The 144,179-nt window shown below is 42.5% G+C and overlaps 1 protein-coding gene, 1 long non-coding RNA gene and 1 pseudogene across 3 annotated transcripts in view; 2 read left to right on the top strand and 1 right to left on the bottom strand.

Annotated features, from left to right (window-relative positions):
- The first annotated feature begins 25,367 nt into the window (after positions 1-25,367).
- LOC307007574 (NACHT, LRR and PYD domains-containing protein 3-like) lies at positions 25,368-110,980 on the top strand. Its single transcript, XM_079629725.1, has 14 exons — positions 25,368-25,479; positions 44,994-45,127; positions 55,857-55,961; positions 56,260-56,344; positions 56,650-56,845; positions 56,940-58,770; positions 63,525-63,695; positions 74,408-74,581; positions 80,778-80,951; positions 84,723-84,896; positions 95,815-95,988; positions 100,912-101,085; positions 108,125-108,286; positions 109,081-110,980. The coding sequence occupies exons 2-14, from the start codon at positions 45,069-45,071 to the stop codon at positions 109,085-109,087; spliced, it is 3,486 nt and encodes a 1,161-aa protein (XP_079485851.1). The 5' UTR covers positions 25,368-25,479; positions 44,994-45,068; the 3' UTR covers positions 109,088-110,980.
- Positions 102,197-106,330, top strand: LOC307007583. Its single transcript, XR_013799642.1, has 3 exons — positions 102,197-102,340; positions 104,427-104,999; positions 105,556-106,330. It is a non-coding gene; the product is annotated as an uncharacterized lncRNA (long non-coding RNA).
- Positions 110,981-136,838: 25,858 nt separating the features above from the next.
- LOC307007581 (transmembrane O-methyltransferase homolog) overlaps positions 136,839-144,179 on the bottom strand; it is a 21,975-nt pseudogene continuing 14,634 nt past the window's right edge. The window contains exons 3-4 of the transcript XR_013800711.1: positions 143,929-144,125; positions 136,839-137,450 (exon numbers count right to left, since the gene is read on the bottom strand). The product of XR_013800711.1 is annotated as a transmembrane O-methyltransferase homolog (transcript). The remainder of the gene's footprint in view (positions 137,451-143,928; positions 144,126-144,179) is intronic.

Below are 144,179 nucleotides of genomic sequence, written 5' to 3'. Positions count from 1 at the left end.
ATGGATTCAAGCAATGCTACAGCCTGCTGATCCTGCTTTGACCGAGTCACCTCTCTTTCTGGTCGGTAAGGTACAGTGTCTACTTGCCAGAGCCTCTCAACATGCTTGTAAAGCTCATCCATTGATGGCGTAGATGAAGTATACAGGCACTGTGCAGGTTGGATAGGCCGCCCCATGAATGGGGTGGGGCCCTGAAGAGTCCATCCAAGCCTGGTGCGGACTGCGGCTGGACCACCTGGTGGACCAAGTCTTACTGGCTCGACAGGTGTTATCAGCTGAGGGTTATCTGAGCCTACAAGGAGTGTTGGCTGAGCATCTCTTAAGGCAGGTAGAGGAATGCCACTTAGGTATCTGTATTTTCTCTTCAGGCGATCAATAGGGTAAGTATGCTGTGCTAGGCTGAGGCGGCCAGCTGTGAAGGCCCCATTAATCTTATAGCTGGTGTGAGGGTTCGCCGCTGGTGAGACGCGGAAAGACACTGTGTGGGCATGGAGGATCTGGATGTCCTGCCGGACTGTACGCAAAGGAAGCGCTTCGGGATCGCCCTTTATGCCAAGGAACTTAGCTGCTGCTGGTAACAACATGGTCCTCTCTGACCCATCATCGAGGATCGCAAAGGTGTCAAGTGTCCGGTCCTCATAATGTACAAGCACAGGGACGACCTTCAACATGACTCGACTCCCGGCTCCAGGTCTGTCCAGGTAGAGTGAGTCAGCCGCAGAGCTAGTTAAGCAGCTCTCTTCCTTAGCAGCTACATCTTTATTGTCCCTCTCTGCCTTTGTGTTTATCTCACGAAGAGCCAGTAGGTGTTTTCCTTGACAGATGTTGCAAGGTTTCTTCAATGTGCACTGAGCGGCTTGATGAGTTCGTGGACAGCGCCAGCACCGCTTGTTAACCCGGATCCACTCTTTAAGCTGGTCTCTGGAGAGTTTGGTGACAGCACTGCACTGACTAAGATAATGTTCAGTACTCTCACAGTAGGCACAGTAGGCTTTACTCTTGGCTCCTCGGTTAATTGAACTCTCTTTATGGTACGAAGAAGCGGTCTCAGCCGACTCACCAGCTCCATGTAGAACGGTCACCGTCTGCCTACCAGGCCGACCATCAGTCTTCACGTTCTGCCTTTCCTTTATGCTGCGTCCGGTAGCCTGACTGTCGAAGCCCTGACACCATGATTCATAGCGGAGCCATTCTGACAAATCATGTAAAGTGTGGCCCCGAACTGCTTGAACTGATGTCGACGGAAATCCGCTCGCTGTTCCGGAGGGAGCTTACTCAGCAGACGAGTAACATGTGAGCCACAGTTGAGTTCGATTTCCCCTTCAGGACCCAGAGTCTGCAATAAACCCACTAAAGATTGTATCTGGAGAGAGAACTTCTGTAATGCCATAGTATCACCACGCCTTACCTCGGGGGTTTCTAGGACGCTTGCTATCTTCCTTAAGGCAAGTTGATGAGGCTGCCCGAATTTGTCATGGAGGGCTGACATAGTGTCACTATAAGGGGTTGGTGAGTTTAGATAAGCGTCAGCTATCAGCTTAGCTTCCTCCAGCTTTAAATGATCCACAAGTATTTGGTACTTGAAGAGTTCTGTAGCATTGGATGGGAGTAGGTTTTCTAAAGCTATGCGAAGCCGTGCAAACTCACTGGGATCCGGGTGAATGAACCTTGGGATTGTGGGTTGTGGCCCTCGGTACACTTGCTCATTCCCCGGCGGCTGCATAAACTGATTAGATGGCGGTATGCCATGTACCGCTCCAGTGACTGCTAAGGGATGGTAGGTCCGGGCAGGCGCTGATTTGATTACAGGTGCATGAGCTGGGGCATGGTGTGTGTGCAACTGAGAGGGTCGTTTAGAGTGGCATGGTGATATCCCTTTATCAGAAGCAGGAGCGGGATACTGAGTAGGCAGTGGAGGCTCACAAGGCATACATACTCTACCTTCAGGGGGAAAGTCGAGCTGGCTACCGTCTAGCCCTTGTTCCTTGACCCTGAGGGTGCGCACTCTTCCTGCAAGGTTCTCATCAGGTTCGGGCCAGGGTGGAGGATCAGGCCAGTCCTCACACTCCATTTCCTTTGAATGTGCTGCATCAGCGAAACTCCTTGCTGCCACAGCACCGGCCTGTGGAGATGCGAGGTTGCTGTAGTTCGAGGCAGGGCTATTAACTTGGACCAGGTTCGCCTTCAGCGAGCGGGCTACCTCCAGTAGCTCTTTCATCTCACGCCGTGCTTCATTGAGTTCCTTTATGCCAGTCTGGAAGGCCTGTTGTGTTTGGAGCAGCTTAATATTCTCCTCCCGAATAGCTCTAATTTCCTCAGAGAAACGAGAATCCAGATATGGGCTCTGATGGGATGAGGGTGTTCGTGCAGGCTGAATAAACCCATCCAAATCTCTCCTCTGACTGTGGTCTGGGGCTAACTGATAAATCTCAGGGTGAGCAGCATTCCCAGGGAAACCCTCAGAGTGAGGGTGGGCTGTCTGAAAAGGGGTCATCCGGTCTGGACCCTCCCGAGTGAGGAACACCCTCCTATCCAAGGCAGGGGGTGACAGATCCCATTGTAACTGGTCTCGTTGACTATATCCCATATAGTCCACTTCGAAGTTAGTAGTACCTCTGTTAAAGAGGTAATCTAGTAGGGCTAGTTCATTAAGGTTTTCAGCCAGTAAACAGGATGGTGTATCGGTCAGGACACAGGAATAAAGACGAGGAGATATAATTTCTTCTTCAGACTGTATTGGACTTCAGCAGTGCTCATCAGAACATTCCAATATTCAGTATTGTCTTTTAGTCTGATAATAAAACAAATAAATCACAATTAGTTACTGCCATTTTAACAGTTACAGTACTTAAAGTACGATCCAACGTAAATAATATATAAACACATAATACAAATCAGGATCATCAAACATAAATATCTCAATAAACAATCCTATACCCCATTAAACATAATCTACAATTAAATAAACGAGGATATTACTCATTAAAGAAATATAAGGAGCTTCATCTATCTCACTGACAAGTTTACATTAAACTTAAAGGGTAATTCAACAGAAGGATAGTTAAACAGGTTTCAGAAGGAGCAATAGCGACATACTGTGGCCAGACAAGGCTATTACTCAAACCGCGTCCACACATGGTCTCCTGAACACGATATTAACTTATTTTAGCTCAATGTTATAAACTTTACTACGTAACTTATACATCAAAAGACTCACACCAGTTAACCTATTATTTCCTACAGTATTTTTCAGCATAAACATCGCTCTATCACTATAAATCTCACTCGTCACACTGGCACATGGTAATGCATAGTAATTCTACAATAGAACACGAACACAGCAAAGTAACAGTCACTTACTTCCCGTCATTAACTCAACACATGAACATTGGAAGCTGGATTATCCAGAAGGGACAAAAGAAGCTGCACAACACAGGTATGTAGGCCCAATTATGCCGTTGAACTGGAACTCACTATATCTAAAACGCTAATCATACATTCCCTTTATTTCTCTTCCGTAACCACAGAATAAGAGTCTTAAAGCGGCAGGCTCCCAGAAATGTCAGAGCCTTTTATACACTATGGTTACCTATGATTACGCGCGTGAACTCGACAATCGACTACTTTGGACTTCGACCGAAAACAGGAAGTAAATACAGGTATGTGCGCTTGTTGAATTAACATCATTTTTATTCATATCTTTCACATCTACTGCAGTCAGATTCACTCGTGTTAACTCTAAAATAATCATCTAACATGGCTGGGCACTTGTAATCATACTTGCCAACCTTGAGACCTCAGAATTAGGGAGATATTCAGCGGGAGGGGGGTTGAGCAATGTTAGTTGTGGGGGGGGGGGGGGGGGGGGTAGGGGTTGAGCAATGTTAGTTGGGGGGGGGGAGCAATGTTAGTTGGGGGGGGGGGTGTAAGCAATGTTAATTGCTTACATTAACTAAATGAGCCTACAATAGCAGACATAAGCCCTTGAAATAAAAAAATGGCCATGTTTTATAAAAAGGTTGACAAAACTAAATAGAAACATAGAAATTATGTAAGATAACGTTAATTTAGTTGTAGATTACATTCTCATATCCATTTTTATTTTATTTTTCTAATGTCACAAGGAATAATCTGTTTTACTGCTTTGCACGATTCTTTTGTAGTGTGGTTTTGGTGTAGCCTAGCCTATTTGAGTTATTAATTTTGGGTTATTGTAGTTCAGTACCAATAATGGATGTATTTTTGAAACGTGGTATCAAATTTCCAAATGCTGTGTTGTTGGAGGGCATAACCGAACCAGAAAGTAATGAAGTTATTGAGTTTTTAAGCCAATATGGGTCAGTTAATAAGATTGAGGAAATCTCTGAGACCAAATCTGAGTATGATGGTGTGCTTGTGGTTGAATTTACTAGCGGGGCAGCTTTGGAAGCGCTGCGTCCCATTTTGCCGCACACATGGGTCTCGGCTAAAAAAAACCATACATGTTGTATTTCGAAGCTATCTTCTGTTTGTACAGATCACTTTGCTAGAGCTAAAACCATGTTATATTTGTCTGAATTGCAGAATTTAGCCAAATTGACTGGGGTGGATTACACAGAAGTGCTCAAAACAACGATGTCTCAGATTGGACTTTCGGTCTCCGAGCTCTGTCCTGTGCCTCATGTGGAAGATCTACCCGTCACGGAGTCACCCACGTTGCCAGAGCCATCAACTCAGTCCCCATCAGCCAATTCTGTCCCCCTCGTGGACACTGCTGCTCCTAGGCCCATCGCTGAGCCCCGCATTGATCCCTCTAATCCTATGCAGCCAGGGATGAGACATTCAACTTCCAGCATTGATGTCCATCCACCTGAGGTCCAGCGCTACGTAGTAGAGCACATTGTGAAGAATGGGGAGAGTGCAGCACATCACCAAAGAATCAGGGTTTTCTCTGGTCGGCTTCCCAGACCCACTAATGAAGCTGACTATGACACCTGGCGATCAGGAGTGGAATTGCTGTTGAAGGATCCATCTGTGTCTGATCTCCATCGCTCTAGGAGGATAGTGGAGAGCCTCCTTCCTCCAGCAGCAGACATGGTTAAGCAATTGAGTTCCAGCACGCTGCCTACAGTGTATCTAGACACGCTTGACTCTGCATATGCTACTGTTCAAGATGGGGATGAACTGTTTGCTAAATTCATGGACACATTTCAGGATACCGGTGAGAAACCATCTCCAACGGCTCCAGGTTGTCCTGAATTCCGCCATGAAGAGGGGAGGAGTCATAGGGTCTGAAATAAATCGACATTTGTTGAACCAGTTCTGTCGTGGATGGGCCTGGTGGGCCTGGTGGGCTCAAAATGTTCTGCAGTCGTCACGATTGCTGGGCAGAACTACCACTGCCTTTTGGATACAGGCTCGCAGGTCACTACGATTCCAGTTTCTTTTTACAACCAGAGTCTCAGCGATCACCCTGTGAAGCCACTTTACGACTTACTCCAGGTAGAGGGTGCCGCCGGTCAGTCAGTGCCATACTTGGGGTATGTAGAGGTGACCATAGGGTTTCACAAAGAGTTCGTAGGAGAAGAACTTGAGATACCGACTCTTGCTTTGGTTGTACCCGATGGTCATCCTGAGGGTTCTTCAATTGTGCTTATTGGCATGAATACTCTGGAGCCTTTATATGAGCGATACACCAGTAGTGACATCTCTAATTTTCAACCCACGGCCCAAGGCTACTGTGCAGTCCTAAAGCTCTTACAACTGAAGCATCAACAAAGCCAGCTGGGTCAAGCAGGATCCGTGAAGTTGTTGAGTCAGACATCAGTTCTGATTCCTTCTGGTCAGACCATTGTTCTAGAAGGCTCTGCCAGAATAGACAGTCCAACTACAGTTCAATGTGCTGTGATCGAACACCCGATGTCCCCTCTTCCTGGGGGGTTATGTGTCCAGAGTTGTGTTATCACACTTCCAACTCATGCTCCCTACAAGGTCCCTGTTCTCGTTATGAACGAGTCTGAACAAGATGTTCTCATTCCACCAATGACAGTAATTGCTGATATTGGTACATCACCTACTATCCTGGCCCAGCACACTGTAAACACTTCTTCCATCCAAGGAGGTTCCCGAAGAAGCACTTTGGAGGTAAACTTTGGAGAATCGCCTATTCCATCTGAATGGAAGGAGCGAGTAACATCCAAGCTCAACCAAATGCCTGAAGTGTTTTCTTACCACAACCTTGATTTCGGCTGTACGGACCAGGTAAAATATCAAGCTACATGATGAGACCTCTTTCAAGCTTCGAGCCAGGCCTATCCATCCCCGCGACATTGAAGCTGTACGAAGCCATTTGCGGGATCTTGAAGCGGACATCATCCGGGAGTCAGAGTCACCATTTGCCTCCCCAATTGTGGTGGTCCGGAAGCGGAATGGCGATGTTAGGTTGTGCATCGACTATCGTAAATTAAATTTACAAACGGTGAAAGATGCCTATGCCCTGCCAAACCTTGAAGAGTCGTTTTCAGCATTAACAGGCTCCAGATGGTTCACTGTTCTGGATCTAAAGTCTGGATATTATCAGATTCAAATGAGTGAAGCCGATAAGGCTAAAACCGCATTTGTCACACCGCTGGGTTTCTGGGAATGGAATCGGATGCCGCAAGGCGTTACGAATGCTCCAAGCACATTCCAGAGACTTATGGAGAAATGTATGGGGGATTTAAATCTTAAGGAAGCCCTTGTATTTCTAGACGACATCATTATCTTCTCTGACACTTTAGAGGAACATGAGAAGCGCTTACTCAGAGTACTTACTCGCCTGAAGGAATTCGGCTTGAAGCTGTCCCCTGAAAAATGCAAATTTTTCCAGTCCAGTGTACGTTATCTTGGACATATTGTGTCTGACAAGGGTGTTGAAACGGACCCTGAAAAAATATCAGCTCTCAAATCCTGGCCAGTCCCCCGAAATCTTAAAGAGCTACGGTCCTTCCTTGGGTTTGCAGGATACTATAGGAGGTTCATCAAAGATTTCGCCACCATAGTAAAACCTCTTAATGTCCTTACTAGAGGCTATGCACCCATTCGTCAGTCTATCAAAGATAAAAGTCCTGCTGGAAAGTTCCTGGATCCGAAGCAGTCTTTTGGGGAGAGATGGACGGTTGATTGTCAAGCTGCTTTTGACACAGTGATTTCTAAGCTAACATCTGCTCCTGTCCTTGGGTTCGCCAATCCAAAGTTACCCTACATCCTTCACACAGATGGGTAATCGCCTATGCCAGCCGAGGCCTGTCTCAGAGTGAGTCTCGATATCCAGCACACAAACTTGAATTTCTGGCCTTAAAATGGAGTGTCAGAGAGAAATTCCATGATTATCTTTATGGTGCTAACTTCACAGTTGTTACAGACAACAATCCTCTTACATACGTTTTGACCTCAGCAAAATTGGACGCCACAAGCCACCGGTGGCTAGCTGCGCTGTCAACGTATTCCTTTAAGATGCAGTACCGTGCTGGCAAACACAACTTTGATGCAGACGCTCTGTCCAGACGTTACCATGAAGTGCCAGATAAGGCTGCAAGCTGTGAAGAATGGGAAATTGTGAACGGACTAGCTGAGCAACTGTGTGACCCTGGTGAAGCTGCAGAAATCTCCCCTGACATTGTGGTTGCTATATGTCAGAGCAGTCTTGTTAGATCATGCTGTCCTGCTGAATACACTCGACTTGATGTGACATTAGTTGAGTCTCTTTCTGTCCATGCTAATATTATTCCTGACTGTTTTGCTGATGAAGAGTTACATGGCCTTCCTGTTATTTCTCCTCTGAATCACGCTGACTTGAAAGAAGAGCAGTGTGCCGACCCTGCAATTCGAGAGGTCATCTACCAGCTTGAGACGGGGGAGAAGGTCTTTCCCACTGTTAGAGGGGAACTTGCTGAGCTTCCATTGTTGTTACGGGAGTGGAATCGGTTAGAGCTGGAAGATGGAGTTTTATACAGGAGAAGACAGGACGAAGATAAAATTGTCCTTCAGCTTGTTCTGCCCCCAGTGTTGCATTCCATCGTGCTGAAGAGTCTCCATAATGATATGGGGCACATGGGCATAGAGCGAACTCTGGATTTGGTGCGGCAACGATTCTTCTGGCCAAAAATGGCAGCTAACGTTGAGAACTTTATCAAAACCTGTGGTCGGTGTATAAGACGTAAGACTCCTCCCGAAAAGGCAGCTCCATTAGTAAATATTCAAACCAGTCGTCCCTTGGAATTAGTATGTATGGATTTTCTAACGCTCGAGCCGGACAGCAGTAAAACCAAGAACATCTTAGTGCTTACTGATCATTTCACCAAATTTGCAGTCGCTATTCCAACTGCAAACCAGAAAGCTAAAACTGTGGCAAAGTGTCTGTGGAACGACGTCGTGGTTTGCTATGGCATTCCAGAACGCTTACACTCTGACCAAGGTCCAGACTTTGAGTCTAAACTGATTAAAGAGCTCTGTGATGTAGCCGGCATCAAGAAAACTCGTACCACCCCATACCATCCCAGGGGCAACCCTGTCGAGCGCTTTAACCGGACGCTGTTAAACATGCTGGGAACTCTTGAGAGCAAGCAAAAGGCTAAGTGGAGGGAGTATGTTAAACCTCTTGTCCATGCGTATAACTGTACGCGGAATGAGGTAACGGGGTTCACGCCTTATGAACTCCTGTTTGGACGATCACCACGGCTCCCGGTTGAATTAGCTTTTGGGTTGCCAGTCCGTGATTCTTCCTCTCCTTCGCACTCTCAGTATGTGAAGGACTTGAGATCACGTCTCGAGGAGAGCTATAAACTTACATGCCAGAACGCTCAGAAGTCAGCTAAAAGGAACAAAAGTCGGTTCGATCAATGTGTAAAGCCTGCAATCTTGGATATTGGGGACAGAGTCCTTGTTCGGAACATCAGAATCAGAGGAAAACACAAGCTAGCAGACAAGTGGGAACAAGAGGTGTATGTGGTTGTGTAACGTGCTGGGGATCTTCCAGTTTATATTGTGAAACCAGAGACTAGGGAGGGACCTAACCGCACGCTCCATCGTGATCTGCTCTTGCCCTGTGGCTTCCTACCGGCTTCTGCTACAGAGGATTTCCCAGAAGATCTTACTGTTCAAAAGCTCCATACTCGTAGCCAGAGTCGCAACCGCACTGACCAAGTTGAAATCTTTGAGGATGAGGATACAGAGGGTGCTGAGCTTACCACCCTTGGGAGTTTTCCTCAGTTCCCCGTGAAGTTCAGTGTGGAAAGTGTGAGTGGAGGTGAACATGACCTAACGATTGTATTGTAAATTGTAACCCACTTACCTGATGTTGAAGAGTCCTGGCCAATCATTGGTGAAGATCCGTTTATGTCTAGCGGCGAGGTAGAAACTTCTGTGGAAGAGCCTGGAAATCCTCTACTTGATCCAATAGATGAACATGTTATAAGAGAGATGGAGCTACCTGTGGGAAGAGAATCAGAAATTCCTTTGGAAGGGATAACTGTCAATGTGCCTGAAGTTGAAGTGCTTCTGGAGCCCGAGGCTGAAGCTCGTGAGCCGGTCCAATCTGAGTCATCTGTGGGTCCTGCTGTTCATAGTTCTGCTACTACCCCCAGTGATATAGTGGGATCTGGTGTAGTACCCAGACGTTCAGGTCGGCAGCGTCAACCCCTTCAACGACTTCAATATGCAGTATTGGGCAACCCGTTAATTTCAGTCGTTCAAACACTTTTTCATAGCTTGTCTGATGTTTATACAGAGGCCCTTAGTCACGCCACTGCAGCAGACTCTGTCCCTAAACTGTAATAGTTTGCTTCTGCAGTTTTATGCAACAGGGACGTGCATGATTTAAGGGGGTAGGGTGTAACCCAGATGGTTTTTGCCTTATTCTCCTTATTCGCGGCTCCCTCTTGCGTTCGCGTTGTCGCGAGACTTCGTGAAGTAGCGCGAGACTTGAGACGGAGTGTTGCGTCACTTCCTTTAAATACGGCCGCGCGCTGTTGTTTTGGTATGTGTGTGCGCGAGCTGGTGTGTTCAGAATCAGAATCAGAATCAGAATCAGAATGGGGGTTTATTCGCCATGAATGCTTGTACAGACAAGGAATTTACTTTGGCAGGAAGGTGCATACATATAACATACAACATATAAAATACAGAATATAAGAGCACAAAAAATACACATCAAATACCTTTTGAAGCAATGGTGCAAATATGCAAAAGTGCAAATATTGAGCTACGTTAATCATTTAGGTCAATGCAACTATGACAATATTTAAGAAGTGATTATAGTTTATAATCAGTGTAAAATATGGTAGTGTTAAAAGTTAATAGTATCAGTTTACGTCAGTGTCAATGGGAGCTCCAGGCCTTATTAAGGAGGCCAATAGCAGAAGGAAAAAAACTGTTCTTGTGGCGTGAGGTGATGGTCCTAACGGCCCGCAGCCTTCTGCCAGAGGGAAGTAGCTGGAACAAGGAGTAACCAGGGTGGGAGGGATCTGCCACAATCTTCTTCGCTCGCCCCAGAGCCCTTGAGGAGTACAGGTCATCAAGGGAAGGCAGTTGAGCTGCTGCAGATTGCCTCTACCTTTTGCAAATGACTGCTGTTGAGTGACTTAATGCTGTGGGAACTGGCCAGGTTCTGTGCATTGATGGCGAGCCACTAGGCCCAAACCTGATGCTTTGGAGTGCATGCATCTACCGGTGTGGTAGGAGGCGCTGCAGCTGCTAACTTTGCTACACCTGTGCACACACCCTCAGAGATATGTTCACACACCTTTGACACTACATACATCTACATATTGGTACTGATCTTATGAACTGTTCCATCGTGGACCCTTTGGACTCTGTCTGTCTCGAGGCTGTGTGTTGTGAACCGCGGCGGCTGCAAGCAACCTTTTATTGATTGAGTGAATTCTGAGATTGTTGTATGCTCATTAATAACTTTGAACTGAATACTTCATATGTGCACGTGTAAATATTGTAAATACTTGTTGTCCTATATGTAATACAATTCACAATTGCACCGCAGCCGTGACTCTTGTGTATCATTGAACTCTACCATTTCCTCCCTGAGCCAAACTAAGATCTTCTGATACTGGTCCACTATTTTATTTATTATTTCGGCACTTATATATGCTACATGAGACCCAAGAAATTGGACTTAAGGGTATTTCACGAGTTCACACTTACATATAATTTGAAGGGGTAAAGTTTAATGCGCATTTGGCGTGCTGTCCGGAGGGAGGGCTCCGAGCTCAGAGTTCGGCCCGAACCCAGAGTACTCCCCCCAAAGGCTAAAGAGCAGAGGACAGCCGCCAGACTAAAGACCCCCCAAATGAGTGCCGAGTTTGGCGGCCTGGATGCTTGACCGGGGAGGCTCGTAATGGTGGCTCACTGCCTGGACTGACGGCCCCTGTTGGTCTGCGAACAGGGAGCGGTTGTAGTTTTTACAATGAACGATCGGGAGAATTTGCGCTTTTCCGCTAAGCCCAAATGCTCGTTGGACAGAGAGAGGAAACAGAAAGGAGGAAAAATGAGTGCTTGTCCGGGAGATTTTCTCGCACTGCATCCGCTGTGAGACCAAATGCTCGCTGGAAAGAGAAAACGTAAGTTCTCTACCGGGAAAGTTCTCACTCCGTCCGCTGTGAGACCAATGCTCGGTGGACAGAAGGAGGAAACAGGAAAATTAGTGCTTGCCCAGGAGATTTTCTCACACTGCATCCGCTGAGACCAAATGCCTGCTGGATGAAAGAAAAAACGTAAGTGCTCTACCGGGAAAGTTCTCACTCCGTCCGCTGTGAGACCAATGCTCGCTGGACAGAAAGAGGAAACAGGAAAGAGGAGAAAAACAGGGGTTCCAGAGGAGATTTAGCCTAGGAACTTCCTCTCGGGGGAAGGAGCGCCGTACATCAATTTGAAATGAAAGAGGTGATTGAAAGAAGAGAAAAATCAGGAAAAGGCATGTTATAAGAAACATGGAATGTTTTAAAACATCTCCAAGCAGTCACGTAGGATTGGAGGGTCCTGGGAGAAACTGCTTGGAGGATAGTGTTGAGCGATGCATCAAGCAGGGGTTTTTATGGGAATATTAGATCTAAATAGCGAGGTACTGGAGTTGGGAATTGATCCGCCTCTGGAGCCAGCGTCCTGAATTTCTGAAACAGAAAACGAGACAGGGAGTCAGGGATTTGGTTTTCTGACCCAGGTATGTGTTTAGCAATTATGATGAATTGGTCGCAAGCTGAAATCCAGGTGAGACGCCTCAAGAGTGGCATCAGAGCAGGTGAATGGGAACGGCCTTTGTTAATGCAATGCACTGTTGCGTCGTTGTCGCAATGCACTAAAATGCTACTAGCGGCCCATTCTTTCCCCCACAGAAAAGCTGCTACTACGAGAGGGTAAAGCTCGAATAGAGCGGAGGATTGAGATATGTCCTGGAGCTGCGGTGGCCACGGAGCCGCGAACCAACGACCTTGAAAAAATCCCCCGAAACCGATAGAGGGGGCGGCGTCTGTGAACAGTTGGATATCGGTCGGGGACGAAACAAGGTTGTTATAGAAAAAGGATGGCCCGTTCCACTGGTTTAGAAATGTTAACCATAGCCTGAGTTCATCACGACATGCCTTGGGTTATGGAAATGAGGTCCTCTAGCGAGTGGACTGAGGACGCGAGTGAGAGGAGATGCGATATGAAGGGGCGGCCCTGCGGAATAATGCGCATTGCAAAGTTTAAATGTCCGAGCAGGGATAGGAGTTCGCCTTTTGAACAACTAGATTTGTCAAGGAGAGTAGAAGAGATGAGAATTATTCGATCAATTTTCTCTTTGGGCAGGGATGCTTGGAATTTGTCTGAATCCAAATTAATTCCTAGGAACTCAATGGATGTTGCAGGGGCCATGGTTTTTTCCTCTGCGATAGGAATTCCTAGCTCAGAGAAAACGTTTTTTGGACTGTGAGGATATGTGCGGCTGGGATGGCATTGGGAGACGAGATTATTAAAAAATCATCTAGCAGGTGAATGAGGTGGGGAATGGCGTAGTTGTTCGACAAAATCCAGCAGCTGGCTTCTGAAAGCATGTCAAATTTTAGGGCTGCTTTTGCATCCGAAGGTTAGACGCACTGCGAAATAGTATTTCCCGAGCCAGCAAACTCCGAATAGGTGCCATGAATCTGGATGGATAGGCATAACTTTGAAAGCAGATGTGATGTAAATTTTTGCAAGCCAAGCACTTCGACCCGCGATTTTGATCATTTCGATGGCCTGATCTATGTCGTGGTATTTAAGCGAAAATTCATCGAGAGGGATCAAGCTGTTTATGCTTGGGAACGGGAAATTGTGCGGGGCTGACAGGTCGATTATTAAGCGTTTTTTACCCGAGAATTTTCTTGTAGCCACTCCAATGGGGCTAATACGAAACAGATTAAATGGAGGATTGTCAAACAGGCCGATCATGAAGCCTGACTCAACTTCTTTTTTGATCAGTTTGTTTACAACTTCAGGTTCTAAGAGGGCGGATTAAAGGTTATTACATGTGATGTTTTGAGAGAGCGGGCATTCCAAGCCGGGTTTAAATCCGTTTTTTAGACCTGACAGCAGATAATGAGAGAATTCAGCGTCCGGGTGATGAGCTAGTTTGAATTGCATGCGTGAAATATTTACAGGAGTCGCCAAATAATTTTGGAATTTTTTATTCACAGATTTGGATAAAAGATTTGCATTTGGATAAAAGATTTGCACAGATTTGCATTGTATGTACAGAAACTGGACATACAATGTGGGCATGAGCGCCGCCACAGAAGCTACAAGTCAAGTCAAGTCAAGTCATCTTTATTTATATAGCGCTTTTTACAATACAGATTGTATCAAAGCAGCTTCACAGTGATAACATGAAAATAATACAAAAAATAATTTCATCATCGTCCACCTTTAAGGCAGATCTATAATATTGTTGAATATTAAATGTCCCCAACTAAGCAAGCCAGAAGGTAAGGCAACAGCGGCAAGGAACCAAAACTCCATCAGGTGACAGAATGGAGAAAAAAACCTTGGGAGAACCCAGGCTCAGTCGGGGGCCAGTTCTCCTCTGGCCAATGAGTGAACAGTGTATGAAGTTCAGAATGAATCAGAGTATTTGTCCAGTTCCGGTTGGTTGAAGTCGGAGTGGAGAGGAGGAGAGACTGGTTGACACTTCAGGTCAGCGGCGTCGTCGTCGTGTCCTGGCGCTGGTCCTTCATCAGATCTGGATACGGCCTGGTTCCGGTGGACAGCAGTAAACCTCGGGATAGACAGAGAGACTAATATTAGCGTAGACGCCATCCTTCTTATGATGTACCAAGTACATCAGGATTACGGGAAGTGTTCCCGGTCCCGGCTGTTCTAAACTATGCAGCCTAATTATAAGTCTATAATGTGTTATGTGTATGCTAGGCCGAAGAGATGTGTTTTTAGTCTAGATTTGAACTGACAGAGTGTGTCTGCTTCCCGGACAATGGTAGGAAGACTGTTCCAAAGTTTTGGTGCTAAGTAGGAAAAGGATCTACCGCCAGCAGTCGATTTTGATATTCTAGGTATTATTAACTGGCCGGAGTTTTGAGATCGCAGTAGACGTGAAGGACTATAATGCGTTAAGAGCTCGCTCAAGTACTGCGGAGCTAAACCATTTAGTGCTTTGTAAGTGATCAGCAATATTTTAAAATTTATACGATGTTTAATAGGCAGCCAATGCAGTGTTGAGAGAACAGGGCTAATATGGTCATACTTCCTGGTTCTAGTAAGAACTCGAGCTGCTGCGTTTTGAACTAGCTGTAGTTTGTTTATTAAGCGTGCAGGGCAACCACCCAGTAGAGCATTACAATAATCTAGCCTTGAGGTCATAAACGCATGAGCTAATTGTTCTGCATTATTCATTGAGAGCATATGACGTAATTTAGATATATTTTTAAGATGGAAGAAAGCGGTTTTACAGATACTAGACACATGACTTTCAAATGAAAGATTGGTATCAAAGAGCACACCCAGGTTCCTAACCGACGACGAAGACTTAACAGAGCAGCCATCAAGTGTTAGACAGTACTCTAGGTTATTACGTGTGGAAGTTTTTTGTCCAGTAATTAGAATCTCTGTTTTTTCTGAATTTAGTAGTAGGAAATTACTAGTCATCCAATTTTTTATATCAGCTATGCATTCCGTTAATTTTGTGAATTGGTAGGTTTCGTTAGGTTTTGAAGAAATATACAGCTGAGTATCGTCGGCATAACAGTGAAAGCTAATTCCATGTTTCCTAATAATATCTCCTAATGGTAGCATATACAGAGTGAACAGCAGCGGTCCTAGTACTGAGCCTTGTGGTACGCCATACTGAACTTGTGATTGATAAGACATCTCTTCATTTACTGCTACAAACTGATAACGGTCAGATAAGTATGATTTAAACCATGCTAGTGCAATTCCACTAATGCCAACATAATGTTCGAGTCTATTTAAAAGGATGTTGTGGTCAATGGTGTCAAATGCAGCACTAAGATCCAGTAATACTAATAGAGAGACACAACCACGATCGGATGATAAGAGCAAATCATTTGTGACTCTAACGAGAGCTGTCTCGGTACTATGGTACGGTCTAAATCCGGACTGAAAATCCTCGCAGATATCATTTCTTTCAAGAAAGGAACACAGTTGTGAGGATACTGCTTTTTCTAATATCTTTGACAGAAATGGCAGATTAGAGATCGGCCTGTAATTGACTAGTTTTGTAGGATCAAGTTGCTGTTTTTTAACAAGCGGTTTAATCATAGCTAGCTTAAAGGTTTTTGGTACAGGTCCAAAAACCTTTGAAACAGATACAGCTACAGATATGCATAAACCGGCAGCGCGCTCTGTGACATTTACCCGCGTTGAAATTATTACAGGGCTGTCTGCTTTCGTCGAAAGAGGTGTCCTGGATTGCGTTGGTGGTTGCTGCACGAGGCACGTAGCTAGTGGATTTAGCGGTGCTTGTTCCCGTGTAGGGAAGAGAGGAGGGGTTAACCTGCGGGCACGATGCAGTTGAGTGCCCCACTGACCTGCCAACTGCGCAATTTTTGCAACCTAAAAACACGCTGCTGTGGAGATCTGAGTCGAGTGCGCCCCAGTATGTGCACTGGTTCCACTGTGTGACTCGCACGGCGCTTTTAGCTGAAAAAAGTTTGTGGTACGTGTAGAAGTGCCCACCACCATAGGACAGCGCAAGCTCGGCTATGATTGCTTGGTAGTCGTTCAGTTCGCGCCGCCTGTGGGGGAAAGCTGAACAGATGATTTCGGTGAAACGGCAAAAAGCAATTGAAAATTCAGAAAATGAAAGAACACAATGAGTGAGTGTTTGAGTTTTTTAGGGTAACTGAGAAATCGCCACAATCTATTTGGCGGTCTAGTTCAGCTGCGGGGAGTAGAGAGAGAAGAGAGGAAAGGTCTACGTCTGCATCTGAGAGGATCTGAGCGCGGATATTTTGGGATACTGGTGGTGGTTCCGTGGCGACTGCGTTGGGCGGAACAGGCATCGGAGTTGCTGTGAAGAGAGAGTAAGGTGATTTAGTTTGTAAGAAAGAGCTGGGAAGGGTATAGTCAGGGGCTGTAAATGTCGGCGGCGGCCTCACGCTTGGATGACCCGCTGTGGTTTGAAAAGGAAAGTTAGTAGGATGATATGAAGGAAAGGAAGGATAATTGGATGGAGTGTGGTGGGCTTGAGCTGCAAGCGGAGGCGGACCCGCACTTGTTTGGGCTGCTGGAGCTGCAGGCCACTGGAAGTGGGCGGGTTGTAACCTGGTGGGTAAAACTGTTGACATGGTTGGGTCTGTGCTGCTAGCGGCGATAGCCTCGCGCTAGTGTCTGCTACGGGAGCTGGAGGCCACTGAAAAGGAAAAGGGTTATGAACAGCGGGATTATGAAACTGAGAGGCTGTGGGGAGGCCGCTGGCCCCGGCTGTATGTGGCGCTGCATCAGCAGAAACTGTGGTGGAGGGCTGGGCCTCATCGAGAGGTGCGTGTGGACCTGCCATGGCGGAATCTGGGGCGCGGCCCAGGCTCGCTGAAGGTCTGTTGCTGCGGCTCAATGGGCGAAGCGAAGCGAACCAGAACCTGTGCGGGAAAACGACGGTGTTGACCGGACAGGTGAATTTTGGGCCCTGCGGGCTTTGCTCTGCCTGTGGGTCTTGGGAGTTGACTGTAAGGAAACGTACAGATCATACAGCTCCGCTTTGTTCATCTTTCGCGAAGCCTGTATGTCTGAGTCGCCCAGCGCTTGCCTCAATCCAGCTACGGTCCATTTCCCGATAGGTGGGATCGTTGGGACGGCCGAGCGGTAGGAGGAGGCCGGGGAAGAAGATGGAAGTCTTGCCGGGGGCAGCGAAGATTGGCCTCTGCGTCTTGATGAGCGTGGGGCTGATCGGGCCGGTGTGCGGCCGCGTGAAGAAGCCTGGTGCTCAGGTGCGACGTCCGGCGTAGGAGGAATGGTCGTGGGACCGGCAGAATGCGAAGGTGCATCCCTGGCGATGTTTACCTCTTCATCGGATGAAGAGCTTAGTCGTTGAGACATGGTAGCGGAGCTGAGTTAACACGTAAGTTTACTAAGCTGCTGCAAAACTGTCAATGGAATGAGGTGAGACTGCTGAGTGTATATATACCTCTTACCATTGATTGCTGAGTGCTCTCTACTTGTGTTAATTATCTGAACGTGCTCCTCCAGAACCTTGTTAATAAAACATAATTTAATGATCAGCCGATTCCACATATGGGTGTTTTCAGGGCGAGTCTTTCAGGAGAAGGACGCACCATAAAAGCACTGTTTGTTCTAGTAGAGGAGGATAGGCAGCCGATTTTAGGTCTGAAAGCAAGTGAAGGACTTGGGCTTATAAAGAGAGTTCATGTCATTGATAGTACTCTAGTGACCACTAGAGGCGCAGCACATAGCAAACGAATGGATACAGGTGCAGATTCTACCACTGAGATAGTGAGGGAGTACAAGGATGTATTCCAGGGTATCGGTTGCCTACCTATTCAGTACAAAATACGTCTGAAAGAAAATGCATAACCAGTTATCCATGCAGCAAGAAAAGTGCCATTAGCCCTAAAAGAAAGACTGAGAAAAGAACTGAAATCCTTGATAGACAAAAAGGGATAGTGAGAAAAATTGAAGAACCTACAGACTGGGTGAATTCTCTCGTCGTTGTGGGAAAAACGAATGGTGATCTGAGACTTTGTATCGATCCAAGAGATCTGAATAAATGGATCAAAAGAGAGCACTATAGGTTGCCAACTAAATCAGACATCACAAGCGCAATGGCTGGAGCACAGCTCTTTTCCAAGCTTGATGCATCATCAGGGTTCTACCAAGTTAAATTGGATGAGGAAAGTGCAACATTGTGCACATTTAACACTCCCTTTGGTAGACATTGCTTCTTACGCATGCCTTTTGGAATTGCTTCAGCTCCAGAGGTTTTCCACAGGACTGTACAACAAATGTCCGATGGCATGGAAGGAGTGGGAGTTTTCCTGGATGATGTAGTCATATGGGGTGCTACAAGGGAAGAACATGATGAGCGACTGAGAAAAGTGATGACACGAGCAAGAAAAACAGGGATGAAACTGAACAAACAAAAGTGTCAGTTTGGGGTGAGAGACATTACTTATCTGGGAGACAGACTATCTGCTGCAGGGATACAGCCAGACCCTGAAAAGATAAGAGCAATAAAAGAAATGCCACAACCCAAAGAAAAGACTGAGCTGCAACGTGCATTAGGCTTAGTCAATTATGTGGGAAGATTTATTCCAAATCTGTCGGCTAACACAAAGGCATTACGCAGTTGGCTGGAAAGCGGAACGGAGTGGCGATGGGAGCATGAACATGTGACTGAATGGGACATGCTCAAGAACAGCCTAGTTAAAGAACCAGTGCTGAAATACTTTGATCCTGAGCTTCCAGTGAAAGTATCTACTGATGCTTCAAAGGATGGACTTGGAGCTGTTCTGCTTCAAAAGCATGACTTAGCATGGTTTCCAGTGGCATATGCATCACGAACGATGACAGAGGCGGAAAGAAACTATGCACAAATAGAGAAAGAGACATTAGGAGCAGTTTTCGGGTGTGAAAAGTTCCATGAATACATTTATGGAAGAGAAGTGGTATTGGAAACTGATCATAAACCACTGATTGCGATCTCAACGAAGGCACTAGGAGATGCTCCTTCTCGCATCCAACGGTTAATGCTCCGTCTCCAGAAATACAGTTTGAAGTTTGAGTTCACTCCAGGGAAGCACCTGGTAATGGCAGATGCACTCAGAAGAGCATCTTTGAGCCAAACAGGATCAAGTAATACGGAACATGATGTACAGGTTCATGTAGACTGCATACAAAAACACCTACCAGTATCTGAGGATAAATGGAGACAGCTTGCTGAAGCAACGGCAGACGACTGTGAGCTACAAGCTGTAATAGACAAAATCCACCTGCCAAGAGACCAGAGGTTGACAAATCCATACCAGAGCTTTAAAGACAAGCTGTCAGTTGTCCATGGTGTGCTCCTGAATTATGCCGCTCTCGCCAGCGGCGGTGTGAACGTACAGTTAGGCATTGAAAAATGCAAGAGACGTGCAAGAGCTTTGATGTATTGGCCACACATGAATAGGGACATTGAAGCACTGGTCCAGCGCTGCGAGACATGTCAGCGGCACAGGTACCAGCAACCTAAGGAACCCCTTATGGCTCACAGTAAACCAGAGGAACCATGGAGAAAGGTCGGTACAGACTTATTTCACCTAGCAGGGAGGGACTACCTTGTCATCATGGACTACAAGTCAAACTATCCAGAGCTGGCGATGCTGACTAATACAACAGCACAGCAGGTGATAAAACTCACTAAAACCATCTTCGCAAGACATGGAATTGCAGAGACTTATGGGTTTGAACATGTCACATCAAGTCCACTGTACCCGCAGTCAAACGGCTTGGCTGAAAAAGGAGTGCAGATTGTAAAGCGTCTGCTGAAGAAAGCTGCTGAGACTGGAGAGGATCCTTATTTAGCACTGCTAAACTACAGAGCATCCCCTCTTGAATGTGGACAGTCTCCAGGTGAAATTCTCATGAACAGGAAGCTGAGAACATGGCTACCATCAGCAGAACACCTGCTTCAAAAGAGACATGGAGATTATACAAAGATAAACAGCCAGAGCAGAGCCTATGACAGGAATGCTAAACCGTTATGTCCACTGGAACAAAAGGACACGGTACGTGTCAGATGTGATGGAAAATGGGGACCTGTAGCAAAAGTCATCAAAGAGACAACACCAAGATCCTACGAGGTACTTACTGAGTATGGTAACACACTGCGAAGAAATCGCTTTCACCTGCTGAAAGTGCCAAGCACCTGTATTGAAAGTACAGACATAGTTATCTCCGATGGACTAACTGAGCAAACACGAGTAGAGGAAAACTCACCTAGCTCTACAGCTATCACAGAAAACTCACCTTCCACTGAGATAGGTCTGGGAAGACCACGTCGCCATGCAATGAAACCTAAAAGACTGATAGAAGAGTGTTAAGTGTGGTTTGTTAAAATAAATAATAATAATTACTTAGTATTTACTGAGTATTTACTTAGCTATATGCAACCAAGTTTTGTGCAGCTAATGTTAGAAATACGCAGCAAGATTGTGTTGAACTTATTTTTTTATTTTATAGTAAGTGCTGTTAAGGTTGACAGACCTAGTTTAAGTTATTGTTAAAAAAAAAAGAAAAAAAGAAAAGAAAGATGTACTGACACTGACCGTTGTAACAGTTAACCAAAAGAGGGCGCCGTTTAGCGGTGTTGCTTTTGTTGCTTGTGAACGGAGGTTAAGCAATAAAACACTCATGAGAATGGAAGTCTGTGTGAGAGTCCAGTCAATACACATATTGTATCTTTAATGGGATCGCACTTACAACAACAACAACGAGCACACGCGGAAGCTCCACCCGGGTCTGAGCGCTCACGCTCCACGTCACAAACGTACTCGGTTACCTAACGTAACCTCGGTTCTCTTTAGAAGAGGGAACGAGTACTGCGTACTGAAAGTATGCACCGGGTAAAGTCTCTTTGCTCGAGATATTGAAGCCAAAAATGTATCCTTAAATTTGTATATATTGTCAACGCAGTGCAGCAGCAGTCAGACCTAGAGCGGGCTGTTTCGCGCGCTCATTGGCTGCCCCGCGGCAACTGCTGCAGCCTACCACTGAGCTCCTGGCGTGACGTCACGCCCATACGCGTCAAAGCCTGCCAAAGTGGGAGTGGCTTAGCGTATAAAAGGGAAGCTCGGGCTGCAAACACTTGGTTTTCATCGCTTGAAGCGAAATGAGCTTGTTGCGCGAAACGGCAGGGAACGCAGTACTCGTTCCCTCTTCTAGAGAGAACCGAGGTTACGTTAGGTAACCGAGTACGTTCTCTTACGAGAGGTTCTCTCGTACTGCATACTGAAAGTACGCACTGGTAACCCCTGGTCAACGCCGTGTGCGCTAAGCAGTCACTACATGAATCCCAGGGGGGAACGCCCCAGGGGACATGGATAAGTGAGAAACAGGCGGCCAACAGAGTGGGCTCGCACATGTACATAAGCACTTTATAAGGGGATACACATACAGAGCGGCACCGCTGGTCTTATATTGAACACATCTACCCTTGTAGCGCAGTTCACCAAGTCAGTCGTTAGGACTTTTTTAGACTGAAAGAAGTCTAGCCTGCAGGGCGGGGACTTCTAGGTTGTAAAACCTAACAAATGTAGACGGGGAGGCCCAGCCTGCCGCCGTACAGATGTCATGAATAGAAATCCCGCTGGACCAAGCCCACGACGAGGCCATACCTCTGGTGGAGTGAGCTCTAATGCCCAAAGGGCATTGCAGGTCTTTTGACGCGTAAGCCGCGGCAATAGCGTCCACTATCCATCTGGATAGGCTGTGTTTCGAGGCGGCGAGACCCTTGGTGCACCCACCAAACGAAACAAAAAGCTGAAGGCGGCGGAGCGCGTGACGTAAATTCTCAGCGCTCTGACAGGGCAAAGGAGGTTCGCGTCGACCTCGCTGCCTGATGCCGGCAAAGCTGAGAGTGAAATGATCTGTGCTCTGAACGGGGTGCCGATCGCTTTGGGGACATAGCCATGTCTCGGTTTAAGGACGACTTTAGAGTCATTAGGTCCAAACTTGAGGCACGCAGCGCTCACAGAGAGCGCGTGTAAGTCACCCACACGTTTAACTGATGCCAGAGCAATCAGAAACGCGGTTTTGAACGCGAGGTACTTTAGATCCACAGAGTGTAACGGTTCAAAGGGATGTGCTTTCAGGGCCTCTAAGACCAAGGAAAGATCCCAGATAGGAACCGAGGGGGGCTCCTCTGAGGAAGCGGATGATGAGCTCATTCCGTCCTATCGCCTCGCGTCGCCTCGGCGAACGCTGCGATGGCCGCGACATATACTTTGAGCGTGGAAGGGGACCTGCCCATGTCCAACAGCTCTTGAAGGAAGCAAAGCACCCACAAAACTCCGCACGTTTGTGGTTCCAGGCTTTTGCCTGTGCACCACTTGGTAAACACAGACCATTTAGACGCATAAAGCCGCCTGGTAGAGGGGGCTCTAGACTGCGTGATCGTGTTCACGACCCCTTCCGGCAAAGCAACGGGTACCCGTTGATTATCCATGCATGCAGAGACCATCGCTCTGGATGAGGATGCCAAATCGACCCGCCGGCTTGGGAAAGGAGATCTTTCCTCACCGGGATCGGCCATGGGGCTGAGTCTGACAGCCGCACCAACTCCGAGAACCACGTCTGATTCTCCCATCGGGGGGCTATGAGGAGCACCGAATTACGCATTTCCCTGATTCTCTTGATTACCTGTGGTAACATTGAGACCGGAGGGAACGCATATAACGGGCATCTGGGCCATGTCTGGGCCAGAACGTCCTCGTTCTTTGAAAAGAACCTTGGGCAATGGGCGTTGTCTGTTGACGCAAATAAGTCGACTTTCGCCTTGCCAAAGCGGTGCCACAATAACTGGACTGACTGAGGGTGCAAGGACCATTCCCCGGGGGGAATATTGTTCCTGGATAGTCTGTCCGGTCCGTCGTTCAGGCGTCCTGGCACATGCGCGGCTCTGAGCGAGCGCAAGTGGTGCTGAGCCCAGACGAGGAGGCATTCCTCGAGAGAGTCCTGGATCTGACACCGCCCTGGCGGTTCACGTATGATACCACAGACATGTTGTCCGTTCGAACCAGTACGTGGTGGCACCGCAGAAATGGGAGGAAGTGTTTCACAGTGTACTCGACCGCTATCATCTCCAGACAGTTTATATGGAGGAGCTTCTCCGTGTCTGACCAGAGGCCAAAGACCGGTCTGCCCTCGAATAAGGCGTCCGTCGAGATAACTTTTCAGTACGAGACAGTTCCCATCGTCACTCCCCACTGATACCAGTCGGTCACTAACCAGGGCTGCAGAGCTGAAACGCAGCTCTCAGTCACTCTGATTCGGAAACCGCCGGAAACCCAGGCTCGGTGATGTACACGAGCGTTGAGCCATTGTTGCAGAGGGCTCTTACGCAATAGACCTAGCCGGAGCACTGCTGCGGCTGAAGCCATAAAGCCCAGCATTCTCTGAAACGTTTTCAGGGGAAACACTCTGTCTTTTTGGAAAGACGCGGCCAGACGCTGAACACGGCGCGCGCTGTGTTGACAAGCGAGCCGTCATTGCCACCGAGTCGAACTCTATTCCCAGAAAGGAAGCTGACTGACGGGGCAGCAGTGAGCTCTTGGTCCAGTTGACCGTGAGACCAAGGCTTTCCAGATGACTGAGTAGCACAGTTCTTTGAGACACGAGTTCCGCCTCTGATTGTGCTAAAATCAGCCAGTCGTCCAGATAGTTCAGTATCCGCATCCCCTGAAGCTTATTCAACAGCTTCGGCGTTGAATAAGGCAAGTCGAGCCTGCAGGGTCGAAATTGCCATCTCATCGCATTCATCGCATTCGACACCCGTCGAAAGAGCGATGGCTGCGTGGTCCCGGCCCAGGCAGAGAAACGCCTCGCTCTTTTAGCACGTGAGTTGCGGCGGCGAGCTCACGGAGAGTTTAAGCTTAGAAAAGGATACTTTTGTCGCCGGATAGTGTAGCACAGGCACGGACGGCTGAAGGTGGCGAAGACGGCCGGCTTCCTCAGCCGCTGTCCTAAGCTGGCTGGTCGCTGGATTCGACGGCTTCTCTCAGAGGTCAGCGTAGCATAGAGCGTCGCTGAAGAGATGAAAATCAAGTGCTTGCAGCCCGAGCTTCCCTTTTATACGCTAAGCCACTCCCATTTTGGCGGGCTTTCATGCGTGAGGGCGCTTCTTGGGCGTGACGTCACGCCAGGAGCTCAGTGGTAGGCTGCAGCAGTTGCCGCGGGGCAGCCAATGAGCGCGCGAGACAGCCCGCTCTAGGTCTAACTGCTGCTGCATTGCATTGACAATATATACAAATTTAAGGATACATTTTTGGCTTCAATATCTCGAGCAAAGAGACTTTACCCGGTGCATACTTTCAGTACGCAGTACGAGAGAACCTCTCGTAAGAGAACCCTGTAACGAGTATCAGCATATTGCACTCTTTGTTTTATAGTATCCTACTAGTTGAAGTCATGTTACGTACACCTTGCAGAAAATGTTATGTTGCTTCTGCAGGGCAGTCCCCCCAAAAAATATTTAAATAAAATAATAATAACAATTTCCATCAATCACCCTGCTCAAAAGTTTACACCCCCGACTCTTCATGAATTGTGTCTCCTTGAGCATCAGTGAATGTTTGCAGCTTTTGATCATCCAGGTGAAAACACAGTAATTCGAATTGAGAATCAAGCACAACTAAACTGGATATTTTGTGTAAATTCAGTTATTATTATTTATTGTGGTCTAAAGGTAAACAAACATCATGTGACTACAACGTATAGGGCCTATATTTAAAGTTCCTCTTTAAAGTTTATTTTTCTTGCAAGACAAAGAAAGTATTTACATTTTAAAATCAAAGTGAATCATTCTGAATTTGGAAAAAAGCTTTTATTTGCCAGAAGCCTATGAATCATAAATCGAATTGAGTGTGACCACCCAACACTACAAAATAACTGTGCAACACTCCAGACTCTGTCCAGCTGGATGCGCTAATGCTCCAAAGCCGGTTTGCCAAACATCAGTAAACCATAAGAACAGCAACACAGGTGTAACCTTGTTTATAATATTTCAGAACGCTGCTAATTCGCTGTTAAACATTAAAAGTCTTTAGATGAAAAACAAAAAAGCAGATAATAACACAGAATCTCTACAGACTCTCTGGAATGATTTCCACTAAAGATTGAATCGTACCACGTGACACACATCAGTCATGCGGATCGCACAGGTGAGTGTTTACAGCGATCTCAAACTGAAAGTGTTTAAAGACTTCTGGATTCTGTTCTTGTAGGACAAGAGCGTCTGAACTACTGCAAGTAAGCTTTAATACTTACACTATTAATGTTATCTGGGGGAATATGAGCGGATTTCACATGAGTTAGTGTGATAATGAATATTTTAAGTTATAACATAAGATAACTTATACCTTTTGCAAAAGTAGAACAAACGACCAAAAAGAAGCCAGGAATTACTCAAACAAACCGTTTTATGGGCATTCATTTTGTAAAAATGAATAATGCTTTTTCTAAAAAGGCATTTATTCCAGTTTTAGGATGAGGTTTTGTGATAATGTGAATTGGAAAGTACCGGTATTGTGGTCCAGTGTTTCCCAACCCTGCTCCTGGAGGCACACCAACAGCACATTTAGGATGTTTCCCTTATCTGACCCATATATTTATTTCTGGTCTTGGAGTCTCTCGAGCTGAGCGGGTTGATTCAGTGATCAATTAGGAACAGTTCTGAAATGTGTAGTGTTGTTGTGTGGCAGGAGCAGGGCTGGGAAACTCTACTGTGGACAATCCAGTCTTTCCAGTTTAAGTGAGTGCTTGAATCAGGGCGAGTTTCAGGAGATGTTTGTTTCTGAAGGAGGAGCATACCATAGATGAAGAATAGGCTCGTTTGAGAGTGAAAAACCTGGATCAGACACAAGATCAAACTGGATTCACGAATGCGCTGTGTTGCTAATAAAGTGGATGTAATTTAAGTTTTGTTGCTTTTATATGAAAATAAATTTGATGAACAAGACGCCAAAAGTCGGCTACTTGTTATTTAATTCCATTCGAAAGGTGTTTTTGCTTCAATATGTTTTGCTTTAATACGGACATGTTTTCATATATTTTTTAGAAATATGAAATCACATAACCCATTATAGACATTGCACTGTCAGAGAGATCAGGAATAATCACACAACATCGGTGGCCGAGAGAGCTCAATGCGCTGCAACTGAAGAACACATGCAAATAGAAAAAAACACATGCAAATAGAAAAAAACACATGCAAATTAAGAAAACATCTTCATCAGTTTCACAACACACGTGTGCTCCAAATACTCACAACACAACCAAATACAGAAACGCGCTGCAAAAGTTCACAACACAACCAAATACAGAAACGCGCTGCAAATAGAACAGAACACAACGGAAATGTTTCCGGGGAACTCAATAAGTGACGGAATGATAACATTTATCAAATATTTAGACATTTTGCCTGAGCTGAGGCAAGTGGCTTTCGGTTCATTGTTGTGACGCGCAGTTCCCCGAGAAAGAGACAACGTTTTTAGTTGTAACACGAAAAGTTTTGACGTTAGCCTATTGTACATGAATAAAAGTTTACAGTTTTGAATTGTGTAGGCCTACTCTTATCTGTATGACCACAAAATGGTGGAGTATAGGCTATTAAGTTAAATAAAACAAAAATAAATTAAAAGGAAAGCGCCGCCGCGTCTGTCGAACACTAATTCAACATGCCAGAATAAAACTCGATTTTAGAACAATGCGTAGCGCCACTCGGCGTGGTGTGCCAAAACACTTAATTATAAACTTCAGTATTTCATTCAAAACAATCCCAAAACGCTTTGTGACATTTTGAAAAGCCGTGCATGCATTAAGGCCACAGGAACCAGGATCGAAACTGCAACGTGTTGCATGTTATTTCTCAATACAGGAGCAGAAGCGCTGGATCTTGTTAAAACATTTTTTTTTAAAAACTCTTTCTGGATAGGCTACCCCATATGGATATGGATATGGATACCCCATAAAAAAATTTTTTTCTGTTTTTAACAGATTACGATTTCTGTTTTTAACTCTTTAACTAATTCTGTTGTAGCCTAATAGGCATATAGGCTATTTTTTTTTCTTTTTCTAAAAGTTTGTTCTATTCTGTTTTGTTTGTTTATATATTTAAATATTTAATCAGTCTCATTCTTGTTGAAATAATGAAAACAGTTTTTTTTACAATAGATTGTGCTGTTTTTTTTCCTACAAACAGAGATAATAGTTCTCTGTTCGTTCAAATAATAGTCGATGTATGTATCGTTTGTTTAAAAAACATTAACCAAATTTTCTTTATTTATTTAATAATAAAATTAGCCTATTATATAACATGCAGTTTCAACTACACCAAATATTAGGTTGTTTTATTATTATACAGCAAATGTCAATAGCTCTTTTTTATTTTTCATGTTTGTTGTAGGCTTATTCGAAAATTACCATGTAGTATTTCTGTAATGCTGAAGCTGAGGCAGAGGGATCCATTTGCAAGACTTTATTAACACAAACAAGAGACACAGGCAGGCAGACATCAACAGATAGCAGCAGAAGTCTGAGGGACAAACCAATACTCAAAGTCGGATACAGGCAAGGATCAGGGCAGGCAGCAAAGGTTCACAGAGTCCAGGATACAGGCAAGGATCAAGGTTCAGAATAACGTGGAAAACAGGAGAGTATGCTTGGTAATGTCTGCTGAGCAAATCAAGACTTCGCACAGAACAACGGAAGACACAGTCAATATAAAGGGGGAGATAATGATGAACAGGTGATGGTGATAATGATGGAGGGAGTGCTGGGAAGTGTAGTTCTAATATTCAGGAGAGAGGGAGCGAATGAAACCAGAGGGTGGCGTAAGAGAGCGTTCTATGACAGAGCCCCCCCCCTGCGAGCGGCTCCGGAAGCGAGGGTCTGACCCGCGTCGGGGTCTACCACGGGGTCTTGGTGCAGGCCGGTCCGGATGATCACGGTGGAAAGTTGTGAGTAACGTAGGATCTAGAATATCTTGGGTTCTGACCCAAGAACGTTCCTCTGGACCGTATCCCTCCCAGTCAATGAGGTATTGTAATGACCCGCCGCGGCGTCTGGAGTCCAGAACCTCTCGCACCCGGTAAGCCTCTGCACCGCCGACTTCAATAGGAGGGGCCTGTATGGGAGCGATCTCCTCCTGGACCACCTCTCTCCTGGGAGCCGTAGCGGGTCTGAAAAGAGAGATATGAAAAGTGGGTGAGATGCGGTAATGAACAGGAAGATCCAAACGGAATGAGACGGGAGTAATCTGACGGAGGATCTTGAAGGGACCAATGAATCGAGGGGAAAGTTTTTTGCTGGGGAGCTTTAGACGGAGGTCTCTAGCTGAAAGCCACACCCATTGGCCGGGTCTATATTGGGGTCCGGCACGCCTTCTTTGATCTGCGTGCCGCTGGTAGTGACGAATGGCCCGTTGTAAGTGAACATGAGCTGAGTCCCATGTTGCCTCACTTTGCCGTAACCATGAATCCACAGTGGGGAGATTGGAAGGTTCTCCTGCCCAAGGGAACAGAGGAGGTTGAAATCCTAACACACATTGAAACGGGGTCAGACCCGTGGCCGGTTTTACCAAAGAATTCTGCGCATACTCCGCCCAGACCAAGAAGCGACTCCAGTCATGTTGATTCTGGTGACAATAGGTACGAAGAAAACGAAGGAGATCCTGATTGAGTCTCTCTACCTGCCCGTTGGACTGAGGATGGTAGCCAGAGGTGAGGCTCACATTAATGTGCAACTTAGAGCAAAGCTCCCTCCAGACTCGAGATGTAAACTGGGGACCGCGGTCCGAGACAATATCCTCAGGGAGTCCAAACAGGCGGAACACATGATTCAGAAGGGCTTCAGCAGTTTGTAGAGCAGTGGGCAGGCCAGCCAGTGGGATGAAACGGCATGATTTAGAAAACCGGTCTACTACAGAGAGTATGGTGGTGAAACCTTGAGAGAGTGGTAAATCAGTAACAAAGTCCACTGCCACATGTGACCAGGGTCGTTGAGGAACGGGTAGAGGTTGTAGGAGACCGGCTGGTTTCTGATGAGAGGACTTAACAGTGTTGCATGTGATACATTGGTGGATGAAAGTTATGATGTCAGATTGTAGAGATGGCCACCAGAATCTGTTGGAAACTAGCTGATGAGTCGCAGTGATTCCCGGATGTCCTGCGCTGGGGGTGCAGTGAACCCACTGAAGAACATGGTGACGGAGATCAGGAGGAACAAAGAGGCAGTCCGCGGGGCATTCAGGCGGAGCAGGATGTCCCTGTTGTGAAGCAGTGACTTCGGTGATTATATCCCACTGTACGGGTGCAACAATGAGCGAGGATGGTAGAATAGACTCTGGTCTGGAGAGTTCGTTAGGACTGTCGTACTGGCGAGACAAAGCATCTGCCTTCCCGTTCTTGGATCCTGGTCTGTAAGTGATCTTGAAGTTAAATCGGGAGAAGAACAGAGACCAACGGGCCTGACGGGCATTCAGACGCTTAGCAGAACGGATATACTCCAGGTTTTTATGATCGGTGAGTACAATGAAAGGTTGGCGCGCGCCCTCCAGCCAGTGTCTCCACTCCTCAAAAGCTGCCTTCATAGCCAGAAGCTCTCGATCACCCACATCATAATTTTGCTCAGCAGAATTGAGTTTGCGGGAGAAGAACGCACAAGGAAACATCTTGGCCGGACCTCCGTGACGTTGAGAGAGAATGGCACCAACTCCTGTGTTTGAAGCATCCACTTCAACGATGAAATCCCTCTCCGGATCAGGGTGATGCAGAATGGGCGCGGTGGTGAAACTCGCCTTAAGCCGCTCAAAGGCCGTTGTGCATTCAAGAGACCACCGGAATTGCTTTCCCCCCCCCTGGAGAAGGGATGTGAGAGGGACCACAATAGTACTGAAATTACGAATAAATCTACGATAGAAATTCGCAAATCCCAGAAAGCGCTGTAATTCCTTAATAGATGTGGGTTGGGGCCAGTTCACCACGGCTTGGACTTTGCTGTCATCCATGAAAACCCCATCTGCACTGATAATGTATCCCAGGAAAGCGATTCGGGTCTGGTGAAATTCGCACTTCTGAATTTTGGCATAGAGTTGGTTGTCAATTAAGCGCTGAAGGACGGCTCGAACATCCCTGATGTGTGCCTCGAGATTCTCAGAATAAATGAGGATATCATCAATATAGACTATAACTGTATGGTTCAGCATGTCTCGGAAGATCTCATTGACGAATGCCTGGAATACGGAGGGACTATTGGAAAGTCCGAACGACATAACCCGGTACTCATAGTGACCGGAAGTTGTGGAGAAAGCTGTCTTCCACTCGTCACCCTCACGAATACGAATGAGGTTGTACGCATTCCGTAAATCCAGCTTTGTGAAGTACCGGGCTGTGCGAAGCATCTCCAAGGCAGCGGGGACTAACGGCAGAGGATATCGATACTTGATAGTCACCTCATTGAGACCCCGGAAATCAATGCACGGCCGAAGCCCACCGTCCTTCTTCTTAACGAAAAAGAACCCCGCTGAAGCTGGTGAGGTGGAAGGAGTGATGAAACCCTTAGCGAGCTGTTCCTCGATGTACGTCTTCATTGCTTCGGTCTCCGGCTGAGATAAAGGATACACTCTCCCGCGCGTTGGAACAGCCCCAGGTAAGAATTCGATAGCACAGTCTCCTGCTCGATGTGGAGGTAAGTGAGAAGCTTCACTCTCGCTGAACGCCCGGGCTAAATCACGGTATACCTCAGGTAATTCTTGAAGATCCGATTCTCTCACAGATTCATGACTCGTTTCCGGACCCTGGACCGCAGACATGCAGTTCTCCCGACAGAAATGGGACCATTGAGAAATCCTCCTCTAAGACCAGGAAATGAGTGGATTGTGACGTTCCAGCCATGGAAATCCCAAAATTACCGGGTAATGAGGTGAGTTGATTGTGTATAGTTGTATTCTCTCTGTGTGCTGAGGTCCCACATTGAGAGTGAGGGGTTGCGTGATGTACTGCGCCTCTCCTGTCCCCAGAGGGCGCCCGTCCAGTGCAGTCATGGCAACTCGAGACTCACAAGGAACAAGAGGCAAAGAATGAGTTTGTGCAAACGTAAGATCCATTAAATTCCCCGCAGCACCGGAGTCAATTAAAGCCCTCGTCTCAACCGTCTCTCCATTCCAAATTAACGAAACTTTCAAGATAAGAGAATGAAATGAAGGAATTTTGGGACTCACCGCAGTAGATTCAGAGGATGCGGCCGTCGGAGGTGATCTCATGGGAGGTCTCACAGGACAAGCGGCTCTCAGATGACCAGGTTGAGCACAATACATGCATAAATTCAGACGTCTCCTCCTATCACGTTCGGCCATGGAGATGTGCGTGACACCGATCTGCATAGGTTCAGATTCAGGGATGACAGAGGGGAAACTGAATAGACCTGTTCTGTGCGATGGACGACGAGCCCGGATGAGATGATCTAAACGAATGGCGAGTTCCATGATCTGATTGAGACTTTTTCCATCATCACGGCATGCCAGCTCTCCTTGGAGATCCGAATTGAGTCCTTTACGATATAAGAGTGTAAGTGGTCCGTCACCCCAACCTGTTTGTGCAGCGAGCGTTCTGAAAGTGAGCGTGTAATCCGCCGCTGATGAGTTAGCCTGGCGTAATGACAGAAGCAGTTCCCCTGGGTCCTTTCCTCCCGCAGGATGTTCAAACACCTCTCTGAAATGAGTTTTAAACACCTCATAGGTGAGAGAGGAAAGCTGACCTCCAGTCCACATCGCTGTTGCCCATTCCAGCGCCCTTCCCGTCAGAAGCGAGCATACGAAAAAGATTCGGCTCTGGTCGGTATGGTGCTCTCGGGACTGACTGAAATAGATCTCACATTGCAATAAAAATCCTTTACAGGTGGCTGGTGATCCATCAAACTTCTCAGGTAATGACATTCTGGGATTACCGAAAGGGGGACTCCCGGCTGGCGGAGAAGGATCGGGTGCAGCGGGTGCCGGCTGCGGGGCTAATGCCTGCACAGACCTCACAAGCTCTTCGGTGAGTGAAGTTAGTTTAACCAGCTGTTGACGATGAGAGACCAGCTCAGAAGCTTGCGCTGAGACTTCATTGGCCAAGTGAAGAAAGTCTGCTGGATCTTGGGCAGGCGAAGTCTTCTGTAATGCTGAAGCTGAGGCAGAGGGATCCATTTGCAAGACTTTATTAACACAAACAAGAGACACAGGCAGGCAGACATCAACAGATAGCAGCAGAAGTCTGAGGGACAAACCAATACTCAAAGTCGGATACAGGCAAGGATCAGGGCAGGCAGCAAAGGTTCACAGAGTCCAGGATACAGGCAAGGATCAAGGTTCAGAATAACGTGGAAAACAGGAGAGTATGCTTGGTAATGTCTGCTGAGCAAATCAAGACTTCACACAGAACAACGGAAGACACAGTCAATATAAAGGGGGAGATAATGATGAACAGGTGATGGTGATAATGATGGAGGGAGTGCTGGGAAGTGTAGTTCTAATATTCAGGAGAGAGGGAGCGAATGAAACCAGAGGGTGGCGTAAGAGAGCGTTCTATGACAATTTCATCCTTACTGTTAATAGACATTAGCCCCACTCACGTTTCAACTGTTTTGCAAAATGTCTCTTTGCGCCACCTGGCGGTCATTTTGCGAATTACTTTGAAATGCGACTGTTTATTTTTGCCACGGCAATAGGCATTCTGGTTGACTACCTACTGTAAGTATCTCATCACTCCAGACAGGAAGGGGGCCAGAGCAAAAACTTAAAAATATATTGCACAAAACTGAAACATGAATTCAAAGTGTGTTTTAAGGTTTGGTTTTGTGCTTGTTTTTTTTTAATGCGTTTGTAAAAAAAAATATTCATGCTTATTATTTTTCTCCGTGACCGCAATACATTTGATGGGAAACTGATACCATACCACAGCCCTGATTACTTCATAAAGATAACATAGTTTCAGCATCGCACTGACTTTTGACTAAACTACAAATGTTTACTTTTTCATAGCAGTTTATAATGTTTTTAATAGTAGCCTATAGTTTTTGTGCAGTCGTCATTGAATGAAAGGCATTCTCTTCAGCTAAAGGCACAATATGTAAGATTTTTGGATTAAAATATCCAAAAACCGAACAGTGTTGTATATTTTGTTGATTACATTATCCCAATTGTTTCCAACCCAACAATGTTTAAATACAGAGAAGTCAGCTATTTTAACCTGTTAACCTTCACCAGAGCGAGGACGCTCTGAAGCGTTTTTTTTTTTTAAATAGTTCAAAGTTACTATCAGATTTAATGTTATTACCTTGACAAACTATACATCATTAAAAATATATAAGTCTCACGTTTCAGTATTTGACCACTATTGTATTCTGAGAAACTTATAGTGACAGTTATGTCTTAATTTGTGTCAGGATTTATGTAATGAAAAAATGAGTCGATACCTTTAATATGAATTATGAGCGTCAGCTGCTCCATTCAGAAAAAAACTCCGGTGCTGTTGTCTTGAGAACGCGTGACAAAACAACGTTCCTCAGGGCTTTTGGCTCAAAAATGTGCAGATTTGGAGAAATATTGATATATTATCATAGGTTTACATCATATTTCTATAGACAGGAATAATATTTATTGAATTTATATCCAAATGCGTCGATGTATACATAAAGAGCGCTGGATACTCTGATGTACTGTGTTTTCAATCCATACAGCAGGCTGAGGGCGCCAGAGATACACAGTATTTTCCGTGCACTGCACATGAAGAAGAACATAACATGACAATTCTGGACGCTACCACTAACATAAACAAAGCAGCTAACAGAGAGAGATCGCCATGTCTATGGCTGTAACATGCAGATAAAGATGTTTTGAAGACAATAAACATGATTGCAATGATATTTGATTTACCTGTGTTCTTCGAGCCATGTCAGGTATTTTTATAATAATAGATTATATGTATAATGTAATGCTAATCGGTATTTGATTTGATTTGATTTGATTTATTCAACAATAATCATAAACTTATACAATCATGCCAAAGGCAGTTCATATACATTTGAGTACAATTTGTTGAGGATAAAATACACAAAAAAGCCACAGGCTTATTTCCATTGTGGTCCTCTACATGCATAAAATGAAACGAACAGTTCAGTGGGAATAAAATCAAAACAAGCAACTCACACCTTACAAATTCTTATGGGATCCTAATTGGAAAGCCATTTTTTAACTTCTCTTCTAAAGGGCCATGCCTCTTGTAATTGTTTTAAATGATCTGGCAATTCATTCCAAGCAACTGCACTTGAGTACAAAAACGAATTCTTCCCAACTACACTTTTAAACCGGTACAAATATATATTATTTATCCTTGCCCTTGTAGAAATACAATGAACATCTCTCACAAAAACATAGTAGTCATACAAGTATTTAGGGACAGTTCTCTGAATAATTTTGAACACCATCATAATTTTAATAAACATTACTCTTTTATCCACTTTTAAAATACCCAATTCCCTGAAATGGTTATTATTAAGTTGCATACGAGGATGCAACCCCAGAACGATTCTGCACAACCTGTTCTGAGCCGTCTGTAATTTATTTTTAACATGTTTTTTAGAGCCACTATACCAAAAAGTTACTGCATAGTCGAAATGAGGTTGCACTAATGCACCAGCTAACATTGTCATTGTTTGTTTATCTAAATAAGCAGCCTGTCTTGCTAAAAATTTTATTCGATTATTTATTTTCGATAAAGCTACAGCTGCCATGCTATCTCCAGTCATTTTGTTATCAAGAATACATCCTAAAAATTTCACTTCTTGTTTAAAAGTAAAATATTCATCTCCCACCCTTATTTCTGAATTGGGACATTTCTTCAATTTAGCAGCAGAACCGAATAAAATAACCTCGGTTTTCTCTAAGTGCAAAAATAGCTTATTTTGAAAACACCACTTAGACACTTCTACAATTTCTCTTCTTAACTTGTTTTCTATTGTTTCTTTATTTTCATCAGTAACTATTATTATGGCATCATCCGCATATAATGATAAGTGGCTAGAACAGGCCATCTTTAAGTCATTTATATAAATTAAAAAAAGTAAGGGCCCTAATACACTACCTTGTGGTACTCCACAAGAGATCGGCAAAGAGTCTGAGCACACTCCATTTATATCGACCAATTGACACCTATTCGTAAGATAGGATTTGATCCACTTACATGAATTAGAGTCAAAACCCATAGCATTTAATTTTAGCAACAGAATACTATGGTCAACTGTGTCGAAAGCTTTTCGTAAATCGAGCAGTACCATCCCACTTAATTTACCTTTGTCTATTCCTTTCTTAATATAATCCGTCAAATAAAGAATAGTTGTCTCTGTGGAATGCAACCTTCTAAAACCAGACTGAAATTCATATAAAATATTTAAATTGGAAAAATATTCTTCAATTTGGTCAAATAATATTTTTTCAAAAATTTTAGATAACGAAGACAGGATTGACACAGGCCTGTAATTATTACACTCTAGCCTACTCCCTTTTTTAAAAAGAGGAAATATTTTAGCTTGTTTAAATTCAGCCGGTACCTTATTCTGGCAGATAGAGAGATTTAAAATGTGAGTAACCATAGGAGTTATAAAATTAGCAGCGTCTTTAATAAACTTAGCCGGAATATTATCCAACCCTGTGGCTTTATTGCACTTCAATTCACTTAGTTTCTTATAAACTGTCGTCTCTTTTACTTTATTAAATGAAAAACCTCCTAAGGCAACACCACAATTATTATAATATTCTTTAACCAAATTATCATCATATAAATCTGATTGTGCTGGAAGCTCTTTTCCTAAATTTTCTCCCACCGTCGTAAAAAACTCATTTAAACAATTAGCTACCTTTTTCTGATCTGTCATCAATTGTCCATTAATTTTGAGACTGATTTTTGAATCTTTATTTTTAACCTTTTGCCGATAGCCTAAACCACTCAAGATTCGCCATAGTTTTTTAGAGTCTTGTTTAGCTTCACTGATTTCATTCGTCAAAAACATTTTTTTGGCCTCTTTAATCTTGCATCTTATCTCATTTCTTTTACGTTTAAATTTGTTATAATTGTCATTATTTCCAACTTTTTTGAATAATTTAAAGCTATTATTGCGTTCCTTGATATCTTTTAAAATACTATCTGTCATCCAGGGTTCTGTTCTTTGTTTAATTCTTATTTCTTTGCAAGGTGCAACTTTATTCAGAACTTGCCCAAATCTCTTTTTAAACCTGTCCCAAACTATATCCACATCATCAAACTGCATCACTTCTTTCCAATTAGCCTTGCTAAGTTCTTCAACTAAAATTTGTGGACTGTATCTTTTAAGCGATCTAATTTTTAAAGTATTATGATGACTTATAGCCTCTCTCTTTAATTTCCTAAATACATATACCATATTATGATCACTTAAACCAAGCTCCAAAACACCACTTTTATATATCCTAGAAATGTCTGAAACCAATATAACATCAATAATTGTACTGCTTTTCGAAGTAATTCTGGTTGGGTCACTGATAATTTGTTTCAATGCATATGATTTACAAAATGAACTGAACTGCTTAAACACTGATGAATCTTTCTTCAACATATCTGTATTTAAATCGCCCAAAATAAGCAATTCTTGACCTAAAACATAATTAGACATATTTAAAACCTCATCCAGACTCTCATAAAAATCACTTTGATCCGGAGGGCGATAACAAACACCAACCAAAATCGGTTTACTCTTTGGCAACAAAACTTCAAGCCAAATCGCCTCCACTGTAGGGTTTATAAAATCTCTTCTCTCATTACACACCAAATCTGACCTAATATATGCACACACACCACCTCCTTTCCGATTTCGATCTCTTCTGAACAAACAATAATTGTCAATTTGAATCTCTGCATCCAATATTGAATCATCAAGCCATGTTTCGCTGCAACTGAACAACGCCACTTTAGACTCTTGACATAAATAACGTAGTTCACTTATCTTTGGAAGAAGACTTCTAACGTTGAGGTGAGTCATATGCAAACCTTTCATTGATCTAAAAGTTCTATAATCACTTATCATGGACGTCGTCGCATCCTTGAGTAGCGTTTCTTCCTCATCCTTCACAGTAGATTTAGTCAATTGGCTCCTCTGATTCGTTCCTTCTTTCTCCGTGATCGAAAAAATCTCAGACACACCATAGTCCGTTTGATACACATCTCGTGTTTCTTGACAAGGATGCAAATCACTCCACTGATCCGCCATCAGGTTCCATGCAGACACAACTTCCGAACGCCGACATTGCTCCATAGCCGTGTTCCGACGATTCTCCGCGACAAACATCGCATTAACTCCTTAGTGTATAGACTTTACAATAGTGCAGAATAATATCAAATCATATATTTTCTGTCTGATTTTCTTTTCTGAAGCCAAATAAGCTCATAGAAGATTATTTAAAACACTCGACTTGCACTATAAAGTAAGTTTGGAGCTCAAACAGGGTTTTAATCTCATAAATTGTCGTGTATTGATGGTGTGCTAAGCTAACATGCTAGCTAGCTCTCTAGTTGCACCTGCCATCTAGCTGTTATTTTTTATGATTTTTTTTCTAAATCGGAATGCTTACTGAAATATTTCTTTATTTAAGAAAGGCATTTGATACAGTTTCAAATGTGAAGTGAAGATTATGAAAGAAATTAGGGGGTGAAACACCGTGATTAGCCAGTCGTTAGCGATTATAATGGAGACAAAGGAAAAGAATATTTATGGCCATAAGCCGGCTGGAAAGGTGTAAATGTGTGCAGGAGAGAGTGACACTGAATGGGGCTCGTTTGCACCACAAAACAATAGAGACAATAGACTGAATAGATGCTAATAGATGACAATAAACACAAGTTTGCATTTTAGAGTCAATTCAAAATAAAGTCATTTGAGATGATCTTGAAAAACATTTAACAAAATACAGAGTTTTAGACTTATCACCTTCAAATTTTAAATATAACATGGTCAGACATGTGTCTTTAGCTGGAGTGCATTTCTAGAGTGCTGACGGGCCAACTTCAATTTAATTTTCATGAAGATGTTTCATAAAAATAAATTTCTAATAACTTACACAACTTTGAAGCTATTCATAATTTTTTTTTCATTATGACAATAATTCATTCTACATTTCCAATAAAGTGCCAGGTGTCAGCTTTCAAATGAGACCATACTTGAGCTTTTAGGACAAAGGGTCAATTAATTGAATCTTTTTTAGGTTGGGTATGCTATTTCTGGGGATTTTTCAAAAGTGGCGCTGAAGGCTAACAGGTTAACCAGTGCAGTCGTCTGTCAATGACATGGATACCTTTATTAGCAGAAAACGAATCATTGTTATATATTACATATTATGTCATATTATAACATAACGCCCCTAGTTTGGGAGCGTTATGATTAACAGGAAGTCACTCAGGGCAGACTAGATGAGCGATTCCCCCACAAGCCTCCGTTTCTTCCGGAACTTCACGCAGAAGTAGAGAAATCATGGAAGAAACCATATTCAGCCTGTCTATATCCCGTTCAACATTCAAATTTCGCGAATGAAGTGGTCGCCGAGTTATTCCGCACCACCGGGCTATCAAACAAACAGCCGCTGCTGTTGGCCGTTCAATAGCAGCGATGGTGCTTACGGAGAGGCATCTGTGGTTGAACCTGTCTGACATCAGGGAGAAAGAGAAAAACCTTCTCCTTGACGCTCCTGTCTTGCTCCAGAACTTTTCGGCACATCGGTTGAGACAGTGGTTGCGAAGTTTAGAGAAGCAAGGGTTCAACTAGCGGCTTTCAGAAAATATTTTATTGAAATTTTCCTGAAAAAGGGTTAATACAAAGGTTATTGAGTTAAATAATTTAATATAATTTAACTTTGTTTCCCATTTATCTGAAAATAAGAAGCAGGGTTGCTTAAAAGGTGTGTTGATATGCAATGAATAAACAGTGTGATACTTAATGAGACCTGCAGAGGGGGCTAGCGGGTAAAAAAGGACTGTTAGATACGGTGGTAGAAGAACGGGGTTCTTGATGTGATGATTTTGGTTCGGACATTAAAGTTTGAGCACAAGCTCAGTGAGTACTAAAAATAAGTCTCATTCTTCTGACACAAACAACACATGGTACCAGGAGTAAACCGATTTGTCAAGCTTCAGTTTAACTCGTAAAATGGATGTTTTGAAACCACCGGAGGGACTGAAACTGGTGGGTAATGTGGACAGCAATTGGCGGTCTTTTAAGCAACAATTTCAGTTGTATATGGCTGCCATAGGACTGGACAATAAACCTGACGCCAGGAAGATTGCTTTGCTACTAACAGTAGCGGGTCACCAAGCCATTGAAGTATTCAATACATTTGAGTTTGGCGAAGATGAAGACAAAGAAAAGTACGACACCATACTGGAAAAATTCAGTGCATACTGCTCTCCACAAAAGAACATCGTGTATGAAAGGTATGTGTTCCGGTCTCGGATGCAACTGCACGACGAAACTTTGGATTGCTTTGTGACTGATTTGAAGCTTAAAGCGCAGTCATGTGATTTTGGAGATCTGAAAGATTCTATGATCCGCGATCAGATAGTGTACGGAATCCAAGATAAAAGGATAAGGGAGAGGCTTTTAAGGGATGCTAAACTGACTCTGGAAGAAGCAGAGAGACTGTGTCATGCAAGTGAATTAGCCCAACAGCATGCAAAGACGTTTAATGAAGTGAATGTCACAACAGTACATGACAGTGCCTATGTGTCTGTAGTCAAAAATAAGACAAGAAAGTTTACACCACAAAAGAAAAACAGAGAAGATTCAGCAGCATATTCCTGCAAACGTTGTGGTAGCAGACATGAGCCCCGGCAGTGCCCTGCCTATGGTAAAAGATGCTCAAAATGCAATGGAAAAAATCACTTTGCAAGACAGTGCTTATCAAAGGACAAGCCCAAGTCTGTGAGGCTAGTTGAAGATACTGACTTAAGTGAGACTTTCTTTGTTGGCATGGTGTCATGTGATAATGCAAATAGTGAAAAAAAAAATGAAAATGCTAAACAGTTAGAAAATGAAGATACTTGGATTGCTTCATTGCCAATTAATGGGGCTTTAGTAGCACTAAGGATTGATACAGGCGCACAAGCAAACTTGATCAGCATGACAGAAATTAAAGCCATGAAAGAAAAACCTAAAATAACCAAGAAACCAGTGCAACTGAAAGATTACAACGGAAAAGACATAGAAAGCAAAGGCCAGTGCAGACTAAAAGTAAAAGTGAAGGATAAAATCCACAATGTACTGTTCTTTGTCGTACCTGAGGGCAGAGAGTCACTGATCGGTGGTGTTTCTTCAAAGAAGTTGAATCTGGTAAGAAGAGTATACCACATCAACTGCTCAGAGGCAGTAAATGCTCACACAGGAACAGTTGAGTCCATTGTGCATCGTTACTCTGACGTTTTTAAAGGACTAGGATGCCTTCCATGCACATACAAAATCAAACTCAAAGAGGATGCAACTCCAGTGATCCATGCTTCAAGGCGAGTTCCAGCTCCACTTCGGGAGCGCCTTAAAAAGGAACTGGAAAGGATGTGTCAGTTAAAAGTCATCACGAAAGTGGAAGAACCGACTGAGTGGGTAAACTCAATGGTATGTGTTGACAAAAAGAATGCAAGAAAAGAACTGAGAATATGCATGGATCCAGGAGACTTAAATCAAAACATAAAACGTGAGCACTACCAAATACCAAAAAGGGAGGAAATCACAAGTGAGATGGCAGGAGCTAAGTATTTCTCCAAGCTAGATGCAGCACAGGGTTTCTGGCAAATCAAGCTGGACGAAGAGAGCTCAAGATTCTGCACATTTAATACACCTTTTGGGAGGTACAGATTCCTGAGAATGCCGTTTGGCATTATCTCGGCCTCTGAAATATATCATAGAGCAATGGACAACATGCTTGAGGGTCTAGAAGGGGTTCGTTGCTATGTAGATGATGTGGTGATCTGGGGGTCTACGCTATGTGAGCACAATTAAAGACTGACAAAAGTGCTCCAAAGGGTGCGTGAGAATGGACTAAAGTTAAACCGTGCTAAATGCCAATTTGGGGTGCAAGAAATAACGTTTCTTGGAGACAAACTGTCTTCTAGAGGGATAGAGCCAGATGAAAATAAAATAAAAGCCATTTTGGGCATGCCGCGACCCACAGACAAAAAAGGGGTGCTCAGAATAATGGGGATGATCAATTTTATTGGAAAATTCATTCCCAGTCTATCTGTGAAAACATCAGCACTGAGAGAACTTCTCCATGACTCCAATGAGTTCAAGTGGACATCGAGAAATGAGAGAGAATGGAATGCTCTAAAGATAGCACTGACAAATGCACCCGTGCTGGCGTATTACGATCCCAACAAGAGACAGAAGATTTCAACTGATGCGTCGAAGGACGGACTGGGAGCTGTCTTGTTGCAGGCAGAAGGAGATAGTTGGAAGCCAGTTGCTTACGCTTCTAGATCCATGACGAAGACTGAAACAAGATACGCTCAAATTGAGAAAGAATGTCTTGGACTAGCTTATGGATTACAGATCTTTCATTGCTATGTCTATGGGCTTCCTACTTTCACAGTTGAGACAGATCATCGCCCCCTTGTGGCAATCATAAAAAAGAATCTCAATGAGATGTCACCGAGGATTCAGCGGCTCATCATGAAACTACAACGATATGATTTTGAGCTTGTTTACACACCAGGCAAGCACTTAGTGCTGGCAGATGCGCTGTCACGAGCGCCAGAATTGAGTACTGCTGCTTGCTCCACTGAAAATGACATTGAAAATCATGTCAACATGATCGTTGAGTCTCTACCTGTATCTCACAATAAAGCAAAAGAGATTAGTGACGAAACAATCAAAGACAAAGAGCTACATACAGTGATGGAAAACATTCACAGTGGCTGGCCCAAGGGGTCCTGTCCGAAGTACTATCATATAAGATCAGAGCTAAGTGTGGCAAATGGACTGTTATTGAGAGACTGTAGAATTGTCATTCCACACAGCCTGAGGCCAGAGATACTTCGTAGGCTACACGAGGGGCATCTTGGCATTGAGAAATGTAAAAGGAGAGCCAGGAACGCCGTGTATTGGCCGGGGATCAACAAAGAAATTGAGAACATGATAGGAAAATGCGAAACCTGTAACAAGTACCAGAGCAAACAGACAAGGGAGCCTATGATGGTTCAAGATCTCCCCACTGCTCCTTGGGAGAAAGTTGGAACAGATTTGTTTCACTGTAATGGTAAGGACTATCTGCTAGTGATAGACTACTATTCAAATTTTCCTGAAATTGCTCTGCTCACTAGTGCAACATCCAACAGTGTCATTACTCATGTCAAGTCCATATTTGCCCGGCATGGGATACCAGAGACTGTAGTGAGTGACAATGGTCCTTGTTATAACAGCAAGGAATGGCAACAGTTTGCAAGGCAATATGGATTTCACCATGTCACTTCAAGTCCACATCATGCACAAGCAAATGGCAAAGCTGAAAAGGGTGTGCATATCATCAAACAGCTACTCAAAAAAGCCACAGACAGCAAGTCGGATCCTTATTTAGCTTTACTAAGCTACAGAACGGCCCCGCTTGAATGTGGTTTATCCCCAGCAGAACTGTTGATGAATCGCAGGTTGCGCACAACCCTACCTGCCTATAAAGACATCAAGGAGAAGGCTGAGATACAGACAAAATTTGAGAATACAAAATGGAAACAAAAACAGCGTTATGACAAATCAACCAAAACACTCAGACCACTTGCCAAAGATGATGTAGTGCGTATTCAAGACCAGGATGCATGGAGTCGAAAAGCTACTGTTCTCCAGGAGGTCGGACCGAGATCCTATGAAGTAAGGACTGAGGAGGGTCACGTGCTCAGAAGGAACCGTCGTAACCTTCTCAGAACCAAAGAGACTTTCAGAGAAACAGAAGATAAAGATGATAGTGCTTTCGTGTCACATGCAGAGTCAGTGCCAGAGCTGAAATCAGATGGATGTGTGCATGTGGACACAAGTGATGGTCACACAGAGTCACCTGTCTTAAGGAGATCTGAGCGTCAAGTCAGAAGACCAGTCAGACTCGATCTGTTAATAAATACTGGACATGTGATGTTTTCATCTTGTTTTTGTTTTTTATATATAAGTTATAGTTATATATATATATATAAGAGAAAATGTGAATCTTGTACAATTCAGGTGTTATTTACATATGTTAAGGTATGTTTTTTGTTCTAAGTTTCAAAGAAAGGGGGATGTGTTGATATGCAATGAATAAACAGTGTGATACTTAATGAGACCTGCAGAGGGGGCTAGCGGGTAAAAAAGGACTGTTAGATACGGTGGTAGAAGAACGGGGTTCTTGATGTGATGATTTTGGTTCGGACATTAAAGTTTGAGCACAAGCTCAGTGAGTACTAAAAATAAGTCTCATTCTTCTGACACAAACAACACAAAAGGTAGATCGCTATAAACCAAGCCAAGCTAACGAATTAATGCAGCTAAATTGAGTAAACCAGGATTACTTAACTACTTAACTACAGAAATATCACCCTGTAGCCCAAGACTGGTCCCCCACTGAAGCTAAGCAGGGCTGAGCCTGGACAGTACCTGGATGGGAGACTCCTGGGAAAACCATGTTGGTGCTGGAAGAGGTATTAGTGAGGCCAGCAGGGGGCGCTCACCCGGTGGTCTGTGTGCTTTGTCAAGAGCTTTGACAATTCGAACATTATGTATATGACAGTCCTTTGTATGGCAAAGAAGTCAGGATCATACATATAGGCCTGTATACCCATACACACGTGTATACATTTTAGACATGGTGCTCCTAAATTTTTTAAGTTTGGATCACCAGTGCTACCAATTATTTTGTGTAAATTCAGTTATTATTTTGTCTTGTGGTCTATATATAAATATCTATTATGTGAAACTGCTTACAGCAGTACTAAATAAAAACTAAATGCATTTGTTATAATCCCTCTATTTTAAATCAACATTTTGAAGATTCTGCAAGACTTAAACTGTATACATTTAAAAATCCTTTCAAATTACTTTTGGTGCAATAAACAATTCTAAGTGGTTTCTTTGTCTTGCAAGAGACATTATGTAATCCTAGACCCGGACCTGTTGTGAATGTCCCTTTTTAATGTGTCAAATCTTGTTGTATTTTGGTTTGTGTCAAAGAAAAATGCTACAAAAATGAGGTTTGACTGAATATAATATTTGGCTTGACTCCGCATATTGAGTACATCACATTTACTGAAAGAACATTACCTGAATTTTTCCACTGAACAAATAATGTTTTACCTACTTGATATTTGCTGCTCCTCAATACAGAAATGTGGACATGTACATTATTTTTATATTTTTTACATGTCCACCACAACAAAACATAAACATCCTCATATTTTAACCATACTTATGAACTACAGTTTGTGATCTAGTGTTGAAAATTGTATCTCATATCCACTCTGGCTGTTTCTCACTAAAATCAAAGAATTATTGAATGACAGTTTATGGTCACTTTGTAGACATGAATAAAATCATATTAATATTTGTAGCATTTTTTTAATAATTTTTTATTGTTCATTAGCTTAACATTCATTATTAGTTCATTATTAGTATCATACATTATTAGTATCTATTTTCATCATCATGTATCCCTCTGAACTATCATGATATTAATCTCCGTGCCTCATTGTCATGTCCAGGTCATGCTGAACATCTGATCGTCTTCACCAGCACAAAGACACTAGTGCTGAGCTGTCTCCAGTGTATCTGCAGTGATGTCAGAGGAGCGAGGACAGGACTCTCTCTCTAAGATGAGTCTCTCAGAGAAACAGAGGTAAGACTGCGACTGTTTCCACACAATCATTCACACTACTGGAGTTTCAGGTTTGTCCTGTAGAGAGCAAAGTCTGATCAACAAGGAGTGTTTGCTCTCACCATTGCCCTGTGTCAAATGCTGTGCTAAACAATTTAGGATTTCCTATAAATGTTTTTAGATCGTGTTAAAATGGCTTTAAACTGGTTTACTATTCAGTTTACATTAACATTTAGCACAGTAAAATATGTTTAATATACCATATATGTAAAGTCCTCTACAAACCATGATTAAAATGTATTTCATTACTGTTTAAAGGTGCACATTTAGTGGATTGTAAATGTAAATCATCTGGAAACTTTAATTAGAACAAGTCAAATTTACATGTCAAACCGGGCTTTATAGACAATGTCACATTTAATGTAATTTATGTAATAAAGGGAACCTTATTGTTATCGATTAGTTATACACAGATTCAGACGTCTGGCGAGTTCAGTGTTGGAAAGATCAGTTTTAACCATTCATTAAAATAAATCGGTTCAAGGAGTCATTAGTTCGCGAATTGGACATATGTCATTATCGGACGTGTACGCGTTGTGTGATTATCCCAGCAATTAGTAGGCCTACATCCCACAAGTTTTGTGTCAACACAGAAAACATTTCATCACTGGGTAGGTTTATTCATTTATTTAAAGTGTGGTTTATGTCCGCTGAATGTGCGAATTATTTTGATTAATATGTGCGAGGGAGAGAGAAGACAGCACTTAGATTTTGGAGACGGTGAAGCCTTGTTTATACTTTCTCCTGGCTCTGAAGAGAAATGCGACCGGGGCTCGATCTCTCTCTGCCTGCTCGCTCTCTGTTAAACATGCGCCCTGTCACAAACGCAGCAGTTCATCTACATTACTCACCGAGCAAATAAGACTTTGGAGCAGGAGCATCGATAAGAGGAATCGTGGTAACACTTTACAATACGGGTGCACTAATATGCATTAATTCATGCTTAACGAATGCACAGATAATCATGTGTTAATGTATTACTCATGAAGAACTAAACCATTAGTTAATGATTACTGCATCAGCAACTAATAAAGGTTCTAAAGGATTAATATATTAAGTAATATATGAATTGTTATTAATTAAATGTGTCATAATGTATTAATTCCTTAATAGATATATAGAGTCTTTATTGTCCCATAGGGATAATTTCTAGCGATGCACCGAAATGAAAATTCTGGGCCGAAACCGATACCGAAAATTTAGGATGCACTTGGCCGAAAACCGAAACCGATACCGAAAATTTAGGATGCACTTGGCCGAAAACCGAAACTGAAGCCGAAAATGGCTTCTTTTAAAAACGTCTCAGGTTACAACTGTAACCTATGTTCCCTGAGAACAGGGAACGAGACAATACGTCATCGACGCTTTGGGGAACGCCTCAGGCGTGACAGATGTCTGAAATCACAATCAAATCACGGCAATCACAGAGAGACGTATTGTCTCGTTCCCTGTTCTCAGGGAACATAGGTTACAGTTGTAACCTGAGACGTTCCCTTTCGAAGGGAACTCGACAATACGTCATCGACGCTTTGGGGAACGAAATACCCACTCCGCCATGCTGAGGGGAGTGCATGCCAGGAGGCAGTGACAACTGTCAGAACCAGCAAATTAAAATGAAATGCAAGAACCACTCACCCTCAGGTCACACTGGGATGTCAGTGACAGCATTCCCTACGGTCATAGCCCAAGCTATAAGCCTAACAGGAGGAACTCCAAAATATGTTAATCCGAAGGCCTACCTGGGCCTGCTCAAAGGCCTAGGACCACAACTTCAAATTAGAAGGGGTCCCTTCTAGGGAATGTGGCTAGGGAACCCGAGGGAACCCCAGCCAGTCACTATTCGGGGGAATATACCACCCGAAATGCCACCAGGACGGCCTGACCTGGTGTCACTACGTCGGACACTTCAGTCTGGCCAAATTCCTGTCTGTCTGGAGACAGAGCCTCTGGACATTTGCCTTAGGTAAGGCATCCAACCCGAGGGACTGCGAAGCTGGCAGTGAACCCTCAGCCCAGATCTCAGAGACGGGATATCCCGGAGAGTATGACTCAGCATAGTGCTTTACAACCCTTGCTAGAGAGGGGAGTTTCTCTACTCGATCCACGGATCTACCCAGTGTTTGTGTTTGAAACACTGAGGAACCTGTGAAGGCCTAGGGGCTGATCTAACTGGGAGGCCTCACGAGAGGCCTACGACCGTCTGACCAGACTCAGGAGTCCAAACACTCATAGTGACCCTCAGTGAGGGAAGCAATGGACCGACTGGTAGGAAACCAGGCTGTAGGCAGAGTAAGAAGTTCCGGGAGGGAACCAGTAGCAGAGGACGAACACTTAAGTTGAGCCAGGGCACGAGCTCGCTTTTAGCAGCGGCCTAATAAGGCCAGCTGAACTGATAGCAAGCGGCCACTAGCTTCCAGAACCCAGCATCGTTGGGGAACCACTCACAGGAAGGCCTGGCGAGGCCTACTACCTGATAACCACAGTATGTGGGAGCTCATATTCAGGAAGGCCTGATGAGGCCTGTAACCTGATAACGACAGTATGTGGGAGCTCATCAGTATGTGGGAGCTCATAACCAGGAAGGCCTGGTGAGGCCTGTAACCTGATAACCACAGTATGTGGGAGCTCTCATGACCAGGAAGGCCTGGTGAGGCCTGTAACCTAGCGACCACAGTGTGCCACAATATGTGGGAGCCCACATTCAGGAAGGCCGGGTGAGGCCTGTAACCTGACATGTGGAGACTCATAACCAGGAAGGCCTGGTGAGGCCTGTAACCTGATAACCACAGTATGTGGGAACTACCTTCAGGGAGGCCTGGTGAGGCCTACTACCTGACAGCCACGATACTTGGGAGCTCACATTCAGGGAGGCCCGGTTAGCGGCCTACCACCTGATAATCACATTACGTGAGAACATGCCTTCAGGGAGGCCCGGTGAGGCCTACTACCTGATAGTAGGTCAGGCTAGCTGTCCAGTTGCCTGTCCTTTGGGCTTGCCTACAGGGAGGCCTGGTAAGGCCTACTACCTGATAGCCACCGTAAGTGGGAATTCACCTTCAGGGAGGCCTGAGGAGGCCTACTACCTGAAAGTAATCTTAAACAACTGGTAGCTATGAGCCCTGAATCTGGGTGACGGTTCGAAGGCGGCCTGCTAAGGCCAGCCCACTGGGGACTCGCCTATCAGGGAGGCCTGGTTGGGCCTACTAGCTGACAGCAAGTCAATCTGCTCCAAAGGTACACTGTTGGGAATCATACCACACCAACAAGTAAGTCCCACAATGTTGGGACTCACTTCCGAGGAGGCCTGTTTAGGGCCTACTACCCATCAGTGAGTCAACTGCCCGAACCACCAAGGCCAGCAACATGAAGTGAGCTGGCCTACAGCGCCCACTTGGGGGCTGCCCATACAGGAGGCCTGCTGAGGCCTACTACCTAATGGCGAAGCCTTCGTTGGCAGATAAGCTGTTTACACAGCGCCTACAGCATTCTGGTACCTAATCACATTGCCCATTGCAGTGTACTCAGCAAGAGCGCTAGCACCCTTTGAGCAAGGGGAGTACAACATACGCCACTCTGCCTCAATGGAGGCCCCAGAGCCAGGGGCCTACCATCTGTAAGCATGGGCGTCAGCTCATGGCAATGCTCTGGCTTCAGGGGAGCGTACTTCGACCAAAAAAGAAGTGAAGGCTAGAACTTTCCGCTCAACCCGAGCCATAGTGGTGCGAGGTAGGATAATACAGAACTGAAAGTGAAGGACTCAGACCTGCCCTGTATCACAGGGGAATACTCTCCACCTCACCCTGAGGTTTACCAGGGTGCGGGCCCGCCAGTGGCTCTAGGGGTGACAGAAAAAGTATCTGTGCCCAACCTAGGGGAGTGGGGCTTGTTTGTGAGCCAACCACCTACAACCCGACGCTCGAGCAGTAGCTCAGCGAGGTGAGTAAAGCCTATACTGGCAGCCCATATCCGTATGCTAGTTCTGCACGGCAGGGTCGGGCAGACAGACCCAGCCTCTTCGTGAGGCGAAAGGCGGCCTAACCCTGCTCAATAAAGACACATTGTACCGGGGAGGCCTATTTGAGGCCTAACCCAGGATCTTTGTAAACCATACCTCTGCACCACGCTGCATTACTCTTGTCGCCCCAGAATGCAGAGAAGGGGGCGGGCCTTGGCCTAACGACTCCCATTGGAGGAGGCTGTCATACAGGGATGCTAGGAACCTATATTCACACAGTGAAGGTTCAGAGGCAGAAATGCTTAAGCAGAGCGCCTCCACTATCCCTGGCACACCTAGGCCAGCTACAGAGGCGGCCCTGGTGAGGGCCAGCCTGCAAGCATAGATCTACCTGAGGGCTCGGAGGAGCCACAGCCTCACTAGAAAAATAGTTATTATTTCATACAACTGGCTGCAGAATCGCTCAGCCCACTGAAAACCCATACAGAGCTCAAGGGGGCGATGTACTCAGGAAGGAAGTCAGACGGTCCCATGGACCGGACATAAGATCTATCTGAAGCACTAGCGTCAGTCTATACTCCAAGATGAAAATCCTATGGGAGGGAGACCAACTACCCTACCCTGAGGTGGCTAACAGCCCGAGGGCTAAGATAGTCGTTCTAGCCACCTAAAGGGGGACTTCAGGGCCCTAATAATCCAAAAATGTACCTTACATGACCCCAAAGCTCTATACAGGGAACAAGGTCTGTAGAGAGATACATTTTTGTGTTAGTTGCACACAAAATTACTCTTAAAGAAGACCACTCAGCTCACCTGCGGCGTGCGAAGTGAAGACTTACCAGACAGTTCTTTATGAACATGGGGTCTACCACCTTTACATGCCTGAAAGAGGCACTCTCCTAACCAAGCAGAGGCAGGCCAACAGAACATTGTTCTAACCATGAGCCCAGCCTTAGGCCTGATGTAGAAAGCGTCTGGGGAGTCGGGGAAGAGAGGAGAGGGCTAAGATATAATCACGCCCTCAGGGGGAGGTGATCCATGCCGATGCTGTGTGCAATCGTGCTGGATCACCTCCCTCAGATCCCTCTTCTTGCGGGAGTTGCACCTCTACTGCTCCACGGAGGAAGGCGCACGAGAGGCGACACTGGCTCTCTGGCCCTGTCTTAGGTCCCCGGACCATGATGGGCCAGGCCCTCCCGTCTGTCTGGGTGTGGATACGGATCTCAGCGGTATGTATTTGTCCTAATACAGCTGAGCGCGCCCTCGCCTCTCTGAACTTTCCAGCCACCGCCAACACGGAGGTGCCAAAAAGCTCAGAGGGCGAAAGCAGCGAATCGAGGAGAAAGACTTTCTCTCTTCTCCCCGATGTCGGCCAGGTTCACTCCATGGCGCAGCTCAGTAACCGCCTCAGGGGCCCCACCCCCTGGACGAGATCCCCCAGCAGATTGGCCTGGTGTACCTACAACACCGCCATGATGTGCAGGGTAGCACCGGCCTGACCCGCTGGCGTGTATGCTCTGCCATTCAACTGGCAGGGTTTGAGCTCTCAGTGTAGACGCCTGTCCAGACACGAGATAGTTGCAAACGTCTCGTCAATGGGCGGCATCGACACATACCCATGCTCTCCTATCACCTCAACATCAGTGAGACTAGCCCGCTGATGTCGGTGGACACGGGCAGAGTATGGGTTCTTCCATGTCCTCTCGATCTCTGAGATCGGGAAGAAATGAAAGGCTCACCTGAGCTAGTGGTTTTATGACTGGGGAAAAAACGCTCTCATAGTGAGCGATTTTTTCCCCCAACGTTACCATAAAACCACCAGTTCAGCATACACGGGGCAGGGTGGCTGAGAAGATTGATTATCACCACCCTCATCAGCCATCTCCTGTTTGTCCGGAAAAGCACTCACTGCTTAATCTCGTCAGCCGCCGCATCGCCTGAGAGGATTATACCCCTCTCAAGGCGATCGGCGGGCTTCATCTGGGATCCCTTTTTTTTTTTTTTTTTTACACCCAGATGCTGAGCCCTCTTCTCTCAAGGAGAGGGCCAGACGAGATCGGAGCGTTCTCAAAGAAAAACGCTCGCAATTGTACAGGCAGTTCCCTCAAGAACTGCCTGTGCGCGCTCTTCCTTCCCAGACAGAAAAAGCACAGTTGAAAACACTCAGCCTTCTCAGTGCATTTCATAAATACCTGATTTTCAAAAGCGGTTACAGACAAAACAGTCCCTGAAGATGAAAAGATGATTTGTCATGTTTGCAAGGCGCCCTTATATACTTCCAGGTCGCACGTTAATCATTCACGTAATGATTCACGGGCTGTCGCCGGTCAATGTGATTGCCGTGATTTGATTGTGATTTCAGACACCTGTCACGCCTGAGGCGTTCCCCAAAGCGTCGATGACGTATTGTCGAGTTCCCTTCGAAAGGGAACTTTAATATATATTTATTTATATTGCTTAATTTTTAATGGATCTGAAATGAAAAATCACAAACCAATAGAATAATCATCAAACTGTTATTACCACTAACAGTTACATAACAAAACCTAAAATATTTTATATATTATATATATTTTATACATGCGCTTCATGAGGCACACGCGCGCGGTCTCTTGCTCTCTCTCCCTCTCTGCCGTGCACGCGCTATACGGTTTGGAGCACAGTCTCTGTCTCGCGGGCGCGCTCGCTCTAGATTCTGGAGATTTTAACTAATTCGCGGGCATCAGTGAGCCGCTATCAATATGCGGGAGACTCCCGGAACTTCCGGGAGACTTGGGATGTCTGTCACTGAAATAATATCGGCATTATAATTATTGATTTTTCATGACGCAATTTTTTGGTGCCCTCTCAGCTCATGCGCGTGGTGGGAGCGGCGGCGCTGGTTGTCCTCATCTGAAACTTTTAAATACTTCCATACCGTTGACATGCTCAATCTTTGCAGACGCGTGCAAACAGCTCGACCGTGAGTGAAACCTGCTTGAGCACGGAGGGGAGGGGAGAGGAGGTGAGGGGTGGGTGACGAGTGATAACAGCTCGACCGTGAGTGAAACCCAAGCGCTTGCGCGCGGATGGGAGGGGGCGCGGTTGACATTCATTTTCGGTTTACATTTTCGGCCGAAATTTCGGTGCACCCCTAATCATTTCCACACATTATTTTTTTTCCCCTTCTCCATAGCACAGAAATATAACATATAAGGAACACATAGAACATAGGCTATAACACATATCCAAGTGCATATACAAACACACAACTCATTAAGACACCTACATAAAAACAACAAGGCAACTGAGGTGAGGTGGCAGTATTACAGTTTGTTCAGCACTGTGATGGCGGTGGGGACAAAACTTTTTTTGAAGTAGGCTTTAGTCCAGGTTAGTGCTCTGTATCTGCGACCGGATGGGATTAGTGTGAAGAATGTATTCAGGGGGTGGTCTGTGTCAGCTGTACAGCAGGGTGGGTTGAATGATGCTTTTGTAAAGTAGGAGCAGGAGGTGAGGGGCAACAGAGAGGGCTTTCAGTTTGCGTATTACATGTAGTCTTTGTTGTGCACGTTTCTGGATGGCAGTGACATGTTCCTTGAAGTTGATTTTATTATCTTTAATTAGTCCCAGGTATTTAAAGCTGCTGACCTGTACGATTGGTTGACCGTGAATGTGGGTATGGTTCAGTCCAGGTGGTGATTTGGATGTGTACATGACCAACTCTTTTGTTTTGTCTGTGTTTAGTTGGAGGTAATTGTTCTGACACCACTGTGAAAACTGTGAATTTGAGTCCTGATATGCTGTGATGGAGTTGTTGTTGTTGAGTAATCCAACTATGGCAATGTCATCAGCGTATTTGTAGTAAGTAGTGACGGGTGATGGGCTATTGCAGTCGTTGGTGTACAGGGTGTAGAGGAAGGGGCTGAGAACACAGCCCTGTGGGACACCAGTGTTGGTGATGATGGTTGATGATGTTGTTGAGCCAATTCTAACGGTCTGCGGTCTGTTGCTGAGGAAGTTATGGATCTAGTGAATGAGAAGTGGGGGGATGTTGAGGTAATGTGATTTCTTGATGAGCTGGTGACGTTGGATTGTGTTGAAAGCGGAGCTGAAATCAATGAAGAGGACTGAAGCAAAGTTTCCAGATGTCTGTAGGTGTTGAAGAATAGGATGGAGAAGGCATGCCACTGCGTCCTCCGTACCTCGTCCGGGTCTATATGCAAATTGATGTGGGTCCAGGTGTTGTCTGACAGTTGGCAAGATGAGGTGGAGGATTAGTTTTTCCAAACATTTCATGATTATGGGTGTGAGTGCAATTGGTCGATAGTGGTTAGGCTCTGAGGGGCGGGGTTTCTTAGGGATAGGTGCAATGGTTGAGGTTTTCCAGAGGATGGGTATTGAGGCTGTCCTATATGATTCCCGGAAGATGGTGTGGAAAATGGGAGAGAGCTCCATGGCACAGAGCTTAAGCACCCTTGCTGGGATGCCGTCTGGCCCTGTTGCCTTGCCAGGTTTGCACCTGGCCAGCTGCTGTCGGACATCCTCCTCTGTGAAGGGGGGTGTGTGTGGGTTCTTGGTGGGGGAGGGCGCTGAGCAAGTCCTCACATATGGTAGAATAGTCATGGGTGTCAAACCGAGCAAAAAAGTTATTTAGGGTGTTGGCGGAGGTTAATGGGTCTGGTGCTGTGATGTGGTTCTGTTTTTGTTTTTGTTCCTGTCCAGTTAGTATTTTCACTCTTTGAAAAGCTTGTTTTGTGTTCATGTTAATGAATTCTTGCTCCATTTTATCTTTATATTTAATTTTGGCTTTGGTGATGTCATTTTTTGTCTGTCTATTGAGTAGTTTGAGAGTGGCCCAGTCCTTCTGCTTAAAAGCTTTTTGTTTTTGTTTGAGACTGAGCTTGATATGGGGGGGTGATCCAGGGCTTAGAATTTGGGTATCTGGTGATGTTCGTAGTTGGAATAGTTGTGGTGATGCAGAATTTTATATAGTCTGTTATTAGTGAAGTCCGCTCATCCAAACTTCCCTGAAAAACGTCCCAGTCGGTGCATGCAAGAGAGCCCTGCAACTGTGTAATTGCGTCCTCCGACCATTGGGTGATGCTGTGCGTTTGTGGCTTGATGCGTTTCAGTTCCGGTTTGTATTGCGGGAGGAGGAACACGACATTGTGGTCAGAGAAGCCGAGTGGAGGGTGAGCCCGAGCGCTGAAGGCATCAGTTATATTACCATAACACAAGTCCAGAGTGTTCTCTTTTCTTGTGGGGACATCCATGTTCTGTTGGAAGGACGGCAGTACATCACCGAGGATGCATTTATTAAAATCCCTTAATATAAATGCCGGTACCTCGGGGTACTTGGCTAGCATGGAGTTAGCCACCTCGGTTAATATCTCCGCGGCTACTCTGGTGTTAGCACTAGGACGGATGTACGTACAGATGACAACCACAGCGGGGAATTCCCTCGGGAGGTAAAAGGGGCGCAAGGACAGGGTCAGCATCTCCATGTCTGGTGTGCAGGCCCTATTAATAACATATTTTATTAACTAATAGTGTAAATTAATGCGTTAATTGCCACAATGGGTTGTAAGCAATGTACTTCAACTTCAAATTGTCTGCTTTAATTATTCATTAGCTAGTGATTTGCAAATGTATCATTATGTTATTACTTTACTTGTTGAGGCACATGACTATTAACTAACTGTTAAGTAATATGTCATTTTGGTTTTGACATCCACACTAAGCCATGATTTAAATTTCCAACCATCTACAACCAAGATTTCACTGAGTCCGATGAACTGCCGCATCCAGTATTGTTGTTCATGCACAGGAGTGTGTCGGGTTAAGCTTGAGGTCGTGGTACACTGAGAACATGCAGCCGAGCTCTGCTATTTCATAACACTGACTGGACAAAGACAATAGTACCCATTATAGTCAGTGATACTACACTGGATGCGGCACGACGCTACACGACAAAACCCTGACAGTAAACTGATGCCACTTTATTCCTGACGTACTCTGAGCTCTTGCTCTGGTTCTGTTACGAAGGACAAATGGACTTGCAATGGTCTGTCATGTCAAGTGTAGACAGCTGGTCTCGTCCAGTTTAAACAGTATAACAGCGTCAGGAGTTCAGATTCTGGTGTGCTGATATTTGACATTACATTCACTGCATGTGCAACTGTCAAAACCCATAAATGGCATATTACTTAACTTAACAGTTAGTTAATAGTCATGTGCCTCAACAAGTAAAGTCATGACATAATAATACATTTGCAAATCATAGTTAATGATTAATTAAAGCAGACTTCTGGAAGTTGAAGTACATTGCTTTGACCAATTGTGGTAATTAACGCATTAATTTACCCTATTAGTTAATAAAATATGTTATTAAGAAATTAATACATTATGACACATTTAATTAATAATAATTCATATATTACTTAATCTATTAACCATATAGAATCTTTATTAGTTGCTGATGCAGTAATCATTAACTAATGGTTTAGTTATTCATGAGAAATACATTAACACATTATTATCTGTGCATTAGTTAAGCATGAATTAATGCATATTAGTGCACCCGTATTGTAAAGTGTTACCGGAATCGTTAACATCGAGGGCATACAATATCGATGGTTCATAAAACTTAGAACCGGTTCTCGAGTGTAACCGGTTTTCAATTCCCATCCCTAATGAAACCTGCAGTATCTCCTGTAGTAAAGTGTTTTATCTCTCTGCTCTTTGTGTCATTAGTGTAAGATCAGGCTCACATGTGTCCAGCTCTGTGTCTGTGAAGAGTGACTGCTCAAAAGATGAAGGACCAAAATTCAGTGAGAGAAAACCATCAACTAACAAAAGGTATTTCGTGTGTTTTGTTGGTCACACATAGACTGTTTTATATTTATCATGAAACTTTATCGTTCAAATGTCGTTCCAATTTACAAGCGGCAAAAATATTGAAATTTTTATTTGAATTATAATTTAAAAAAATGTAATACCCATTCATTTGAGTCTGCTGACATAACTGCTGCACAACATATTAAAATCCCTATTGTCGATGCAGAATTCACTATAAATTGCTAATGTTTTCTTTTTATTATAAAATAATAATACTATTTTGCCTGAAAATGCAGTATTTTATTTTATTGGCTAACAGGCTTCAATGTGAGACATTAGACTCAGACATTCAGACTCACAAGAACAACGAGAGTTTCAAAGACAGTCTACTAGGGATCTTCCAGGTTGGAAAACACATTTTTATACATGTTTATATTTATAACGAACAAATAGTTTACTAAACTATTTTTTTGCAAATTTTTTTAATTTTTTAATTTTTAGAACCCATAAAATAATAGTCAAAATGTAAAAAACAAGTGTTGTTTTTGTACTTTTTGTGTTAAATTGTAGCTGATTGAATGTTTATTTTTTAACTGGTTTCTTTTAGAAAATATTTTTAATTGCTGAATAAATAGTTTTGACCAAATATGGAGGTGGATCTGGTTAAATTGTGTTGTTATGTCTCTTATTTTATTTGCTTTGTTTGTAGGATATTGAGAGCAAAATAATCATATTTATGAAGCATGAACTTGAAAAGTTTAAGAAAATATTACAAAATGAGAACACACAACACTTTGTGAAGGACTTTAATGAGAATAGATCCAGTATCAAATCCGCAGCTCTTGATCTCACACTACATTACCTGAGAGAGATGAAGCAAGATGAAGCTGCTGATGCTCTAGAAGGTAGGAGACTCATGATCATCTGTCTGATTGTCACTTATAAATGTAGGAGAGACAATTAAGACTAAAACTATCTGTTTTCTGTCCCTTTGTTTAGATGAGCTGTTCTTCATTCATCAGCTGAAATGTGGCCTAAAGAAGAAGTGTCAATGTGTGTTTGAAGGAATTGCAAAGCAAGGTGACTCCACGCTTCTGAATAACATCTACACAGATCTCTATATCACTCAGGGTAGCAGTGAACAGGTCAATACTGAACATGAGGTGAGACAGATTGAAGTTGCTTCCAGGCGTCATGAAGCACAAGAGATACAGGTTAAATGCACAAATATATTTGAAGCACCTGAACAAGACGAGGAGATCCGAACTGTACTGACAAAAGGAGTCGCTGGCATCGGGAAATCAGTCTCTGTGCAAAAGTTTGTTCTGGACTGGGCTGAAGGAAAAGAAAATCAAGAAATCCGCTTCATATTTCCTCTTCCATTCAGAGAGATGAACTTAAAGGAGAAAGAAAAACTGAGTTTAATGGACCTTATTACTCAGTTTTTCCCAGAGACAAAAGGACTGAACCTTACAAGAAGGAATTCATTCAAAGTCCTGTTCATCCTGGATGGATTGGACGAATGTCGCCTTCCTCTGAAGTTTGATTGTAATGAGACGTGGCATGATGTATCGTCTCCAGCCTCTCTGGATGTTCTCCTGACGAACCTCATGAAGGGAAATCTGCTTCCTTCTGCTCTCATCTGGATCACCACCAGACCAGCAGCTGCCAGTAAGATTCCTCCTGACTGCATCGACCGGCTGACAGAGATACGAGGATTTAGTGAAGCACAGAAGGAAGAGTACTTCAAAAAAAGATTCACTGATCAGAATCAGGCCAACACAATCATAGATCATGTTAAACAATCAAAGAGTCTCTTTATCATGTGCCACATCCCCGTCTTCTGCTGGATTTCAGCCACTGTTCTCCAGACCATATTGGAGGAGAAAATAAATAATGATGTGAAAAACACTCGGGCTGATGAGATCTCTAAAACACAGCAGGAATCAAACACTGAAGACACTCCCAAGACTCTGACACAAATGTACACACACTTTCTCCGCTTTCAGATCCAGCAGAGCCGCCGAAAGTATGATGGAGAATACGCACCAGATGTTTCCTGGGATAAAGATGCCATCCTTTCACTGGGGAAACTGGCATTTCAACAGATGGAAAGAAACAACGTGATCTTCTATGACACAGACCTGGAAGCCTGTGGTCTTGACGTCTATAAGGCATCAGTGTACTCAGGCATGTGTACCCAGATCTTTAAGGAGGAGACAGGGATTATTCTTGGTACCTTGTATTGCTTTGTTCACTTGAGCATTCAAGAGTTTATTGCAGCCCTTTATGCACATCTGTTTCTGGACATCAACAAAACAAGTGTGTTTGATCATGAGTCTACAGAACCGGAAAACAAAAATGAAACCATGATTGATTTTCTCAAGACTGCAGTGGACAAGGCGCTCGAGAGTGACAATGGACACCTGGACCTTTTCCTTCGCTTCCTCCTCGGTCTGTCACTCCCGTCCAATCGACGACTCTTACGAGGTCTGTTTACACAGCAAGACGTCAATGACCAGAGCAACAAGGCATTAGTTCAGTACATCAAGCAGAAATTAGAAGATGATCTTCCTGCAGAGAGATCCATTAATCTGTTCTACTGTCTGAATGAACTGAACGACCAAACTCTGGTGAAAGAGATTCAGACCCACCTGAGCAAAGGAAGTCTCTCATCTGGTGACCTTTCACCTGCCCAGTGGTCTGCTTTGGTCTTTGTGTTGTTGACATCAGAGGAAGAGCTGGAGGAGTTTGAGCTTCAGAAATTCAAGAAATCAGACGAGTGTCTCATTAGACTATTGGCAGTCATCAAAACCTCCAGAAGAGCTCTGTAAGTCAATTAATACATATTGTCATGTTTTGGTCTAATCCAGGGTATAACAGACTATTTAAAATACATATATTATCAGTTATTACTCTATATCTCCCAAATAATTATATTTTAAATGCTCAATTTCATAATAGTTTTAGTTCTGTAGTTTTAATTGTTGGGGGCAAAACATAATGCAATGCCATACATAGATCAGTGGTTCACAACCTTTTCCAGCTCGCGGTTTCCAATGTAGTTTTCCGTGGCCCACTTCAAATTTTAACGGACCTGACCATTAGTGTTGCGCTGGTTAATGGCACTAAGAAACGGAGTGATCAGAAAATTCAGAAAATGGGTTGCCGAGCCCAGGCCCGGTTCCAGAGTCAAATCGTGTGCTCTAGCTTTAATGGACATACTTCAGACTTTTGTCCTATCCATTGCTATGGTCACTATGTCAATCATTGCAATTTCGAGAGTGAATTTGCAACATGTCTGTGGGCGTTAATCAATGAAGCTCTCTACACTGCACAATGAATCTCTTTACATCGTGTATACACTTTGGGCCCTATTTTAATGATCTAAGCGCATAGTCTATAGCGCATGCTGCAAGTGCACTTAGGGCGGGTCTGAATCCACTTTTTCTAGTTTAACGACGGGAAAAATGGTCGGTGCACCCGACACATGGTCTAAAAGGGTTGTCCCTATTCTCTTAATGAGTAATGGGTGTGTTTTGGGCGTAACGTGCAATAAATCTATCAAGTCTCATTTCCCATTCCCTTTAAAATCCATTTGCGTTCGCGTCATGGCGGATTGTTATTTACATGGCGAAATTTACAAGCGAAAAGACTGAACACTTCTTCAGAGAGGAAACGGATCTGCTCGTGTGCGAGGTTAAAGCTGTGTGTGTGTGTCTGTGTGTCTGTGTGTGTGTGTGTGTGTGTGTGTGTGTGAGGTTAAATCGCTCAAGCAGACCATCTATGGGACAAGGCTGATTCCACCATATCTTTATGTACACAATAATAATCTTTTACATTGTAGTGCTTTTATTTTTAATATTTGACATGTTTGTGTTCTGCGCGTCCCTGTGTGTTTAATAAGCAGAGTGTACGCGCGTTGTGCACCCGCCTATAGGCGCATATTACTAATGCGTCCTTAAAGTCCCTGTAAAGGCAATTCTAAAAAATAAAATTATAAATCTTAGAAATGTATTGCTAAAACATATTACAAAGACTGTGCACTGTGAAGTACTGAATTGTGGAGTTAGACCGTTAACACTAGAACTACCGGAATTCCAAAACTACTAGAACGACCAAAGTGGTCATTTTGACCGTTCATACTTTGACGTTCATATGGCCGTACTGAACGTTTTTTTCGTCATGTCATATCTACATTGGAACCTTCTTTTTAAGTTTTCCAATGAAGCTTTTAATTCCTGTCATGTTATGACGCTATCGCTCTTAAAACAAGCACAAAAGAAAGATTGCCCCAATTGCTGCCTCTCTATGTGAGGAAAGTTTCACGTCAATTTTTTCCCCCCACCGCACTCACCACATGAAAAGACATGCAAAAATGTTAGGAAATGTCAAAGCTTCATACCTTTAGCCTACAGCCCTGTTTGTAAATAAGTTTAATAATCAATACAAAATCTAAAAATAAATCGATCTACAATGTTACGGTAGGTAGGCTAATAATAAAGACAAGGACTCAACATTTAAATTCAAATGTGAAAATGGATTTTCCAGCCTAATTGATAAATATTTTCCTTAAACAATAAAAACAAATCTTATGATACAATAACTTATAACATATATACAATAACAAAAACACTATAAACATTTTAATAGATTAAAAACTTTCATGGACACGTATGCAGCACAATCCAGTACTTACACACAAAAACAGGCTAAGAAACATGAACATTAGCTAAACAAGAAAACAAACTGCTTTAAAACGATTTTCAGTGAACAACAAATATTAACAAACAAAAGGTTAACACGTCTTTCTCCAAGTGGGCTCATCTGAACGGCGCAAGCGCGTACCAATAGGCGGGAAATGTAGCGGATTTATGCATCAATAATGCATGCGGTCAAAATGGCCGCTATGGCCATTCTAGGTAGAAATAGTCCGAACTGTTTTGTGTTTTGTGATTTTAATAAAATAACAGTTCCTAACTATGTGTATATTTGATTCTGACAAAGTTATTACACTGTAAAAATTTAAAACGGTCAAAATGACCGTCTTGGGAGTTCTAGTGTTAAACAGTTTTTCACCATTGCTGTGCTCAGATTTTTTGGGCGGGGCTAAAACGGGGGCCCTGACGCACTGGAGCCCCTGAGCTCCTGGACACGCCCCTACTTGATGACGCACTGGAGCCCCTGAGCTGGCCCCTCCCCTAACAATAGAGCACATTCACATCAGTTCGCCGTTCAATCGCAAGTTACTGTACGGTCAGTATTATTAGTTACTACAGTTTGCTAGCTAGCTATGCCTTCGTCACGGAAATGTGTACTACCTGGATGCGATCACGTACAAAACAGATCGGTGTCCTTATTTAAATTTCCGAAAAACGATCACATCAAGAAGAGGTGGATTAATTTTGTGAAGAGCCACCTTGATGGAGAGCTGAGTATCGCCGCCAAAACCCGTCTCTGTAATGATCATTTTACACGGGATAGATTTATAAACTTTCGTCGGAGACAACTGGGATTCACTGATAATCCGCTGTTACTGGTGAATGGGGCCGAACCGACTATCTCCCGCCTCGGCCTTCATCCTCCCGTCGCGCCGACAATCGTGCCATCATCTACAGTGCGTGCCCACCAATGAGTGTAAGTTGCCTTGTGTGCTTATGTTTAGTAGGTAATCGTCCACAGTTGAGTGTGGCGACTGCAGCTTTCCCGCGGGTGGGCGTGGTTTCAGCGCAGCCAGCGGACACGCCCCCAGCGTTTGCAAGATTTTGATAGCTTATTTTACGTACTTGCCGGCTTTTTTATCATTCAAATTTGTCTGGGTTGCTAATAACACATTTTTCTGTGGTGTAACAAACTCAGAACACATACTTAATTTAACTTAAAAATAACAAAACAAAAATACTGCGCCATTGACTTTAGACCAGATTTTTGTTGGTCAGCGGCTCAGTCTATTTCAGTTGCCTCAAAATAGCAACGTGCCAACAATGTGCCTGAACACACCTCGTTTTCAGACCAGCAGCCCATGAGCGAACAGATGGGCGCAAATGCATTTGCTAAATGATATGATAAATTATATATATGATAAATTATATAAAATGATAATTGCGTCGGGAAGAAACTAGCAAAAAACATTTGCGTCGCGCCTGTCACCGCATTGTGCCGGGTGTATGATAGGGCCCTTTGTTTGTTAAAATAAGAGGATTCACGAGCTTGCATAACTCAGCACTTAACATGAAATCGTGTTTCTTTGATTTGGCTTATTGCGATTATGAAATTGCAATGGCTACGATTATGAAACTGCAAAGGCTGCGATTATTTTTATGCGCAGCTTGTCAGTGACGTTCGGCTCTGTGATTTGTAGTAAATGCTGCTCCATCTGAAAGCACTGCTAGTTTGAGTCGCTTATAATGGAAATTTGAAAAAGCAACACCTGTCCAAACATGAGAAGCATTTGTGAACCTCTTGTCCAACAAAAGACAACATTTAATCTTCTGTTTATTCAGCTACAGCGATAGTATGATGTCAATAGGGATTTCCTGGAATGACGTGTATTGTCTACGTGTTTTTGCGCGAGAGCGCCCTCTGACATTCAGATGGAGCAGCATTTACTACCGATCACAGAGCCGTACTTCACTGACAAGCTGCGCATAAAATAATCGCAGCCTTTACCAAATCGCGAGCGGTTTCATTTCGATTAATTGTGCAGCCCTACTCAACAAAAACTCAGCAGTGAGTGGATTCTGACTAACTTAAACACCTCTGATTGCCCATTGCGTTCAAGAAATCAACAGATATATCTGTGACCGACTACATTGCTCAACACTGCAAAAGCATGTTGCAAATAAAAACATTTGACGTTCTCCAGAGTTCAAACACAAATGTTTACCAGCAGCCATATCACCCTGTAGCCCAAGACTGGTCCCCCACTGAAGCTAAGCAGGGCTGAGCCTGGTTAGTACCTCGATGGCAGACCTCCTGAGAAAACCATTTTGCTGCTGGAAGAGGTGTTAGTGAGGCCAGCAGGGGGCGCTCACCCTGTGGTCTGTGTGGCTCCTAACACCCCAGTGTAGGGATGGGGACACTATACTGTCAAAGAGCACCGTCCTTCGGATTAGATGTTGAACCGAGGTCCTGACTCTCTGTGGTCACAAAAAATCCCAGGCCAAATTTGCCCATTGGCTTCTATCCATCATGGCCTCCTAATCATCATGGCCCGTTATAAGATTTCTAGCACAGTCTGTTAGGTTTCGATTTTTTATCTGTTGGTATTCGATCCAATCCATGATGCCATGTATCTGAACAAGATGTCCAGGACCTCTGGTAGAAAATTAGGCCCACAGCATTAAATATACAGCAGAGTATTTAATTTTACACATGGGGTACTTTTTTATCCCTGTGTGCACCAAACCCATCATAAGTGTTTGCTGCCAAAAAGCTATTTTTTTGTTTCATCTGACCATAGACCAATGACTGTATATATATACACTATTTATGAAAAAATATTAAAATAATGAAAAATATATTTAATATTTGTATATAAAAATGTTTTACCCAATTCTGTGATGTAATTTATTTGTCTTGTAGGCTAAATGATTGTGGCTTAACAGACAAAAGCTGTTCAGCTCTGGCTACAGTTCTTGGATCAGATACCAATCTGAAAGAGCTGAACATGAACAATAATAATCTGCAGGATTCAGGAGTGAAGGTGCTCTGCACTGGACTGAATAATGTAAAGTGTAAATTGGAGATACTGAGGTGAGTTGTGTTATAACAAGATATTTTTAGATATTTTTTACTTTTAAATATATTTCAATCATGACAGCTCAGAATAGGTTTTTAACATGTTATTGAAAATGGCAATGTTAATGTCACGGGTATGGTGCGGATGAAGACAGGCAGAGGCCTAAGGTTCCAATTCAAACTTTTACTATAATAAAACTTAAACAAAACTGGTACAGGCAAGGGTAACACTCTCCATACAACGTAACATAAACAAACATTGACCGACAACTGAAGGGAGAAAGACAGGAACTTAAATACAGAGGATGACGAGGGTACAACAGGTGAAGACAATGAAGGGTGATTAACTGATTAACTAGACAGGTGATGAAAATGAACTAATGAAAATGACGACAGAGATGACGAAAAACACTAAATGAGAAAAACAACCTAAAAGTCCATGGAAACAACAGAAAACACATTAACAATGTGACAGAACCCCCCCCTCCCCCCAGGCGCGTCCTCGCGCCGTAAAACATCCAAAGGGGTGGGAGGGTGGGCGCCCTGGAGGCTGATGGACAGGTGGCCGATCTGGAGCAGGAAGCCTCCAGGGCGGAGCAGGACGTGCAGGTGGCCAGGGCGGAGCAGGATGAGGGCGTGGCCATGGCGGAGCAGACGGACCCTCAGGCGTCCATGGCGGTGAGGACCCTTCGGGCGTCCATGGCGGTGAGGACCCTTCGGGCGGCCATGGCGGTGAGGACCCTTCGGGCGGCCATGGCGGTGAGGACCCTTCGGGCGGCCATGGCGGTGAGGACCCTTCGGGCGGCCATGGCGGTGAGGACCCTTCGGGCGGCCATGGCGGTGAGGACCCTTCGGGCGGCCATGGCGGTGAGGACCCTTCGGGCGGCCATGGCGGTGAGGACCCTTCGGGCGGCCATGGCGGTGAGGACCCTTCGGGCGGCCATGGCGGTGAGGACCCTTCGGGCGGCCATGGCGGTGAGGACCCTTCGGGCGGCCATGGCGGTGAGGACCCTTCGGGCGGCCATGGCGACCGTGTCGGAAGGGCCTCCACGATCCCCTCAGAGGACTTATTGCCCCCCCCCAAAATTTTCTTGGGGAGGTCAGCACTGGACTGGACCAGCGGCGAAGAGGGCTCTGAGCTGACCGGGGCCAGCGGCGAAGGCGGTCCTGGGCTGGACGGGACCAGCGGCGAAGGCTCTGGGCTGAACGGGACCAGTGGCGAAGGCCCTGGACTGGACGGGACCAGCGGTGCAGGAAGCTCTGGGCTGGACGGGACCAGCGGTGCAGGAAGCTCTGGGCTGGACGGGACCAGCGGTGCAGGAAGCTCTGGGCTGGACGGGACCAGCGGTGCAGGAAGCTCTGGGCTGGACGGGACCAGCGGTGCAGGAAGCTCTGGGCTGGACGGGACCAGCGGTGCAGGAAGCTCAGGGCTGGACGGGACCAGCGGTGCAGGAAGCTCTGGGCTGGACGGGACCAGCGGTGCAGGAAGCTCTGGGCTGGACGGGACCAGCGGTACAGGAAGCTCTGGACTGGACGGAACCAGCGGTGCAGGAAGCTCTGGGCTGGACGGGACCAGCGGTGCAGGAAGCTCTGGGCTGGACGGGACCAGCGGCGAAGGCTCTGGGCTGGACGGGACCAGCGGCGAAGGCTCTGGGCTGGACGGGACCAGCGGCGAAGGCTCTGGGCTGGACGGGACCAGCGGCGAAGGCTCTGGGCTGGACGGGACCAGCGGTGCAGGAAGCTCTGGGCTGGACGGGACCAGCGGTGCAGGAAGCTCTGGGCTGGACGGGACCAGCGGTGCAGGAAGCTCTGGGCTGGACGGGACCAGCGGTGCAGGAAGCTCTGGGCTGGACGGGACCAGCGGTGCAGGAAGCTCTGGGCTGGACGGGACCAGCGGTGCAGGAAGCTCTGGGCTGGACGGGACCAGCGGTGCAGGAAGCTCTGGGCTGGACGGGACCAGCGGTGCAGGAAGCTCTGGGCTGGACGGGACCAGCGGTGCAGGAAGCTCTGTGCTGGGCAGCGATGAGGGCTCTGTGCTGGGCAGCGATGAGGGCTCTGTGCTGGGCAGCGATGAGGGCTCTGTGCTGGGCAGCGATGAGGGCTCTGTGCTGGGCAGCGATGAGGGCTCTGTGCTGGGCAGCGATGAGGGCTCTGTGCTGGGCAGCGATGAGGGCTCTGTGCTGGGCAGCGATGAGGGCTCTGTGCTGGGCAGCGATGAGGGCTCTGTGCTGGGCAGCGATGAGGGCTCTGTGCTGGGCAGCGACGAGGGCTCTGGCGCAGGGTCAGCGGGCTCAAGATCTGGCTGGACGTCTCCCACAGTGAGTGAGGAACCACACACCCAAAGTGCTCTGTCCATAAACTCAATAAAAGGTCTATCTAAGTCCCTGAGCAGCAATATCTGGGCTAGTGGATCATCAAGTCCTCTCCAGAACCGTTGCTTCAAAAACTCCTCTTCCCAGTAAACATCCAGATGAAGATGAAGGTAAACTTCCACAAACTCCTCCAAAGAACTCCCATTCTGATTAAACAGAAATGCCTCCATAGCGTTTTTGGTCGGTCAATCTGTCACGGGTATGGTGCGGATGAAGACAGGCAGAGGCCTAAGGTTCCAATTCAAACTTTTACTATAATAAAACTTAAACAAAACTGGTACAGGCAAGGGTAACACTCTCCATACAACGTAACATAAACAAACATTGACCGACAACTGAAGGGAGAAAGACAGGAACTTAAATACAGAGGATGACGAGGGTACAACAGGTGAAGACAATGAAGGGTGATTAACTGATTAACTAGACAGGTGATGAAAATGAACTAATGAAAATGACGACAGAGATGACGAAAAACACTAAATGAGAAAAACAACCTAAAAGTCCATGGAAACAACAGAAAACACATTAACAATGTGACAGTTAATGTATTTGGCGGACTAGATCTGCTATGCTGATGATGCTGTTGATTATTGCTGCAGAGCAAGTATGGACTTGCTGATGGACAATTAGAAAAGGGGCGGCTTTTTTTAATTAAAGCTAAAATAAAAGATTAAAGTTTTGTCTTAGTTGACAAATGCGCCGGCGCGTTTTGGTGGATTTACTTCACATAGCAGCAAAATAGACTTAAAATACTCTGTAATTTATGGTCATACAGACAAAAGAAATATGAAAAAATAAACTGTCAAATGTCTACTTTTGTATATGTCCACTGACATTTGAAACAAAACATTGTGCTTTTGTAAAATAAAGAAAATAAACAGGGTGTGCTTTCTGCCTCTCCGTCTTCGTGAACTTTTTTTCTGGAGCACGTCTCTAAACTGAAACAAAACTCAGCGAATACTTGTCACACAGACATGCGCATATATCTGTATAAACATTTAAGTGTCTACTTTTATTTAAATGATCTAATTCACAACGAAAACAAATATTCCCTGTTTATGTAATCTATATGAAAAGAGAGAGATGTCAGTCATTCTCATTGCAGCTCTTTATTTGCTCATGTGAACACGCCTACGGAGAGCACACGCTATTGAAATGCAAATGCAACACATGCAAACCTGTCAACGCCCACATCAACTTGATAAAAAGCATCAAGTTTAATCAGATTCACGTACTTTACGTCGTCTTGTGACGCTGTGAGGAATAATAATAGCGTAATAGTAAGAATAATCCTGGAAAAATGTACCTATAATAACCTTTAACTATATTCTAAATAAACTACAAGCAATATATATGTATGTGACCTGACTGAAAGGCTTATTATGCAAGTCATTGTCTTCTCAGGTGTGAATCACAGCATTATTCATGATCATTCACGCCCCCACGCATATTGGCTTTCTTAACAAAAAGTGTCTGACAAAATTTAAATAAAGGTATTGTTTTATGTTAATAAGTAGGCAGGATGATTTTCACATCATTTTGAAGCAAAAATTATAGGCTACAACATCCATTAGTCAAAAGTCTTGTGGACACATATTTAGCATGTGTTTTGTGGCCTTATTTCAGAAACCTAATATTTTAGTTTTTTTAATGACCATGCAAAAATGTTATTTTCTCCAAAATACAAACATGTACATACATGTTGCTCGCATATTATGGTAGCCCTGTTTGTGCTGAATAGAGTGTAATGACACCGTTTCCATTAATATGTTTATAAGCAACTGAAAAAAGCATAAAAATCACAGGGCATGTCAAAACCTCTCAAGGGCCCCAAAACATGTTGGACCCCTATGGGTTAATGTTTATGCACCAAATATTGGTAGGGACAAAATTAAGCTTTATGAGATGCTTAAAACACTCTTGTTTCTCTTTCACAAGACATTTTTTTGTTTATTGATGGAGACTTTAATTGCACCCTACATTTTGTTATTGATAGGAATGGAGAAGGAAGTTTTAAAGGCAATAATCTCTCAGTTAGGGTCAGTAGATGTGTGGAGAGAGAAAAAAAAAAAAGTTAGACAATATAGTCGGATTAAAGTGGCAGTAGGTAGAATTAGTCCGGCACGCCTGGATAGTTTTTATTTACATAATAACCAGTGTAATAGGGCCCTATTTTAATGATCTGAACTTATGGTCTAAAGCACACGGCGCAAGTGACATGTCAGAATCCATGCCGGCACATGGTCTAAAAGGGTTAACTGCGTCAGGCTGAAACTAGCAACAAACACTTGCGTCGCGCCGGGTGTGTGATAGGGCCCCTAGAGTGAGAGGTGCATATATCACACATTGTATTATCTCTGATCATCAGCTCATTATTGTGAATGTTATTTTATCAGAAACAAAACCACAATTTGTCTACTGGCATTTTGGTATTAGATTAAATAAAAATGTACATTTTTATGAGAATTTTAAATTGTTTTGGAATTGCTGGGTTGAGCAAAAATAATTATGATGATAATCTTCAGTGGTGGGAAATCGGGAAAACTCAAGATTAAGATTTTCTGTCAACAATTTATGGCACACACTTCCTGTAAAATCAAACATGAAATGGCAAAATTTGAGAAAGATATATAAAAAAAAAAAAAATTTTATATCGATTTTAACCGAGGAAACAAGACGTGTGAGCGGGGGTGAGCTGGAGTCGCCAGTCAATGGCGTCATATCCGCGTTACCCTCGGTTTCCGCTCGTACTGCACGGAGTCCTGGACAAATGCGGGAGTTGTAGTTGTAGCGTCTATCAAGCAACAAACGTTAGCTTGTTTCGTGCAGTCGTTATGGAACACAATTATTCTTTACCGATTGCAGCCGGTTCTGTCGACATATTCCAAATTTGATATATTCCAAATGTAGCATTCGGTAATAGTTATGTTTATGTAAGGAAAGTATTATTGCTTTAGGCTTGTGTTTAGTTTATTGACATTGTTTATCACGTCTGGTGTTTATGGCCATGTAAATAAATATATTATGTGTTATACATAAAGATTAATCCGTCTTTTGGCAAAAATTATATGTGTGTTCGAATGCACTTTTACAACAATTGTTTAGAACACGTAAAACTGCGCAGCGTTATCACAACAATGAATCGACAAATACAGTAAAATGATACCAATTTAGTATTAAACCTTACTTTTCTTGTGGTTAACCCTCTGGGGTCTGAGGTGTTTTCTGGGTCCTGGAGGTGTTCGGACATGCTCTAACATTTGTGCTTATTTCTGTTACTTGTGACATTTTCATGGCTAAGGTCTTATTACACTGCATTCAGCACAAACTCTGCTACAATAATATGTCAGCAGCATGTATGTAAAAGTTTGTAGTTTTGAGATAATAACATTTATGCGTGGTTTGTGAAAATGACCAAAAAAAAAGTAACTGAAATAATGTCATGAAACACAAACTAATTATTTCTTCGCAAGGCTTTTGAAAATTGTATCACGTAGCCTAGAATATTTGCTCCAAAACTATGTGAAAATCATCCTGAATACTCATTCAGATAAGACAATATATTGATTTAAAATTTGTATGACATGTTTTGTGTAAGAAAGCTTTATGCGAGGAGGCGTTAACCACCATGAATATTGAGTGTTTCACACCTGAGAAAAGACAAAGGCCCTCCTATAATGGCCCTATTAGGAGCTCTCAGGCACTATCATTACATTACCTTGCACAAAGAATGAGGAGATTTAAAAAAAAATGGCTTTTTGATTGTTTGAATTTATTTACAACACAACATAATCCAAAGATACACAACAAATGGCAAAAAGCACATTATTTAACACACTGAACTAAAGACAGAGACTTAACCAGTCACACACCTTTCCTTTCCTGGAAACATAGTGCATACCTGTCATTTCCAAGGTGTTTGATTTTTCACTTTACCTCCTCATGCTCATGTTGAAGTCAGCAGGACGGGTAGCTACCTAAAAAATATATATATATATAAAAAAGCTGTGAGCATGCTGATATCAAGAAGAAACCAGGGCTGCATGATTGTGGGAATACATTTTAGATTTCTGGTGAAAATTCCTTTTTAAAATTTACAAAATACACACACACACACACACATATATATATATATATATATATATATATATATATATATATATATATATATATATATATATATATATATATACATATATATACATTTGTTGTGCCTTGTAGGCATATACCTGCAGGGCTGAATCAAATAATAAGAACAATAGTATAGCAGGCATCGTTAAAAAGGAACACTTCAGTAACACTACACTAGAGAAAAACATATTGATTATCATATGTTACTTCAAATGTTTACAATCAATATGACGTTATGAAATGAGATTGGAGTAAAATCATGGTGCGTTTTGCTTTTCAAACGCACGACGCGCGAATGACTCAAACTCTCACAGCGCGTGCAGGGGACATTCACTGAAGCATCGAGCAACAGTTCAATGGCAATATGAAGTTTATGCAACAATAACACTAACTAATATAATTCAGAATTATTTCTTACCTTAAAATCGTTCTTGTCTTCAAATCGTGATCTTCTTCTTCAGATGTAAACCCAATAATCTCACAGCGTGTCTTCCAAACTCGACGACTGCAGAGGACTGATAAAGTTTGCCGCTTTGTTGTTGAGGTAATGGGGGCGTTCGCGCGACACATGGACGATTTGCATCTCTATATGTTTTGCGCGTGTGGGTGTGGTCACATTAAAACTAATGAGGAAGGGTTAGAGAAACTGAATATCTTGTTGGTTTTATACAAATTACTTAAACAGAGAATATTTGTTTTCGTTTTGAATCAGATAATTTAAAACTACACACTTAAATGATTATAAATATATAGAGCTCACAAATGTGTGACAAGTATTCGCTGAGTTTTTTAAATGTTTAGAGACGTGCTCAAGAAAAAAAAAGTTCACGAGACGGAGAGGCAGAATGCACACCCTGTTTAATTTCTTTATTTTACAAAAGCACAACGTTTTGTTTTGATTGTAAGTGGACACATACAAAAGTAGACATCTCACAGATTATTTTTTCATTTTTATTAAGTCTGTATGCTTAGAGGGATATGTAGCGCTCCAACCAGAAAAGTATCCTTTTGTTATGAGTCCATTTACTTCAGGTGCGTAGAGCCAGGCGAATGGTAGGAGTAGAGAGAGTGGCTAGCCGCACACTGATCCAATTGAGACAGAAAGTGTCTACGAAAACATTATTTTATTAATAAAGTGCAAAGTGCAGGTGAATTTAAAAACAGACAAGGCGAGCAAACGTTTCAGCACATGCTTTCCTCAGTGCTCACTTAACAAACAAGATTCACCCCTTTTTTTAACAAGTCAGTAATTGAGATCAATCAGCTGAATCCAATTTTCACAGATAAGTGATTGAATACAATTATCTCAGGAGAGTAATTACCTCATTGATCACTTAAGTAGAATTCACAGCAGATTTTGACAACATTTAGCAGGAAATATGAAACATAACTACAGAGAATAATCAGATTTTATAAAAAGCATGACAGTTCAAGTTCTTCATTCATACCCTCAGGAAATAGGGATTTAAGTTCAAAAATCCAAAAGGCCTCTCTTTGGAGTAATTTTCTGTCTCTATCTCCACCTCTCCTGTGGGGAAGGATCCTCTCGATGCCCAGGAACTTCATGTCAGCCAAAGAGTGGTTCGCAGATTTAAAATGACGAGAAATTGAGGATGTATCATCCTGTCTTCTAATAGCACTAGTATGTTCAATCATTCTTGTGCGTAATGCACGTGTAGTTTTCCCAACATATAGTTGTGAACATGGACAAATGATGATATAAATCACATGTGTGCTTTTACAGGTAATCAATTGTCTGATCTTGTATGTTTTTAATGTACGAGGATGTGTAAAAAATTTGCATTTAACATACTTGGTACAAGAGGAACAGTTGTGACATGGGAAATTACCCTGGGCATCGACAAGAGTGGTTGGAGATGAGATGTAGGTATCAGCATGAACAAGTTTGTCCCTCAAATTCGAGCTCCTAGAAAAGACACAAAGTGGTTGATCATTAAATACACTCAATAGTTGAGGATCACTTTGAATAATATGCCAGTGTTTCTTAATGATGATTTTGATATCATTGCTAAGTGGACTATATGTGGATTTGAAAATACAAGAAAAATTCTTATTTTTTGTGTCTTTAGTCAAATTGGTCACCTCCTTTCTCTGTATTCTAGAAACCTTGTCAAGAGCAGTATCAAGCCACTTTTTGGGATAGCCCCGTGATTTAAAGTCCATATACATGCTCTGGGCTTTCAACTCAAAGTCTTCTCTCCTGGAACAGATACGATGAAGTCTCAGGAATTGACTATATGGTAGACCGCGTTTCAGGGGCATTGGGTGAGCACTGTTGGCATGAAGAAGACTGTTCTTAGCTGTCTCCTTTCTATAGAGGGAAGAGACTATTTGGTTATCCACAATTGAAATAGAAGTATCTAAGAAATTGACATCTGTGATCCCCACACAATGAGTGAACTTAATGGAAGGCCTGAGGCAATTCATGTATAGAACAAAAGTTTCAAAATCCTGAAATCCTTATTAAGTCTGTATGACCATATATGACGGAGTATTTTAAGTTTATTCAGCTGCTATGTGAAAAAAAACGCGCAAATCACGCCGGCGTGATTGCCGACCCCAGGGGGTTAACTCATTTTAATGAAATAAAAGCATGTCATTAAACGCAACATTTATAAAAATAGAACTTTACCTCATCCATGAATATGATTTTTCGATTCCCGTCTGACTGATTTACATCCACGGTGGAGTTAAAAACGATAGTTCCCATCATTCCTTCACATCGTCATCAAGCTACACCGCTGTTGTTGTTGTTTGGAATGTAGCGCCTCTAGCGGCAGAAAATCTTGCATATTGTACCTTTTAATTGACTTTTTTTTCAAGGATTGCTGTGTTCCTTTTACAAGCATGTGCTCTGCTGCGAGAAAAAAATAGAAGAATGGGCTTGGATAAGCAATTATTTGTCATGTCCCCTGAAGGAGTAGATTTGGAAGGAATGACTGTTTTCTACCAGAGTGTATTGCAAGCTCGGCAGACTTTTTCTGACTTTATCATTTTCAAGAGAAGGAAACAATCAGCGGGTATATGAAGAGCCTTTGTTTTTCAATCGTTCTGCCACTGTTAGGTCAGCAATGTTGAAAGCAGGAGTCTCCAAAATATGCCATCTACGCAGGGAACTGAGCTGGATATCTGTAGAGGAATCGGCACATAAGGTGGGCTTTAGGTCTGAACGCTTTATCATGAGTATGCTATATGATCTTGAGGAGGCCTCCCTGTTCTTTCATGAAAGTTTCTCCTGTGGAGAATTGTGATGCTGGAGATAATGCTCATTTTCCTGAATTGCATGTTTCCATAAAAAAAGAAGACTGGCAGGAAGACGACAGAAAATTGCTGTCTATGGATATACCGGAACTGAAGCTTTTCAGTATTTTGAGCAGACAAACACTTTACAGAGCTTGTGTAAAAAACATCAATTACCAACATCTCAAGGATATAAGAGACATTAAATGGACAATGGTGTTTGAATCAGGCTTTCCCCCGAAAGGTAGCTGGCGGTCCCTGTACACAAGACCCATTGAAAAGAGTGTGGGTGATCTTCAGTGGAGAATTGTACATGGGGTTTTAGCTACGAACAGACACAAAGCACTCCTTAATGTCTCAGATGATGAGGGTTGTCCTTTTTGTGGGGTGTCTGAAACGTTTGGGAAATGGATTTAATGGAAAGCTGGAGTATACAGTTAATAGGAAGTTTTAATCAAGAATGGATTATTTTTGGTCCCAAATATTCAACAAAATATAAATCCAAAGTGGTTTTATTACATTTCTTGAATGGTGCAGCAAAGTTATCAATTTGGTGCATAAGAAGAAATAAAGTAGAAGAGAGGGAAAGTGTAGACGCTGTTTTGATTAGTTTTTTTTATAAAGAAGAGATTAATGATGGAATATGCTTATTTTAGCCTCATTAATGATGTTGATTATTTGTGTGTGTGTGTGTGTGTATGTGTGAAGCTTTGTATTTAATTTATGAGTGTTGAGGAGTGTAATTTTGTTTTGTGTGATATAAATATAAATATGTATGTTTGAATGATTTTTATTTAAAAAAAATAAAATAGGTCTCTTATGTTTTGATTTAATTATATAAGAAGATCTCTCTCTCTCTCTCTCTCTCTCTCTCTCTCTCTCTCTCTCTCTCTCTCTCTCTCTCTCTCTCTCTCTCTCTCTCTCTCTCTCTCTCTCTCTCTCTCTCTCTCTCTTCTAATGTAGGTTAAGATGCTGTTGTGTGACAGGTGAAGGATGTTCTGCTGTGACTTCAGCTCTGAACTCAAACCCATCACACCTGAGAGAGCTGGAGCTGAGCTGGAATAAACTAGGAGACTCTGGAGTGGAAAACCTCCGTGATCTACTGATGAACCCACAACTCAAGCTGGAAAAACTACAGTTAGTATCATTATACTGTACAGCAGTCACAGTGTGATTACAGTTTACTGTTTATTTTATTTTAAGGCAACTGGACTCGAGTCTCATTATTTATAGCTCTGCACTTTCTGGTGTTTGTCCATCTGAAGAAAGATTCAGAAATACTATTAACGGCTTGTTATGTGTATCAGTAGAAAGAGCATTAAACTTTGAAGTAGGGCTGCACAATTAATCACAATGAAACCACACGCGATTTGGCAAAGGCTGTGATTATTTTATGCACAGTTCGACACACACACACACACACCATATACATCTGAACGCCAGAGGGCGTCACACACACACACACACAGAAACACACACACACACCCCTATCACATCCATCTGAACACCAGAGGGCGTCACACACACACCATATGCATCTGAACACCAGAGGGTGTCACACACACACAGACACACACACACACACACACACACACACACACACACACACACACACACACACACACCATATCCATCTGAACACCAGAGGGTGTCACACACACACAGACACACACACACACACATCATATCCATCTGAACACAAGAGGGCGTCACACACACACACACATCATATCCATCTGAACACCAGAGGGCGTCTCACACACACACACACACACACACATATCCATCTGAACACCAGAGGCCGTCTCACACACACACACACACACACACACACACACACACACACACACACACACACACACACACACACCCCTATCGGGCATCACACTCGCTGAATCTGAATAAACAGAAGGCCGTGAAATGCGGACATTGACCGTGAGACGGCTGGGACGAACGTGCAGAAAATGTCCTCTTCCACAAATACGCTTAATAAAGCCTGAACCTCGTCGTCGGTCCAGCCGGGTTTTTTTTTTTTTTTCATATTTGCAGACAGACGACTCTTACTGCATGAAGCCACGAACCGCAATAGAGTTTTAAAAATGCCGGTTAAAATATAATGCTGCGTGGAGTCATCCAATCCAAATGCGGCGTGAACACAACCAATCAGCATGTTCAGCGCACAAGTCCCGCCCCCGAAAGTTCCTGAACTTTTAAAAAGTACCACCTCGCCAGCAGGGGAAAATATTTACCCGGAACCTCATTTAGACCCTGATTCTTGCGGTGTAAACACACAGAGTACCAGCCCAAAGTTCCCAGTTCCTGTGGTGTAAACACACCGAGTACCAGCCCAAAGTTCCCAGTTCCTGCGGTGTAAACACACAGAGTACCAGCCCAAAGTTCCCAGTTCCTGTGGTGTAAACACACCGAGTACCAGCCCAAAGTTCCCAGTTCCTGTGGTGTAAACACACCGAGTACCAGCCCAAAGTTCCCAGTTCCTGCGGTGTAAACACACCGAGTACCAGCCCAAAGTTCCCAGTTCCTGCGGTGTAAACACACCGAGTACCAGCCCAAAGTTCCCAGTTCCTGCGGTGTAAACACACCGAGTACCAGCCCAAAGTTCCCAGTTCCTGCGGTTCCTGCAGTGTAAACACACCGAGTACCAGCCCAAAGTTCCCAGTTCCTGCGGTGTAAACACACCGAGTACCAGCCCAAAGTTCCCAGTTCCTGCGGTGTAAACACACCGAGTACCAGCCCAAAGTTCCCAGTTCCTGCGGTGTAAACACACCGAGTACCAGCCCAAAGTTCCCAGTTCCTGCGGTGTAAACACACCGAGTACCAGCCCAAAGTTCCCAGTTCCTGTGGTGTAAACACACCGAGTACCAGCCCAAAGTTCCCAGTTCCTGCGGTGTAAACACACAGAGTACCAGCCCAAAGTTCCCAGTTCCTGCGGTGTAAACACACAGAGTACCAGCCCAAAGTTCCCAGTTCCTGCAGTGTAAACACACAGAGTACCAGCCCAAAGTTCCCAGTTCCTGCGGTGTAAACACACAGAGTACCAGCCCAAAGTTCCCAGTTCCTGCAGTGTAAACACACAGAGTACCAGCCCAAAGTTCCCAGTTCCTGCGGTGTAAACACACCGAGTACCAGCCCAAAGTTCCCAGTTCCTGCGGTTCCTGCAGTGTAAACACACCGAGTACCAGCCTAAAGTTCCCAGTTCCTGCGGTGTAAACACACCGAGTACCAGCCCAAAGTTCCCAGTTCCTGCGGTGTAAACACACCGAGTACCAGCCCAAAGTTCCCAGTTCCTGCGGTGTAAACACACCGAGTACCAGCCCAAAGTTCCCAGTTCCTGCGGTGTAAACACACCGAGTACCAGCCCAAAGTTCCCAGTTCCTGTGGTGTAAACACACCGAGTACCAGCCCAAAGTTCCCAGTTCCTGCGGTGTAAACACACCGAGTACCAGCCCAAAGTTCCCAGTTCCTGCGGTGTAAACACACAGAGTACCAGCCCAAAGTTCCCAGTTCCTGCGGTTCCTGCAGTGTAAACACACCGAGTACCAGCCCAAAGTTCCCAGTTCCTGCAGTGTAAACACACAGAGTACCAGCCCAAAGTTCCCAGTTCCTGCGGTGTAAACACACAGAGTACCAGCCCAAAGTTCCCAGTTCCTGCAGTGTAAACACACAGAGTACCAGCCCAAAGTTCCCAGTTCCTGCGGTGTAAACACACCGAGTACCAGCCCAAAGTTCCCAGTTCCTGCGGTTCCTGCAGTGTAAACACACCGAGTACCAGCCCAAAGTTCCCAGTTCCTGCAGTGTAAACACACCGAGTACCAGCCCAAAGTTCCCAGTTCCTGCAGTGTAAACACACCGAGTACCAGCCCAAAGTTCCCAGTTCCTGTGGTGTAAACACACCGAGTACCAGCCCAAAGTTCCCAGTTCCTGCAGTGTAAACACACCGAGTACCAGCCCAAAGTTCCCAGTTCCTGCAGTGTAAACACACCGAGTACCAGCCCAAAGTTCCCAGTTCCTGCAGTGTAAACACACCGAGTACCAGCCCAAAGTTCCCAGTTCCTGCAGTGTAAACACACCGAGTACACACGACTGACTCAAACTCAGTGCTTTCAGACAGAGCAGCGTTTACAGAGCCGATCATCAATGACAAGATGAGCATTAAAAATAATCGCAGCATTAATCGTGCAGCCCTACTTTAAAGCATTTGAAACTTTGTAAACATGATTTCATATGCTGAAATCTCACAACTCTTTGCTTTGAAACAATACAGAAGTGAGAACAGACTAAACACAGCGTAACATGACAGCAGATTATCCTGACAGAGTCACAGTTATACTGGACTAATGGAACTTTTCTCTAAATCTTATATTATTAGGCTAAGCAAAATGTCTATTTAGAGGATGTAAACTACACTTTAAAATTACTTAAATTGTGATTCATGTACACGATTTTCTTACTTTGAAAATGTGAAATCAGTCCATTTAAATGTTAACTTGTCTATTGTTTGTATATTGATCCTATATATTAATCTACAGTGATAATATCACTTATTTGTGGAGTGAGCAGAGGTTAAATTGGGCCTGAGCGCACCGGAGTGCAGCTCCGCCTCCTCGGGTCCACAACACACCCTGCCGTTTCCTTCAGCACCAAATATATACATTTTGTTGAGTGTATAATGAAAGTTGTGAAATAATTGGCTAATATTAACTCTAATTTGGTGCTGCAATGATTCACCCATCGCGATGATAACTGACCTTCATCTGAGCTGCTTCAGCACTCAAACACCGCTCGTCAATGTCAAAATATTTGAGTCCAATCAAAGCAAGCGGGATTTACAGGAGCGCGAGCCGTGCGCGAATCCCAACGCAACGCTTCACTTCAGTTTATGGTCATATAGTGCCAGATAAAATGTAAGTATAAAACGCTGTTTTTCGATAGAAGTTTTAAATGACCGTCAGAAATAATCAGTTTGATCAAAGACAGTGGATACTACGAGCTTAATTTAACAGCACAAGCACCCTATTAAATATATTGCCATTATTATTCTATAAATATATTTGTATAACGTTACCTCGAATGTGTTCGACTTTTCCCTGTTTGTATCACTCCGCTTGTTCGTGTTTGCGCAACTTGCATCATTAATCCAGAAGGCGGCGACAAGTGACTGTCTTTATGAGTGAGTAATTGAAACATTGATTAAATGAATAGATTAGTCCACAAATATTGATTCATTTAGGAAGGAAAAAGTAGATGAAATTTATATTTGATGCGCATACTAACTGCTCATATGCCTCTGGACACAGAATTATCGAATTGGCGTTTGTTTGAAATGTAACATCTATGCAAAATAATCCTTTAATCATTTCTTATTTGAGAAATAAGGATTTTCTTTTTCCGGGTGGGTAGCCTATACTATTGGTCCATCTAAGTGTCAATCATTCTGGTGATATGTTTACGTAAGGCCGTCGTATGTGCTCGTCCCTATGTAGTTTTCGCTTTCTGGTGTATTATGTGTGATGAGTTACGGTTTCAGCCATTCCTTTGAAAATGGCTGAGGGTCGAAAGAGAAAAAATGTATACGAAGTGTATGATAAGAAGAGAAAGGCCGCAGAATATAGAATCAAGACCAGAGTGATTTTGGGTGAATATTTCACACGCTGGCGTGCGCTAAAAGCACAGGTTGGGCTTCCCACTGATGCCGCAGTCGATTCTACTAGACAGGTAAAGTTTGTCATGCTATTTGGAGAAATCCATTTAAAATCACTGCTAGTAAAAGTTAATGTAAGCGATGATTAGCGATGCTAGCCCTGGCACACGTTTAATTGGCGTTCCCTCTCGGGAGCAAAAGAGTGTTGCGCATGTGCATTTTTAAAAAAATTGGAGAGGGCGGGTCTTTTCTAAAATTAGAAAAGATCCTCCGCTATACCTTTAAGGCATTCCCGTTTCGAATATGTGATTGTGTATAGTCAACAATAAGCATAAACATTCTGCATTTCCATTTTATAGTGTGGATAATTCATTGCGACATTTAAACTGATTCTCATGTTTTAGAATTTGTTATCTGATCAAATACTACATGCTACTGCCCACTGGCATGCTTTTAAAGCTCCTGTTGTCCATTTTTTTTGGCCTTCAAAACACCTTCAAATTCACATGTTGAGCTCAGGTAAATCTAAATTTTCCCGGTTTTTAGCTATAAAAACCTATGCAAAAAATAATAATGAAGTACCGGTAAGTGAATTGTAAAGTATTTCTCTTTGTTTGAATAACTACTCAACTCTACCTTATACATTAATACTCGAAAAGTAAAAACACAACACACAAGTCATTTTACAGCGTGAATAAGGGCTCCCCTCCCTATAAAAGCCAATTTAACCACTGGGAGTGAGGACAGATCCAGACTTGGAAGTAACTAGTTTCCTCAAATGCTCCTGTCTTGGTTTGTTCATATCATTAAGTTTCCATTATGGCTGCAACAACTAATCGATAAAATTGATTATTATCAACAATGAAAATATTAATCAACGAATTTGATGATCGATTAGTCACGTCTACTCGCTGTGACCGGGAAACCACCGGCCAGTCACGTCGCTTCACAGAATACTGAATAACACATTTATATTGACATAACGCATATGGAAAATAGCGGAGGACACAGATGAGCTGCTGCGGGAAAGGTACAGGATCCAAGTTGTCGAAACATGAGAATGCTTTATATTAATAAGCGCTTCAAACAAAAGCATTAGCGTTTACTGCGTCTTGCCCTGTTGTGCTTTGACAGAAGCGTGTGATGTTTAATCTCTCTGTGTTTCCCTCAGCGCATAACTTAGATTTTATGGTTATATCCTTCTCTGTAAATGTTAGAAAGTCACGCAAATATTTCCATTTTGCATATTCTGACAAGCATCTTGTTAAACTTCAGAGTTCACTGAACGAGCGCCGGTGGGCGCATGCGCGTCTTATTTTGATCACTTTTTTGCTAATTATGTTCTGCATTCTGCATAGATACATTCACTATATTTGTTGTCATAGGCTTTAGCTACATTACTCATTGTTTGGAGGACAGCATTGGGGCAGGATTAAAAAAAAAAAAAAAAAATTAATGACTTAAAATGATTAGATTAATAACAAAATTATTCATAATTATTTTATTTATCTAATTAAAAAAAGAATCGACAGATCAACCGATAATCAAAATAGTTGCAGCCCTAGTTTCCATGATTGCTGGTGTATTAGTGACTGAATGGCATTTATTAATGATGCTTTTAACTCACACATGAACTGAACATGGATCTGAGTCATTTTCTCTTTCTGTCTTCAGTCTGAATAGATGCAGTATTACAGAGAATCAGAGTCTCATCCTGACTTCAGCTCTGAACTCAAACCCATCACACCTGAGAGATCTGGACCTGAGCTGGAATACACTAGGAGACTCTGGAGTGAGAAACCTCCGTGATCTACTGATGAACCCACAACTCAAGCTGGAGAAACTACAGTTAGTATCATTATACTGTACAGCAGTCACAGTGTGATTAAAGTTTGCTGTTTATTTTATTTTAAGGCAACTGGACTCGAGTCTCATCATTTATAGCTCTGCACTTTCTGGTGTTTGTCCATCTGAAGAAAGATTCAGAAATACTATTAACGGCTTGTTATGTGTGTAACAATCAACCTTTTTACTTCAGGCTGTGTTATCTAAAATGCACAAGGGGTTCTTTTGAAAGATTTGACCAGATTAACAATAACCAACTATAACATTTGACAAACAGTATCTTCGGTCTACTAGCATGAAAGGAAAACACTCACCAAACAAATACACTATTACAGCTCACAGAATAAATCTTTATATTTTCACACATTCAAATGACCCACACAACCCCCCAATAGTTCAATGTCCTTTCTCTTTCAGTCCCGAAATTCACCTAAAAGTCCAAACTAAATGACGGATATTCTGTCCTTTATCATGACGGCTGCGAGAGAGTGAATAATCCAATGCCGATGCCGGTCAATTGTCCCATGGCATAGCAAACAAGAAATAGTAATCCACAAAAGAAAAGAAACCAGTACGCGATCGTTGGTTTGCAGTTATACCACGCACATAATAAAACAAACAAACAAAACAAATCGGCCTCACCAACTCCGGTGAATCAGTCCAGCCAGCCGCCTGGGAAGGTTATTTTGTCACGTCCTCAATTTGGTAACGCACTCGTCTTCCACTCATTACAAACGGCGTTTAGGTCACATAGTCTGTTTTCCCAGTTGGAATGCCTTCTTTCTCTCCCACACAAGAGAAAACAGTTTTCAAATGCTAGTAGCATGCAGCACTGAGTACGGGCGCCACTAACTCTGGTTTCACACACCTCTTTTCCTCCAGAACGCCCCCTATAGATATAAGTTTGGGTGTGCGGTGATAAACGTATCGGCCGACCAGTGGCCTAATACCAAACACCCTTCATATATCATTACACACAGTGGAAGTAAACATGGAAAAAAAAAATATATAAATAAGTACATATACATATCACTCAGATATTACATGAAACCTACAGACCTATATGCACTCAATTAAATACTTAAACTCCTTGCCGAATTTTAAGAAATCTACCTAAACTAATGTGGCAGTGTCACATGTGTAACAGTAGAAAGAGCTTTAAACTTTGAAGCATTTTAAACTTTGTGGCTATAAAAAAAATGTATATACTGAAATCTGACAAATCTTTGCTTTGAAACAATACAGAAGTGTAAAAACAGTGTAACAAATGACAGTAAATTATAGAGTTACAGTTTTACTGGACTAATAGTACTTTTTCACAAAATCTTAATTTATTAAGCAAAATGTGTATGTAAGCAATAAGGTACGACCCATCAAACACATTTACGTTGTGGCAACGTCTCTGGCACATTGCATTTCTGCTATGGCAACGTCACAGTCTACGTGCTCGCAACATTGTAACAACGTAGAATTGTAAGACGGGTCAGGGCTGTAGCAACGTTGTTGCGCGACATTCAGCAACTGAGAGACGACGTTCTGACAAAAATTATTTTAATGCTAGATAGGGCTATAGATATCCCCCATTAAGCATTTTGTGTTTTGAGGTTTATTTTTAATTAATCAGATGTTAAAGGAGAACTCCGGGCAATTTTTAAGTTAATCTTGATCGTTGCTAAACGCATCTTGTTGTCATGTAAGGACCCTGTTCATGTTGGACAGACATTTTAATTGCATGTTGTGTCTGTTAAGAGGCACAGAAACACTCTTTATGAATATGCCCCATAACTGCCGTTAGCTGAGTGAGCTCTGGGCATTAGCGGTAGCAGCTCCGTGTTGCAAGCACCAAGAATCCAGTTTGGTTTTTTTTCTATAGACAGTACTCACAAAGGTGTAACGATCAAGATTAACTTAAAAATTGCCCGGAGTTCTCCTTTAAATAATGATATTCTTTTTAAATATTGTTTATCCTTATTATTATTTATTGGGGCTATCAGTAAATAAGCCTAATTATACTCAACACCTGCAAGTGTACACTTTGAAGAGTAAAAATGACAGAAGGTTACGTTAAATTAATTTTATTAAAACTGCATATGGTAATCAAATTGCACTTCCAAAAGTCATACATTTGAGAAAAAAATTAAATAAACGAATATACAAATTCCTTTTAAGTATTATAAATAAAACATAAAAAGCAAAGGCAGATAAAGGTCGGTAACCGGAATCAGTCCTTAAACATCCACAAATCCAGAGGAGCAAACAAACGAATGAGACTAAATAGCAGAAAAATCAAATGAAAAACTAAACCGTGCGAGTGAGGCTACATTAGTCACATTAGAAAATGTAGTTGTAGATTGTATTTGTATAATTATGTATCTTGGCTAAATTAAACGCAATACTCGCGTATCCTTGCTCGAGGAAGAATGAGACAACACAATGAGCCAACGGGCGGTTGAAATTTAAAAGGCTGATTTTCCCGCTTCAGGGACGTGACAAGTGACGAGTACATTATGTAGTCCAGTGGTTGTCAAGACACCCTCGGCACAACCTTAAGAATGGTGGTTTAATGTCAACATTGTGACAACGCTGTAACAACCTTCACCACACAACGTAGTTATAGCAACCTTTTGGCCATGTTGTTAAAATGTTGTTAGAAGGTCGGGTACGTTGTGCCAACGTTCTGTGTTTGCTGGGGAGAGGCTGTGTGGTGAATAAGTCCCGGTTGAAGGGCGTTGTTAGGCTCGACGTGAAGCGGAGTTAGCCGTGACTTATTCACCACACAGCACAGCCTCGAGTGCCTTATTGCTTTTATAAAACGCTTACCACACAGTACAAAAATTAAAGCCGAAAAATATCTATCTATGCAACTTGCATGAAGTAAAATCACTAAAAGCCTTCCTTCCGCTGGAAAAAATAGTCCCTGACCGTAAACGGCAACAGAAGTGACATACATTATTTCTCCATTAGATGGCGGCAAAGACTGTCTTCATGAGTGAGTCAGTCAGTAGAGAAGACTTTTACATTGAAAGGACTCAAACTTGTGATCACGGAAAAGCAAGACGCAACTGACAGATGACTAGCGTGTCACAGGAAAACCCCTTCACTGTTAAAAGGACAAGATATCGCTGCGGACATTCAAACTGATGTTTTATTACGAATATAGGACGGACCTGAAGGAAAATGCTGTATTTACTGTGCAGGAACACTCGCTTACTCGATCTCTCACAATACTCCACTCTATAAGCTTATCAATAAACAATATCAATGAGATCAAACATGTTTACGTTGCTAAGAGTGGTTGCTAGGGGTGTTGTGTAGTGATACATAGAACCGTTGGGTGAAGCGGTCATAGCCGTGTTTTACCGTGAATAAAACACAGATATTGACCAATCAGAATCAAGGACTGGAACTAACAGCTTTATTATTAGATGTAAACTACACTTTAAAATGACTTTAAATAAATTGTGATTCATGTACAAGATTTTCTGATGATGAAAATGTGAAATCAGTCCATTTAAATGTTAACTTGTCTATTGTTTGTATATTGATCCTATATATTAATCTACAGTGATAAATTCACTTATTTGTGGAGTGAGGACGGATCCAGACTTGGATTGTAACTAGTTTCCTCAAATGCTCCTGTCTTTGATTATTCATATCATTAAGTTTCCATGATGTTGCTGGTGTATTAGTGACTGAATGGCATTTATTAATGATGCTTTTAACTCACACATGAACTGAACATGGATCTGAGTCATTTTCTCTTTCTGTCTTCAGTCTGAGTAGATGCAGTATTACAGAGAATCAGAGTCTCATCCTGACTTCCGCTCTGAAATCAAACCCATCACACCTGAGAGATCTGGACCTGAGCTGGAATAAACTACGAGACTCTGGAGTGAGAAACCTCCGTGATCTACTGATGAACCCACAACTCAAGCTGGAGAAAATACAGTTAGTATCATTATACTGTACAGCAGTCACAGTGTGATTAAAGTTTGCTGTTTAGTTTAAGTTACACCGTTTATACCGTAGGATTGCAACTGGGGTCTCATTTATAAAACTGTGCGTAGGATCCTCACTAAAAGTGTAGGTGCGCCGAAAGCCAAAAATGGGGAACGGCAAAAGAATATTCCCTTATAAACCCGTGCGTACGCCAGAACCTGCGCACAATTCCCCATCGGTGACACCAAACTGCTCCGTCTCAAATGTGTGTACGCACGGCTCAGAGTTTGCCTGCAGGACCACAAATGTTCCTGTCAAGTTTGTTTTTATAAATCACTATTTATATGTCGGAAGTGGCGTACGCCTCTTTCAGGGCCAGTTTTGTGTTATAAATTAGGCCCCTGGCCTTCGCCATTGGTCAATATTAAAATAAGGTGTTGAACTAGTAAATAATTGCATTTAAAGCTACAATATGTCATTTTTTCACCGCTAGAGGTCGCTAACCTCTTACAATAACACAGGCGTAGGTTGATAATTCATGACAGCAAGTTCCATAATTCCGCTTATGCATCATTTATAATACATGAATTATAAACCGCTGGCGGCGCCACCTAGCTGCGGAAAAATGTATAATCATATTGTTCAAACTACTGCCTTGATCAACACAAAATAAGTGTAATTTCAAAGCTTAGAGTCTAATAAATATATATATATATTCCATAATTTATGAATTTATGAAATATTTGTTGGTACTATGTACTGTAATATGTCAAAAACATCATACAGCTCAAATAGTCACGTGTCATGTCATTATAAAGAGTAGAATACAACAAACATAATTGTGTTGGGCTTTGACCAAACTTGAGTGAGTTTTTGTACGTGAAGCCCCGCGAGACCCGTATGTAAATAATAAACAGATGCAGCATTTATTCCACTTTTTCTCTCATAACTTCATGAATTATGCTCCGATCATGGGAACTATAATCCGTCACACAGATCTAAAGATATTCTCTCATGGAGTTATAACACATAAAACCCCACAGGTGTTGCTAAGTAAACTCAATTGCAGCTTTCTCGTGACATTTACGCTTGTAACTTCATGAAACATGCTCAGATCGTAGAAAATGGCACATCATTACTCACAGTGGATGCTCCAGATTTATATGGGATCAACACATTTTGGACTCAAGATATTCCTCACAGAGGAACTTTTTTGTCTTTTATCAGCAGTGTCTCAGCATGAGATTGTCCACATGTAATAAAAAAATAAAATAAAAATAAAATATATATATATATAAAGTTTTCTATAAAATGATACCTACCTTTTAATTCTCCCTGGTTTAGTTTTGGAGTTTTGAGTCTTTACTTTTGTGTCATTTAAATTGCCTTCAGGGCTTAAAGGGTCATTTTCTCTTTCTTTATTTTATTTTGTTAATATATTTGTTCTTATTATTAGCACAAATAAATACAATGTCACGGGCCAAGACGAGCCCCTTTGATATGTACCACCTCGAGGAGTTACCCAGAGACACCACAGACGGACAACAGGATAAGTAGTAAAAGTCAATTTGTGGAATTAAAATCCTATTTGTTAAAACACGTAGTAGAAGAGTTCCAACTCCGCCCTCCTCTGTCCAGCGGAAGGTCGACTCGTTCGTTCCTCCTCGGCGGAACCCGTGAGCCGTTTTGGGCGACAAATGCAGACAACAATAAGGGTCGAGCACACGACGGTGCGTCTTCAGAAGGATCTTCACCCAGAGGCTCCTCTTCAGAGCCGACAGCGGCAGACAATGGAACAACTGCGGTGAGAAACTCTTGTGCAGCGGCTTATCTCCGAAGCAGGCAACAGATAAGTGTCTAGACTTCCATGCAGCGGAGCAACTTCCCTCCAGAATAGACGGCGGCAGACAGTGGAACAACTGCGGTGAGAAACTCTTGTGCAGCGGCTTATCTCCGAAGCAGGCAACAGGTAAATGTATAGACTTCCATGCAGCAGAGCAACTTCTCTCCAGAATAGACAGCGGCGGGCAATGGAACAGGCTGTGGTGGGAGGCTTTCGCACAGCGGCTTCTCTGCGGAGCAGACAGCAGATAATCGAGCAGAGGATGGCAGTAAGATCTACTCACAGCAGCTCCTCCAAGACGGGCAGCGACAGATGATGGCAGAACGTGGTGAGAGATGTTCATACAGCGGCTCATCTCCAGAGCAGACAGCAGATAAGGGGACAATTGTGAAGAGGCTTTCACACAGCGGCTTCTCTCTAGATATCAGACAACAGGCAATGAAACAAATAATGGCGATAGATTTACTCGCAGCCACTTCTCTCCCAGGCAGACACCAGCAAACGAGGGCACAAGCTGTGGTAAGGGATTTTCTCACAGCGGCTCTGCCCACTGGGCCAACGGGTGGAAGCAGAATTATACACCCACACTTGTGCATGCAGTAAATCACTTCAAAGAGTCACACGTGTTCACTTCACACTAAGCACTGCAGTCCACAACAAACTCACAGTGAGTAAGGCCCCCACTCGCGATCCCAGCCGGCATCCTATCACGCTAATAGGTCTGAATATCCAATGCTGCAAATAGTATATACCGTATACACGATGTGGATGCTCAGCCACTCTCCAATCCTCATCACTCTCACTTGATAGATCCTTTCATCCAGTCCCCCAGGACGCCGAGAATAAAGTTCCGCCTTTTCGCCGCGTTAATCTTTACTGCTCCGTATCACACCCTCTTCACGCCAGAATGCCCTTTTTATAATCCTCAATGTGGATGTGTGTCCCAATCACTGTTAATTTTCCTCCTCTCGCACAGCTGACGCTCGTCTCTTCATTTAGCGGCTCCGCCGGGACCCAAAACGTTGGGGGACCGGTCCGGTGTCACACTATAACCGCTCCCACCCGGAAACATTTCCCCGGATGATAGTTCCGTTGACCCGTCACCTTGTGACAACAACATTTTTCAGATCTGTCATAAAATGTATTTATTCGTCAATTGATTTGACTGTTATTTTCCCTTCACTTTGTAGCTACAGAAGTTAGTTGTTGAGAAAGTTGTAAAGGTCTTGCTTTTCCTTCTCCTTTTGAGTTTTTCGATCTCTAACTGCAGTTTTGTCTTGTGTAGCTGTAGAACCTCTCTCTGCAGATCCAGCACTTCTTGTAGCGACTGGAGAGAGTATTTGCGTCTTTCTGCGATTCACAACTGTTTTGGAGAAATTATGAAATAGTCTAAAAATTATATTTTTCAAAATAACAATAGACTAAAATAATTGTTATCTAAGAAACAATAAAACCTCACTTGGTTGCTGCCTGGTTTGGCGTTATTATTGGCATATTATTTTGTTGTCATATTCCGCCTGTCATGATCTTGATCAGGGATGGGCAGCTTCGGTCCTGGAGGGCCACTGTCCTGCAGAGTTTAGCTCCAACCCTGATAAAAACACATCTGCCTGTAGCTTTCTAGTAATCCTGAAGACCTTGATTAGCTTGTTCAGGTGTGTTTGATTAGGGTTGAAGCTAAACTCTGCAGGACAGTGGCCCTCGAGGACCGAAGTTGCCCATCCCTGATCTTGATAATCGTTTATCCTCAGCAGTGATCAGTTTTATGTGATTTTAAGACAATATTCTCTGACTCGGCGTTATACTGTTCCTCTGGTGCAGCTTCCCTCTGTAAACCGCCAGGGATGCCAGAACCGGTGAGTCCGCCACAAGATGTCTTGGACCATTTTAGCCGAGTCTGATAATTCAGTCGACGGTGGTCCTCCAACTGCAGTGTTGCTATCGTTAGCTATCAGTGACACGGCAACAAAACACACTCGGTGCGGTGAAAACAATGGCAAAAACTGTGTTTTTCTTTCCACGTGTGTTGGACTCCCTCTTATGAAGGCTTATTTTTTATTTTTTTTGCCACCACAGATACTTTTTTGTGTTTTTTTTTGTATTACCTCTGAAACCGTCTTCTTTACACCTCGATTCCAGTCTTTTTTTGTCTTCCTTATCCATTACTTTATCCATTTTATCCATGTTTTCTGTAAATCTGCTACTGGGTTAATGTATACAGTAGCGTATCCATGGCAACAATATAATTTTATAACGGCAAAACCTGGATCGCTGTTTGAAACACCTGACGGTTTCCTAAGAGAACAGTTTAAGGGATTATATGCAACATTAAGTCATTCCCCTGGGGAAGGGGAAATCACGACTTTAGTCTCATACTTACGGGAAAAACTAAAGGTGCTTTATGCAACCAGGCACAGGACTCTTGTGCTGGAAAGTTTTGAGACTGTTTCAAAAAAGGAACTATATAATATTTGTGTGAAAGTGTCTCACTAAAGCGTACTCAAAGTGGTCAGATGTGTTGGAGCCAGACTCGTCCCCTAGAGGATGCTGGAGGTCCCTGTACAAACTTCCTATAGAGGAACACACTGCGGATCTCCAGTGGAGGGTTGTGCACTGGGCGATATACAGACATGTGACACACATTGACCCCACTGTAGGGAACAATGTCCTTTTTGTGGCCCTGAAGAGTCAATAGATCATTTGTTTTAAAATGGTTTAAGGTTACGAGGATTGTTTCAGATCTTAGACGGGTAGGTTAGAGATTTGGGGGCAGTTTTTCATTTTTGGACCAAAATATGTTGCATCAGACAGGACAAATATCTTGATAATTAATTTTGTGGTATGAGGAGCAAAGATGGCAATATGGTTAATGTGGAAAAGGAAACTGAAAGGAGAAGGGGAAGGAGGTCCTGAGGTGGTTTTAAAGGCTTGTATAATTAGAATCAAGGCAGAGTTTGCATATTTTAAACTGATGAATAATCAGGACAGATTTATTGAACTATGGGCTTTGAATGATGTTTTGTGCTCAGTGGATTATGAATATGAGCTGGTATTACGCTTATGAGTTGTGACTGTTAAAAAAAAGTTTAAATGAGGATTGTAAAATTTTATTTAATAATCTGCAAAATCTATGTGAATTTCTGAATGTTTTTGTGTGGATATATATGTGTAAGTATATTTGAGAAAATAGATGTGTATGAGATTTTTATTTATTCATTATTATTTTTTCAAATTAATTAAATGTTAAAGTTTTTTTTATAAATATAAAGGATGTGTTACGGTTAATGTCTATATAGTTTAATTATAAATTAAGGTGTGTTAAAGGCATCTCTCTCTCTCTCTCTCTCTCGTGCACATGTGCGTGTTTGGCTTGGTGGGGAGTGTGAGAGGTGTTTGATTGATCTTTAATTTTTCCTTTTTTAATACTTTATGGCTTTTTTTTCTCACCTTAGTCAGGAATTAATTGTGAAGTGGTAAGAACGTGTTCTTTTTGTAGTTGCTCGCATCCATTTGCGGAAGATAAACATGGCCTCGCCTTCTAATGAAGGTACGCCGGTTTTCTCCATTGGAAATGGGTGCAAATGTTTTCCAGATCAAATTTGTACAGTGGAAGATGTACTTATGGCTATGGGAAATGTTGTTGGGCATGATAAGATTATTTCAGCGTCTAGAATGAACAAGGCCGTTGTTGTGTTTTTGGAAGAAGAGAAGTTTGTGAATGTGCTTGTAGAGAGTGGATTTGAAATGTCAGACACTTTTGTGCAGGTGACACCTTTGCGTTCGCCTGCGACGCGTGTCATAATCTCGAACGTGCCCCATCTTCGCAACAACGGAAAGCATGCAATGTTTTGATTGTGGGGACTTAGGTCACAAGAAGTTGTTTTGTCCTCACAGAAAACAAAATGAGGAGAAAAGTGCAGAGACTGAAAATGAAATGAGAAATCAGTCGGAGCGCGGAAAAACTAGTGATAAAATCGAAAAAAGACCCACGCTGGTAAAAGAAACGTCTGCACAACCGAAAAATAAGAAACAAAAAGTACAAAATGAAAAACAAATCGAAGAGACTCATGATAAAATCCCTAATAACAATGGATGTACTCATTCCCTTGAGAACGCACAGCTTTCAGTAGGACAGGCTGAGACGGACAAGGAGTCAATGTCAAGACCAGAGGTGAGTGACTCTTCTTTCCCGAAAGTGTTTGGTGTTTCAGAAGGAGCTGATCAGAGTAGTATAAGTGGCAATGATATGGAAATTGAAAAGGCAAGTGGAAGCGGTTTACAGTTCGTTGAGAATGTTGGTGACGGGTGTGTAGATGAATTAAGATGTGATAGTGACAGTGGTTCAGAAGTTTCTGAGTTTGAGTTGAGTCAATCATCTGGGGATTTGTATACTGCAGAAGAAGTGAATGACTTTCTGGATCAAACAAAAGGACAGAAAGTAGATGTTCTGAAGTTTTTTCCTGATTCCGTCAAATTCTTGAGGTCAGTTATGAGTGTTCAGAAAAGTGTAGGATGTGATGTCATATCAAAACAAAAAATATTTATTTTGAAAAAAAATGGCTACAGTGGTTCGTAAAAGTTTAAAAGGAAAGAAAAAGAATAAATAGGTTCACATGGTTATGGGTGCTGCTCTTATATTTTCCCTTCTCTGTCTTTTTTCTTTCTTGTTTCTTTTCCCCTCCTTTAACATGCAAATCTTTAGATTTAGCTCTTTAAACGTTAATGGTGCGATGAATAGAGAAAAACGAGGTTTACTAACTGAGTTTCTTAAGCTTAAAGAATCGCATGAAACTTTTTTACAAGAAACTCATAGCGATGAGAGTAATGAGACAGATTGGGGATTGTGTTGGGAGGGCAGTTACTCTTTAAGTCATGGTACAAATTTAAGTGCTGGGGTAGCCATACTTTTTTCACCTTACCTCAATGTTGATATATTGTCAAAAGTAGAATTAGAAAAAGGGCGCCTTCTTGTTGTAAAAACAAAAATTGATGAATATAATTTCATATTTGTTAATATTTATGCTCCAAACATAGGTGCAGATAGAATAACTCTATTTAAAAAACTGAGTGAATATTTGAAAAATGTGAACGCTGATGATTTTCTGATATTAGGAGGTGACTGGAATAATACAGTTGATTTTACTTTGGACAGGAATAATGCTGAACCAGATTTTGAATCGCCTGCTTTGTTAAAAAATATCCTTTGTCAAAATGATTTGTTGGATGTGTGGAGAGAGAGGAATTTAAAAGTTAAACAATATACTTGGAAAAAATGTCACAAGAGAGAATTAGTGCTGCTAGATTAGACATATTCTATGTTTGTAAAAAAACTAATAACAGGATTGTGGCTGCGAGCATTGTACCATGTGGTTTTTCAGACCATTATTTTGTTACTTGTAATTTGATTTTGTCACAGACACAGTGCTAGAGTCCTTACTGGAAACTGAATGTACGTTTATTACAGGAGAAAGACTTTAGTGAAAGATTTAAATACTTTTGGGAGTCTTGGGTCTCTCAGAAAGGGGATTATGAAAACCTAATTCAGTGGTGGGAATTGGGAAAAACACAAATTAGAATATTTTGTCAACAGTTTTCTTCTTTCACAACACAGATTAAGAAAAAAGTCAATGAATTAGAAAAGGAAATTATACAGATTACATCTAATATGGTGCTGCAACCAGATACTGTGATGGCTGAGAATTTATGTGAGAGAAAGAATACGCTTAACTCTCTATTACAAGTGCAAGCGAAAGGGGCACTTATAAGATCACGTTTTTTGTCAGTCCATGATATGGATGCACCAACTACTTACTTTTTTAATCTTGAAAAAGTCTCAAAAAAGCAGAGTGTAATGCATTGTCTGACATTCCCTGATGGGTCTAAAACGTCTGACCCTAAAAAGATGAGGAAAATTGCTGTGGACTTTTATTCAGAACTTTTTAGAGCTGAAAAGTGTGATTCACAGAGTACATCGGACTTGTTTGATCAACTTCCTACTCTTAATGGAAAACAACGTGAACGTTTGGACAGTATTTTTTCTTTTCAAGAATTGACTGAAGCTGTACAACAGATGAAACCCGGTCGTGCACCAGGTATTGATGGTCTGCCGGGGGAATTCTATAAAGTCATGTGGGGTACTATAGGTCAAGACTTTTATGAGGTTGTACAGAAATGTTATGAGGAACAAAAACTTCCTAAGAGCTGTCAGAGGGCTGTGCTTGTTCTTATTCCAAAAAAAGGAGACATAAGTCTCATGAAGAACTGGAGACCCGTTTCCATTCTCACGACTGACTATAAAATTTTGGCAAAAGTTTTGGTCAATAGATTGAAGTGTGTTTTGGGAGATATCATACATAAAGACCAATCATACTGTATTCCAGATAGAACTATCTACGATAACATTTTTTTAGTGAGAGATTTACTAGATTATTGTAAATTAAATGGTGTCAACTTAGGTCTTCTATCATTAGATCAAGAGAAGGCATTTGATCGTGTAGATCATGAGTATTTATTTAAAACACTAAAAGCTTTTGGTTGTGGTTATGGTTTTCTTTCCTGGATTAAGACACTGTATACAAATGCTTCGTGTTTAGTAAAAATTGGAGGAGGTTTAAGTCCACCAATACAAATGCAAAGGGGAATCAGACAGGGATGTCCTTTGTCTGGTCAGTTGTATGTAATGGCAGTTGAACCTTTGTTGTGTCTTTTTAGGAGAAATGTGTCTGGTATATGTATAAGTAACAGTATTCATAATGAAATTAAGCTGACAGCATATGCAGATGATATCACTGTATTTGTTAGGAACCAAACAGATGTAAACACGATTAAGAAGTGTCTTTGTTTATATGAAAAAGCATCATCTGCAAAGTTAAATTGGAGTAAAACGGAAGCTTTGTGTTGTATTGAACATTCAACAGAGGTCTTACCAGTTATTCCTGAAAGTGTAAAATGGGGAAAAATAGGATTTAAATTTTTAGGGATTTATTTAGGGAGTGAAGAGTTTCAAAAAAAGAATTGGGAGAATGTAAAGGATAAAGTATGTGCTAAGTTGTCTAAATGGAACCGGTTGCTGCCTCCGCTATCGTATAGGGGAAGAGTGCTGGTCATCAACAACATAGTGGCATCCACCCTGTGGCACAGGCTAAATGTTCTGGACCCACCAATGGACTTTTTTGTGGACATCCAGAGAATTATTGTTAATTTTTTCTGGACTGGAAAACACTGGGTGAAAGAAGCAGTGTTGTATCTACCAGTTCATGAAGGTGGGCAAGGCCTAATTGAATTAAAATCCAGGTATGCGGCTTTTCGTCTAAAGACTGTCCAAAGGTTTCTTTACCATCGAGATCAAAACTGGATGGAAGTGGCATGTGCCCTCTTGAAGAGGGTTGGTCGGTTGGGTCTTGACAGACATCTGTTCTTAATGAACTTGAAGAATATGGACCTTAATGGACTTCCATCTTTTTATGCTTCAGCTTTACAAGTGTGGCAGATTTTTTCTGTGGAAAGAGTTAACGTCTGGACTTTGGAAGAACCTCTGTTTTTTAGCAGACTTTTGTCTATTGAACTACTGAATTCAGTCACGCTACGGAATAATCTGATAAAAGCTGGCATTTGTAAAATTGGACATTTAAAGATTACCAACGAGTGGATTACAGCGGAAGAATTACATCTTAAAACAGACATTCGGTCTCTGCGAGTTCTTCAAAGATTACTGGAAAAAATAAAGAATCTTTTGCGTCTTCAGTTGTTTCATCTGGAGAACTTTGATGGATTATTCCCTGAAATACAAGTGTCTGCAGAAGTGGGAGATTGGGAAGAGACTGAAGGGAGTCTATTGACTTTTAGAACACCTGAACTCGGAAACTTTGAACTTTTTTCCAAGAAAGCCATGTACATGATTTGTGTTAAAGCTCTTAATTTAAGAGCTCTGGACAAAGTGATCGAGTCTAAATGGATTGCAGTGGCTGAGCAAGGATCTTCCCCGAAACGTAGTTGGGGGTGCCTGTATAAGAAGCCCATTGAAAAAAGATTAGGTGATTTTCAGTGGCGGATTGTACATTGGGCAATAGCCACAAACAGATACAAAGCGCATCTGAATCCTTTGCATAGTGTAGATTGTAGTTTTTGTGGGGACTCTGAAACTGTTAATCATCTTTTTGTTGAATGTTCAAGATTAGGTGAACTTTTTTGATTGTTAAAGGTAACAGTCTCACCCCAAAACGTCACATACTGACGGGTCTTGACCATACGGCAACATACGACGAAAAGGGTACCCTTTAACGTCCATGTGTGACGATTCGGGTTATGGGTAGGTTTAGGTATGCGTTAGGGTACCGCTAGAAGGCGCTGCTGGTGCGCTTATGTTTGCGTCTCATATTGACGTTATAGGGGAACCCTTTTCGTCGTATGTTGACGTATGGTCAAGACCCGTCAGTATGTGACGTTTTGGGGGTTAAACCGGGCTGTTAAAGGATGTTTGCCAAAGGTTAGGTTTTTTGTTTACTAATGGGTTATTTATATTTGGCCCCAAATAATGTGTTGCAAATAAACAAAAAGTTGTACTATTGAATTTTATTTTTGGTAAAGCAAAGATGGCAATTTGGTTAACAAGGAAAAACAAGACTCTTAATTTAGGTGGAGTAGATCCAGTGAATATGTTGAAAGGTTTTGTGAAGGGACGTTTGATGCTGAAGTTTGATTATTATGAAATGGTAAATTATATTGAGACCTTTTTTCTGATGTGGGGAACAGAAGGTGTGTTGTGTAAGCCCAGTGAAGGGCAAGGATATCAGATAAGTTTTGGAGTGTTATAAAAGGGAAGTTGTGTTGTATTATTATTGTTTTTTTCTCTTTCTTTTCTCAGAATTTTAATGTATTTGAACATTGTTTTAAGGTGTTGGAATATATTTAATTTTTTTTTGTTTAAGTTTTGAATAATTTAATGTAAAATAAATCAGATTTTAAAGGTCTCTCTCTCTCTCTCCCTCCCCCCCTCTCCTCTCTCTCTCTCTCCCTCCCCCCCTCTCCTCTCTCTCTCTCTCTCTCTCTCTCTCTCTCCCTCTCTCTCTCTCTCTCCTAATGTAGGTTAAGATGCTGTAATATGACAGCTGAAGGATGTTCTGCTCTGACTTCCGCTCTGAACTCAAACCCATCACACCTGAGAGAGCTGGAGCTGAGCTGGAATACACTAGGAAACTCAGGAGTGAGAAACCTCCGTGATCTACTGATGAACCCACAACTCAAGCTGGAGAAACTACAGTTAGTATCATTATACTGTACAGCAGTCACAGTGTGATTAAAGTTTGCTGTTTATTTTATTTTAAGGCAACTGGAATCGAGTCTCATCATTTATAGCACTGCACTCTCTGGTGTTTCTCCATCTGAAGAAAGATTCAGAAATACTATTAACGGCTTGTTATGTGTATCAGTAGAAAGAGCTTTAAACTTTGAAGCATTTGAAACTTTGTGGCTATAAAATAATTTTTTTATCACAGTCTACAGTCTCACAGTCTACGTGCTCGCAACATTGTAACAACGTAGAATTGTAAGACGGGTCAGGGCTGTAGCAACGTTGGTGCACGACATTCAGCAACTGAGAGACGACGTTCTGACAAAAATTATTTTAATGCTAGATAGGGCTATAGATATCCCCCATTAAGCATTTTGTGTTTTGAGGTTTATTTTTAATTAATCAGATGTTAAAGGAGAACTCCGGGCAATTTTTAAGTTAATCTTGATCGTTGCTAAACGCATCTTGTTGTCATGTAAGGACCCTGTTCATGTTGGACAGACATTTTAATTGCATGTTGTGTCTGTTAAGAGGCACAGAAACACTCTTTATGAATATGCCCCATAACTGCCGTTAGCTGAGTGAGCTCTGGGCATTAGCGGTAGCAGCTCCGTGTTGCAAGCACCAAGAATCCAGTTTGGTTTTTTTTCTATAGACAGTACTCACAAAGGTGTAACGATCAAGATTAACTTAAAAATTGCCCGGAGTTCTCCTTTATATAATGATATTCTTTTTAAATATTGTTTATCCCTATTATTATTTAATGGGGCTATCAGTAAATAAGCCTAATTATATTTTTTCCACCTGAGATTGCCATCACTAACCTTCGACCAGATATTGTCTTGTGGTCTGGATCAGCACGCCTTGTTCACCTGATAGAGTTAACAGTGCCATGGGAGGATGCTGTAGATGAGGCGTATGAGAGGAAGAAACTGCGGTATGCTCAGCTAGCCACTGAAGCGGAACAGCGAGGATGGAGAGTCCGGGTTTACCCAGTGGAAGTGGGTTGTCGAGGATTTGTGGCACACTCTACAACCCGGTTTCTTAGAGACGTCGGATTCAGGGGCCAAGAGTTGCGTCGCACAGTGAAGAACTTATCTGAAGCAGCAGAAAGGAGCAGCAACTGGCTGTAGGTTGAGACGGAAAGATTCTGGCTGGGGATCTCAAGCACAATAGAAAGAAAGAAACGCTGATGTACCTAAGCTGGGCTGAGTTGAGTGGGGGACGGAGGGGGGTGATGCTGGGACGCCGTTTTTCGGTTTTTTGAAGCGAGTTGTTCTGGAAGCAATTGTCCTGTAACGCCTCCCAGAAGGCAGTAACTGGAAGGCGTAGTGTGCAGGGTGGGAGATATCAGAAATGATCTTGTGGGCTCTGCGTAGTGTCCGTTTGTGGTAGAGTGATTCAAGGGATGGTAGAGGTGAACCAATGACTTTGGATGCTCAGTTGATGATACGCTGTAATTTCTTCCGGGAAAGTGTGATAAGACTGCCAAACCAGACTGTGATGGATGTGGTGAGGATGCTTTCAACGATGGCCGTATAGAAGCGGAGCAGGAGATAAGACCTTATTCTGAACTTCTTGAGCTGTCGGAGATGGAAAAGTCTTTGCTGGGCTTTTTTGTAAATATGATCTGTGTTGGTTTTCCATTTAAGGTTATTGCTGATATGGGTCCCAAGGAGTTTGAATGTATCAGTGATGGAGATGGGTTCACCTTCAATGAGCACAGGAGTTTTGGGGGATGGCTGACGTCTTAGGTCGACGATGAGTTCTTTTGTTTTTGATGTGTTGAGTAGAAGATCACCTACAAGAGTAGTCTGTACACCAGGTCACTGCTTGGTTGATATGTTCACGGTATGTGGTTTCTTGGTTGTTGGTGATGAGTCCTATAATAGTTGTATTGTCCGCATATTTGAACAGGCTGATAGAACTATGGTGTGATGTGAGCTGGTTTGTGTAGAGAGAGAATAACCAGGGTGAGAGAACACAGCCTTGAGGTGCGCCTGTGCTGAGAAGCAGAGGGGAGGATATTATGTTGTTAATCTTTACCTTCTGTTGTTCCAGAGAAAACTGTAAATCCAGTGACAGATGCATGGGTCAATATTCATGTCCAGTAATATATTGAACAGTTTGGCCGGGTTTTGTATTAAATGCAGAACTGAAATCCATGAACAGGATGCGGGCATATGTGTTTGCGGAGCCGGACTCAAGGTGGTTCAGTATGTGATGAATTGCTAAGTTGACAGTGTCCTCAACTGACCTTTTGGCTCTGTATGCAAATTGGAATGGGTCCATGAAGGGGGTGGTGACGGTTTTTAGGTGATTGAGTAAGATGCGCTCAAATGATTTCATGACTGCTGATGTCAAGGCAATAGGTCTGTAATCATTGAGGCAGGAGATGGTCTTGGTCTTGGGAACCGGAATAATAATGGATTCTTTGAAGCACTTGGGTACTGAGTTTTGACAGAGGGAGGTATTGAAAATGTCGGCGAAGACTCCAGCCAGTTCTGCAGCGCAGTGGTGGAGAACACTGGGGCTGATGTTATCTGGGCCAGGGGCTTTATTCCTCTTAAGTCCCCTGAAAATTTTCCTCACCTCCTCCTCGCAAATTATAAAAGGGGGGGAGGGGTAGCCGGTACCTGCTCAAACCTCCCATAAAATAAGTGTGGGGGTGGGTTTCTTTTTGTAATTTGTCATGTTTTGAAGTTTTTTCCAAATAAAACGTGTGTCATTAGTGGTGATTTGTTCTTCTAGTTTAGTACCATAGTTGGATTTGGCTCTCCTTATAGCAGATCTCAGTTTGTATTTGGCAGCCATATATTGTTCTTTGTTTCCTGATAGATGACCTGCATTTTTCTCCTTTCTTAACTGTTTAATGTCCTTGTTAAACCACGGTTTGTTGTTATTGTAATGTTAGATTTTTTTGAGTGGTATGCACAGGTTCGTGCAGTAATTGACGTATGATGTTATTGCGTCGGTGACGTCATGGAGATCACCTGCTGCACGGAAAACTTCCCAATCTGTGCACGCGAAACAACCACGAAGTTTTTCGATGGCCTCAGAGGACCAGCACCGGACGAGTTTACCGAAACGTAGTTATACAAATTCCTTTTAAGTATTATAAATAAAACATAAAAAGCAAAGGCAGATAAAGGTCGGTAACCGGAATCAGTCCTTAAACATCCACAAATCCAGAGAAGCAAACAAACGAATGAGACTAAATAGCAGAAAAATCAAATGAAAAACTAAACCGTGCGAGCGAGGCTACATTAGTCACATTAGAAAATGAAGTTGTAGATTGTATTTGTATAATTATGTATCTTGGCTAAATTAAACGCAATACTCGCGTATCCTTGCTCGAGGAAGAATGAGACAACACAATGAGCCAACGGGCGGTTGAATTTTAAAAGGCTGATTTTCCCGCTTCAGGGACGTGACAAGTGACGAGTACATTATGTAGTCCAGTGGTTGTCAAGACACCCTCGGCACAACCTTAAGAATGGTGGTTTAATGTCAACATTGTGACAACGCTGTAACAACCTTCACCACACAACGTAGTTATAGCAACCTTTTGGCCATGTTGTTAGAAGGTCGGGTACGTTGTGCCAACGTTCTGTGTTTGCTGGGGAGAGGCTGTGTGGTGAATAAGTCCCGGTTGAAGGGCGTTGTTAGGCTCGACGTGAAGCGGAGTTAGCCGTGACTTATTCACCACACAGCACAGCCTCGAGTACCTTATTGCTTTTATAAAAAGCTTACCACACAGTACAAAAATTAAAGCCGAAAAATATCTATCTATGCAACTTGCATGAAGTAGAATCACTAAAAGCCTTCCTTCCGCTGGAAAAAATAGTCCCTGACCGTAAACAGCAACAGAAGTTACATACATTATTTCTCCATTAGATGGCGGCAAAGACTGTCTTCATGAGTGAGTCAGTCAGTAGAGAAGACTTTTACATTGAAAGGACTCAAACTTGTGATCACGGAAAAGCAAGACGCAACTGACAGATGACTAGCGTGTCACGGGAAAACCCCTTCACTGTTAAAAGGACAAGATATCGCTGCGGACATTCAAACTGATGTTTTATTACGAATATAGGACGGACCTGAAGGAAAATGCTGTATTTACTGTAAATGCAGGAACACTCGCTTACTCGATCTCTCACAATACTCCACTCTATAAGCTTATCAATAAACAATATCAATGAGATCAAACATGTTTACGTTGCTAAGAGTGGTTGCTAGGGGTGTTGTGTAGTGATACATAGAACCGTTGGGTGAAGCGGTCATAGCCGTGTTTCACCGTGAACAAAACACAGATATTGACCAATCAGAATCAAGGACTGGAACTAACAGCTTTATTATTAGATGTAAACTACACTTTAAAATGACTTTAAATAAATTGTGATTCATGTACAAGATTTTCTGATGATGAAAATGTGAAATCAGTCCATTTAAATGTTAACTTGTCTATTGTTTGTATATTGATCCTATATATTAATCTACAGTGATAAATTCACTTATTTGTGGAGTGAGGACGGATCCAGACTTGGATTGTAACTAGTTTCCTCAAATGCTCCTGTCTTTGATTATTCATATCATTAAGTTTCCATGATGTTGCTGGTGTATTAGTGACTGAATGGCATTTATTAATGATGCTTTTAACTCACACATGAACTGAACATGGATCTGAGTCATTTTCTCTTTCTGTCTTCAGTCTGAGTAGATGCAGTATTACAGAGAATCAGAGTCTCATCCTGACTTCAGCTCTGAAAATATAATGGATGTGTTACGGTTAATGTTTATATAGTCTAATTATAAATTAAGGTGTGCTAAAGGTCTCTCTCTCTCTCTCTCTCTCTCTCTCTCTCTCTCTCTCTCTCTCTCTCCTAATGTAGGTTAAGCTACTGTGGTATGACAGGTGAAGGATGTTCTGCTCTGACTTCAGCTCTGAACTCAAACCCATCACACCTGAGAGAGCTGGAGCTGAGCTGGAATACACTACGAGACTCTGGAGTGAGAAACCTCCGTGATCTACTGATGAACCCACAACTCAAGCTGGAGAAACTACAGTTAGTATCATTATACTGTACAGCAGTCACAGTGTGATTAAAGTTTGCTGTTTAGTTTAAGTTACACCGTTTATACCGTAGGTTTGCATCTGGAGTCTCATTTATACACATCATACAGCTCAAATAGTCACGTGTCATGTCATTATAAAGAGTAGAATACAACAAACATAATTGTGTTGGGCTTTGACCAAACTTGAGCGAGTTTTTGTACGTGAAGCCCCGCGAGACCCGTATGTAAATAATAAACAGATGCAGCATTTATGCCACTTTTTCTCTCATAACTTCATGAATTATGCTCCGATCATCTGAACTATAATCCGTGTAGCGCTCCCCTCAGTATGTATATTGATGAGGGCAGGACTTTTGGGTTCTTTAAAGATATTTATCAAATGTGTCTTAACTCTGATTAACTCAGTTTTAAATGTTATCTTGGATCTCTCTTTTAAAGTACACACATGAAATGTTTTCTAACCTACCTACGAATTCACCTTTCCTAAGTTATAGTTTTAATAAAGATTTTTAACCATATGTGTCTCTCAGAATAAAATGATAAACTCTGTCCAGGTAGCTTAAGTAATAAAGTAACACAACACAAGGTTTTAGAAAAATATATCTCAATTATTTACTCAATAAAGAAATTATTATCTCCAATGAAGTAATAAAATTAAATAAGAAAATAAAATACAGATATGATTGTTCTGTTTTAAACCTTCAACATAAAATGTCCCTCTTTTTAAAGGAAAATACTGTCAATACTGTACCATATATAAATGCACAGAAAACAATTTAAATCCTATTAACCTTCAACTGGATTAATTCAGAAAACATAAATGAACCAACTTCAACATCACTTAAACCAACATACTTTGTGGGCCCACAGTCCCAGATAGCAAGCACAGTTGGGCCGATTCCGGCTGAAATGCGTCATTGTCGGCTCACTGTCGGCATCGGTGAACAGATAATGGGCCAGATCCGTGCCGACCGCGCGCAACACATCTGGCTTACAAACGGCTTTTCCTGTATGGGCCAATATCGGCTGAAAGCAGTTGTACTGGTGTCAGGTCCATACTCGGTGTAACGTTAGCTGTGTGTATTTACCGTCGGCCCGAGTTCGTTTAGTCACAAGCGGGCCACTACTAGAATTAAGGAACTCCGCCGCCTGAAGAAAGGTTTTGGCGGTTAATTTAAATCCTGAGGAGGATCATGCAGACGCAGACCATCGTGTTCGAGAGGAACCATTCAGCTGAAAAAACGAGTAAGTAATTTAATTATTTTATTGTTCTAGTGTTGTTTGATGTTTTAATTGTCAAGATAAAAAAAGTATTTTTCAATATCTAGATGTTTGCGATGATAATTTCATAACGTCAGAATAACGTTACCCATTCGGTCCCGGAGAGTGTTGATGAGAAGGCCTACGGTCTCTTTTTAGGAGTATAGGTGATTTATTTATTAGAAACTGTGCTACTGTGCTGTATCCAGTGCACTGAAATGTTGGTTATGAAATTATATTGAATTCACCTTTGGCTAAGCCCCGCCCCCCTTAGTTACTGTTGCTACCTCCGACAACTTCATCTGGGCTCTGGTTTGGTATTAACATGGCTTATGCTGTGACGGCTCTTCCTGCTGAAATTTGATCAAACTTTTATAAAGCAGCAAATAAAGTGTCCGATAGAAGTAGGCAAAAGTGTCTGCAGTGTGCGTTTGAAGGCTTTATTCAAGACATACCGGTGAAACGTGAGCAACAACAAGGCATCCAAATAGAGGCAAAAGCATAACGGTCACAGTCAAAAAATGACCCACCGCATATCCTAATGGAGACGGAGACTGTGACTCACAATATCAGGAGAAACACTGTTCATGCAAAGCTGGGTAGGTCTCTATTCACTTCTATAATCGTTATTATTTACAAAGCAAACGGACTACGCGAGTATAAAGCTGTATTTATTAGCAGCGTGTGCTAGCGTATCAACAATTAGGGCAGAGAACCGAAATCATAAATCTAAACCAGCATAAAACTGTCTAACTATAACTTCACAGTAAGGTTAAAAGCTAAATGAATCTTAGAGCAAAAGTGTGCTTGTTGATCCTTGAGGGGTTTCGCTGACTGAGGACGTCCACACAGTTTAATCCAAAGACGACACTTGTCAGTATTTAACTTCGGTTTTGGGAAGGGGAAAAAACGGACACCCCCCTCCAACCTCTCTGGGAAACACGTATCTGTGTTACAAATGCCTCCGGCACAACGTTTAACCATATTTTTTATAAAACGACGACGTAATAGCCTGCCGAGACCAAAAATATGAGCCGCCTGCGTTGAAGTCAATGGAGCGCCGTGAAAAAGTGTCGGACCCTCTGTGGGAGCTCGTTCTTGGCTGCGCTGTGATTGGTCAATATACATTCTAGGGCGTGGCTTAGCCAAAGGCGAATTATATTCCATTTTCTTTGCTAAAATTTAGTCAATTCGTCTTTTTCAACGAGTGATTATCGAATAGGAGTCGGATGACACTTTCGGCGCCATAGTTCTCTACGTTATACAGGTTAACGTTACTCATTCTGATTTGATTCACTATAACTTTCAAAAGAGTCATTTGGAAAAGCGTTATAACAAAAGAGAAGCTGCACAATAAATGCAGCTTAACGTTAGATTCATTGTCTTTGGCACGTCTTGTGTTATTGAATGTAACTGTTAACGTAATCTGCTTTAGAGCAGGTGCACTTTAGAGTGAAAGAAAAATATTAAAGCGTATAATGTTATTAAAATGGTAGTTCTTAACATTTTACTGCAGTGGGGATGTTACTATATGATTATGAACGAACATAAGTTAAACTGAAGTTTCATCTGAACGCACTGTTTGGAATCTGACAACACTTTTTACAGGTATTTTGGTAACACTACAGTGAGGTTTCATTCGTTAATATAAGTTAACTACATTAGTTAACATGTACTAAGAATTCACAATACTTAAGCATTTATTAAGCTTAGTTAATTTTCATTTTGACATTTACTAGGCTAATACATTATTAAAATCAAAAGTTGTATTTGTTAACATTAGTTAATGCACTGTGGACTAACAACAAGATCAAGCATTGAACAGTTGTATTTGTATTAACTAATGTTAACAAAGATTAGCCTAATAAATATTGTAACAAATTTATTGTTCATTGTAAATGTTAGGCTAGTTAACACATTAACTAGCCTAATTTTAGCAAATGAGACCTTATTGTAAAATGTTACAGATATTTTAAACTGCTGTGTGAACTCTGGCAACACTATTTGTCAAACCTGATTTGTCAAAAATATTTAATATTGACCTCACAATGTCTATTCCTTCATTTAAAAGATGCAGTTGAGAGAAACCCTCATGGCTAATGCTGCTGAAGTGGAGATCGAGGATCATGAACCGGCAGCAGCAGATCGAGAGGCAGAAACAAGATAAGTTTAAATCTATATTAAAAACACACCTCTTTAACCTAGCATAAACATAACACATTCACATTTCTATAATTCACATGCCTTAAAGGATTTTTAGGCTGCATAAATTAGGTCAACCAGAACCGAAACACTTCCCATAACACCGAATGTACTTGTTACATCGTAAGAAGAATGCATCTACGCTAATGTTAGTCTCTGTCTCATTCTTATTCCAAGGTTAGGGTACTGTAGTCAGCAAGAACTAGTCGGCATCCAGACCAGATAGACCTGCACCCTAAGATGACCACAGTGCAGCCCTGAATGCCAGACGAGATCACAACTAGACAAGATCTAGAAACAAACGCCTGTGAAGACCTCGTTGACACAACAGGCCTCAGCACAGTCATCGGATCAGATCCACGAGAGCCAGACCAGTCTTCCGCACAGACCCAATGGCCAGCTTCATCTCCCCTCTCACCAACGCCGGCGTGATCTCATCAAGGTAAAAGAGTAGCAAAACTCAAGAGCACGTAGATGTGAATTTGAGAACTTGTACAATAAATATTTCTACTGGAAAACCTGTTGAATGTTGAGATGTGCACTCGCAGACAATAGTCACAAACCTGTATTCTGAATTTGAAGCTGCAGACAAGAAGTCACCAATGTGTAAAATGCCATTTATAGAAATACAATGACAGACACAAACTTGTATTCGCTCATTCACATTCGCAGTACAACCTCAATTAGGCATTAGCAAATTCTCAAATCTGCCATTGCAATTGCAATCCTTCACGCATTGACTTTGCAACTATTTTTGCGATATATTCGATGCGTAACTAACGTGTGCATTAGCAAACTGAGTGGCGTTGAGAGAGAAAGGCGGGGCAATTAAAAAAATTGCAATGGCAGATTTGAGAAGTTGCAAATGCCTAATTGATGTTTTCACGTTGGAGCTGTGAGTGTAAATTTTATTGTACAAGTACAAATATTTATTGTACAAGTTCTCAAATTCACATCTACGTGCTCTCAAGTTTTGCTACTCTTTTCCAATCTTCAAGCAAAAGGAGCTGAATAAAATACTCTGAATGATATCAATCCACAATCTGACTTATGAAGCAGTCTGAATCCTAACACACACCATGTTCGTTGTTTGGCCAGAGGAGGACTGCCCCCCCGACTGAGCCAGGTTTTCTGTCTTCATTCTGTCACTGATGGAGTTTGGGTTCTTGCCACTGTCACCTCTGGCTTGCTTGGTTGGGGACACTTATTCTTGATATTATTGATCTGCCTGCATTGACACCATTATATGAGAACTGAACTGAGCTGAACGATGACATCACTGTTTTCTGCAGAGCTGCTTAATAATGAAAATTGACTCTTTTTATAATTGATATACTTTATACAGTTATTGAACAGAACAAAATCAACACTGTACTAAATTCAGCTGAACAATGAACTCTGTTTGCATCATTGATCATTTTCCTGTTTAACCCTGTAAAGGTGCTTTGAAACAGTCATTACTGTATATAGTGCTATATATTTAATGGTGACTTGACATTTGTAAAAGGAGTTTATTTAGTGTTAAAGAGAAAAGAGTGAAAGAGTTTGTGTGTGAAAGAGAATGAGTAAATATAATTTACCTGTTATTTTGTGGTTTAAAATTTTCGTTGTTAATTAATGTTAATATCATGTATTTGTTCATTGTTAATACATGTAATTGTTAATTAAAGTGTTAATTTTATAATAAAAATCCTTAATCTTTTTAAATGGTTGAATTTGTGCTTCACTGCAGTTTCTGTACCAGGTCTGGCCCGGGGACCCAGCCGACTCTCAGCCAGATCTGTCTTACAGTGCCTGGGCCAGACCTGGGCCATATCAATAAATTAGAGTCATTTTAAAGGGTGTGGGCCACATCTGGGCCAGAGGAAGTTGTTTGAGTCCGTTTTCAGTGTGTGGGGCCAGTTCTGGGCCGGGGACCCAGCCAGAACTGGGCCAGAATTGAAGCAAGGATGAGGCCCAGAGGTGGGCCAGACAAATTTTGCTATCTGGGGTCCCACACACACCTTAAAGCAATCTAAAGCCGGCAACCAAATTAATATTAAACCAAAATACCGTAGCAGGCCTGATGCGGTGCTTGTGTTCGTTGTGGCCCAAAATGTAATGGCCGTTTCACTCGTCAGCGAGCAAACAAAATTAAGGATACCTTGAGATAATGTTTCTGTCCAGTTCTTTCTCCAACAGTCACAGGAGAAGGCTCAACATCCGATCAGCGTTTCAACACGAACTCCGTTGGTTTCTCTTTTCTCCACGTTTCCAGTAAAACTCACGAGAGAAGTCCTGGTTGCTCCAAGCTCTGTCTGAGTCTCTTTCTGTCTTCAGGTCGAAAGCAGCAGATAAACCCCTCGAACTGTTCAACTGAGGGAGTCAAACTTTAACTAGAAAATAACCGTTCACTTGTAATGAACGGACTCCAGCCTATATATCAAGGTGGCTAACGTTAATCGCTAGCCTTAGCAGTTCACAAAAGTAAACAGTGTCCGAACTTCGTGTAGAAATTCCTCCCGTTACTCAATATGCAGCGTGTCACTGGTTGTCGTGGAAACAATCATAAAACACAATTTACACACTATTTGTGCACTACTAATTCACAAATTAACTCAGAAAACCTCTGTGTCACGCTCACTCTTCTGCTTCACTCTCCTGCCTCGTCGGTGCTGAACTGAAAACAAAACAAAAACCCCGCCCTGACGGCCAAGCGCTATTAACCCCATAAATGCTGGTTTAAACAGTTTTTAGAAATACATTATCTTTTACATAAAACAATAAACCTATAATAATTTTTTTAACTGCTTTTAACATCTTTATCATAACTTTTTGAATTAATTTCAACCTTTTCAAATCACACTATTTATATGCTCTGACTATTAAATGATAGACCTACTACAAGTATCACTTATAACCTAATGCTTTTTTAACCGGGTTACATCCGTCACACAGATCTAAAGATATTCTCTCATGGAGTTATAACACATAAAACCCCACAGGTGTTGCTAAGTAAACTCAAATGTAGCTTTCTCGTGACATTTACGCTTGTAACTTCATGAAACATGCTCAGATCGTAGAAAATGGCTCATCATTACTCACAGTGGATGCTCCAGATTTATATGTGATCAACACCATGGATTATGTTAATTTTGGACTCAAGATATTCCTCACAGAGGAACAACAGTTTTAATAATGCCTTCCAGATGTCAAGCACTAAACAAAAAGGCTAGCTTGGTTCCAAATGCTGTAACTTTTGATTACTTTATGCTATCACCACATAATTTGATCCAGATGCAGATCACATGTAGAGGAATATATAGTTTCCTCATGCCTTATTTCCATCCTGAGTTAATACATGTCAAATAAGAAATATATGTAAAATTTTCCTTGAGCACACTTTTGTTGTCTTTTATCAGCAGTGTCTCTATCAGCAACTTTTCTATCAAATGATAGATTTTAACTCTCCCTGATTTAGTTTTGGCGTTTTTAGTCTTTACTTGTGTGTGTGATTAAATGTCAAATTCTTCACATTATTGATCTGTTTGTAAGATAATCTCTCTTCCTCTGTGTGTGTCTTTCTAGTCTGCAAGGCTGTGGAATTACAGATGTTTCTTCTTTAACTCGGTCTTTGACTGACTCAAAAGCACTGCAGTTTCTAAAAGAGCTTGATCTGAGCCACAATAAGATAGGAGACTCAAAGCAGCGGCTCAGAGACGAGCTACGAGACTCAAACTGTGTCCTGAGGTGAGGAAACATCACTTTATGATATTAAAGAGATCTTCATTTACCTCTGATGTGTGAACAAACCTTTCAAACATTCATTAAAGGACATTATCATTAAGCTTTATTGCAACACAGGGTTTGTGTGAGAACAAAATATAAAGTTGATTAAAATGTTTAACACAAAGGAGGAAAGAGGACAAAAGCTCACTGTCACAGCTTTATACATAAACACCTGCTTTATTAACTGTGTCAGTAATAGTGGATCATTTCAGTGTGAAAGCAGACTCGTCAGATTATAGTGAAGCGCTGCAGTCCTGCTAAACTCAGTGCAGTTCAGCTTCAGCTCACAGCGTCCAGCTCACATGAGAAACGTCTCTGTCACTGTGTGTTTTTACTGTGACGACAAGCAACACGTCACTCTACTTTACACTCTTTACTCTCAGTTATTTACTAAGAGCCCTACAAACATGTTTAAACTAGAAACTACAAACGGCTTTAACTCGTGGAAATTGAACTGAAAGGTTTTAACTGAAAATAACGTGTATTTGCTCCCTGTGGTTTATTCCATATACCGTACACTCATCAGTGTGTGTTTCTCCTTTACAGAGACTCAATAGGAGTCGCAGGTCCTTCTGCTGTCACAAACACACACACACACACACACGAACCTCATTCATGTTCTAAATCTATTATACCTAAAACTCAAATATTGTTTGAGAAATATCTCTGCAAGATAATGGAAAGTCATTAAATAAGTATTTTTCACTTTGCTCCACTGAACACTGATTGTTTTCTCTTCTGGTTTCACCTTACAGAGTTTGAGATCGATCACCAAACGTCCTAATAAATCATTACATCAGTTTAAATCTGTGAAACGGAGATGAGAGGATCAGTGTCCATCAGGAGATCCACAGAAGAGCCTCATTACTGTCTATGAGGAGAAATACATGTGTGATTAATGTGTAAATGTGGTTCATACAGGTGGAAGAGACTCAACAATTAAATAAAGCAGCATGTGTGATAGCATGCGTATCAGAAACATGTGATATTGAATGATAAATGTTGGTTTAGTATTCAGCAAATGTTGGTTTAGTTTTATTTAAAGGTGGAACAGAGGAATGAGTTCAGATGAGTGTCTGCAGAAATCTTCAGGCTCTTCAGTTTAAGACCTACACATATAATGTCTGGATTAAACTGTACATCATTATAAAAAATATTTCTAATCAAAAATGTATATATATATTTTTTTACATTCTCACATACATTTTATGCATATAATATATTTGTTTGTTTGTTATTCTGTTTTATTTTATATTAAGTTAGCTATGTGTGTGTCTGTTGCTAATGCACACATATTCAGTATATTGTGTTCTGTGGATGGAGTCTCTTCTCTACAGACCAACTAAACATTTTTACTAGCTAATAGTATTGTGTACCTTTCACTTGCTCTGATCTAGATAGTCTAATATACATTTACATTCACATGTAAATAAAATGGCAAATATACAGTTAAAGAGCAATTATTTTTGTTTGAAAAGTTCACTTGCACTGTAAAAAAAAATGTAACCTCTCCAAGTCAAAATATTCTAGTGACTGGTCACATCTAAATTTTTTAATTGGCCCAAGTGAAATTCTGTAAAATAAATTGAATTAATTGTTGCAATAGTCTGTTAACATTAGCTCCATGAGAAAGAATATGTCAGACTAATTGAAAAATGTAGATGTGACCAGTCACTAGAAAATTTTGACTTGGGGATGTAATTATTTTTTACAGTGTGCCTGTTGTAAGTATTATTGAAGCTACATAAGCAGATCCAGAGTTTTAGACGTTAAACATAAAAGCGTGAGCGATCTTCAGATTTGTTTGAGAATAAACTGTGCTGGTCTAATATATAAAGACAGACATTTACCCATTGTATGTATATTTAAAGGGATAGTTCACCCAAAATAACATGTAAATTGTCATCATTTACTCGCCCTCATGTCATTCCAAAGATGTATGACATTCTTCTGTGGAAACACTAGAGAAGATATTTTGAGGAATATCTCAAGTGTCTCTGATTGGTTGCCAACATTCTTCAAAATATCTTCTTTATGTTTCACAAACGAAAGGAAGAAAGACAAATACAGGTTTAAAGCTACATGAGGGTGAATCAATGATGACAGATTGTATATTTTTGTGTGAACTATTCCCCTAACCTGGCTTTTAACACTTTTATCTAGCAACTTCAAAAAAATTTGGAAACTAAATTAAATGATACCATCAAAATTATATCATAAATTATATATATCTATAAGCATCAGAGTTTGCCTAATTAAACCTATTAAACCTCTCTTTAACAAAGTAAGAGTAAATCATTGTATTTGGACAGAATTGGCTGATTACAGTGATTTGGATGGACAGTCAGTGAGGTTTGTGACTCACTGAGGGTTTAAAAAGTCATGTGACATACAGCATGAGATGGGCAAATAAATGATTGTGTTTTCACTGTTCCTGGCTGATTATAGTTACTTTGCAATTCTCTTCCCGGTCTCCAGGGCACGACGGCCTCAAATGAGGGCATTAGAACAGCCATAAGCAAGAGCTAGTGAAATAAGCGGTGGCCCTTTAAGCCTCTGGGCCCTGAAGAAGTTTTGACATGCCCTGACATTTGTGCCTTTTCCAGTTGCTTAAAAACATATTTATGGCTAAAGTCTGATTATATTGTATTCAACACAAACGGCTACAGTAATATGTGAGCAACATGTACATAAAAGTTTGTAGTTTTGAGAAAATAACGTTTATGCATGTTTTTAAAATAAAATAAAATTGAAACTGAAATAAGGCCATATAACCCATAGTAAACATTTGTTCACAATCATTTTTTAGAAGACTTTTTTGTGCATCTTGTAACCTAGAGTTTTTCCATCAAACCGATGTGAAAATCATCCTGATCACTCATTCATACAAAACAATATAGTCATTTAACTTTTGTAAGACACTTAATTGTCAGAATGGCTGTGTGTGCGGAGGGCGTGAGACATCATGAATAATGCTGTGACTCACACCTGAAGACACAAAGACCCTCCCCTGGGAATATCATGAGGAATATGACAGAGGGAACTATAGAGAATGACTGTGAGGAGACTTAATGATTGAATGAGTTGTTTTGGCTTATTCACATGTAAGAGTTGAGAAATTAGATAAATGCCGGGCAGTCTACTTGAGGAATGACCACTCCCTGAGAGGACACAGGACCTTTCTGGAAATTAACAAGAGGCTCAGGCCGATTTGTACCTCAATTTGGCCCCGCGAGTGCTGAGAGTCACAGACACTTTCTGTTTGTATCTATTATCTTTGAACTGATTATGAAATTGGCATGATACATTTACCTGACATAATACATTGTAAACATTTACAAACATGTAAACAAAACCAAATAGTTTTATTCTAATTTACTCTGACATTATTTTCAGTAAAGAGTTGTAGCAAATTAGCTCAAAAGATATGGAGCATATATTATATTTAGGAACATAAATAGCCCTATATTAAAATAATATTAAATATCAATATATTAGGCCTATTCTTCATTCAGTTCCTTGCAACATAATCAGATTTAAAAAAGTATTTTTTTTTACTAATTATCAAAATAAAAATTACTATCGGTGTGATCGGTACATGATTGGAGCGTTTGGGCCATGAACTACAGAGCAGAACGCACAGCGCAAACACAGAGCGGAACATTGAGCAGAGAGCGCAGCAGTGCGCCGACACACACACACACACACACACACACACACACACACACACAAGGAGCAGAAAAGACCCGCTCGTGAAACCTGATCGCTGGACACGGAGCGGAGGGGGGGCATATTTTCGGCCTTTTTTCTATTTCAGCCAAAAAACGAAAATGCCTTTTTCCGATGATAATTTTCGGCGGACGAAAATTCGGTGCATCCAGCTTCCATGGTAGGCTATTTGAATTCAGCTTTGCTAATTGGACACAGCATCTTTGTTTTGTCAAACGCACCATCAGGGAACTGTTTAAATGCAAACATTCCTACTAAAACTCCATCCTTGCCCTTCTCCATCATGACGGGGGGACTTGGTTCGGCACACACACAATAGCAGCCGCAACAGGAAGTCATAAAAACGAGGCAAAAAAAAAAAATCCTGCGTCAATTGCGTTATTTTTTTAACACGTTAAACATCTCAAATTAATCGCAAAGATTAATGCGTTAATTCCCCCAGCCCTAAAATATTTGAATGTTTTAGAATTGACTTTAGCCGAATTAATAGTATAATTATTTTATCAGTTCATCCCATGGACAGAAAGTATAATCAATGATCAATTCTAGGAAATAAATGATCTTCCTGGCCAAGAAAGAATAACCTTTTCCAACTAAAGTAAATAAAGTACTAGCAGAGTAATAGCATAGGTATAGCTAGATCAAGATGTTAAAGTGACTTTGATATTTTTGTGAGTGGCAAACACAGAGACAGTAAAGCGTGGATATAATGGTTTAATAAACAAAACTACGGTAGGCTACAGACACAACTAAACTAAGCACAGATTGTATACAGAATCAAGAAAGTAAAGAAAAGTGAAGAAAGAGAGAGAGAAGAAAAGAGAATGGCAAGCTTACAATCAGTTAACCACAACCTACAAGAAACATCAGAGACCCCTTAGGCGATATCTTTTCCCTTCCAGGTTTAGTCACAGAACCTCACTGGAACACAAGAATACATCCACACAGAGCAAACTTGAGCTAAAACAAACATCTACTTGTGATTCTGTCACGGCTCCACCAGATCTACAGACTCCACCCACTCGTTCACTCTCCCCTGATTACTAATCACCACACCTGTACCTCGTCACCTGTTCACTATATACATTCACTTGCACCATTCTTCATTGTCTGATCTCGTTGCTCCATGGACACACAGACTCTACCTCGATCCTTACCTGCCATTCTCGTCATCCGATCCCGTTCCAAGAACCGTCTGCCATCTTCAGTGACTCTCATCTGTGTTTACCATCAGCCTCGTTCCGATCTCCATCTGTAAAGGACTATACTGTTATTCATCACCTAAGTTCCATTCATCTATCTTCATTGTGTTCAACTCACCATTTACATCTGCTGGTTTCTGTGCTTCTGTTCAAAATAAACTTTAGTATTATTTTACTCACCTGTCTGCTTCATCACTATCCGTGACAGAAGATCGGACCACAAGCAGAATCCCACGGAACCTGCTGCGGATCCACCCCGCGATCCGTTTGCTGAGTTGGTTCACACAGTCAGATTATCACTTCAGCCACCCTCTCTGAATAATCCACCTTCCCTTACCGCCGATGTTCACCACGCTGCTCATCCATCTCTTCTTCCGTCATCACCCATACCATCCGCTGCCTCTGCCAGTCCCATGGCCCGACCAGCGACATTCACCGGTGAGGCGGAGGACTGAATGCTCCCTGTACTTCGAGATGCAAGCTCATCAATTTCCCAGCGATTATGCCCGAGTGGCTTTTGTGATGACCTTGCTGTCTGGCCGCACACTCCAGTGGGCGCAATCACTGTGGAATTCCAACGCCCAAGTAACTAAATCGCTCAACAACTTCATCAGTAATTTCAAAGAGGTGTTCGGTCAAACCGCTTCGGAACTCCATCCACGATCAACTATTTAACCTGCGCCACGGTAAACAATCAGTCTGTTCCTATGCCTTACAGTTTCGTACCTTGGCGGCATCTAGTGGGTGGAATGAGACCAGGAGAAGGGCCTCATCTTCTTTCCGATCGCATGAAGATTCCGAAACAGCAGTCGCATCCTCTCAAACTGCGCTGCTTTCATGGACGACAGTGCCTTGACCGCAGCGGTCTCCTCAGGAAGCGCAGTCTTTGATATTTTAATACTTATCGTGTGTAGGTGGCTTTTTGATGACTCGTGGTCCTTAATTGCTTCTAATTTTAAGTTTTTAGTCCCGATTACAAAAGGATTTGACTTCGCTTTCTCTGAGCCATACACACGACAGTCACTGCATTACATTTGTTCTGTACTGCTGTCATAAATCAGCCACTCACGAACCTTGCCGTTGTCGCAGATTGTCCACTTTGAATTAAAACGTCTTCTTTTACTTTTCTTTGACTCATCCTCATCTTTTTGTTAGTTATTCGTTTCAGCGGGCCTCTTTACCCCAGTAATGTGCCGCAACATTTCACGGACTTCGTTGAAATGTAAAAGAACAACAGTTGCAAAAAACAACAACTAATGAATCATTCAATTCTCATTGACTACCTGCCAGTGGGGCAGGTTGATTGACAGTGTTACCCGCCAATTGCAGAATTCACCCGCATTTGGCACGTGGTCGGGTGTTAATTTCAGGCCCTGCACACACACCTGGATACAGTATGAATGACCACAGGACTTCACTCCAGCACCTGAATGGACATGCAGTTGACACGTCACACAAGGACAATGATAACACCACTCAGCCACAACAACTTCTGCTCAAGGACACAATCTCAGCTGAGCCCTGCCCACAGAGCTCACCACAGACAGACTGTGACATACTAGAACTGCTCCAAGATTCAGCACCCAAGGACGACTTCCTGGAAAACAGCCAGGGAAACCAGGACAATATATTACAGCCTCCGATAACACCAGAGACCCTCTCACCAGACACCAGGGCCGGCCCTGGCCAATTTGCTGCCCTAGGCAAGATTTCACCTGGTGCCCCTGGAATTTTGTTCATAAACTTATACAGAAACAAACTGCACAGCTTTGTCTTGTTTTTCTTTATTTTGAAAATATTTTGGAAACACACACACAACGTATTATAGGATACAATATAAATGTTTATATTATGTTAGTGCAGAAAAAACTATATTACAGAAACATTGCTGAAGTGGAGGGAAGAGATGTGCTTGATGCTGAATCGCTGGGCGGTGCTGAGATGGAGATGTCTGCAACAGGAGGCCCAGGATTTGCAGGGACGGGGTTCAGATATTTCAAAAGTGCATCTGAAGAGATAAGAGGAGGATTATATGTGACCATTAGGTGTTACATTTTATTATTAAAAAGCTGATGATAGTGAAACTATAAAAATATGGCAGCACCTAAACCACACTATAGCTTAAACACACAAACAGCAAGAATAATTACATCTGGTATTCATGCACAAAATTCTATTCATTGAGCACTTCTCTAGCATACAGTAGTTACATTTTCAAAATTAATTTTGAAAGTGTTTGTTTTCCAGTATATCTGGCATGGCAGCAATGTCCTACTAACTACACTTTATGATGTTATAACCATGAAACAGAGGAGAAACGTAAATCTTTATTTAAATTGAATTTTAATGTTGCTATTTTTAATAAATCCATATATATATATATATATAACAACATTTTATGTAGGACTCATTTTAAATAAAGATTTACGTTTATATAGCAACATACATTTTATGCAGAACTCATTTTAAATAAAGATTTATATGTCACTACTTTCTACTCAAGGACCTTGACAGAATTGTAGTGGAGTAAAAAGTACGATATTTGTCTTTTAAATGTAGTGAAGTTAAAGTAAAATATCTCCTGAAAAAATAATACATATAACATAAACATTACTAATTTAGCCAATTCAAATAAAAATACCATAAAATACTGCACAAGTTCAACTAACTATGTCATAAGCTAATTCAAATTAGTGAACGTTACAGGCATCGTTGAACTAACTTAAAGGAGAACTCCAGCGCAAAATGAACCTTTGGTCTAATTACACATTGTTACCTAGTCAACCGTTATCTGAGATTTGTTTTCATGATTATCGAATGTAAATAGTTTTATCTCTAAAAACAGTTTAGCCTATAACGCTAGTATAACGCTAGTATATGGGGCATAAAGTAATGACAAATAAAAATCGCTTGTTAATACCACTAACAAGGTTCAAAATAGCCCCACACTAACACGGCAGCATAATGAGGGTCCCTACCTTCAAACCGAAGCATTGAGAACTTTGACAGTGTCCAGACAGTTTAATAAGAAGATATTTTATACATACAGTCAACTTCACGTATACAAGCAGAAGCCATCTTTGAAAAACAGACTCGATCAGTCGATCAACGAAACGCCGATCCAAATGCGCTGGACCATATGAGATTCTACACAGTTCAGCGCATTTGGATCGGCGTTTTGTTGATCGACTGATCGAGTCTGTTTTTCAAAGATGGCTTCTGCTTGTATACGTGAAGTTGACTGTATGTATAAAATATCTTCTTATTAAACTGTCTGGACACTGTCAAAGTTCTCAATGCTTCGGTTTGAAGGTAGGGACCCTCATTATGCTACCGTGTTAGTGTGGGGCTATTTTGAACCTTGTTAGTGGTATTAACAAGCGATTTGTATTTGTCATTACTCTACGCCCCATATACTAGCGTTATACTAGCGTTATAGGCTAAACTGTTTTTAGAGATAAAACTATTTACATTCGATAATCATGAAAACAAATCTCAGATAACGGTTGACTAGGTAACAATGTGTAATTAGACCAAAGGTCCATTTTGCGCTGGAGTTCTCCTTTAATGCAACATAGATAAACTGATCATCATTACCTACCTCTGTCTTTTTCGCGTTTTTCTTACTCTTCTCTTCTTTTTTTTCTTCTCTGGGCACCAGATGGCTTCGGTCTTTTTGACATAATGACAACTTATCAGTGTCAGTGAATTCGGCCATCTGTCACTCACAATCACACACAGGTAACGGATGGTTTTTTTTTTTCAGCAGGGCGGGGGAGATTGATGCGTCACTCAGTCGGACCGGGGTGGATCGGGATTCGGGAAAGCAATGTTGTTTTTGTCTTTATCGGACGATCGCTTTTTTAAATCCATAATATTTAAGTAGTATTGGTAATAAAAAAATTAAAATATATTCATGAAAATCATAATTTGGGCGCTCGGGCGCCCCAAGGGGTGGGCGGCGCCCTTAGCATTTGCCTATTCCGCCTATGCCCAGGGCCGGCCCTGCCAGACACGCTATCTCTATCTCCAGCATCTCCACTTCTGTGCTTCTCAGAGAAAATGGAAAAACTGGTGTATGCTGGAACCAAACTATCCCACACTTTTGCAAGCCCCCAGATATCAACCAAAACACGGCAGGCCCTACAACCACCAAAGCCTGCTGGCCCCGCTCGCCCTCCCCCTCCTCCTGCAAGAGTTCTTCGGGCTCTGCCACAACGACAGGGCTCACACCCTCCTCCTTCTGCTCGAGGTGAACCAAAAACAACTGATACCAGCTCTCAGTGATATGTGCCGGGTCCCCACTATGATAACAGTAACTTTCTCAAATGTTTACAGAACAAGCGGGAACCCAGTGTGCCTGTATCTTTCTTTATTGCTGTTCGATTACATGATAGAAAGTCTAAGGCCTTCAAATGCCGTACAGCAAACCCATCTAATCTAGTGCCTATTACACGCCAAACTAAGACTGCTGTGGGGACAAAAAGTAAGACTGTTAAGTTAGCACTCTTAAACATCTGCTCACTTAAAAATAAATCACTTCTAGTCAATGACTTAATAACCACATACAACCTGGATTTTATGTTTCTAAATGAAACTTGGCTAGAAGACAACTGCAGTGCAACTGTCCTCAATGAAACATCCCCTCCTAACTTTACTTTTATGAGTGTCTGCAGAGCCGGTAGGAGAGGTGGGGGTTTAGCTGCTCTTTTTAAAGATGTCTATCCATGTAAGCAAATATCATTTGGTAATTACCCGTCTTTCGAATAACTGGGTATTGTGTTAAAAGGTGCTCCACGCATTTTACTTATCATTGTTTACAGGCCTCCAAAATACTCTTCAGCTTTTGCTGAGGACTTTACAGAACTGTTATCAACCATTTCCTCAGAGTTTGACTGTTTTGCTATTTCTGGAGATTTTAACATTCACATAGACAATGCAGAAAACAATATGGCAAAAGAAATCAAAACTGTTTTAAAAACTTTTGATCTGACTCAGCATGTACATGGACCGACACACAATCGTGGACACACTCTAGATTTACTTATCAGTAAGGGTCTAAACATTTCATCGATTGTTATTAAGGATGTAGCACTGTCTGATCATTTCTGTATTTTCTTTGATATATTGATCTCTCCTGCCATTGAAGCTAGATCTGTGCCTGTCAAGAAGAGATGCTTAAATGAGAACACTAGTGTACTATTTATGAAGGCTATATCTTTAACACCAAGCATATCTGCTGACTCTGTTGATTTTCTCCTTGATTCTTTTAACTCAAAAGTTAAAAGTGTAATTGATGATATTGCTCCTGTAAAAGTCAGAAAGAGTGGTAGACAAAAGGCATCTTGGAGAAACTCAACAGCAGTGCAAAATATGAAAAGACAATGCAGAAAAGCAGAGCGCATGTGGCGGAAGACAAAACTTGTAGTCCATTATAACATCTACAAAGACAGCATCCATGCTTTCAATATGGAACTAGGCAAAGCTAGACAGACTTTCTTCTCAAATATTATAAACAGAAACTTAAACAACACACACACTCTTTTTGCTACTGTTGAGAGTTTAACAAACCCCCCGAGCCAGATTCCCAGGGAAATGCTCTCAGACAGCAAGTGCAGTGAGTTCGCTTCTTTCTTCTCTGAGAAAATCAATAATATCAGAAAGGTGATCAGCACATCCTTGAGTTGCACTGGGGTCAGACAGATCAGACCACAACCTGAGAAAGTAGTTACTATGTCTGACTTCAAAGAAATTAATGGCAAAATTTTGGAAGAAACCGTACAGCAGCTTAAACATCAACTTGCGCCCTTGATGCTCTTCCCACATCTTTCTTCAAAAGTGTGTTAAACAGCTTAGAAGCAGATCTCTAGACAACTATAGACCGATCTCAAATCTTCCTTTCATTGGCAAGATCATTGAAAAAGTTGTTTTCAATCAGCTAAACAAATTCTTAAGCTCAAACGGATACTTTGACAATTTTCAATCTGGTTTCCGATCGCATCACAGCACAGAGACAGCGCTCATAAAGATAATAAACGATATTCGCTTAAATACTGATACAGGCAAATTATCACTGCTGGTGCTACTCGACCTCAGTGCTGCTTTTGACACTGTCGATCACAACATACTTCTTGACAGGCTGGAAAACTGGGTGGGGCTTTCTGGAATAGTCCTAAAATGGTTCAGGTCATACTTAGAAGCGAGAGGTTATTATGTGAGTATAGGAGACCATAAGTCTGAGTGGACATCCATGACATGCGGAGTTCCTCAAGGCTCAATTCTTGTGCCACTCCTATTCAACCTGTACATGCTTCCAATGAGCCAAATAATGAAAAAGAACCAAATCTCTTACCACAGCTATGCAGACGACACACAGATCTACTTAGCCCTATCGCCTAACGATTACAGCCCCATTGACTCCCTGTTCCAATGCATTGATGAAGTAAACAGTTGGATGTGCCAAAACTTTCTTCAGTTAAACAAAGACAAAACGGAAGTCATTGCGTTTGGAAACAAAGATTAAGTTTTCAAGGTGAATGCATACCTTCACTCTAGAGGTCAAACAACTAAAAATCATGTCAGGAATCTTGGTGTGTCTCTAGAGTCAGACCTTAGCTTCAGTAGTCATGTCAAAGCAATAACTAAATCAGCATACTATCATCTGAAAAATATTGCAAGAATTAGATGCTTTGTTTCCAGTCAAGACTTAGAGAAACTTGTGCATGCTTTCATCACCAGCAGGGTGGATTATTGTAATGGACTCCTCACTGGCCTTCCCAAAAAGACCATAAGACAGTTGCAGCTCGTACAGAACGCTGCCGCCAGGATCCTGAGCAGAACCAGAAAATTTGAACACATCACACCAGTCCTCAGGTCTTTACACTGGCTCCCAGTCACATTTAGGATTTATTTTTAATTATTATTACTGGTATATAAATCATTTAATGGCCTAGGACCTCAATACATTGCAGATATGCTCACTGAATATAAACCCAACAGATCACTCAGATCATTAGGATCACATCAACAAGAAATACCAAGGGTTCACTCAAAGCAAGGAGAGTCCGCTTTTAGCTATTATGCCAGCCGCAGCTGGAACCAGCTTCCAGAAGAGATCAGGTGTGCTCCTACAGTAGCCACATTCAAATCCAGACTCAAAACACTTCTGTTTAGCTTTGCATTTACTGAATGAGCACTGTGCGTCCGACTGTTTGCACTGTATTTTACTTTATATTCTAAACTGTTTTAATTATTCTTATTTCTTTTGATTATTTTTAATTTCTTCTATGCAAAGCACTTTGAATTACCATTGTGTATGAAATGTGCTATATAAATAAACTTGCTTTGCCTTGCCTCACTTCAGAATCTAACCTTCCTTCCATGTGTCACTCCTGAAACCTAACACTGAACCTGTCTCTCCTCCTCCCACAGATCCTGGTGATGCCGACGTACCTCCTCCTCCCAACCTTGCCGAAGAGGAGCCTATCTACCGGGTTCGAGACATTCTGGACTCGCGACGACGAGGTACCAGAGTACCTAGTCGTCTGGGAGGACTACGGACCAGAAGAACATTCCTGGGTTGCTCGTGACGATACCCTCGATCCAGCAATCCTTACCCAATTCCACACCGAGCACTCAGATCGTTCAGCTCCCAGGGATCGTGGTAGACCTCGTCGCCGTCGTCATCATCTTTGTTTATCATTATTCCACTATTCATGATATTTTCCGTGGGCCTAAGTGTGTTTGTGTAGTATATCTGCACAGCGCGTCTGTGTTGCACGTCACCACGTAGGCTCACCTATTGGCCGACGCTAGTCGTGTGTGATGCGTGTGACAGAGTGAGACAACCTATGGAGGAGTGAGACAGCTCTCAGATTTCATCAAACACATCTTAATTTGTGTTCTGAAGATGAACGAAAGTCTCACGGGGTTGGAACAAGTAATTACTGGGGTTACGGGGTTGGGTGAGTAATTACTGACAGAATTTTCATTTTTGGGTGAACTAACCCTTTAATTTAGTCAAGCAAGTCTCTAGTCCTTAAATTTGCAACTCGAGTCAGACTCAAGTCAAGCAATGTGACTCGAGTCCCCCATCTCTGGTAATTAATGACAGAAATTTAATTTTTGGGTGAACTAACCCTTTAGGTGACATCTTGCTTTCTTTTTCAGATTTCAGAGAACCTAAAGGAAAAGAGGCTGTCGTCTGATTTAAACCAGATTTTTAAAACCTGAACTGTTGGACACTTTTATTTATAATGACATCAAACTTCTGTAACTAATTATATTTTAAAGGTTGTTGTCATTTTTGTCCCACTTTTACTTTTTTAACCCTCTGGGGTCGGCAAGCGCGCAGGCGCGTTTTGCTGTTTTTTTTTTTTACATAGCAGCAACAGACTTAAAATACTCCGTCATGTATGGTCATACAGACTTAAGAAATATGAAAAAAGAATCTGTGAGATGTCTACTTTTGTATGTGTCCACTTACAATCTAAACAAACGTTTTGTAAAATAAAGAAAATAAACAGGGTGTGCTTTCTGCCTCTCCGTCTCGTGAACTTTTTTTTCTTGAGCACGTCTCTAAACATAAACAAAACTCAGCGAATACTTCTCACACATTTATGAGCTCTATATATTTATAAACATTTAAGTGTATAGTTTTAAATGATCTGATTCAAAACGAAAACAAATATTCTCTGTTTAAGTAATTTGTATAAAACGTACTCCGTTACTAACGTAACCTCGGTTCTCTCTAGAAGAGGAACGAGTACTGCGTCGAAGACGCTACGGGAAAGATTATTTCTCGAGATATTGAAGCCTAAAAATTAATCCTTAATTTTGTTATTAATGTAAAACGCTTTCAGCAGCATACAGCCTTAGGCGGAACAGCTTGCGCGCCCATTGGCTGTTCTGCTGAAAAGCAGCAGCCTATGCGAGGCCCCTAGTGACGCTTGACCCAATGAGGACGCTTCGCGCCCTCTGCGTCACGTCACGTCCCGCCGAAACGGGCGTGGCCTAGGCCCTATAAATGCTCGAGCGGGGCTGCCACACACTGATTTTCGCCAATGAAGCGACGCAGAGTGGGCATGCACGGCACGGAGACGCAGTACTCGTTCCTCTTCTAGAGAGAACCGAGGTTACGTTAGTAACCGAGTACGTTCTCTTACGAGAGTTCTCTCGTACTGCGTCGAAGACGCTACGGGAACCCCGTGTAAAACGCCGTGCGTGCTCTGATTCGACACAGACACCCCAGGGCGCGCGCGCCCGGGGCATATAAGTGCCTGAACACAAAAAACTCACAGAGTTTATAGGGAGAGCGGCTAGAATAGCATCATCCCTTTATAATAGTGCCCCGAAGGACATAATAGCATATATACGTAAATGAATAAATATATATGGCTGGTCATAGCATGTTCATAGGACGCAGTTGTCAGTGAGTGATGCTTAGAACATTAGGTGGTCTGGGCCGCAAGGCGGGGCAGGAACACCATTTTGGGTCTTCTAGACCGAGAGTAGTTTGGCCTGCAACGCGGGAACCTCTAGGTTATAGAACCTTATAAATGTAGACGGGGAGGCCCAGCCTACCGCCATACAGATATCTTGCAACGAGATTCCACTATACCAAGCCCACGAGGAGGCCATGCCCCTCGTAGAGTGTGCTCTGATGCCCAGTGGGCATGTTAAACCTTCCGATGGCATCCACCACCCATCTAGACAGGCTTTGTTTCGACGCGGCTCGTCCCTTAGAACACCCACTAAACGAAACGAAGAGCTGCTCCGTCTGTCGAAATACAGCGGAGCGGGACACATAAGCTCTTAATGCCCTGACCGGACAAAGGGAGCTATTACCGTCCTCGGAGGCCGGCAGAGCCGACAGGGAGATGACCTGAGCCCTGAACGGTGTGTTGAGGGACTTAGGCACGTACCCATGTTTCGGTTTTAGTACGACTTTAGAGTCGTTAGGCCCGAACTCCATACATGACGCTCTCACTGAGAGTGCCTGCAAATCCCCCACGCGCTTCACTCACTGAGAGTGCCTGCAAATCCCCCACGCGCTTCACTGAAGCAAGAGCCAGAAGAAACACAGTCTTGAAAGACAAGTGCTTCATCTCAACTGAGTGTACAGGCTCAAACGGGGCACCCTTCATGGCATTCAGTACCGTAGAAAGGTCCCAGACGGGGACTGAAGGAGGTCTGGGAGGATTCAACCTCCTAGCTCCTTTAAGGAAACGAACTACCAGGTCGTTCCTGCCCAGTGAACAGCCAAGCGTCGGATTAACGAACACTGATATAGCCGCCACATAGACTTTGAGCGTGGATGGGGTTCTACCCTTATCCAGCAGCTCTTGTAAAAAGGAGAGAATTTCCGTCTCCCCGCAATGTAGGGGTGATAGACCCCGGGCTGAACACCAACCCGAAAACACAGACCATTTAGAGGCATAGAGCCGCCTAGTGGACGGGGCTCTAGCCTGCTCGATCGTGTCTAGTACTCCCTTCGGGAGGTTAGCGGGAACCCGTTTATAGCCCACGCATGTAGGGACCATAGTTCTGGGCGAGGATGCAAAATCGAGCCCTTGGCCTGTGAGAGGAGGTCCCTCCTCACCGGTATCGGCCATGGAGCAGTGCTCGTCATCTGCATCAATACTGGAAACCACGCTTGGTTGGTCCAGAGCGGAGCAACGAGTAGCACTGAGCATCCGCTTTCTCTGATTCGCTTCAACACCTGAGGTAGGAGTGAGACAGGAGGAAAAGCATAGAGCGGACAGCGGGGCCAGGCACTGGCCAGCGCATTCATGCTCTTTGAAAATAATTTCGGGCACTGAGCATTCTCCTGAGATGCAAACAGGTCTATTTCTGCTCTGCCGAACGTTTTCCACAGCAGTTGCACTGTCTGTGGGTGTAGAGACCACTCTCCCGTAGGAACGTTGTTCAGTGAGAGTCTGTCCGGGCCTACGTTCAGGTGCCCTGGCACATGTACTGCTCTCAGTGAGCGCAGGTTGTGCTGGGCCCAGACCAAGAGGCGTTCCGTCAACCTGTAGAGGTTTCGGGATCTTACACCCCCCTGGCGGTTTATGTAGGCCACTACCGACATGTTGTCCGAACGGACCAAGACGTGGTGTCCTTTTATCCGGGGAAAAAAGCGCCTCAGCGCTAGGTCCACTGCCAACATTTCCAGGCAGTTTATGTGTGGTAGCCTGTCCCGTTCTGACCATTGGCCAAAGGACGGTCTGCCCTCGAGCAGCGCTCCCCAGCCTGAGGTGGACGCGTCCGTGGACACCACCTTCACGCTCGAGGAAGTCCCCAGGCTTACACCTGATCGGTACCAGTCTGACGCTCTCCATGGTGTCAGGGCTGACATGCATTCCTGATCGACCCTGAGGCGACAAAGAACGGAAACCCATGCTCGGCGCGGCACTCGCGCTTTCAGCCAGAACTGCAGTGGGCGTGTGATGGCCCCGATGCAGCCACACATCAGTGACCGGTGATGTTGCGCACGCACATACCTACAAACACCCATTACTCATATGTTCTTGTAATTTATCCTGCACATTCTTTAGTATTTTATTCTCTCAAAAGTTTCTGTTTATATATTTATTTGGCAATAAGACTTAGACACTGTTTATTTCTCATTAAGATATTTATTTGAGTTGCAGTACATCCCTGACTGGTTGAAGTGCACACAATCTAGTTGGTGTTGTGCAGTACACACATTTATTAATATTGCTTTCTTTGAGTCCAAGTTACCGCTGTGTTGCTGAAGAGTGGATGACTGGAGCTTTGGATGGTGATCGGCTGGTTCCGTTTGTGGTCCGCACGAATTAAGGGCCGGCATGCCGCTTCACCTGCTATTTTAGTTCCGCTTGCCGCTACCAACCAGCAGATTAACTGTGGGGGGGGGTTCTCGAATGGTTGTGTTGGTATTTTCCTTTCCTAATTGCTTGTTCTTTTTCCAAGATTGATTATTTGTGTTAGAATATGCACTTAATTATAGTGTAAATGTTTAACTAGCTTTGGGATTGATTTTGTCGTTGTATTAGTGAAGTTGTTGTTTTTGTCTTCCCTTATGTGTTATTGTGGACTAGTCCATTTGTATAAATGTGTCCTTGATGTTTAGCTGTGCAGATCAGTTCAGTTTGTCTTTACATGTACTCAGTTGTTTGAGTTTAGTTTGTTCTGTTGATCTCTTTTATTGGCCTAACATTTGTTTTGATAATTTGGACTTTGTTTCCTTTTTTTTGTTGAAACTTTTTGGATATGATTTTTGACATTCAGTAAAGAATAGGGGTGTGACGAGACCCTTATCTCACGAGACAAGACGAGACACGAGATTGGGTTCACAAGAACGAGACGAGACGAGATTTTTACACAATATTTGATAGAAATCCTCAATGACAAAATTCATGACTGGAAAAATCCTGCAGGTGGATTTTGAAATGTTTTAACTAAATCATCTTGTAATGAATGTCATTTCAGTTCTACTTTATGAGTATGAATTATCAAATACATTGAAATACAACAATATAGAAGCACTGTAAAGGTTTTACCACAAACTCAACTGACTGGCTTCTCTCAAGTATGATTTCACACGAGTCTCTTCAGACCTTACTGTACATTAGGAGCTTCCAGAATTTCTGATTGAGGCTGTGTGTGACCTTCAAATGAAACTACTTTCCACAAATTGAAAATAGAAATAAAAACAGTATAAAACAACAGTTTTTCTTAGTCTTATTAGTGCAAACAATAATTAAGTGCAAGTGCAACCATAATCAAAGTAGGCCAACTCTCTCTGTATTCAAAGAGCAAACAGAGACCAAAACAGAGACCAGAGCCACAACTACAACGTCCAGAGATAGGTTTGATATTGGGAGACGGGTTATTGTATGCAGTCTATTGGGAGACGGGTTATTGTATGCAGTCTAATTTACGCGCATCGTGTTTACTTTCACTTTCACTCCGTAGTGGCGGTGCTGAACGCGCGTTCTGCAAGATAAGGGGCCATTCACACAGAGTGCGTTTTTGCTTTGTAAAATGCGATACTACGTAGAATGGGGGAACTGATTTTAACCTGAGCGCCGCGTTTTTAGAGTGCTGTGTCATGCGCGAGACGCTGCAAAAGATGCAAGACGCGAGCGCAAGGTTACACATCCGTCTAGCGCGTTTACATAGAAAAACAATGGAAAAGTACCGCACTGGAATGGAAAAAAAGGTTCTGTGTGAACCGCCCTAAGACATCTCAGATCGACTCTCTGTTGCGCAACAAATCCTCCGCCATCGTAACGCGATCAGTGAACTGCGACTGCAACTCGTGCTGGATGAGCAGAGTAGACGTTTACAATCGCAAAACGACAGTGGAGGCGGCCGGTGCCGCGGTGTACACCGTAATGTGAATGTTGCGGTGGCATAGTCTATTCTAATTATGGCGATATCGCGAGACAGCTTTTCAGTCGACGAGACATCTCGTCACATTTTAGTCTCGCGAGATCTCGTGGCACGAGATCTCGTCACACCCCTAGTAAAGAATATATTTTTTGGGGACCTATTTCTCTGGCCCTCATTCCTTGACTGCTTGGTCCCTCACAAGTGGTGGCAGCGGTGGGATCAGCCAGTAGGGGGCCTAGTTTCCCAAAAATATATATATATTAAAAAAAATCCCGCTTATCCCTGAGATGGAGATGCTCTGTATGCCATGAGCCGGGGAGGAAGGAAAGCAGCCTCAAAACCTGCTCTGGCAGAGCGAGGTGAAGAAGTATTCCAGGAGCTGGTGGAGGATGGAGTGATGCAGGAAGTAATAGAGATGGATGATATGGAGCCTGGAAGCAGAGAGCCCACACTGGCAGATTTGACAAACCTGTTCCGAGCACACATGGCAAAAATGGATGCTCAAGAAACCCACAGGAACCAAGAATATGTCCAGCAGGAGCGGCGCTTAAAAGGTCTTCAACATCAGTTTAGTCTGTTGCAGCTGGAGGTGCAGGCTCGCACTACTCCAACCCCAAATCCTCTGCTGACTGCTGGGGACCCCTTGGAAATTCAGGATGACGAGGAAGTTGTCTCAGGCCGTCCATTGTCTCCGTCTACTACTGGTCGAAGAAATCTCTCAGAAACTCATGGTGCAGGTCAGTTTAAAGAGCCAAGGCTTGAGAAGTTATCTGAATCTGATGACATTGTTATGTCAATTCATGATGACAAGTTGTACTGAGCATCTCAGCACAGTTTCACCCAGGACACTCAGAGCACTCCCAAACTGCAGGGGGCAACCATGCAACCGGAGGTGGTGGAACCAACTTTTCGGAAGTGCTCTTGGGACCATATTTGCCTGCGCACCCACAGGAAGGGCATGGCCTTGAAATGTTTGGTAAGCTCAGTTGGCCCTCTCACCTGTTCCTGGAAAAATATACTATGACCACAGCTTCTAATCATCCAAAGACGCAACTGGTAGGACAGAATGTAATTGAATGTGTTTGAATGTGTTGAGTTCAGGCTTTTATATGATTTTGTTTGCTTGGTTGTAACGTGCAATTTAAATGAAATAGTGTGAACGTAGAACTTGATGAAAGTAACATTACTCTAAGCATGTGTATTGTTTAAATTATATAAGTTTAATTATTAGAGATCCTAGGGTAATCTGAATGACTTTGTTTGATTTGATTTGAGAATTACGTATAATTTATTTATTATTACTTTGAGAAAGTGGTATTGAGATTTATTGTAACTAATTCATGGTTTTGTTTGTGTATCTTAAAGGTTATCAACCTAATCTGTTTCATCCCAAAACTATGAAACATCTGTGAGAAAATAAAAAATCATAAAGTGAACAGATTTGAGTTGTCCTTTGCGTTCATCGGAGATAAAGCTGTTTGTCAAGTTTGGGCAGAGCTGTGGTCAGCCAGAAAATACACAGAACTTGACAACATTGAACACTTCCTAATCACTTTTGAGAGAATCGCAGCTGTTTGCCGGTGGCCAAAGGAGGATTGGGCCTTCCGTTTAATTCCTCTTTTGACGGGTAAGGCCAGAGCTGCTTACGTTCATATGGATGTTGAAGATTCTCTGGAGTATGAGGAGGTTAAATCGGCCATCTTAAAGAAATATGACATCAACCAAGAAACGTACCGACAACAGTTTCGTTCTCTAGATGTTGAACCCAATGAGAGCCCTAAAGAATTATATGTGCGGTTAAGAGAAATTTATGGGAACTGGATTCAGCCAAAAGGTCGATCAGTGGAGGAGGTTGGTGAAATCGTGATTCTTGAACAATATTTGAGGATGCTTTCTCCTGAGCTCCAGGTTTGGATCCGGGAACATGATGTTAAGACCGCTGCACATGCAGCAACACTGGCCGACGTGTTCGTGGCTGCACGGAAGAAGAGTCAGTGGGCCTGGAAAGTCGGTAGAGATGATCGCCGACTAAATCTTCCCCAGCAAAGCCAGAGAAATGTCCCCAGTGCCGGTCAGTCTCTTGGAGGACCTGCTTTTGGTATTCCTCCAAAGAATCCTAGGAAGGTGCCAATCTGTTATCTATGTGGTCAGGAGGGCCACACAAAACCGATGTGCCCTAAGAACACAGCCAAGACTGCTCACTTATGTTATGTGCCCAGGGGTCATCCGAGTTCACAGGTAAAACCTGATTGGGCCCCACAGATGGTAACAGTGGAGGTGAATGGAAGGGAATTGCATGCCCTGGTGGATACTGGGAGTGATCAGACTCTGGTGCATCCCAAGTATGTTCCACCTGCCTTACTGAACTTTAGTGAAAAGAAAGCCATTCGCTGTGTTCATGGTGATGAAAAACTCCTTCCTACCTCCAATGTATATATCAAAGTGAGAGGTCAAACTTACCTTCTGGATGTGGGCGTAGCAGACAACTTACCGTTTCCGGTGGTTTTGGGCCGTGACCTGCCAGTGCTCTGGGACTTGTTGCAGCCAGTATCCTCATGTAATATTGCTGTCACCCGAGCTAACGCGAACAAGGGAGAAGAGGAGCAGTTGCTGAGGGCCCTCCCTTTCTTTGACCATGCGGAAGACGCTGTTGACTCTGCAAAGCCTAGGAAATCTCGTCGACAGAGACGGTTGGGAAAAGTTCAATATAATGCCTCGAAGATGCCAGTTGACTCTTTCTCTGATTTTTCCCCAGACTTTAAATTACCAACTAACATTGCTCAATTACAGCAGGAGGATGCCAGTCTTGTCCCTTACCTGGTGCGGGCAGAGCAAGAGGATGTAGAGAATATTGGAGGTAACCTCACAAACGAAAGCTATTATCTTCAGCAGGGGATACTCTACCGTCGGTTTGGTGTGACGACACAGCTGGTGGTGCCACAGAGTGTCCGTGAAGTTATTCTGATCCTGGGCCATTCAATTCCCTGGGCTGGCCACCTGGGGAATGGGAAGACTCTTGCTCGGATTAGAAGACACTTTTACTGGCCTGGTCTGAAAACTGAGGTAACCCAATATTGTAGAAGTTGCCCCGAATGTCAAAAGGTCTCAATACGTGGCCCATGTCGGGTTCCTCTTCAACCGCTACCCATTATAGGCACTCCATTTGAAAGGCTGGGAATGGATGTGGTCGGACCTGTTGAGAAAAGTCGCTCAGGTAACCGGTTTATGCTTGTGGTAACAGACTACGCTACCCGATATCCAGAAGTGTTCCCCTTGAGGTCCATCAAAGCCAAGTATGTGGCAACCTGTCTGGTACAATTGTTCTCTAGAGTTGGGTTTCCTTGTGAGATCTTGACTGATCAAGGAACCAACTTTATGTCTACCCTCTTGAAACAGGTATACAAATTACTGGGCATCAAGAGTCTAAGAACAACCCCGTACCATCCTCAGACAGATGGGCTGACAGAAAGATTTAACCAGACCCTCAAACAGATGCTGCGTAAGTTTGTCTCTGAGTCCGGTAACGATTGGGACCAATGGCTCCTCTACCTTCTGTTCGCCTATAGAGAGGTACCACAATCGTCTACGGGCTTTGCCCCATTTGAACTCTTATATGGCCATGAGGTGAGAGGTCCTCTAGCTCTGCTTCGGGAAATATGGGAAGGAGACCAGAGCAGGAATGAGCCAATGAACATTGTGTCCTATGTGGTGCAGATGCGAGAGCGCTTGGTGAGGATGACCGAATTGGCCCAATCTCACCTGGCTGAGGCACAAACACGCCAGAAAACCTGGTATGATAAGTCTGCGCGGGAGCGAACTTTTGACCCGGGTCAGAAGGTACTGGTTATGCTGCCTAGTACTGAGAGTAAACTGTTGGCGAGATGGCAAGGACCGTTTGAAGTCAGGAGGAAACTTGGGCCGACCACCTATGAAATTGCCAAGTCAGGCAAAGACGGTCCGGGAAGAATTCTGCACATTAACCTCCTTAAACAATGGGTTCCTCGTCCTGATCAGGCTGTGCAGAGCCTGATGATTAGACAGGTGGAGGAAGAAGAGGAAATGGATGACCAATACTTACCTCAGCCAGCTCTAGGAGATGTTGGGTTGGATCACTTGTCACCCCAACGGCAACTTGAGGTGAGGGCCCTTTGCTTACCTGAGGTTTTTTCCGAATATCCTGGGTTCACAACTTTAATTAAACATGACATCGAGTTGAAGCCTGATGCTGTAGTGAGGAGAATGAGCTATAGGGTCCCAGAGCGTCTTCAAGAATCCCTGAAGAAGGAAGTGGAGTTGATGTTGAGGCTGGGGATCATAGAGCCATCCAAGAGTGAGTGGTGCCATCCTGTGGTCCTTGTTCCAAAAAAGGATGGCACAATACGATTTTGTATAGACTTCCGTTATCTCAATTCTGTGACAAAATTTGATGCCTACCCCACTCCACGTATAGGTGACCTTACAGATCGCCTGGGTAACTCCAAATTTCTGACGACCATCGACCTTTCAAAGGGTTATTGGCAGATTCCGTTAACTCGCCGGTCCCGAGAGCTCACCGCGTTTAAGTCCCCATTGGGGTTATTCCATTTTAAGGTCCTACCTTTCGGATTGCACGGGGCACCTGCCAGTTTCCAAAGACTCATGGACCAGGTATTACGGGGGTTAACCTTCACAGCTGCTTATCTGGATGACATTGTGATTTACAGCGACACGTGGAAGCAACATCTGCAACACATCAGGGAGGTTATGCAGCGTCTTCAGAGAGCTGGGCTGACGGTGAACCCACACAAATGTGCTGTTGCAAAGACTGAGACGGAATACCTGGGCTTTGTCATTGGTGGTGGCGTGATCAGGCCCCAGGTGGAAAAGGTCCGGGCCATTGAAATGTGCCCCCAGCCAGGGACTCGCAAGGAGTTGCGATCGTTCCTGGGCATGGCTGGATTTTATAACAAATTCATCACCAATTTCTCTAGCAGAGCTGCCGCTTTGACTGATATGGTCGGTTCAAAAAGTCCAAATCAGATCAGATGGACGGAAGAAGCGGAAGCAGCGTTTCAAGACATCCGAACCGCCTTAAGCAGGAGTTCTTCCTTGCACAATCCTAACTTTAGCCAACCTTTCATTCTCCAGACGGATGCTTCAGATAGGGGCCTGGGGGCTGTATTATTACAGGGGGCTCCTGATGCTCGGCGGTCAATTGCGTTCCTCAGTCGCAAACTCTTCCCCAGGGAAGTCCGTTATTCCATCGTGGAGAAGGAGTGTTTGGCTGTGAAATGGGCTCTGGACTCCCTGAAATATTACCTTTTGGGAAGGGAATTTGTCCTGGAGACGGACCATAAGGCTTTGAAATGGCTTCAACAAATGAAAGACACCAACAGCCGAATAACCCGTTGGTACCTGGCCATGCAGCCCTTCCGTTTCTCTATTCAACATGTCCCTGGCAAGGAGAACTTGACGGCGGACTACCTTTCCCGCAGTGCCAGTGACATCTGTGAAGGGGAGGAGTATGTGATGGCCCCGATGCAGCCACACATCAGTGACCGGTGATGTTGCGCACGCACATACCTACAAACACCCATTACTCATATGTTCTTGTAATTTATCCTGCACATTCTTTAGTATTTTATTCTCTCAAAAGTTTCTGTTTATATATTTATTTGGCAATAAGACTTAGACACTGTTTATTTCTCATTAAGATATTTATTTGAGTTGCAGTACATCCCTGACTGGTTGAAGTGCACACAATCTAGTTGGTGTTGTGCAGTACACACATTTATTAATATTGCTTTCTTTGAGTCCAAGTTACCGCTGTGTTGCTGAAGAGTGGATGACTGGAGCTTTGGATGGTGATCGGCTGGTTCCGTTTGTGGTCCGCACGAATTAAGGGCCGGCATGCCGCTTCACCTGCTATTTTAGTTCCGCTTGCCGCTACCAACCAGCAGATTAACTGTGGGGGGGTTCTCGAATGGTTGTGTTGGTATTTTCCTTTCCTAATTGCTTGTTCTTTTTCCAAGATTGATTATTTGTGTTAGAATATGCACTTAATTATAGTGTAAATGTTTAACTAGCTTTGGGATTGATTTTGTCGTTGTATTAGTGAAGTTGTTGTTTTTGTCTTCCCTTATGTGTTATTGTGGACTAGTCCATTTGTATAAATGTGTCCTTGATGTTTAGCTGGGCAGATCAGTTCAGTTTGTCTTTACATGTACTCAGTTGTTTGAGTTTAGTTTGTTCTGTTTATCTCTTTTATAGGCCTAACATTTGTTTTGATAATTTGGACTTTGTTTCCTTTTTTTTGTTGAAACTTTTTGGATATGATTTTTGACATTCAGTAAAGAATATATTTTCTTTACTGACCTATTTCTCTGGCCCTCATTCCTTGACTGCTTGGTCCCTCACAGGGCGCATGCGCAGCAAACCCAGCTGTAGCACTGATGACGCCGAGGCCATAAGGCCCAGCATCCTCTGAAACTTCCTGAGCGGGACTATGCGACCGCTGCGGAATGATGCTATCATATGCAGAATACTCAGTCTGCGCTGTGATGACAGCTGTGCCGTCATAGACAGCGAGTCCAGTACCACTCCCACAAAAGAAACCATTTGACTGGGAAATAGTGAACTCTTCTCCCAGTTGACTCTGAGACCTAAACACTCGAGGTGATCGAGTAGTAAAGTCTTGTGCCATACGAGTTCTGAACGCGATTGGGCTAGAATCAGCCAGTCGTCCAAATAATTCAGAATTCGTACGCTTTGGAGTCTCAGGGGTGCCAGCGCCGCGTCCATGCACACTGTAAATGTACGAGGTGCTAGAGACAGGCCGAATGGCAGGACTGTCTGCCTGGCCCTCGAAGGCGAATCTCAAGAATCGCCTGTGACGTGACGCAATTTGTATTTGAAAATACGTGTCTTTCAGATCTATTGTCATAAACCAGTCTCCTCTGCGAATCTGCGCGAGGATTTTTCTGGTCGTGAGCATTCTGAACTTTCGCTTCATAAGCGTTTCGTTCAGCTGCCGCAGATCTAAAATGGGTCTGAGACCCCCGTCTTTCTTTGGCACCAGGAAATATCTGCTGTACAGACTCCCTTCGCTCTGAGCTTGAGATAAAGGCTCTATGGCCCCTTTGCTCAATAGCTTCGCTATTTCGGCCCGAAGCTGTTCTCCTGTCTCATTCCTGTCTCACTCCTACCTCAGGTGTAAACGGCCTTTGTAGCGCGAAGGGCGAGGTCCGTGGCGCTACGTAAATCCGGCACGTTCATCGTTCCCGGGCCTTCCTCGTCCAGCTTGCGGAGAAGGTTAGCCTGGTGGATCTGAAGCACCGCCATGGTCTGCAGCGCCGATGCAGCTTGTCCAGCGGTGGAGTAAACGCGGCCGTTTAAAGCTGACGACGTGCGGCAGGCTCTCGACGGTAACACTCCCTTAGCCCGCCGTCCAGCAGAGGGTGGGTAAAGGTGAGTCGCTACGGCCTCTTCCACCGGAGGAAGAGAGTGGTAGCCTCTGTCTCGAGCACCGTCCACCGCGGAGAATGCTGTCGAGGCAGAAGTGCGCACTCTGGCTGAGAAAGGGGCTTTCCAGGACTTCGCCACTTCTTCGTGAAGCTCAGGAAGAAAGGGGGCGTGTCTAGAGGGCGGCGAAGCGCGGTCCCCGGCCAGAAAGCAGCCATCCAGCCGGTTGAGTGCAGGCTCTTCGGGCGTCGACCAATCGAGGCCGAGGCTCGCGACGGCCTGTGAGGCAGGAATGAAGCAGAGAGAATCCAGATGCGAGCACTTTAATAATAATAATGATGACACTAAAAGGTAATCCAGGGTAAACAAAGAAACTCGGAATAGGAACAAGGAGACAACTACAAGCTACCACAAACAACGACCGACAACCAACAACTGAAACACAGAGATATAAATACACAGACAAACAAGCTAAACAAGATAATAAGGGGGCGTGGCTAATCAGAAACACACGGGGACAATGATCAGACAATTAACTAGACACATGGCAAACAGGGAATCACATGAAAAACAACAACAAGGAACAAAACCCACACCGTGACAACATCAGATGGCAACATTACTTTTTAACATTACATTTCAGTTGTATTTTCAATAAAAGTTGTTTAGAATCAACATCACATTTTAACATTGATCGAACAATATTATCATTGACTCTTTTTGTTCATTTCAATACTGATTCAACAGCAGAATCAACATCATAGTGTAACGTTAATTAAATGACATTTTCATTGTTTTTTGTTGAAATCTCACCATTGTTTCAACATTAATTGCAGGTGCAAAAGTGATATTGAACCAAAATCACATTGTTGTTAATTCAATGCAATTACTGTTGACGCCTCAACATTGTTTCAATGATTGCTTGCTAACTGGGTTATAAATGAAATAATCCCATTTATTTAAACTAGATTAAAGACGCATCTCTTTAGCCAAGCATTCACATGATGCATCTCATACCTTTTATACTACAGTTAAATCAGATCAAATGCATTCATATTATGAACAGCAGCTACGCTAATTATTTCCCATCTGCCTTTTTTTTGTTGTTGTTGTTATCTCGGGACACCTGTCCCTATAACTCAAATAGAGTTCGTCAGCTCCAGTTATGTATCCAGCCTCTCATGGAGACTTCAGACGCCCCAACGCCTGTGATGAGACGACTCGACGCCTGTGAAGAGACGACCCAATGCCGGCGATATGTTATGCCCTAAATTTTATGATTAACTAACTGTATTTTGTGTGTATATTTTTGAAATGCATTTTCTGTAAAGCTGCTTTGAAACAATATGTATTGTGAAAAGCGCTATACAAATAAACTTGAATTGAATTGAATTTATCTCTTTAAGTAAAATTTCAATCTAAATTATAAATTGTATCTAATTTCTTGAACAAAGGGTAGTGAGTAGATTTGTATTCATTTTATTTATATATTGAACATGTACAAACAAATAGGTAAATACTTAGTAAAGTACAACAATAGGGCGATGAATAGAGGTCGACCGATAGTGGATTTTACCGATAACGATAGCTAGGTTGGGCCATATTGCCGATAACCGATTAATGAACCGATAGTTTTTAAAATTGATACTGGATAAAAACAAACATAACACTCCAAGTAAAACAGTGCTGAACTTTATTATAATATATAAAAAAAAAAAAAACTGTATTGAACCATGAAAACATGCTAAATGAAATAAATATATAAATGTGAATAAATATTTAAGTCAATAAAAGACATTCATTCAAACTGAAACAAAAAAGTAATACTCTAAATAACAAATAAAACCAGTTACATTCAAAATTTTACTATTTAACTGCCAAACAGTCATACTTAAAGATGGCCAAATTTAAATATCTACAATGCCAGAGCATTGCAATGACATAAATATTACATGTATAGTCAGTCTCACACTTTTGCACTTTCACACTTTTGCTTCTATTTTATAAACACTTGATGTTTATCTAATCAAAATAACAAAATATGTATTAAAGTGAAGATGAAAAAAATAAATAACTGAAATCGAATGCTTTTCTGATTCGTTTATGTTTCTGTCGGCTGTATGAACATATCAGTTTGCTTACGTCTCTAGCTTTAAATATGCAACTTCTCTGCATATTTAATGCATAAAAGTGACCAGCTGGATATGAACTAATGCAAATAGAGTTAACAATTGTGACATTAAACATTCGGGTCGGACTTACGTTTATGTTTGTCAGTGTTTTAACCGCTTGAGGTACTACTAATGTTAGCGTCCTCTCAGCCTCGAAGGCAAACAAAGTTGTGCTGTTCTTTCTCTACTAATGCAGCATTGAGTCAACAAATTAATCACTTTATAATGATATGACAAAATGTACTGTATATATACCTTTGAGCTGTCGGTGCTTTAAAACGCGCATCTGATGTCAGCGCTCTCCACGCAGCATGTGCTCTCAGTGCAGCACGCAGAATCACGTGTCGAAATAAACAACACGAGGCGATAGTTTTTATTACACCTCTAGAGGCCGCTCTTGTACTGCATCATGCCAGCAGACCCTTCTCAGCTCTGTGTAATGAATGACAGCGCACGCTTCTCAGCCGCTCCAGCAATGGACGCAACCAGGAAAAACTATCGGTATATATTTTTGCCGATAACGATAGTTCCACCAGTCAACTATCGGTGCCGATTAATCGGCAAAACCGATGAATCGGTCGACCTCTAGCGATGAACATTAGATGAACAAAATTAACATCGCTACGTTTTAGTCTTTTGAGACCCGACTAGGAAGAAAACCACAAGAACATATCAGAAGACAAAATTAAATAAGCAGGCATATAATAATTACGCACTATTGAGTGGATGAGTGGAGCTTTCTTTTTGATGTAGATTGAAACACGAAAATATCTTGAACTTGTGTTAACCACACCTTATTTCAGGGATTTAACCAAAAAGCCATTGACTTCGGGACGATGGAACCAGAAGGGCTTAAATGCTAACTCAGTTCTGGGTTTTAGGACTCATTCCTGCAGCACTCGGACGCCTCAGGTCAAGCAGCCGTATGACCGCGTATCTCCATCAATCCATCGAGTTGTCTGCCCACGCTGAAGCTCTGCGGTCAGCTGTCACGTACTCCAGAAGGTCTCGAGCTCCAGGCGTCAGAGCTCTGTTGATCAACACAACACAGGAGGTCGAGAGCAGATTCCCTCTCTGTAAGGCCAGCAGGTCTTGAAGGTAAAGCTCAGGGTCATGATCCATTAGAACCAGATCCAGGCCATCGTTCCCAGTGTGGGAGTGTAAAGAAGAGATGGCCTCAGCCGAGGAGCATGTCAGCACCTGAAACTGAGCAAAAACATGCTGAGGTCATTTTACCACACGCTATTTGCAGGGTTTTTAAAAATAAAATGTAATGCTTTTTAACCCTATAGCCGTTTCTCAATGTCAAGGAAGGATCCTCGGAAGCCGGAATTTCGAGGATGCTACGTCATCGACATCCGTCGAAGGACTGTTCCAATGTCGAGGATCCTCAGAATTTCAACCAAGGGCAGAGTCCTTCGTTCGGAAAATATCCCATACACAGAAAAGGGTGCATAAGTGTAGACTTCGCGCTCTTCGCGCTCTCAAATCGGCCACAATCCTATGCGCGCAGCTTTGCTATCTTGTTTAAAAACAAATACAAAATGTCGGATGTTAGCGGAGTCGGAGCAATAACGGGGCAATATGCTTTTAAATGCAAGTAGGCTATATTTACGTTACCATACATTTGTTATAACCGTCATCTAAGTAAAGTTTAATGTTTAAATGCCAGTACAAATTACTACCGTATTGATATTACAAATTACGTTATGGCTAACCTGTCATTTTAACAATTGTTAGCTTGTTTGCCGTCACCGGTATTTCACATATTTTACCATTGCATGTGTTTTAACAGCTATGGACGCAGTTCTGTTCACTCAGGCAATACAATCATTTTTAAATCAATAAACTCCTTTTGAAATCAATATTTTGTCTCAAATTATTGATTTATTATTATTGATTTATTTTGTTAGGTAGGCAGCCATGTAATAAGCGGGATAATGTATAGCGAGCCAGTTTTTACAGCGAATACAACCCTTTTAGGTTTATTCAAGACCCCTCCGCTTCGCGTTAGAGTTCGCGGGGTTTCACTAACGGACGCAATGACGTGCACTTGCTAGAATGTTCCATTTACGTGTTCTCTCGAATCCTAAAGAGGATCCTCGCCTAGCCTCTGAAGGAAATGACTTGGAAGGACGCGTCCTGCCAAGGAAGTATCCTTGACATTGAGAAACACCTTATATCTGCTAGTGTTTTTGGTAAAAGTTGCCAGCCAGCGCCAGCATTTAAAAAAAAAAAAAATTGTCATAAGTGTCATGGCCCCCAGAATATTTTTGTTGCATGAATATCTGAACATGCATTATACCAAAAGAAAGAACAGACTCTCAACTTTTAAACAAAAAACCCCTGTTTTAATCTAGTTTCATGCATTCCTGTCAGGAATTGAGTCTCGTGTGATCCAGCTACAAAGGTGAGGCCTGAAATGTCTGTGCGTGATATATTACGGTGTTCATTTCCTCGATTACAAATCCTGAGATAACAGCGAGTGTGAATTCTGATTAATCCCAGATTCCCAGTCACTCAAATCTTGCAGTTCTGTTCATCAAAAGTCTCGTTTAGATTCATTCACTAATAATTCAATCGGTGACACCTTCTGTTGGTTACATCTTTACACCAATTGGTGGCTACCATTGAGTGGCTTTTTGAGTATTTTAAGTATGTTTGAATCATTCAAAACAGGATTAATTTAAAATAACCTGGATATTTTAAAGATTAACTGATAAACACAACAAAACAAACAAAAAAAAGAATAGAAAGACATGACATCAGCGATTGCTGGTATACTGGAAATCTCTGAACACGTCTAGTGTGTGTAATCAGAAATATCCTGTATCAGTGAATCTCTGTGTGAAAGTTTGGCCCATGGGTTGTACACCTTAAGTTTCACTGAAATGTCCAATGTCCGATTTAACCCAGAAATGTTCATGCAGTGTTCAGTAAACAAGGCTTCATTACGAAATAACTCTCGGAACAGTTTTTATAAACTTGTATTCGTTTGCAATGGTATATTTGTATAAGTGCTGTCAATCGATTAAAAATTGGGTTCCACTTTATATTAAGTGGCTTTAAGTACTATGTACTTATTGTGTTCATGTTTTATTGTAAAACACCTTTGCTGCTATTGCGGTGTGATACGGGTAAGGTTAGGGACAGGTGTGCTGGTATGGGTAGGTATAAGGGTGGGTTAAGGTATAAGGGAAGGGTCAACAGTGTAATTACAAATGTAATTATTACATACATTAATTACAGCTGTAATTACATCCAGGTATTTTATAAAAAATATAAATATAAGTGCAATGTAAAAACATGTATGTACACAATAAGTCCATTGTATCAAATTATTAATTTCAATGTAAGTACATAGTACTTAAAGCCAATTAATATAAAGTGGGACCAATTTTGTAATAAAAAAATAACACAATTAACTACCGGTACTTAATCACAGATTTTTCTGTAATGAATTGCAATTAATCACACCTAAAATGTAAGTTTTTAATATATTTTTATATTGTAATACTTTCACATTTAATATCCAAAATAATGTAGAAACAATGACAGAATATTTTAAATACTTGTTTAATGGCATCTTCATACTAAGCACTATGAATAAAGGCAAGTATCACTGATACCAATGCTGATGTCTCTATTACATGGATTTTTTTCTCAATTATAGCCATTATTATAGCCATTTAACATTACATAACTGAAAGCTATATTATTTTACATTTAATAGACTTTAAAACATATAACAACTTCTAATTTAAGTGAACTTAAAACAATATTCACATAAAACCGTTAATATATATATATAATAAATACCACATTTAACTTCCTTTAATATATCAGGGCTCAACATTAAGGTTTTTTCAGAGGTTCAGATTTGTACCCGCCTTGCTAAAATTCACCAAAAAAGGTTTTTATTGTTTTTGACCCATGTAACCTTGTAAACAGTGCTTTAAGGGTCATCAACTGCATTGTTTAATTGTTTCATAATGTTTCCCTGGGGTGCACTTATAATGTTAGTGTGATTTTTTTACTTCAAAAAATTACATAATTTAGAAATAAAAGGCATTTTTCCTAGCCTGATTTTAGCCTCTGATTTGAACGTTCTGTTTTAAGGGGCGTGTCTGTGTGAGACTTCATTGTAAACGCCCACTGCTGTGATTGGCTGTGAGTCTTCAGTGTAAACGCCCACTGCTGTGATTGGCTGTGAGTCTTCAGTGTAAACGCCCACTGCTGTGATTGGCTGTGAGTCTTCAGTGTAAACGCCCACTGCTGTGATTGGCTGTGAGTCTTCAGTGTAAACGCCCACTGCTGTGATTGGCTGTGAGTCTTCAGTGTAAACGCCCACTGCTGTGATTGGCTGTGAGTCTTCAGTGTAAACGCCCACTGCTGTGATTGGCTGTGAGTCTTCAGTGTAAACGCCCACTGCTGTGATTGGCTGTGAGTCTTTAGTGTAAACGCCCACTGCTGTGATTGGCTGTGAGACTTCAGTGTAAACGCCCACTGCTGTGATTGGCTGAGAGACTTCAGTGTAAACGCCCACTGCTGTGATTCTCACACCTTTAGTTACACTAACGCTCACAAATCAGTTTTTTATAACAGTAAAAACTCTTTTCATGTAGTCGCGATGTTATATTGTGTCATGTTTATCAAAATAAAACTGATTAAAAAACGTCAACTCCACTTCATTGATATGTTGAACTTTATTCTGAACTTAATTCTTGTTCAAACAGACGCTGTTTGAAGCAGTACATAAAGTATTGAATAAAAATGTATCTGAAACATCTGTGTATTTGCCAAATATTGCATTTATTTAAAGGAACACTCCGACTTTTTGGGACTTTAGCCTATTCACCTTATCCCCCAGAGTTAGATAAGTCCATACATACCTTTTTCATCTCTGTGCGTATAAGACTATAAAGCCCCTTTCACACAGAGATTCCGGAAAATACACGGATAAAGTGACCCGGGATTTGACCCGGGTTCGTTTGAAAATGGTTCATTCACACTGCCAGTGATTTGCCGGAATCAGAGAGCGCGTTCACACACAACCCGGGTATGTCCCGGATAGACGCGTGACGTTATGATGTGCGCTTTCGATCTCGAGAAACCACGCTCGATCATTTTTTTTCGGATTCGGTCGTACACTAACGCATCACGTACCGTTCCACAAAGCTGGCGAACGATCTCAGCTTCGGCGCGGATTGCAAGGAGCTCTCGGGTCTCTGCTTCAGTCCAGTTTGCAGACATCTTTTCGTTCTTTCTTGTATCGATGACGAACACAAACTTTCTTCTAACAGAGTAACAGAGTCGCACGATAACTACGTTATTGCGAAGGCTCGTGCATCATCACTACGACACACCCCTTACGGCATTTGTCCTGGCTTTTGTTCACACAGCGCGCGTTCCGGGTCTGAACACGGCAATGTTACTAGGTCCCCAACCCGGCATCGATCCCGGCATTAAACCCGGGTCGTGTTTGCGTTCACACAGAAGGCGTTCCGGCAATTTGCCGGCAATTTGCCGGGTTCAAAGTGCTGTGTGAATGGGGCTTAAGTCTATTTGACGCACCCACAGCTAGCCTAGCTTAGCACAAAGACTGGATGTAAATGGTTGCAGCTAGCATACTAATCCAAATAAGTGACAAAATAACGCAAACATTTTCCTATTTACATGTTGTGATTTGTATAGTCACAGAGTGTACAAAAAACAAAGTCACATGAGACAGACATATTTTAACCGTATAAATACTGGGAACTATATTCTCTGAAGGCGAAGCACTGCTACTTGGGCGGAGTGATAACCGCAGCACCTGAACTTTAAGGTTACGTTACCCCAATCCGATCGCGGTTCTCCCGGTGTCAGTGTTATTCCACAAGATGTATAGATAAGCGGTTTGATTTATAATTATTAGATTATAATTTACTTTCACATTTCACTTACCCTGCTGTGCATGAACATCGCTGTTCCTCAATTTGTGTGTTACCCATTTCAATGGTCAGCGTACGAGGCGGCTGCTGCTTGCGCTGGGACTCAGCCTATAGCATACTGCAGTCCCTTTTGTCTCGCTCTCTCAGATATTTCCCCTGTTTGCCAAAAATGACTAATTATCTCCTTGGGAATGTTTGACACCAGTCCATACACACTATAATAGACGTGCCAGGCGCGAAAGCTTGCCAGGCGTAGCAACAGTAACTAAGGAGGGCGGGGCTTAGCGAAGGGTCAATTGGACTGAATTCATTCCGATTGGTGAATCTGAATGTACTTTCGATACTGCCCTCTAGAGGTGTCACGATTCTCCAAATCCTCGATTCGATTAAATTTTAAATTCTAAAGCCTGAAACACAAAGGTATATATACACAGGGGCAAACAAGCTTAACAAGATAACAGGACACACCTGGGGAAGACTAATCAACAGAGGAAACTACAAACATGGCCAAACAATAAGAACAGAGAATACACTTCAAAATTAAAGTCCTTACAAAACAAGACAGAGCGTAGGTCTCACAGGTCAATAAAAGGTGTGTTTGGACATTGGCTGCGGATGGAAGTAACAGATCGGCGAGAGTTGCCGCGAGCAGACACCGGAGACATGAAGTCTGACAGTTTCTGCTTCCCCTTGTAGTGCATACCGGTCAACATTTGGGTACTAAAATACGGGAGATCGGGGAGATCAGATTTCGGAAGGGAATGATTCAGATTTCTCTCGGCACAGCTACTAGAAGACTGCCAGCTGTCAGACAGGCTCACGTCACATCTACGTCGTCAAGCTCAGTTTGAGTCTGCACAGTTCGCCCAGCCATCAGGAAGTGAGTGCTTCTAATTGACTTCACTTTTCTCCGTTGAAACCTATGGGGTCGCTGTGTTTATCTTATATACTGTCTATGGGTAAATCCCAGGCTTATTTCTCACAGCACGTCTTCCAAACTCAATGAAAAGCAGGGGAATGATGAAGTTTGATGCTTTGTTTTGAGGTGATGGGTGCGTTTACAGGTTAGCGTACACGTGGACGATTAGCATGTGAACTGCTTGTGCACGCGTGGATGTGGTCACGTTAACGATAATGAGCAGACGCATGAGAAACTGTACCTCTTATTGGTTTCATATGGATTACATAAACAGAGAATATTTGTTTCCGATATGACCTACTTCATCTAAAAGTAGACACTTCAAGCTCTCTCATGTCTGTGTGGCAAGTATTCGCTGAGTTTCGGTTCATTTTTGATACGAGTTTCAGAGACCCTAACCCACCTTAACCCAAAAGTTCAAAGAATAAGACGACAGAAAGCGCATCCTATTTGTTTGCTTTATTTTACAAAAGTACAAAGTTTTGTTATTGTGAGTGTACATAAATAAAAGTAGACACTTAACAGTTTCGAATGATGTATGACCAAAATCGAAAGAGTATTTTGAGTCTCATTCGCACTGATGAGAAAAAAAGTGAGCGGGTTAAACTGAGGAAAGTATGGTGATATCTACATTTTGACCTTATTCACCTGTAGTGTCTTGCCTTATTAATAATCTAAATCAGTGTTTCCCAGTGTTTCGGGGAACAATGATCTAAATAAACTGCAATTAATTCAAAGACAACGTATTATGCCACTACATTAAAACAAAAACACGTTTACACTTGTCAAGCATCTACTGATCAAAGATCATTCTATTCCAGTCCTGTAATACCTGCTGGTGTTTGAAGCCTGACACTAGTATGATCTCCTCCCCTCGATCTGCTGTCAGAGGATCAAGCTCTACGGTCAGCAGTCTTCCAGACGGAGGTAGTAAACGCAGAATCCTGACTGAAGCGTAGCCACAGTGTGTCCTCAACTCCAGAACCCTCCGCGGGGCTTCACGCTTCACAATCTCATCCAGAAACTCACCTACAACCACAAGATAACGTGTTACTACAGAGCAGAAGACTAGCGGAGTATTAC

This window comes from Phoxinus phoxinus, assembly GCF_949152265.1.
Source record: "Phoxinus phoxinus genome assembly, chromosome: 12".
Classification (NCBI taxonomy): Eukaryota; Metazoa; Chordata; class Actinopteri; order Cypriniformes; family Leuciscidae; genus Phoxinus; species Phoxinus phoxinus.
This window is presented reverse-complemented; position numbering and strand designations above follow the sequence as displayed.

Bases quoted from the DNA above. Each gene is read 5' to 3' on its own strand.
- LOC307007574 (XM_079629725.1), top strand. From the start codon at position 45,069: ATGTCAGAGGAGCGAGGACAGGACTCTCTCTCTAAGATGAGTCTCTCA. The intron at 58,771-63,524 runs GTAAGTCAATTA...TTTGTCTTGTAG, and splicing joins AAAACCTCCAGAAGAGCTCT to GCTAAATGATTGTGGCTTAA. The intron at 74,582-80,777 runs GTTAGTATCATT...TTCTGTCTTCAG, and splicing joins CTCAAGCTGGAAAAACTACA to TCTGAATAGATGCAGTATTA.